This window comes from Colossoma macropomum, unplaced genomic scaffold (genome assembly GCF_904425465.1).
Source record: "Colossoma macropomum unplaced genomic scaffold, Colossoma_macropomum, whole genome shotgun sequence".
NCBI lineage: Eukaryota > Metazoa > Chordata > Actinopteri > Characiformes > Serrasalmidae > Colossoma > Colossoma macropomum.
In genome coordinates, this window is record NW_023494807.1 from 13,841,607 (window position 1) to 13,985,785 (window position 144,179).

At 37.5% G+C, this 144,179-nt stretch overlaps 1 protein-coding gene across 5 annotated transcripts; it reads right to left on the bottom strand.

Annotated features, from left to right (window-relative positions):
• Positions 1-18,321: 18,321 nt before the first annotated feature.
• znf407 (zinc finger protein 407) lies at positions 18,322-112,523 on the bottom strand. 5 transcript variants are annotated; one of them, XM_036556156.1, is made up of 10 exons: positions 112,420-112,464; positions 111,268-111,376; positions 100,597-103,590; positions 99,879-99,993; positions 71,783-71,857; positions 53,315-53,481; positions 48,179-48,262; positions 46,685-46,805; positions 43,824-44,002; positions 18,322-20,201 (listed from the first exon to the last, which is right to left on the bottom strand). In XM_036556156.1, exons 3-10 carry the CDS (start codon positions 103,568-103,570, stop codon positions 19,324-19,326), a joined length of 4,593 nt encoding a protein of 1,530 aa, XP_036412049.1. In that variant the 5' UTR covers positions 103,571-103,590; positions 111,268-111,376; positions 112,420-112,464; the 3' UTR covers positions 18,322-19,323. The 5 variants fall into 5 exon arrangements, with proteins under 5 accessions (XP_036412049.1, XP_036412048.1, XP_036412050.1 ...); XM_036556155.1 differs by having other exon boundaries at positions 111,246-111,376; XM_036556157.1 differs by having other exon boundaries at positions 111,288-111,376; positions 112,420-112,442.
• Between the last annotated feature and the right edge of the window lie 31,656 nt (positions 112,524-144,179).

Consider the following 144,179-nt stretch of genomic DNA (forward strand, 5'->3'; position numbering starts at 1 on the left):
GTCAGAGCAAAGTCCTCAAGGAGCATTTCAGATAACTTCTAGACACTGTTTAGAAGAGAACCGAGGCCAGGATCATCATCTCTGAACCTCTGCCCACCTACCAGAGAGGAAGCGAGGTGTTTAGCAGACTCTATGTGCTGCACTGCTGGCTCCAAGGCTGTGGTAAGAACAACAGCGTTGGCTATGTAGGTAACTAGAGTGCTTTCTGGGAGCAACCAACCTCCTACCACAGGGACGGACTACACCCAAGCCACTGTGGGTCTCTCATTCCGTCCGAGAATATAGAGAAGATACGGCACCAGGCCTAACTGGACTTAACGGTAGTAAACGGTAGAATTCATTAGACTTCTAGATACATTTGATTTGAAGCAGTATGTGGACAGGCCTACCCACAAGCTAGGCCACGTCCTGGATCTGGTGATCAATAAAGGTTTAAACACAAACGTGAGAAAGTGTCTGAGAGTTACTTTACAAAGAGTTACATTGACTCAGAAACAGTTGACAAGTATAAAAGCATTTATAATCTGATCTCTGATCTGAATGTTACGTTAAGAGAAATCCATTCTTGCTCCAGTCAAAGAAGAAAAACTCATGTACTCATACAAATAGATGGATGAATGCAAAAATACGTCAGTTTAAGAGAAATTGTTGTAATTCAGAGCATGTGTAGAGGAAAACTAAGATACAGGTACATTTTCTCAAAGAGTAGATCTCCATCTACAGAAATGCTGTGAAAATATCCATACAGTCTCTAGTGTAATTAATAGACACAAATATAATAACAAAATCCTTTTTTCCACCATAGACCAACTAATTAACCCCAGCTTTTCTGCTAGTGTGTCTCAAAGTAATTTATCTTCTAAAATTTGTGAAGTGTTTGCAATTCATTTTCGAAATTGTTCTCTGTCGACAGGTGTTTTTCCAGACTCTTTTAAAACTGCCTTGGTGAAGTCTCTGCTATAAAAAGTAGCATGGATCCTTCCATAGCAAATAATTTAAAACCAATTTCAAACATGCCTTTTTTAAGTGAAGTCTTAGAAAAAGATGTTTTCAAACAATTAAATGTAAATTTAATGTCAAACAAGTTATATGATAAGTTTCAGTCAGGTTTTTGTTTTAAGCACAGTACTGAGACAGCATTGGTTCGATTCCAAACCTGAAGTAAAAAAACCTGGGTGTGATCTTAGACTCTGAACTGTTTTATACCGCATGTAAAAACAGTCCCTAAAGTAGCTTTTTATCGTTTGAGAAATATTGCCTTTTCTATCTTAGAGTGATGCAGAGAAACTTGTTTGTGCATTTGTTGCAAGCAGAGTTGATTAGTGTAATGCTCTTATTACTGGACTTCCTAAGAAAACAATACATCCTCTACAACTCACACAAAATGCATCAGCATGCATCCAAACAAAAACAAAAAAGAGAGATCATATCACTCCTGTTTTGAAAGAACTGCACTGGCTACCTTTATTGTTTAGTATAAATTTTAAAGTTCTGCCACTAGTTTTTAAGGCTCTAAATGACCTAGCACCCGCTTACATCACAGAGTGTCTATCCGTTTATGTTCCAGCACGTGATCTTAGATCCGCAAATACTGGCCTTCTGCAAATACCTTCTGTAAAATACAGAAAACGCTTATGCTTCTAAACTGTGGAATTCCACCTTTTATTAGACAGTCAAGCTCAGTGCACACTTTTAAGAAGCATCTAAAAACGTATCTCTTTAACCTAGTGTTTAATGGAAACTCTACGTGTGTTGATATTTGTCTTTTAATTTGATCTTTGTTATTTTCCTCTATGATTCTATATTAATACTTATTAATACTTACTCAAAATAATTTTTTGTATTACTGTTACTGCTTTATCACCTGTCTGTAAAGCATTTTGACTACCACTGACATGAAAAGTGCTATATAAATAAATTATTATTATTATTATTATTATTATTATTATTATTATTATTATTATTATCATGTTCCAGTATTTTTGCTCAATTGAGAAATGCGTGGGTTCAAATAAAATGTCAGTTCTAAGTTGTTTAACACATCTATATGTAAATATCAGACAATTAAAGCTGAAATTCTGATCTATCGTCTCATGTTCATATTTTGATCTTAACCACAAAAGCCTATAATGTCTTATAGGAAAAACAAAATAATTGGTCTTGTCATTCCAGTACTTTTGAAGGAGACTGTATCATGACACATCCTGTCCTTCCAATCATCATAATCTGTAGTTTCTATTGAAATCTCATCATTATTGGCAGCCCACCACCTGAAGCTGTATCCCAGAAAGACCAAGCTTCTCTCTATGCCTGTCTATGCCAGTGGGAGACAGACTTTCTCCCATCTGCAACATACACAGGGAGAGAGAGAGTGAGAGTGTGTGAGAGAGAGAGAGAGAGAGAGAAAGAAAGAGAGCTAGTGTGCCTGGCTCATGCTCCAGAGCATTCTTGATGAAGCAAAGGTTGTCTTCATTAGAAACATTAATATTCATGATGAATGGTAATTCTGACACAGAAAAGGGCTCTGTAACCTTTCCCAGGACTTTTTTTATCCCACAGAAGGAAATTGCAGTCCAGCAATGACTTCATTAATTAATGCTCGGTTTCTCAGTGCATCACCTGAAGCGCTGCCAGTTGTCATTGCAAGAGCGACACCAAAGCACAGACACAATTTATCTGTTTATGCACCAGCTAACCAATTGCTGAAATGCACACTGTAAGAAGGAGAGTTTTACTAATTCAGGATTCCCCCAATTAATATTGTAACGCAATGACAAAAAAAACCAGAACAGCAGATTTAGTAACACTAGGCCAAAGCGTATTTCAAAAAAACACCAAGCGAACAATCCAAAGAGGGTAGAGCAAAAACATAATCTAAATAGCAGAAAAAGGGGTCAAAAACACAGGTCAGTAAAGACAGGCAAAAGTATCCGAAGGGTAAGACAAAAGTCAGAATCCAGACAAACAAAGCAACGGTCAAAAACAGAGTATCGGTAATACGAATTCAAACGCTCAGTAGTTCTCGAGGAAACAATACTTTGCAACTTGCCTACCTAAAGCCCGGGCTTTTAAACTAAACAACATGAGTCATATGACATCCTACACAGGTGCTACACATTAGTATTCAGGGGAACTAGATCTCTGATAGGAGCGCGTCTGAGAGTCAGTGATCACGTGAGTTTCCCTAGAACTCTGGGTAATGGAGTCCGTGTCTTCCTCCATCTCTGAAAGACGTTGTGCCGTGACGTGATCTCCCAAGGGATTCTGGGAGATGGAGTCCGTTTTCCTTTGACCTCTTGCCGAATGTGTGACAAATATTTTTGCATATTTTCTGCATAATTAAATCATTAAGACATAAACAAATTCATTCAGAATGGTTTGATTTGAAATGCACTATTCTAGAAAAACTAACCTAGTTAGAATTGTCCACCGCAGTGGTCTTCCCTTTGTGATTTAAACCTTTAGCCTACCCATAGAAACCTTTTACTTCTGTTTTATCCAGAGGGGAATTCTTAGGGGCCTTCTATTTTATGATGATGATTTCTGTGAAATAAAAAAATAAATGTCTGTACATGTTAGTTTATTTTTAATTATTAGAATCATCACACTTATTGTATTTAAAAAAGTATTGTACTATTACTCATTTCATTTTTATGTTTTCTGTTTTGATTGGAAACAAATTCTTGAAATGCCCAATGGATATTTGTCCAATCAGATTTTTTCTTTCTAGTATCTATGTAGACACAGCCAAGCAAGCTCTCTCATTGCTTAGGACTTCTGGAGCTGAACTGTAACACTCTCACAGTGTACAAGAGAGGCCAAAGCCTTCTCTATTTCCTGAGGAAACTGAGGTCTTTCGGTGTGTGCACAAAGCTCCTTTGGACATTCAACCAGTCTGTTGTAGTGAGTGCTTTATTCTATACTGTTGTGTGCTGGGGCAGCAGCATTAACAAAAGTGCTCTGAACAAAATAAACAAACTAATTAGGAAGGCTGGCTCTTTTGTAGGAGTCAAGCTGGACTCTTTGGAGGTTGTGGCAGAACAGAGGATGCTCAACAAGCTGTTAGCCATCTTGGATAACACCTCACACCCCCTGCATGCTACACTGGATAAACAGAAGCACATTCAGTGTTACAGCTGCGCTGTGTTAAAGAGCGCCATGTGAGATCTTTCTTACCCACTGCTATAAGGCTCTACAACAAGTCTCCTTACTGCAGAGATGGTACTGATCTCCTGCTGTCTGAACTGTGCTGAACCTCATCACTGTATCTCCACTCTGATTAATACACACTGTGCAATATATCATAACTGCTACTGAAATGGTACTTTCACTAAGCACTTTACACTGTAATATTGATGCAACTCCGAGTTAGTTATGTCTATACTCATTGTGCTTTTAGACTACCTCATACCACTTAGAGCGTGCTATCATGTAAATACAACAAGTCTCATGCCATGTAAATATGCAATCTATCTATCCATCTACTTATCTATATGTCTATCTAATAGTCATGATTCGCCACTGGCTTTACCATTATCAACATTATAACATTAACATTAACATTAACAGTATATTACCACCACTGCTAAGAAATCTGAGTTGATGTACTATACTAAATTAATTCAGAGTGAATACCCTTTAAAATCTCCAAAGGGATAAGAAGAAATAAATTGAGAAAGCGTATATGGAGAGTGAAATGAGACCTTTGAAGCTCTTTGGGTTGTTGATAATTATTTGGCTGTGAAATTAAAGTATTGATGTATTGAGGCTGGTGGTTAAAGGCAACCCTGTCTGATTACACACAAACACACACACACACACACACACACACACACACACTAACAGAGCTATCACCATTCAAACATACTTGTCACTAATGCAGCCAGACTCAGTCAGTTGGTTTGGTTCTTATTATCTTATTATCTAATTTTAAACCCATTTAGAGTAGCAGTCCCAAAAGGAGAAGAGACGCCTTTCGCCACCAGACTTTAATCACCTCCTCTACCTGCACCACACACATACACACTCACAGCCACTTTCTTCACTGCGGAAAAATACACATTCCAGCCTGATTAATTGCTAAAGCAGGAAGCTGTGTGAGAGATCGTAATTAGTCTTTAGAGACTAAAGTGCTGCACAGTCCGGCTGCTGTAATATTGCCGCAGGATTAACGTTAGCACAAACATACTTACTTCAGCACTGTACACTCATACACTACACACTAAAATGATAATTTCAGACTTTTAAAGAAAATGCGAGCTGTTATTTGTTTTTCTTTTCTTTCTGACATTTTCCACAGCTGGTTTCATTAAAGAGCAGTGCTAGTGACCTTTAGCCCTGCTTGCCCTCTCTGCTTTTCTTCTGGGTTCTGGGTTATAATTTCTAGTCATCATAATATAATTATGGGCAGGGTTGGGATGTAATGTAATTCAAGTATTGGGAAAGCATATTTAGAAAAGAGTTATTTTTTACATTTTAGGAGAATACTTTTAGAGTACTTACCCACTGAGTAATAAAACTGTTCTTTGAAATAACATCAATGCTTGTTTATTAACTATGGTATGCAGCAAATATGCTAATTTGATTAATTCTAAAGAGGACCAATTAATGGCTTCTTCACAAGTTCTTAAGTTCTTGCTTGAGTCTGAGTAGACTGATAAACCCTTGTGGCAAGTTATTGATCTCAGCATTACTGAGCTTCTTTGAGATGATGAAACTAATAATCTGCTCAGAGATACGTTGAGAATTTCATTTATGTGATAAGCATTTTTATTGAAATGTATCAAAACAATAATTACTTAAAAAAACTGCCAAACACTAACAGCAAGGAACAGTGTGAATTAAATTTAAAAAAGTTTTAGCATGTGCTTTACCAAGATGTAATAGAATTGTATATTAAATATACATTCTGAATAAGTAAACTTTTTAATGTATTGTAACAGAATTCATTACTGAATACTTTTTTGGAGAGTGTTTCCAGTACAACCCTAATTATAGTTGGGTCAACCATTGAAAGACATTGTCTGAATAACAGTAGCATTACCTAGGCTAGCACTTTCTTCAGCTAAATCACAATAGCATAGTACAAAAAACAGCTAGTGTGCTGGCAAAACTGGTTACCACACTCATGACCTAGAAGAACAAGTCTGGCACAATTCAAAAGTTAGCTGACATCTCTATATCTGATCATCATTATCTCCTAGTTCATTAGTAATGAGTTACTATAAAGTGAGTGTGTTTCACTTTCACAATACCGTTCCTGATCATCATTAACTCCTAGTTCTGTAGTAATAAGTTACCATGTGTTTCACTTTATTATACTGTTCCTGATCATCATTAACTCCTAGTTCATTAGTAAGGAGTTACCATGTGTTTCACTGTATAATACTTTTCTGTATTATTATTAACTCATAATGAAGAACACAGTAACACTTAATTAATTAACTACAAATTACCATGTGTTTTAATTTATTTTGTTCCTGATCATTATTAACTCCTGATGAATAGCACAGTAACACCTTGTGACACAGTAACACAGTAAAACCACTAGTAATGAGTTACCATGTGTTTCATTTTATAATGTTATTTCAGAAAATAACATTCCAGAAACTCCTACCAAAGGACAACACCTCATTTATTATCTAACAGACAGTAATTACATAATTACTTGGCAATATTTAGAGCCAAGTGAATTTGAAGGTAGAACACATATACAACCATATATCTCTGTAAGCCCTCTCTTCGGTTGAAGTATATTGAAGGATAACTACTGTTCAGAAGAAACAACACTAACACACATGTTCCTACAGACAAAATGGTGTTTCTAGTCTTAAGATGAGAGGTAAGCAGACTGGTCTACTGAATAGAGGGTTGTCTCATTTGTAGGCTGATGTGTAAATTGGTTCTGTCTACCAAATATGAAGATGTGCATTAGCCTTTTAAGGTTTCTGATCAAAACAAGCAAATGAGGGACACCAGTCAGTACAGTGTGTTGTGGTACCTTTCACCTTCTCTGAGGATTCTATTCTTATCCTTTAAATATTAATAGATAACATGATTTTATATTTAATCATGTTCATATTTATTTAATTGAATTTAAATTTTATATCGTAGAGACTGCACACTATGTACTATATTCCAATACTTCTAGAAGTGTTGGAGTACGCTGCATCAGTTCACCAGGAACCTTGTAAGACTCAATTATTGAGCAAATAATGTGGAATAGATCAGTAATTTATGAGTAGTTATTCTAAGAAGCCACATTTACCAATTAGTTCTCAATGAGACTCAGTAGTTATTGTTTAGTTAATAACGAACTACCCTAATCATTAGTTCACTATTACCTACTGAGTAATAAACTAGTAGTGCTTGGTAGTTAATAATAGTTACTTAGTGTCAATGTGGCACTACTTATTTTCTGCTTAGTACTGTCTGCTATTTATAAACTTATAAACTATAATACAGTATTGTAAAGTGTTACCAAAATGTTTAAGAGCCAAAAGACCCTCCCTGTGAGGGATGTTAGGATAAATATATGTATGAAGAAGTAACGTCCATAGTAGCCGAGGTGACATTAGACTCAATCTTGTCTACTGAGGATAGTCAAACTATTCTTATCTGCCACAATGGGATGGCCAGAAAGACTGACTAAATATTTATGCATTTTAGGCAAAACATAAAATACAGTCTATACAGAGCTAATAAACAGATATTGCAAATCTTTGATTAGATTAAGAATGTTCATTTCTGAGGAATGCTTCTGTTTCTTTTTGAAATTGTTTTGTAGGGTCAGATGGTAAAATTTTGTAAAAGGTTGCATTCTGTAAATGGCAAAGCGCTTCTTGGTTATATAATGTTTTAGGCATGATTACCAAACCACCACCAGATTTTATGACCACGTCTTTGTCTTAACATAGTCTAGAAAGAGTTTGTTTTTCATTTTGAAAAGGGTTAGTAAACAGCAAATTGACATTCCTTCTACCACTTTACAATAGGTTTCAGTGGAAGGATTTGAAACTACAGGACAGAAAGTAATCTTAGGCTTAAATTTCTCACGACTGAATAAATTTATATATTCTCTGAATATTATAATAACATTTTAATCTCAGAGATCTAAAGAATTTAAAAAAGTTCAACCTTAGTAATGAATGGATCAGTACTATGTGCAGGAATGAACAAAACTTGGGCCTTTATTCAAAAGGCCTACTTGACTTTCATGTAGATCCTGACAAGAGAGATTGAATATTAAATTGTCCTTTGATGAGCCCCTTTCTTCTTCTTCGTAAACTGTCATTCCCCTCCTAGAGCTGCCAGGTCCACCATGGCGTGTCCTCTTCAGTGATGGGGATATTTGCACACTGCTGTTTGAATGTCAGTATCACTCAACTGTTCTCCCACCAAATCTATATCACTCTCACCTCTTGATGCTGAAGCATAGAAGGCTTCATCCACAAAACTGACTTTCTGTTGAGATCCACTTGGAGTATATTTCTGATGTAACTATGGATATACTCTTTTCTCTTTATAGTCCAAAGTATCTCTACGAAACTTTCTAATTTTCATCTGTTGAAGAATGTGGAAGAATGTATTTGAGTTAAAGTCAAAAAGTATCTACATCTACATGGTCTTTGAAATTTTTAGGTAAACTGTATATGGAGTTAGCCCCCCTTTTTTGCTACAATGCCCTTCACTGTCACAGAACCATGACCTCAACCCTTTCCAGCACCTTTGGGTGAATTGGAACATCAACTATCAGCCAAGCCTTATTATGCAAAATCAGAGCCCAAAAAGGTTTTACACTAGATTTTGGAACATGGCTACAGGGATTCGCTTCCATTCAACCACAGAAACATTTGTCAGGTTGGGCTCTGATATTGCATAATAAGGCTTGGCTGATAGTTGATGTTCCAGTTCACCCAAAGATGTCGGAAAGGGTTGAGGTCATGGTTCTGTGCAGGCCAGTCATGTCTTTTTTATTGTATGTCATTGTATGCAGTAGTATTAAGATTTAAGGTTCACTGGAAAGAGCCCAAACCATGAAAAACACACTCATACTATTATTCTTCCTCCACCAAACTTTACAGTTGGCACTTTGCATTTGGGCAGGTAGCGTTCTCTTGGCCTCTGGCAAATCCAGATTCCCAGCCAGATGGTGCAGCATGATTCATCACTCCAAAGAGTCCACTGCTCCAGAATCCATTGGTGATATTGATGCTTGGCATTGTGCATGGTGATAGTGTTCTTAGACCTGTGTGTGGCTGCTTGACCATCGTGATTGCCATGGAAACAATCCAACATTAGCCTCAAAGTTTCAGTACAAAACTACAGAATCAAACTTTGGACGCCAAGCATGTCTCAGCTGATTGACTACATTTGGCAGGAGAATGTGTTTTTTGCTAAAACATTTTTTTAAAGTGTGTAATAAAGAGTGCCATATGATAACTGAGTGTTTTTTTTTTTTGCTCCTGTTGTTCATGGTTTGAAGGAAAAGTTGCTATATTTTAAGCGTTTGGCTGAGTGTAAGAATAAGAGCTTTTTTTTAGATTAAGTGACCCTTATCAGTCCCAGAATGGGGACATTTCACCTCTGGATTTAACCCATCCATGCAGTGAATGACCACGTACACGCTAGTGAGCACGCACACACTAGGAGGCAGTGAGCCTTGTTCAAGGGCACTTCAGTCACACACGTACTGTCAGTTATTTCAGCAGGCATTAAAAATGAGGTTCACTTATAGGAGTTCAGCTTCTGGTCAGTGGATGTATAAGAGCTGATGAAGTTTTACTCAGGAAACTTCATGAGCATGGTATATATATATCTGTGTGTGCATGTGTGTGTGTATACAGCGAGCTACATGATTATGGGCACCCTTGTTAAAGATGAAGGTGAAAAAGGTCATACAAATGTCTGTGGTTTATTAACTCACACATTAAAAATATGAGAGAAACTTTTAATTGAAGTAAATTTAGTATTATTTTTAAAATAATAATTTAAATCATCAAGTAGGTTCAAACAGATCCCTCACAGCAGCACTACAGAACAGGCATTATTTGGGTGGTGGATTCATTCTCAGCACTGAAGTGGTGGTGGCGTGTTTGTCTGTTATGCGCTGGTATGAGTGGATCAGACACAGCAGTGCTGTTATCAGGTGCACAGTAAATGGCTATGTTAAGCATAGTTCACTGCTCAAGAACACCCAGCCAAGAGCAGCTCTCTAGTCAGACATTTACCACTGATGAAGGGCTGGAGGGTGGGCTACAGTGTCTAACTGTACACCAGTGAGGTGCTACAGGTAAGGGTTTTCCACTAAAGTTGCCAGGAGGTGTATATTTACACATTTAAGCTGTATAAAATCTCCAGAGTGTGATCTGTTCACTCCTGACTCAGCTAACAGATTTAAGCAGTTGATTATGGACACTAATTGTTAACACGGCAATGTAGTGACATGGACACAGTACTCAGTCACAGTGGAGCTCAGGCAGCTAATTATAATGTCTCGACATGGAGCATTATCCAGGAGCATGACATCTACAAATTAACAAGACAGTTAGCATATCAAACATGACAATTAGTATCACAGTAATGATGCCTAATTCACACAGAGGAAAAAAAAAACACTGAGAAAATTATTATTTCTCTTTACCTATCTCTCCTACTCTCTCTCTGTCTCTCTCTCATACACACACACACATACACACACACACACACACACACACATAATAATTACTGCCTTTCATGTGTCTGTATGTTCTGGGGCTGAAACAATTATCTGACAATAAATTATTTTTCCCAGTCAAAGAGAAATTATTTTGTTACAGTAAAGTCTCTATTTATAAATTGAATAAATCAGATTCTGGTTGCTTTTCTTTTTCAAAATTATGACCCCTTTAGAGGTCAGAGTGAGTAAATAAAGTGAGTGAATAAAACTCAACACCATCAACAAAAAAATACATTTTCCCTCGGCTTCTTTTATGTAGAGTTTTAAGTTCCAGAATTTCTGGAGTTGACTTAGATTCTGAATCAATATGATATGAACCAGTGAAGTCGATTCCAAAACTTTCCCACCAAAAATCAAAACATAAACCCCTTTCAAGCTAGAATTTAATGGTGATTAAACGAGAGGGATTAAGTGCAAATGAAAGTCGAATTCAGAATACTGGTAAGATTGACCTGCACAAGATCTAGAGCAATTCCTGTGAAATTACCAGGAGAGCTCCTGTGTAAACAGAAGCAGATATATTACTGGGAAAGCAATGACGTCTTGATTATGTCTAGCCAACAAGAATGTTTATATGAAGCTTTTATTTTTACAGTTGAGTTTTCAGGTTATGATTGAAAAAACATAAAAAACAAGTATGTTTTGCACATGATTCTAAAGACATTCGGCTCGAAAAAGCATCAACATCTGTCACTTGAGTGTAGATGGCTGTTACTGCATGACGAGCAATGCTGAATATTTCTGTGATGCTTTTATTTTCACCATAGATATACAATCACATCGATTGTAAGCCATGTTTTGTTACAAAGTTTACATTTTTCTTTGATTTTTAAAGGAAAAATACAGCAAATCTTTTGATGTTGTGGATGAATGCATTTTTCAGACAGGCTGTCTTGACAGTGACAGCAAAATATCACATGTGCGTAGGTGCAGGCAAACTTCAGCATCACTCTGTGGAATCTTTGAACAAAGGACTTGAGTCTCGAGTCCCAAATGCCTGAAATCTGAAATTCTTTTTGAGATCAACTCCCAACCCAAATTTTATGCTCTGAATAGTTAGCTGTGGATAATATTAGCATGGCAAAACAAATCAGTGCATAGATTTATTTCAAAAAGCATGTTTGGACAGCAGATGTTCTACTTTGGCCAAAATGTAAAAATGCCAAAGCAAGAGAACAGTTGTGCAGGGGGGTTCAGCTCGGTCTGCATCGGTCTGGATGCTGCATTAGAATTATGGTCTAATGCTTGAAATTATGCTATTTTTGACCTCTATATGTTCGAGCTACAAGTAGGGTAAAAACAGGGACACCTCTTTAAAAGCAAATATTAATTGCAACAACAAAATAGCTAACTGATGTTAATGATATATAAGGTATAAGTGATACCTTTAAAGTTCATGATGCGTTTCCCTTCTCCAAACAGCAGACTTTAAGTTCAAATAGATTTAACCAACTACTGTGTATATTAATTGATCTAAAGCAAATATTACATCATTTAAAAGTACTTACCTTTGGTGTAAGTAGCTTTGTTGATGTGACATCATATGCTAAATTCAAGTTGAGGATACATTATTGACTTTCTAAGTAGGAATTCCAGTTGCGGGATCATTTTTGTTCCTTTTCCATTTTTGTTCCATTATTCCTGTTTCAAGTTGTGAGCGTCGGTTGATCTGGAGACTGTTTTTTGTGTTTCTTTCTCCATATTGCATTCGTAATTTTGGCTGAGTGCTTTGATCTGCATTTTTTATGTTTAGCAGGATGCAGCTTCTTTACAGTGGATCATCTACTTAGAAAACTATTGATGTGATTTCTTTTTTGAGTGCATGTGTGCTTGTTACATGTTTAAATAATTTGGTGAGCTGTCTGCTATATAAGCTACAAAAATCATGCTTTTCCAAAAATGAGTTTGTGACTTGAACCACTAGTGCAAGACTGTAAGAAGTAGCTAGCTGGGTTGACATCTAATATTTTTTAAGCTCATAAGCTGTCCCACTGTTATCAAATTTATTTATACTTTTCACTTGTAAGCTACTGAGTGTGGAGTTTATTTAACCCTATCAAACATAAAGTCTCACTGGTGATAGATTCAGAGACGTTGGCTTTAACCCTTTAACTCATTATAATATGGTGCCAGAGTAATTATGATAACTACATTCAGTTTGGTAAAATGTATTAACACTGCCTGTGGAGCTATTTTTTAATCATTATGTTAAAGAAGTGCCATGCTGCCTTTCATTGTTGGACACACTCCAAGCGAGAGAGAGAGTATGAGCAAATTCAGTGCAGAATTTGGATTTGCAAGTGATGTTAATTAATTGGTTTAATTAGAGTAGTAATAAAAGGTCACTGATGTGTGAAGTAAACTCCTGTTCATGTGTTTTCATGCTCAAAAAGTAGGTTATGACACAAACAAAACATAGGGCTGTCAACTATAGCCATACATCATATGTTCACCACTTGCGGTCAACTGAATATCCATTCATAAACTTTTGCTATACTTAAATATAAATATTAGTCGCAGATCCCTACTTGCTATGATAACCCTTGCATTCAAATACAGCTTTAGCACCTTCAGCAGGCTACCCTGGATAGTGCTCACATGTCACCTATAGGAGCAAAGTAACAAAAGCAATAGCAAAGTGGAAAGCTATAGTTCCCCTCAAAAGCTTCCATTTTCATAAGAATCCCCAAGCTTCATGAATGAGAGTAAGAGTGAAGCTTACTTTGTCGGCTCATGGCTACAACAAAATGAACTGCTTTTTAAATGAAAAAAATTGTTTCTTTATAGTCATATTTACGCAAATACGACAAATGCAGTTGGCCACGATTAACTACATAAATAAATGAGGTTAACCATGATTGATTTATTTATTTTTTTGACAGCCCTAATAAAAATCTAAGATTTTTTTTGGCAATATATGTATTGACAGCAATGACACTATATAGTTTTTGTAACTCTCACCAAAAGGACAGTGGCATGTAGCTCATCACCCAATCAGTAATAAAAATGGTCTATTTCTCCTGTTGAAACCGCTTATCCAGCAAACCTTTTCATACAAACAGCACATCACGTAAAATAAAATATACCATAAGAGTAAACTACATTATACAAAGGGTTTAATCATACTTCAGCCAAGAGAGATTTAATTTACATGTTCCTTATTTATCATTATTCATCACTATCTTATGCTTAATTATTTTGATAAATGTGAGATGAAGATATTAATGAAGTTAAAAACTTCTGTTTTAATTGTGTCCTCTATTCCCTGTTAGATATTTGCTAAAAGCTTATCGTTGTATGTGCTTTTCTTTTCTTTTTCCTTTTAACCTGCCGAACACATGCAGTGCCTCAGTGGGAACCATTCTCTGCTTCTTTCATCTCTCCTTTGCGTTATTTCTTTCTTTTTTTCCCATTCTTTTTTTTTTCTTCCTGTCATCCATCTGTCTCATCCTCTTTTCTTTTTTTTCACACTCCCCTCCTTCTGTAACTATCTGTCTATAGCTGTGCAGATGCTGCTGGTGTGTTTTTCTGCAGAGGATTGTGGGTAACTCTGGGAGTTTGACACTTTGCCATTGTCGCTCCAGCTCAGCCTCAACAATACACACACTGACAGCTTATTCACACTTTACACACCCGCAGAGACACCGCCATCATCCTTCAAGGATGTGTGTATGTGTGTGTGTGAGGAATTCCCGGGGTGTTTTTTGGCCTCTCTGATCTGAGCTCTGAGCCATGGCCGGGTGCCTTAGAGGGAAGCAGCAGAGAGGGATCAGTGTGTCCACTGCGTATGTGTGCATGTGAGAGAGAGAGACAGATGGACAATGTGATTCTGTTTGTATGGTCTCTACAGCCCTCGGTATAACTTATACCTGACAAGACCTGACTAATCTCATCATGTCAGGTTCAGATAGAAATATGTTGGCTTACGGATGTGTTCAAAGTGAATTATTTGGCCTACAGTCAGGTTCAGTAAGAATTCTGTCAGACTGGGAAATGCGTATGAACTTTGGGCATAATCAGGTTCAGGCAATTGTGTTGGGTTAAAGTCAGGCTGAGATTTTTGTCTGGTTACAGTCAGGTTCAGGCAGAATTTTGTCAGGCTACATTTGGGTTCAGACAGAATTTTGTTGGGCTCCAGTGGGGTTAAGACAGAATTTTGTCAAGGTACAGTTAAGCTGAGAGAATTCTGTCAGGATACAGTAGGGTAGAGCTACAGCTGGGTTTGGACACAATCTTGTCAGACTGCAGTTGGGTCCAGACAGAAATTTTGTAGGGCCACAGTAAGGTCGAGACAGAATTGTGTTGGGGTACAGTCAGGTTGGGAAAAAAAAAATTGCTAGGCTACCAGTCAGGTTCAGACAGAAATTCACTGGCTACAGTCAGTTCAGAAAGAAGTTTGCCAGACTATATATGGTCTGGGACAGAATTTTGCCAGCCTACATTTGGGTTTACCCAGAATTTTGTCAAGCTGCAGTCAGGATCAGACAGAATTTTCAGGCTATGCTTGGATTCAGAGTTTTTGTCTTCCTACAGTCCTGACAGTAATTTCATCAGGCCATGGTCAGGTTCAGCTACATTTGGGTTTTCACAGGTTTTTGTCAGGCCATGGTTAGGTTTATACAGAAATTTGTTAGGCTACAGTTAGGTTGGGACAGAATTTTGTAGAGCCACGGTTAGATTCAGACAGAATTTTATAGCGCTGCTCAAAAGCTGGGACAATTTTGTCTAGCTACAGTCAGGTTCAAGCAGAAATGCGTCATGGTGCACTTGGGTTTAGAAAGAATAATTTTGTCGGGTCGCAGTCAGGTTGCAGTCAGTTTCAGAATTTTGTCGAGCTATAGTCAGATTCAGATAAATCTGCCTGGCTACAATGGGGTTTTGTCAGGCTACAGCCTGGTTAGTAAAGATTTTTTTTTTCCTTAAGAATTTAAACTGCTTGCTGTTCTTTTGTAAATCCCATGGTCGATTTTGCCCAGTGACCTGTATACTTACTCACAGCTCAGGCATTGTTGGTTCTTTATGTTAACCTAAAGTAGAACACAAAAAATTAGTATTCACATGAAAAAAGAGAACACTATATAACCAAAGATAGAAAAGATGATTTATAGCATTGGCACCATACATTCATATATATGCATCCTCTGTATATTCTTTACATTCTTCTTAAGAAAATTAAGGTAAAATCCAAATGCTTGAGCACAATGAACAACACAAAAGGCCATTTAGATGTCAAAGCTAATTTTATGAACTTTGTTTTTTTTTACAGAGACATAATGAACATCGACTGATTAACATTATATGATATTCCAAATGTAAGAAGACAATTTTCTTTAAATCATGTAGAGGGTTTTTTGAGGCTGTGTATGTAAATATTCTCATATGTTTTGAGTCAAACAGGGTCAGTAAAGTTGGACTAATGTGATATATTTTTGGTCAGTTTTAAGTCATCCCTTATTATGATTCTTCTTGGATTTTTACTTTCATAAGTGACTTTATCCAAATAAACATTTAAAACATTTTAAAATAAATCTGGCTATAGAGGAGCTGGATCTGCATTAAACAACATGGTGCTCCTTGTAAACTTAGTCTAAAATAATGACAAAGTTTTTTATATACCAAATGGCATATATGAAGCTGGTAGAGTAAAGCACAGCCTTCCCAAAAATAGATGAAGTGAAATAAAAGCAAAATTAATATTGCAGACTGAAATGGGTGAAATAATCAAAGAAGTAATTTTTTGGAGAAGAGCTTTTTCCTTTAAGTGCACCATCACTCTATCATTTACACTTTCTCGAGGGATAACCCCATGCACACACACACACTTTTCCATCTCTTATGTGTGCCAGTTTGAAGTCTTGCAGCTGCTTTAGGTCTGAAATTGAATTCTTTGCTGCACTGAGCGTGAAGGTGGAGATGGTAGGGTAAAAAGAACAGTTTTCAGTCTGACCTGTTGGTGACCAAACACTGAGTGATGGCTCTTCCACACGTTTTATTGTGCTTTTTTGTGCTGTTTTGTCCTCTACACTACTCCGCTAACACCGTTCATTGTTTGTTTATATTATTCAGTTTTAGCCTGATTTCTCCTCCTTTTAGCGCTTTAACCAATTGAGATTCTGTGAAATTATTGCACTTAGAAATTAAGTATAATTATCCCGGAAATAATAACACTCTCATTGGATGTTGGTGATGAAAACTGGAAACGGTGTTGACTCTGATAAAAATCATTATTATAACTGTCATTGTAGTATTGAAAGTATGGTGTCAGAATACACATGTTAATATTTTTTTCTATATGGAGTTGAGACAATACATGCTGTGAATCAAATACAGTCAGATTTCATGCTATAAAGTGTGCAATCCTGGGGATGATTTGTATAGTTTTAACACAACGCATGATATTCTTAAAAGATGAAGCTCAAGTTAGCTTCTTATTTGCCAGCTTCTTTTCACTTTTTCCCTTTCACCTTCAATGGTGCAGCAGTTACGCTCTGAAGCATCAGAGGAAAATTTCAATAAGAAGCTACTTTCAGCTTTGTCAACCTTGGATGTTTCATGAGCTAAGCTGTTTGAAATGGTGTGTGGAGAGAGCAAACTTTAGCTGGAAGAAAAGGTATCCTCATATTTATCTCCTCTTTGGGAACAGTTTGGTGTCCATGCTGTGTGCAGTAATGCTTGGCAAAGAGTGGTAGACAGAATAGTGATAGTGTGCTGACACTGTGTGCGTGTCAGATACCTTTGATAATACCCCAGATATTCTAACTCATTTCTGAATACATCACCCAAATATCTCAGTTACAGGAGTGAGAAGAAAACATGAGTTGCAGCAGTTACTTTTCCACACGAATCAAGCAGCCGCCATGTGTCGATTCTGAACGAGTAAAACACTTAACTCCACAGGGATGTTTATAGCTTCCAATTTGCACCTCTAGTTTGTTGTGGAGATTCCTAGATTCTGCAGTTTGCTGGGAGTGATTAAGCCAAGTTAGAAATTCCCTCCTCACACTTGTTTTAGCCAGAACATTTAGGAAAATAAATAAATGGGCAAGTTACATTAGCATTTCTTGCAATCACTCAAATATGGCAATATGCACTGTATCATAAAATGTGTGTATCATTATACCACTAATTGAAAGTAATATATATTTCGATAAGGTTTATTTTGTCCACTCAAATTTTTCCGTATTTCGTAGTTCATGCAGTAATAATAATAAAAGATAAAAAATAATAATAATAATAATACTAATAATAATTATAATAATAACCCTAAACTAATACACCCTAATGACTCTTAAATCTAAACCTAATTAAACAACTCACACAGACATGCACAGAAGTACATGTATTTATTTACGCATTTTGTTATTCTTTTTATTTTTGATCGATTAAACATGTTTCTGTTACTGATTTCTGCTATTCATATTGGATCCCTCAAAACGTATCACAGTGGAAAATTTCAGAAACAAGTTTTTTCAGTGTAATTTTGATGTAATTGAGCTGAAGGTGTTCAGAATTAATTTCAGAGAAATCAGCACTGAAGTGGAGTGAGATTTATATTTAGACAAGAATCAACACAGGAAAATATAGTAGTATTAAGTAAGGGTTTTTATAAGCAGAATGTAAAAAGAAACTGTCTGGTCTGAATTAAAACTTCCCAGACCTACAACCGTCAGCATAATATAGAAAACAACAAGAATCATTTACAACATGGGAGAGATGTCAGCAAACAATCCAAACAGCCACTTCATTATACTATCAATGATCTGCCTAAAATGTGTTCTTCGACAAGTTTTACAGAACTATTATATTTAATTATCCATTTCAACTATTGCAAATCTCTGTGTGCTACAGTAGCTATGAAAGAATGCCTTTGTGGGCAGAGCACGGATAAATAAAAATGGATGATGACAGCCAGAAAAAACATCTTATTTCCTGCAAAAGAATTACATTAATCAGTTAATGAGCTTAAAATTAATTCAAAACCATTGTAAGGGAAGCGTAGCAGTGATGAGTTTCAGTGTGATTTTGAGTGTCTGCTGCTGAACACTGACCATCCATTTGCTCACAACCTGACATTGTCAAATCCTTCAACATGCAAAATGAACCAAACAAAGCAAGAAAATTCCCATCTAAACAAATGTAAAAAAAGAAGCTTACTGAAATATTCAAAAACAAAACAAACATTGCGATGAAGTCTGAAATGCATTTTTTTTCTTGTAGAACACTCTGTGTTAAGAAAAAAAATAAAAAACAAAATACAACATGGCTTTTTTGGACAACTTTTAGCTAAATGATAATGTACCTTCCATTGAGCTGTCATGAACAATTTGGTGTGACATTTTATTTATGAAAAAAATTAATTATTCCATGAAGGGATCTCTGATCATGATGCTACAACATTGCCTCTTAAAAAGATTTAGCTTGTAATAAGGAGAAAAAATCAGTAGACTTGAAAAGGATTTACTACAGCTTTTCAATGGCAGCAGGAGGTTGTTGATCATCCATCATCAGTGCCCAAACCAGCCTTCTCCAGCTCCTGAGTTAGTGTGTGGAGCCAAATGGACTCAGAGAAAAAGGTGGGGGGTACAAGCTCTTTGGGACCCACCCCTTCATTCCTGAGCAGCTTGGTTAAGGCTGATGTGTGAATAGGTTACTGTGCCCTCATTTGGTTGGTTGGTTTCCCCAGACTCCACCCCTTCACTCTGAGCATACACAGCGCCCTCTACTTGCAGGGTGGAGTCATCCAGCTCTGTTACAATATAATGCGTCCCCTCATCGTTTACAATTACCTGTGTAAGCCCCTCCTTCATCATCAACTGGCTGGCGGCAAACTGCAGCACTTCCTGCACCACCCCTTCAGGTGTGTCCTGGTCGCCATGACCAACCACTTGCGTGACAACGTCTACTGACTCTGCTCCCTCACCTTCGACACCTTCTACAACCTCCCCATACACCTGTACTTCCTCATGCCCCTCACCCTGGGCATGGCCCTCTTGCTCTGAGGTGATGATTTCTGTCTCTCCGGTGCTGCCCTGCTGGCCAATCTCTGACACTGCACACAGCAGGGCGTCCAGTGCAGTGGAGGATTCAGACAGCACCTGGCTGACCCCAGCCTGCTCTGGGCTGCTCTGGCCCTCTTCCTGGCCCTCCACCAGCAGGTACTGTGTCGCTCCCTCAGGCAGAGGGGTCCCGGATGGCGCCACCTTGTGGCAGGGTATGACCTGTCCGTCTTCGGTGATGTGCAGCACCTGGGCCACCTGCAGCTGTGTGTGTGTGTGTGTCATGGCGAGCGTGTGCAGTGTGGCAGCAGCCGACTCCTCCAGCTCCTGCTCCATAGCTCCTGCTTCACCATAGCCTTGGATGATGATTACTTGCTGCAGTGCCTCCGAGCCCAGCCGCCCTTCATCCGGTGCAAACGCAGATTCAGTCTCAACATATGATGCCCCCTGACCCTTCAGTCGGCACTCAAATGATTTGGACACAATTCCTGCCACACACAGGGAGAAAGAATCACACATTAAAAAAGTCTGTCAGTAATGAAAAACAGTAAAAAAAAAAATCAAGGAGGACTACCAACATCACTCACTGGAATAACTTACTCATAGATTATATATCAATGGAACAGCCTTGATTAAAAACTTCCTACAATGGTAACCTCCCAAACCCAATTAATTCAACCTGTCCCATGCACTAGACTCAGTTCTCTTAGTTATTCAAACATACACAACCGCTCCACATAATCGCTAGCCTGCTCACAAACACGTGCACACACATGCACATACATGTATACACACACATACACACACAGAACCACACACATCAAAAAAGGCGTTGTAAGTAGTTATCTTCTATAATATAAGATGCCTGTTTAATAAGAAATTAGTCTGAGAGGTCAGGTGGCACAAAGTCAAATGGTGCACCCAGACTGGTAGAGTTTTAATAACTGAAATAGGCAATTAAAGGCTTTGATAACACCAACCATATTTAACAATGTGCACATAGATATAAATGGATACATATATGCAGGTATACAAATGCACATTATGTCCTTTTTAATAAACACCTTATTTGACCCATACATGTATACACTATACAGACAAAAGTATTGGCATAATACTACTAATCATTAAATTCAGGTGTTTCATTCAGTCCCACTGTCACAGGTGTATAAAATAAAGTATCTAGCCATGCAGTCTGCCTTTACAAACATTTATCAAAGAATGGGTCATTCTAAAGAGCACACTGAATTTGAATGTGGTACTGTCATAAGATGCGACTTTTGCAAAAAGTCAGTTTGCGAAATTTCTTCCCACTTAGACATTTCACGATCAAATGTAAGTGGTATTATAGGAATGGTATTATATACTCTGCTGACTCAATAAATGCAGACTTCCGAACCTCCTCTGTCATTAACATTAGCACAAAAACTGTGCACTGGGAGCTTCATTACATGGGCTTCCATGGCCGAGCAGCTGCATGCAAGCCTTACATCACCAAGCATAATGCTAACCATCAGATAGAGTGGTATAAAGCATGCTGCCACTGGACTTCGGAGCGGTGGAAACATATTTTGTGGAGTGATGAATCATGCTTCCCTATCAGGCTGTCTGAAAGACAAGTCTGGGTTTGGCGAATGCCAGGATAATGCTAGCTGCCTGACTACATTGTGCCAACAGTAAAGTTTGGTGGAGGAGGGATAATGCTATGGGGTTTTTCAGGGGCTGGCCTAGGCCCCTTAGTTCCTGTGAAGGGAAATCCTAATGCTTTAGCATACCAAGACATTTTGGACATTTGTATGCTGCCAACTTTGTAGGAACAGTTTGGGGAAGAACCTTTTCTGTTCCAGCATGACATCACTGAACTTGACTGGCACGCACAGAGCCCTGACCTATATATATATACACACACATACATACATACATACATTCATATATATATAAAATACAAATGTATAAAATACGATCCTCTTTCCTAAAAGGAGACACTGTGCAAAATGTAAATAAAAACATAATGCAATGATGTGCAAATGATTTAAACTATATTTAATTGAAAATAGTACAAAGACAACATATCAAATGATGAAACAGAGTTTCTTTTTTTTTAAATGCCCATTTTGAATTTGATGCCAACAACACATTTAAAAAAAGTTGGGACAAGGGCATGTTTATCACTGTGTTCCAACATTTCTTCTTTTAACAACACTCTGTAAGCGTTTGGGAACTGAAGAGACCAGTTGCTGTAGTTTTGAAAGTGAAATGTTTTCGCATTCTTGCTTGAAACAGGATTTCATTTACTTGACAGTTTGGGGTTTCCTTTGTTGTAATTTTTGTTTCATAAGGCCCCAAATGTTCTCAGTGGGTGACAGGTCTGGACTACAGGCAGGCCAGTTTAGCACCTGGACCAGAGGTGTTACCAGGATCTTTGGGTGGGCATTTGAATTATTTGGGTGGGCAACAACAACAATGTTGCTTTTCCTAAGTAGGGTATGTAAACAACGACATAATTTAATGGGGGCGGGCAAAATGAATACAATTACAGTATCCGATTTTTTAGGGGTGCCAAGGCCATTACCTTGTGAAAAAGAAAAAAAGTAATGCAACTCTGTAAAATTTTGACTTAGAATTTATGATGAGCAATGAGCATTTGTATGAACTAGAGAGGAAAACTTGTGAACAAATTTTAGTTTGGATCTTTAGTAGCTACAACAGAACAGAATGCATAGGGTCAGGCAGCAGGGCTGTATGATGAACATCCGTATAATGAACTACTATAGTTCTGCCTAGAATAGAACAATGTCTAGGTTCACTATGATTACCAGATGCAATAAAGCTTTTATTTTTTTACTATTTTGTGGGGGGTTTTTTTTGTTTACTTCTGTGTCTATTGTAAAACATCTAGATTGCAACTGATAGCTAGCTAAGTTAAACATCAATAAAGGTAAAAGAAGACAAAGGTGAGTAAGCTAGATTGGAGACAGTATAAAGAGATGTTCTGTTTACCTACTGAATGCAATTAATCACTCAGGCTGCTTGCTGAATGCCGCGTTTAGGTCTAAGATAATGTTAAATAAAAGATCAAATCATCACATATAACATAGGTTAGTGAAGGGGGGACAGGGGGGAACTAGAACAGTAAAATGCAGCTCAATGCAGTTGTATTGAGACTGATTTGTATATGTATATGTATATATGTATATTTAATATTTATATTATAATTTGTATATGCTACAGACTGACATCCTAACTTCCCTATATGGCAAGTTAGGATGTCAGTCTGTAGCATATACAAATTCCTTTTTTTTATTTTGAACAGCATTTGTTGTGTATTTAGTGTGTTCAGCGATGCCTTTTGCAATTTCTGCAAGTAATCAAAAAACCCACCTCATCCCCCTGATGGTGCCCACTGAGAGCTAGCTCATTTACAGTGAGAAACTGAACAACTTTGCGTAAACATAGTGCCTGTTCTTTTCTGTCTGGGTTTGACCCAGTAGTTGCACGATACTTCCACCTATCTCCGCACAACGCTGATATTCCTGCCATTCAGACATTGCTCTAATGTGAGGAATACAGAGTCTCATTCAAATGCTCTCTTCCAATTACTGTGTCCACGGTTGTGAATATGTCCTCTCGTTCTGAATTGAAAACACCAAATTTGAAACAGGCAAAGCAAAAGCAAGCATCATGTGAGAAAGGTATCATCCTGCACTAAGCTTCTCGCAGTTTGTCCAAATCGGCACCTGGGATAACTACATATAATTGGCCGGGACAGGCTATATTTAAGTCAGGAGCGGACATGGCAGAGCTGGAGGATGGTGTTTCTGAATTTTGTGGAGGATGGAAGTTTGCTGCCGTACATTCTCAGAAAAAAGGCACTAAACTTTCTGGTACATCTCAGTACCTTTAGTCAGGGAACATAACTGTACCATAATCCATTGTAATTATATTTTCTAAGTTGTACTGACTCCACACACACCCCATCTCACCTCCAGGCTTTTTATTTTATTGTTCTGTTTTAAAACATTAGGTTATGAAAAGATGCAAATACATACTTTTCACCTGGAAAAACTTATTTAACTTATTTAAGGTACATGATTGGACCTTAAAGCCACTGTTGTACCTTTGAGGCAACATTTAAATTGTTTGTATATTGATGAATGAAAAATATACCTGCACAGAACCTTTATTTCTAACAGTGTATCACTTTGCTCGGTGTTGGCAGACGTGCTGGGCTCGACAGTGGAGGCAGCATGCACTGGGGTTGAAGGTCACTCTTTTTAATGAACCACCTATCCATGCTGGATGGATAGCTATCTAAATAAAACTAATCGTGCCCCCTTCTGTAAATATAATTTACACCTACTCAATAAGCCAACTCCAGTGAATAGCAACAAATCAGCTATAGCTTGCGTGGAGATGGGTAATCACTAAACCAGTGGCTACCAAGTGATCTGGTAACTTAGAAATACACAGCTTGCAAAACGTGAAGACTCAACTGTGGAACTAAACAAGACTACTGATATAACTTATAAGAACCAGAGAAAAGAATTAACTTATCAAAGGCATTAACTGTTTTACTTGGATTGCTGAGAGCAGCTACACTGGTTTAGCAGTTCACTTCACCATGTCTTTTCTGCATGTGTGAAGAAGTGCTTGGTTTAGCAATAATGTGAAGGAGGAGCTCTGATAAAGCACACCCACACCTTGAAAACGGGCAACAGGAAAGCAGTGCATTTTAGATGTGCAATAACAAAATTATCTATGACACAAAATATATAAACACTCATAAAAATAGCTACAACAGTGATTTTTTTTTTGGGAAGGTTGGATGGGAAGATGATTCCTCTGGGTGTGCAAGGCTTAACTCCTGGTGGGCAACACCCACCCCAGCCCACCCATAGACATGCCCCTGACCTGGACTCTTTTACAATGGAGCCATGCTGTTGTAATGGCCTAGGCAATATCTAAAAATAATTAGCACAATATTTTCCAAATCTGTACAGAAAATACTGCACGCCGGCTGTAATTAGGGATTAGAGGATTGTTCTCTACAGGTTAGAGTTAATTTAGCTGCTCTATTGTAACTTTCAGTCAATTTCGTGGGGTTTATTTTAAATTCCATTCATGTACAGGGGAATCCAGCTAGCATTACAGTGCACAGCAGACAGAAAAAACACAGGCAGTTTCTTAACAAACCTCTCTCCCCCTATCTCTCTCTCTCTGCCTGTCTCTCTGTGTGTGAAATTGACTACTGGTGTGTGAGGCAGCACACTTCTTAAACGTGAACCCCAGTTTCCCAGTGTATTTTCCAAGCTGTTTAACGGTAAAGCAGTCCTCTCTAATTAATATATATATATATATATATATATATATATATATATATATATATATGTGTGTGTGTGTGTGTCTGTGTCTGTGTATATATATACGTAGACACACACACTGCAGCAGTCAGAAATAACTAAAGAGAACATTAAGGAGGTGTGCACTTTAGCCCAGACGGTGTCCGATGCCGTACTACATTCTGGCCGCATCCCAGTTCGACGAGGTGCCAAAATCTACAGCAGGTTACAGTCTCTGAACTGCTGATTGTCCAAGTGGTGCTCAGAAAACAATGTGGGCTTTGTAGATAATTGGTCTATTTTTGAGGGCAAGCCTGGTCTTTTCAGCTGGGACCGTATCCATCCCTTGCAGGAGGATGCTGCTCTCATTTCCTGTAGCATAGCTTGAAGTCTCTTAGATAGCCATCAGTATAGGACAGTCAGTCGCTGACAAACAGGCTAAAACAACCGTCAGCTAGCTGCCTTAGACGCCACATAGGTTTCCGAATATTGAGACTAATATAGCCCTCATCTAAGCGGCCGGGGTGGAGGTATAACAACCTTTTATACAAAAGCTTTAGGCATGAACCAGAAAGCAGATTCTCTTCTCTACAAATTCTCTTCTTCTAAAATTCTACAAATTTTTCTGAATATAAGTAATCGAGGAACAAATAAAAATTAATTTTCACTTACTACAATCTATAACATCCTCCACAGCTAGTAGCTTTATCAAAAAGCTTCCAGATCTATCAGCTTCCATCAGCTGTTCATCTGAAACTACCGAGTGACGTGAACGATTCTGAATCGATCCACAAATGTCAAAAATCTCTAAATATTTAATTTGTAACGTAATGTTGACAGAACGCAAAAGGCGGAACTTGGAAGTGCGGAAGTGCAGCGCCCGGACAGTCTGTGGCGGCACATAACAAAAACACCACTGGATGAGCGAGAAATCCGACCGGCTCCCTCTGCATTAAAAGCCAGGTTAGATCAGGAGTCACAACCCAAATGATAAGAAGAGCCATTTTGTCCTTTCAACAAAAATCAAACCAGCTTGGGAGCCACAACATTTAATGTCCAGTATGTCTCAGTATGTGATAATGTCCTAGTATAGGCTAAATAATACAAACGAAAACGCAGATTTACTTCGCTCTGCTTTAAGCTTCAGCTATAGCCGCTTTCCTCCCATCTCCGCCAGAAAACTTTTCCTCAGAAGTAGATCAGTTAAATGTTTCTCATCGTTCGACTGTTTTCCGAGGCTGAAGTCGCTTCTTATTCTCCAGCTTCTTGTTCGAATTTACCCGTTCCACCTTAAATTCTAACTGAGGCGCCGAATGTAAATGCGGCACCATTTAAGGTGGAACGGGAGAATTCGAAAGAGAAGCGACTTCATCTTCGCAACCGTTTAGTGTTTGACAGTCTCTCGTTGCAGATTTAACGTACCAGGAAACCAACTGCGCTGCTTATAAATGCGAATAACGCATCGCTGCTACGTGACCTGCAGTTCTCAGTCGTTGCGAAACAGGGCTTTCGCGCCATGTTGCACACGACCCGTCTCAAAGACATTTTGCTGACACAGCGATCTCTCTCCCCCTCGTCTCTACAACGAGACCAAAACCGAAGTTATAAAATCACTAAAGAAAACGGGTAGAATAGCTGTAACATGTGCTGCGTGGAGATCCATTACAACTGGATCTTATTTCACCGTAACTGCGCATTTTATCGCAGATGAGTAGCAGCAGCTTCTCGTGCTCCAAACAAGAGCACTGAATGAGAGCCTTCTAGTTCACTTGCGACATCACTTCCATTTGTTTTATTAAAAAAGATATTGGAAGTAAATTCATTATGGATCATTACAAATACTTTGCTTTAAAAGTACCAAGTCACTTTAAATAACAATAACACCGAGTCACTTAGTCACTTTAAAATGTACATTGTCTGTATATTCTGTGTATATTTTGTGTATATTTAATATATTTCAGTTGGTTTTTCTTGTATTTTTATTTTTACTTATTTACTTTCTGTAGAGTGATTAGCTGTGCCTCACCACAAGCATTTCAATGCATAAATGTCCTGACATGTTGTGCAAATAACAGATAAACTTGAAACTTGAACTCGAAACTTGAGCTCACACAGTGAGAAAATGCTACATAGAAAAAAAGATGCATCGATAATCGTTTTATAATCGCATTGCAGTCCTCTGAATCGTAATCGAATCGAATCGTGAGGTGCCTAGAGATTCCCACCCCTAGTAAAGAGTAAAATAATAAGGCAGAAAAAGCTTGCTCCATGGCACAATGATCATACTCGGGCTTTAAAACAGAAAATGGCACCTGACTAAACTAGAATTATTCCAGTCTGCCTTGAAGGATACCCTTATAGACTACAAAAGAGCACTAACTGCAGCACACTCAACCTATCTCTCCTCTCTGATTGAAAATTATAATAATAATAATCGTAGAATATTATTTAGCACAATTTCTAAATTGACGAAGAACCAAACAGCTACTGAACCCCAGATGCCATTTACCTTCAACAAACTGAGCTAGTTAAAATTATTTCCTCCTCAAAATCTTCTACTTGCTTATTAGATCCAATTCCTACAAGTTTACTCAAATAATTTTGCCAGAAATATCCAAGCCTATTCTGTCAACCTAGCAGTAATTAGACTTCTGATTAAGAAACCTAATCTTGATCCCTGTGAGCTATTAAATTATAGACCTATCTAAAATCGTCCCTTTATATCAAAGATTTGGGGGAAAAAGCTGTGGCACAACAAGTTCTTTTTTGCATAGGGACTGTATACATGAAAAATTTCAGTCTGGATTTAGGCCTCATCATAGTACAGAGAGCAGTACAGAGAAGTACATAGTACAGAGACAGCACTAGTGAAAATTGTCAACAATCTTTTCTTATTCTTTAACCAAGGAAATGCATCTTCTAGTTCTGCTTGATCTTGAAGCATTCAATACGATATACCAAACCTGAAGTACAAAACCTGGGTGTGATGTTAGACCAAAAGAGCTTTCTATCATTTGAGAAATATTGCTAAAGTTCCGCCTTTTCTTTGTTACCAGCAGACTTGATTACTGTACTGCTCTTCTTACTGGACTTCCTAAGAAAACAATACATCCCTTACAACTGGTACAAAATGCAGCAGCGCGCATACTAACAAAAACAAAAAAAAGAGATCATATCATTCCCATTTTAAAAGAACTGCACTGGCTACCTGTATCGTTCAGGATAGTTTTTAAAGTTCTGCTTCTAGTTTTTAAGGCTCTTATGACCTAGCACCTGCTTACATCACAGAGTGTCTGTCTGTTTATGTTCCAGCACATAATCTAAGATCTGTACATAGTGGCCTTCTACAAATACCCTCTGTAAAATACAGAAAACATGTAGAGGCCTCTTCCAGTTATGATGCTTCTAAACTGTGGAACTCAATTCCACCTTTTATTAGACAGTCAAGCGCATATTTTTAAAAAGCATCTAAAAATGTATCTCTTTAACTTAGCATTTAATTAAAACTCTATGTCTCATGATATATATCTTTTAATTTGTAATTTCTAACTTTTTTTATAAAACTTATAATTTCTTGTGTAACATTGTTTTATCATCTGCCTGTAAAGAACTTTGAGCTGCCACCGGCATGAAAAGTGCTACGTAAATAAAAAATATTGAGTATAAAATTATTTTAATAAAAATTATTTTAATAATTATTATTTTAATAATTGAGTATAAAATTATTTTATTGACATAAAGCTCTAAATGGCCTTACTCCTCAGCACCTGAGTGAGCTTATTTTTGGATATTTGTAAAGGCTGATATCTGTACCCACATCAAATCCGGCAAAGCAAAGTGTTATGTTCAAAGTAATATGTTTTTATTTGTGCAGACTATTAACTCTCTGACCACCTATTCACTCAAATAGCAGCACTCTTCTTCACTACATTCCAGTCAGAATGAGACTAAGAATATAATCTTTTACTCTGCAGGGTGTCATGGCTGGAACACTGGCCTTCATTCACCAATGTAAGTTTTTCTTAAATTTGTTTTTGAGAAAGGTCCTAAGAAGAAGTCTATGCCAGATTCATGATGTGTTTTTAAACCGCAGAACTGTTTGCACCTTTGTACTCTTCAATGTGCATAGATGCTGTTCTTATCTAAGAACAAAGCACTGGTGAATGTCAGAATCTTTGTAAAAACTGCCTAAGTACCTTTCAGTATTACATGGACCAGATTATAGAAAGGGTTTTCTATATTCATTACAAAGCACACTGTTTTCAGCAGGATGTGAAACATCACTCATTAAAGTGATTTTTTCATGCCCTTTCTTATACTCCTTTTTGAGTGTGTTTCTGATGAGGGTAAATTGGAAATGTTTTTACTGAGAGTCTTCCTAATACACGCATCATTTTCACACGCAGACACATTACACACCTGCCAATCTCAAACACAAATGGAATATGTAATGAGTTGCTCAACAGTTCTGACAATTCAGCAAAGTGTTTGTGCAGTGCAGGATCAACGTTCAGTCATTTGTAAGAACAAAAGTTTTTTCACCACCAGTCAAATTTCATGTTTTGTTGATTTTTGTGCACAATTTCAATTTCTATTTAGTTACTGTGTTTAACATAATTTAAAAAATAAACATAAAATATAAAATGTGCTACAGGCCACATTCTTCCTTTTATCTGTTTCCAATATGTTGAATTCTACAAATAAACACTAACTAAACATTAAAATGTGCAGAAGTGTGTTCTCCGAAGACGATACGTACCTATTTTTCTTAAAATCATCAAAACATGTAATTTGACAAGGGCATCAACACTTTGGATACCACTGTATGTTTGTTGAATGTGTAAGAATGTCTTAGCAATTATTACACCAGTAATTGGTGTAAGTTTTACACCAGTGCTTAGCTTTTATAACACCAGGACTTAGACATTATTACACCAGTATTTAGTGTAACACACTTTGAGACAGTAATTACTCAGTGTTGCTGCGTCCCCAGTTGGGTTGGGTATCCATATGTGTGTGTTTGTGTGTGTGTGTCTGTGTGCTCTAAGCATTGTATCTTCCATCACACACACTTGGCAAATACATTTTATAACAAAGTTTATTTTTATGGGAGGTTGGACCTGCAGATACAGAAATGAGTCAGAATTATTAATGGTTTCTGCTGAGACACACTATAAATCATAATATACACTCTCAGAAAGCACCATACACACACTATCTATTCTCTCTCTCTTGACTCTGACTCTCTGTATCTCTTTCTCCTTTCTCTCTTGTTCTCTCAATCTCTTTCTGTTTCTCTGAGATCAATGTAATTAGACAGAAAAGCAAAAAAATAAATAACTAAAAGAGACCAATATGACTAGGATATGCAATTTTGGAAAATTTATAAATTGGAGTAGACTTACTAATGTCGACAATGTTTTCATTGTTTCATACTAAATATATATGTTTTCATTATTTGATATAACTAGAATGGTTTCCATGTGTGCCAGACAAGGTGAGTTATACAGACGAGAAAACAACTTGGCACCCCAAGCTGAATCAGAGCCTTGAGCTCACTCAACTACAACACAGAACTAACTCTCTGTGTGTCTTCTTTTTTTTGCCGAGTTGAACAACTGCCCATCCTGTGTGGTCTGATGCTGATGCTTCTTCTGCACTATAGCAGTCTGACACACAGTGTCATTAATGCGAGCGACAGAGAGCAGCCTAGCTTAGCCCAACACAAGCTAAGCTAGCATGGCTAATTGTTTTTTTTAGCCTGAGCTTTTATATCTTTTACCCTGTTCTTCAGTGGTCAGGACCCTCACAGAGCAGGTACTATTTGGGTGGTGGATCATTCTCAGCACTGCAGTAACACTGACGTGGTGGTGGCGTGTTAGTGTGTGTTGTGCTGGTACAAGTGGATCAGACATAGCAGTGCTGCTGGAGTTTTTAAACACTGTGTCCACTCACTGTCCACTCTATTAGACACTCCTACCTTGTCAGTCCACCTTGTAGATGTAAAGTCAGAGACGACAGCTCATCTGCTGCTGCACAGTTTATGTTGGCCATCTTCTAGTCCTTCATCAGCGGTCACAGGACGCTGCCCACAGGACGCTGTTGGCTGGATATTTTTGGTTGGTGGACTATTCTCAGTCCAGCAGTGACACTGAGGTGTTTAAAAACTCCAGCATCAGTTATGCCTGATTGGTGTATATTGCCAGGCCTCCTGTGTAGCTGGAGTGGCCTGTTTACCTAGACTTGTAGACGGTCATGGGAAACTAGGCAATGGGGCCAATAGCGCCTGGGCAACTCCTATGCTGAGCAGATGTCACCTGAACCAGGCCAGACCTCTGACACATATGCTGGGGACTCTCGTGATAAGCCCAGCCTAAAAGGAAAGTCGAGTCTGGGAATGCCAGCTGAAGGAAATTAGTGTGCTGTGTTGTGTGTGTGTGTTTTGAAGTATTTTAGGCTGCCTTTTCTTGTGTTTCTCCTTATATGGTTATGTTGTCACGCCTGTTACTTGTCCTGTATACGCTGGGTCTAATCTTGGCATCAGTCCAGCTATAAAAGTGGGACAGTCCATTGTATAGGGGGGCTGGCTGGGTGTCTGGAACCTGCGCGCACAACAAATAAACTTCACCTGCCCAGACAACAGATCGAGTCTCCCGGGTTTGTATTCTATCAAGTGGTGCCGTGACTCGGATTGGGCATCTCATCACTAGGTGAGTGCCCATTTTGAAGCAAACCCTGTAACCAGTAGGATATCCTCCTCTTGTTGACGGAACAGAGGGAAGACCGCGGTAGTGTACCCATAAGCCCATGGCAGGAGAGAAGGCTACCACAGAGAGGGGTGGTAGGGTGGCACCTGATTGGCCTGATGATGTGTCCATTGTCAGACTGGATGAACAGTTATGTGAACATACAGACTCATCTAGTTTGGACAAATACTATCAAAAGAAATTGCCTGTTCATCCAGATAAAATTTGGTCTCTAGATGAGGGGGTAGGTGTAAGAAAGCCCTAGGTTATGCAATACAGAAAGACAGTGGTAAACACATTGCATATGTTGCTAGGCAATTTATGGAGGCTGAGCGAAATCGCTATGAGCAAGAAATAACACGCCTTAATACTAGAATTAATAAGTTGGAGTCAGCGTATAAAAAACTGCAACAAAAGCATCAAACTAAATTGCAGGAGGAAAAAGTAAAGTCAAATCAGTCTGTAGTCCCCTGTAACCCAACACCAACAACTGGTAGTCCAAAATTATATCCAGATTTGAGGGCAGAACTTTCTACTGATTGTCAGGATAGTGAGTCGGGATCAGATTCCGATAATCATGAACCATCTCAATTGCAGTGTGCTCTGCTGGTAAGGACGGTTACGCATTTAGCCACAGGGGGAGTATGTGTAAAAGACCAGCATATACCCCTTAGTCCAGAACAGCTTGATAAACTAAGCAAGGATTTTAAACATCCTCGGGTTATGGGTACTGTTCCTTTCATCAGTATGTTGCGTCACAAAAGACGATTATATAATCTGCATCCATTGGATGAGGTGTTAATTTTATCCCAACATATTGCTGAAAGGGAGGTCCAAGAATTGCATGATGAACTAGTTGTGGATGAAACCTCTACTATAGATGAGCACAGGAAAGTAATTGAGGCTTTTATTAAAGAGCATGGGTCAGATGTTACATCCTGGCCTACCATAGCTGAATGCAAACAAGGAAAAGGTGAATCTGTACCTGCTTACACTGCTCGATTTCGTGAATGTTTCCTGGCCCATTCTGGTTTGACAGAATATCGGGATGATACTTTGGACAGAATTACAGGTCCTAGTCCATTACATCAATGTTGGTTTGATGGCTTGAGTGACAAAATTAAACAACAGTTGCCCATTGCATACAGAGACTGGAAAGTCAGGAATTTTAGGGACCTTGTGACCTTAACGTCAGATTTAGAATGTGACCTTTCTAAGTCCCATAAAGTGCATGTTATTCAAACTATACCAGGGCAACAGGTCAGTGCTAAACAAGGAAATGTTGTAGCACAATCTAACGGACATAGGGGCCATTGTTGTTATTGTGGGGCAATAGGACACTGGCAGAAAGTTTGCAGAAAAAAGAAGCGTGATCAGGACCATAAATCTTCTAATTATAACAAGGGCCAAGGTAAGGCTGTTGCTCTTTCTCCTGAACAAGCAGGTGCCATCCTAAAATATGTACAACAGCATACCATACAGCCACAGCTCCTCCAGCAGGATCTTTAAACTAATAGACGTTGTGCAACGCAATTTGGGCGCTTGGTCGAATGTTAATCCGTATGATAATCGTTTGTTTGTAACATTGACCGTGTGTGGCACAGACATTGATTTTTTTGTTTGATACAGGCGCCCAAATATCTGTCTTACCTTCAACACTGGCACAGTCATTACACATACCTTTGTCAAAAGAAGGAAGCTTAGCTTCTGGAGTTACAGGTCAGACTCAGTTGCACTTGTCTGAACCATTAGAGATACACTGTGGTCCACATACATTGTCAGTGCCTTTGTGGGTGGGACAGATATCCACATCTCCTATTTTAGGTATGAAAATAATTACTCAGTTTGCATCTAAGCTCACAATCTCACCGAATTCTGTGACATGGTTATTAGCTACCATTAGTTTGTCTACCATTAAAGAACACCCTATCTGGTCCAAATCTCCCACAGATTGTGGTTTGCTAAAGGTTGAATCTGTCAAACTGGCTGGTACTCCTCCCCCGAATACCAAGCAGTATCCAATTAATGATGCAGCATTGGCAGCTATCCTATAGTGGAGGATTTGGTTAGACAAGGTGTATTGTGTCCAACCCAAAGTCCCAGCAACTCACTGGTATGGCCGGTTCCTAAAGGGGATTCATTTCGTCTGGTTGTAGATTATCGTGAAGCTAACAAATGCATAACAAAAATTGCACCTATGGTAGCTGATCCGTCCACTATTTTTAATGGATTGCGTCCAGTACATTGTATTTTCTCTGTAATTGATATGGCAAATGGATTTTGGTCTGAACCTTTATATGAAGATTATCAACCATGGCTAGCTTTTACTGTAGGTTCCCAACAATACCAGTGGACAAGATTGCCACAAGGCCTTCATAATTCACCTACTATTTATCATCAAGCCCTGCGTAGACAGTTAGCATCATCTGATGCTCCAACAATGACTAGTACGGTTCTACAATATATAGATGATATTTTGATAGCTTCCTCAAATGCAGAGGAACATGAACATGACTTGCTAGCTTTGTTAGATTACCTACATTCGGTAGGACACAAAGCCTCTTTTAAAAAGGCCCAGATTAACCAATCCTCTGTTCAGTATTTGGGGCAGCTGGTGTCGCAGGCTCAGAGGTCAATCTTGCCTGACCGGTGTGCCGCGGTACGTTTCACCTAGTACAGCTACGCTCTTTTCTGGGATTGTGCAATTACTGTCGGCCTTGGACTGAAGATTATACAAAAACGGCTCAAACGCTATACGATCTAACCAAAACAGAAAATCAGAAGCCTGAGTTTCAGCTAAATGATGATCAGTTACAAGCGTTCCATTCCCTTAAAACTGCTCTATGCAAGGCCCCAGCACTAGGCTTAGTGAACATGGACCTACCATTCACCCTGTATGTTTCAGAGTCACTAGGATTTGTGTCTAGCTGTTTAACCCAAAGTCATTGAGAGAGAGAGAGAGAGAGAGAGAGGCCGGTGTTTTATTACTCAGCTAAAATAGACACGGTAGCACTAGGAATGTCACCTTGCCTGAGAGCAATCCAGGCAACTTATCTGTCTGTTTTAGCTGTTGCTCCAATTGTTTTGGATCAGATTCTTACTGTTAAATGTCCACACTCAGTTTCCTCTTTGCTTAAATGGCAGGATTGTTTCAGTGACAGCACAAAGGTGGGGTAACTGGCTTGCAGTCTTAACTGCCCCTAATATAGTGATCAAAAGGGCACCTGTGAATGCTATTTCAGATCATTTGGTGGAACTGGAGTATGACTCAGATGATCATGACTGTGAAACTCTGGTGTCTAGTGCGGTGCAGAGCATGTATGCTGAAGAACTGGTAGCACTAACTCGTGCCTGTGTGCTTGCTGAAGGTTTAAAAGCAAATGTATTTGTCGATTCGAAGTATGTCCATGGCATATGCCATGATTTTGGCTTGTTATGGAAGCAGAGACATTTTTTGACAGCAAATGGAACCCCAGTGAAAAATGCTCAGCAGGTGGCAGAACTAATGGAAGCGCTCGCACTTCCAAAACAGGTTGCTATTATTAAAATAAAAGCCCATTCTTCTGCCACATCTGCTGAACACCAAGGCAACTGTTTAGCTGATAATGCAGCAAAAAGGGCTTGTCTTTTGCCTACTGAATATATCCTGTCACCCTGTGAACAACCTGTTGTTAAAAATTTGGCTGATCCACTTGCTTTATACCAGCAGGCCCTGGGTTTGGAAGTTTGGACTTGGGTTGAGCGAGGTGCAGCTCTTTGCGATGGTATCTGGGTAAAGGGGGGTAAATATGTGGCTCCTGATGCCATGCTTCCCTTTTTTGGTGGCTACCATACATAGCCTAGGTCACCCTGGAGTAACCCAGATGGTACACCGCTTCAACCAAGTATGGTGGAATCCTAAATTCCGCAAGTATGCAGAGAGTCATTGTCTAGCTTGCACCACCTGTCTTAAGGCAAACCCAAGACTTGCAGTCTCCCTCCCCTACCAAACTGTAACACCACCAAGTGGCCCGTTTCAAGAATTGCAGGTAGATTCCATCACTTTGCCAAGATGCCAGGGAAAACAGGACTATTTGATAATAATTTGCAGGTTCTCAAGGTGGATTGAGGGATATGCCACTACTAAAGGCACCGCCCTGCATACCGCTGAATGTCTGGTGAAAGATTTTATCCCAAGGTGGGGTCTCCCAAGGGTCACTGAGAGTGATCAAGGAACTCACTTTACTGGGAAGGTTTGTCAAGAAGTAGCAAGGTTGTTGGAGATAAAGTGGCATCTCCACTGTCCCTATCGACCTCAAGCATCAGGTCAGGTCGAAAGAATGAACAGAACTTTAAAGTCCAGACTGACCAAGTTACATCATGAAGGGGTTTCATGGGTGAAAGCTTTACCAGCTGTACTTTGCAGCATCAGAGCTTCAACTAACAGAAGTACCCGGCTGTCACCATATGAGATTATTACTGGTCATCCTATGTCGCTTCCAGGAACTATTGATTTAAGAGCGGCAGACATACATGTTATGTCTGATAGTTTGCTGCAATACTGCCAGACATTATCTGAGGCTGTTGCCGCTGCTCAGAAACAAGTGTTGGATGCATGGAAAGAACCCACAAAGGGGGGTCATCCTATCATTGCAGGTATGTGGGTAATGGTTAAGGTGCATAACACTCAGCCATTAGGGCCAAAGTGGGAAGGTCCATATCAGGTCCTCCTTACTACACCCTCTGCTCTAAAATGCCAAGGAAACGCAAAATGGATACATGTGAGCTATACCATGGTGGTGCCACCACCTGATGGTGATGGCTAGTTTAGGGATAAAATGGGTGACTCTGGTTGGGAGATGCTCTGAGGAGGAACTATGATGTTTAGGTCATGGGGGTCAACCTCAGGAGTGAAGATCTTCCTAATTCCCCTTTGCGGCTAGCGCTCCCCTACTCCCATCAGAGGCCAGGACCCAGTTTAGGTAGGGAAAGAAGGTATCCATTACAAGGGCTAAACCAAACCTTTACACAAGGGCATACGACATGGGTTGTGTACTAAGAATATGATGCTGCCGCTGTGTCTGTCTGTTTTGTTTCCAGGATATACCCAGAGCAGGCCGGAGACTGTGACGAAGGAACAGGACATCAGACGGGTTCCTGAATGGTGGTCGACGAACTGACATCAAAGCCTATCTAGGTCCCCTGACGCTGCCCTGTGAGCTGTGTGGACACATCAACACTTTCTCTCTATATTTTGGAAGAGAAGACGGCTACCACGATGACAAGCTGCAAAATAAAAAGACTTTTATAACAAAAAGGGAATAAAGAAGAATGAAATCTGTGGTTTTCATAAACATCCTGACAATAGCTTTTGCAGGCATGATGGAGGATGTTTGTGACCACAACATGGTCTGTGCTCAGGCCATCCTGTGGGCACAAAATCATACCTTAGGAGGTGATGGGTGTTTTGTTTGTCATGCCTTGCATCACCGCTATTATGTGATTCCAATGTCTAACATTTCTGCGCAAGCTTTATGTACAGACCATTCTGCATCTGAATCCATGAGAATAATAGCACAAATGATGGTAGATGGTATAAGTGAAGATAACTGGCCATTGCCTATTGTTAGATGTCTCAGGTCAAATAGAGCTGCCTGTTACAATCCTAATGCTGATAGCGCCTGGATTGTTGGCTGGCAGTATACTGTTAGAGTTGATAGTACTAATTGCAACTTTATGGTTTATCCAAATTTAACTATAGCGCGTGATTATCGGGATAAATCTAGCTGGAATTATGGAATAGCAGATCCCATTCCTGTGAGGGCTTCCTAAGGCTGGGTATGTATTGACAAACCTTGTTATCCAGAGGACACTTATCTTGGTAACAGTACATGTTCCGTTTCAATCTCTGCCTTCTCTATGAATGGCACATTTTGGTGTAAACATTCTACCACCACAAATACCAACCCATGCGGTATTTGGATGAAGGAACCACTCCCTTTGGGTTTCTACTGGGTTTGTGGAAACAAGGCTTATCCATCACTCCCATCTGATTCATGGTGCGGTTCCTGTTACATGGCTGTAGTCATGCCTCCTATTACGGTCCATACCGACCCATGGACCACATTACAATCTCATGGACTTTTACTTTGTATGAAAAGAGAACTTGGCGTTACCCTAACCGGTAAACAAACATGGAATGGTCACATTATAAAAGACCCCTGGTCTAGTATAGCGCAGACAGTAGGGTGGGGAATATTTCCATTTGGAGGTGTTGTAGATGCCTTACAGAAGATAAATTATTTGGCTTATTCCACACAGAAACTAGCTAATGAGACTAGTGAAGCTCTCCGCTTAGTAAACGATGAACTCGTGCGTTACGAGAAGTAGTGCTGGAGGATAGGAAGGTTTTAGACTTGCTGACCTTAGAAAAAGGAGGCGTATGTCACATTCTCAATACCTCTTGCTGTATCTATGTCCAAGAATAACTATGAAAATATTCATAAATACGTAGCAGACCTTCATAGACTCATTCCAAATCCTGCTCCGGAGGGATCGCTTGATAAGATCTTTAACTGGGTTGGCAACATTTTTGGAGGTATATTTTCTGGAATCTTACAGCAACTGCTCTGTTATGAAGTCCCTTTGTAGCACCAGTAATAGTTGCTATTGTTATTTATTTTTGCCTCAAATTTCTCTGGTGCTTAATGACTAAACTCCACCGGCATAGGCGTTCCCTATAACCATGGAACCACTTCATTTCCCCAATTTGCCTGTATGCGGACTGAAGGAAAAGAGACTCGTCTTTAGGACGTGAAGAAAGAGGGAAATACTGGCCATATTTCTCTGGAAGAGAAAAGGATAGATTGATTAAGCTTGCGAGAACATACCTTTTGTAGTATGTTCTAAGGGGGGAATGAAGGAAATTAGTGTGCTGTGTTGTGTGTGTGTGTTTTGAAGTTGTATTTTAGGCTGCCTATTCTTGTGTTTCTCCTTATATGGTCATGTTGTCACACCTGTTACTTGTCCTGTATACGCTGGGTCTAATCTTGGCATCAGTCCAGCTATAAAAGTGGGACAGTCCATTGTATAGGGGGGCTGGCTGGGTGTCTGGAACCTGCGCGCGCAACAAATAAACTTCACCTGTCCAGACAACAGATTGAGTCTTCAGGGTTGGGATTCTATCACAGCGGAAATGGCATGGATCCCTACCACCACCTCAGCCTGAACTAACCACCAGCAACAGAAGTAATGGGCTCTTTCTCCTCCCCTGCTCCTCCCTCACCCAACGTTTTAGTAATTGTTGACTAATGCCGGCCAAATGACTTTTCAAGTGATTTCACTGTCGCAGACAATTTTCCAATGTCGGAATAAAATCATGAGGGTCTTGCTAGTTGCGTCGTGCTCGTGTCATCTTGATCGTTTTAACAAATGAGAGCGTGAAGGCAAGCTAGCTATCCTGAGCTATTGGAATATTATTCAGATTGTAGACTGCATTAAAGACAATGTGGCTAATTTTGGTGAGTTCCCCAGTATAAAGTGGTTTAATTTTCTTGTATTTTTATTGTTACTTTGTTTACTTTCTGTAGAGTGATTACTTGAGCCTCAAGCATTTCAATGCATGAATGTCCTGACATGTTGTGCAAATGACAAATAAACTTGAAACTTGAAACTGAAGGGGGCTTAAAAACATTCATCACTGCCCAGTACACTGGCAAGAGATGACCAAAATAGTTTTCATTTTTAAGATGATGGATGATGGAAAAGATGCTGTTTTCTCTGCTGTTCTACAACGGTCACTGCTGTTTAAACAGACAGAAATCTATTCAGGGTTGCCAGATTGGGCAAAATCCTTATGCAGTTTGCAATTTATTTTGAAAAATAATTGTTTATCAGTGATGTTTATTCATTACCTAGTTTCATTGAACCTAAATAAATGAGTGATTCTCATCAAAGTAATTTGAATTTAGGTTAAATAAAACTAGTTCAGTTGCTTGTTACCACATTAATTATTAGGTTAAAATGACAAGCAATTTTTTACAGTGTACTACTACTACTAGTAACAATAATATATTCCAAAAATATTTACATGTAAAAAGCTAATTATCTGAGCAGTACGCATTTACTCAGAAAAACACTACTTAATTGATATATTAATATGATACATTATTATATTAACATACTGAAATAATAAGTAGTGATTTTATGTATGCAAATGTGTTTGTATAACAATTTCCACACCTCTCTTCATGGCAGCCCAGTATTATTTGTGGCCACATTCAACGCCTGGTTTGGCTAATAAAAAAAAAACAGTATGTTAACTCAGGTCACAGAATTTAACAATTCAATGCGATGGTTGGTGGCATCAGGGAGAAATCTGGAACCAAACTTTGTTCTTTAAATTTGCTTACTAAATTTCAACTTTTGACATACTTTTTGGAAAACAAGAAATTATTGTTACTTGTTTCTGTATTTAGGTTTATTTGCATTTATTCTACTGATTATTCTAATGATGTTCACAAGCAAAACCCCAGTTACTGCCAAGATAAATAGCTTTAAGTAATGTCCAAGTGCCTAAGGCTTTTGCACAGTACTGTATCTTCTGTGAACCATACAGGAGTCGCAGTTCTTTATACACTTTATACAGCAGATAAGTGTGTGTGTGTGTTTGTGTGTTGTGTGTGTGTATGTAGCAGTGAATGCAGAGCCTGTCTCAGTACAGACCTTTAAACCTGAGAGCTGTCAATCAGACTGATTGACACCCAGCACCAGGGAAACAGCGATGAATTAGGTTTCTAGATAAGAACATCAGCACCAAACCAATACACACACAGCACATTTCCATAGGCCACTTGAGTGCTGTCAGTCAGTCAGAGTGGCAGCTCACACAGCTCTTGGATGGGAGACATAAATCACACTGGATACTGAGAGAAAATAAATCTGATGATGGAAACGATCAGAATGTCAGGTTTGGTGTTGTGGAATCTGCTGGCAGACAAGATTACCACTCTTACACACACACATTCACACTCACACACACAGCCTCAAGATTGACTCCCTCATAATCACCGTAAAGCAAAAATGAAAGCATCTTCTCAAAATGTCATGAAATAGTAATCAAGTCTATTGTTGTCATTTTAGAGGAACTGTGTTAACTGCCCTATTAATTCAAGCACAACATTTACCACAAGATTTTTATGGCATGAAAAGTCTAGAATATATCACAATTTCACGGTATCACAGTATACAGTATTTCATAATTAGTAAACGCAGGAATTTACTGTTATAGTTGGTTGAGGTGGAGCTCTTTTGAACTATTTTGTATCCAACTAATGATTATTTTAATTATAGATTAATTAGCTGATTATTTTCTCCATTAATAAATTGATTGGTTGTTTTTTAAAAATTCTGAAAATAGCAAGAAATGCCATCACAAGAGCTCTAAATGATTATCAAAATAGTTGCCAACCTGCTCTAGATGTGAAACAGCACAGTCAGGCTGATCCTGTCTGTACCTTTAATTCACTAGTATGCAATTTTGGACACAAAATGTGTGTGTGTGTGAGGTTACCAAGCGAACAGACAACTGTAAAACGGGTATACTGCTGCAACCTTAGTACAGACGTGTATTATTTAATTCTCAGAAACCATTAGGCCTTCTCTGATAGTTCCCTACAACACTGCACAAATCTTTGTCTTTGTCATTTTTTTTCATACTAGATATCGTGGTTTTTAGTGTAGCGTGTCTACACAGAGACACAGGGAAGGACTTCAACCTAAAAATCCAGCAGACATTAATTTATTATAAACAAACACTAACACCTAAAACAACGGAAGAATCAAAAGCGATTCCAACAGCATCACAGCATCCATAAATTCTCACATAGAGCAGTGGCGCACAACAAAAGAGTTTTTTTTTATGCCTTTCTCTCTTTTTCCTTTTTTCCACACGTCACAAATGATTTCATGCTCGGTTAGTGTGTGTGTGTGTGTGTGTCAGCCACACTCTTTTAGCACAAATTTACCTTTTTAGAGTTAATCTTTCTCTCAGTAGCTTTCTTTAACTTTTATCTTTATCTTTTATATCTTAAAAAAAAGAAATAAAGAGAGAAACAGCGAAAGACAGTGAGAGACAGAGTGCAAAGGCGAGAGACATAGATAGAGGGCCCAAAGTGAGACAGAGAGAGAGGGAGATATGCAAATTAAGGGACAGAGAGCACAAGAAGAGTACAAAAAGAGGGAGAGAAAGCAAGAGACCTGAAAGAGAGAAACAAAAGAGAGGGAGAAAGAGAAGGAGCATGCAGTTTCTTCATTTATGGGACAAAAAAACAATAGATTAATCAGTTTTGATATATATATGTAAGTAGTTTAGTAGTTCTAAATGTTTGCTGCCCAGAGGATTCCCCCTCTCTCTCATGCACAAACACAGCAGGGAGAATCAACTACCATAGACTGTCATTTACTGTGTGCGTGTGTATGCGTGTGAGTGTTCGAGTGGGCAGTGTTTGATCTGTGTGTCTGAAAGGAGAGTCAGCGTGAATGGAGAGTGTTTTGGCCCCCCAGGTCTCTCTCTGCAAAATCAGTCTGTAATTGTCTGCTCTTATTCTGATCCTCCCAAACTCTACTGCTACATTACTTTAAACTGCAGAAGAGTTACACTCACACACACACACACACACACCCATCATGGTGTCCCCCACCCCCAAAAAACCTTAATTACACACCAAATCTACACCTGATCTGTCTCTTCAGTGTGACCTTTTACACACATGCAAAATAAATATAAACTGAAATTAATAACACGTGAGGTAGATCGTTCTTGCCCACTCTGCCGTGTGTGTTAAACTGAAAAAATCATGCAGCAGCTGTCCATGCTTCCATGCTACTGTAATACTAGCTTCAGTAATAGTAACCTTTAACCAGTAAGATGGTTAAACTTTTGCCATTTTATTATTTTAACAAGAAGCGATTTATAGCCCATAGACACATGATTTATTGAACCTACAACAAAATCATCCAAACCATAGCAGAAACATCCAAAGAACACAGTTTCTCAGCAACCTCAAACTGTACATGTAGGTCTACCAACAAGTTATAGGGGTGTCAAATAGAGCGTGACTTATTCAGACGACATTAGAATAATTCAACCATGTGTATAACTGATGATGTCTTGCACAGTAAACACAATTTTTTAGACAGCAAAAATGCAACATGGCAACAATCAAGCAAGTGGGTCGGCTGTAAATCCAGCAATTGGAACTTTTCAAAAGAATTGGAATCTCCAAAAGCAGCTCAAATTGGGCTCAAAGCGGGCTACAAACATCAGAGATATATGCAGAAGTACTCAAAGTTTCAGCTTCCGTATGAAGCGATGAAGCTCTCCATGCTGCTTTCACTTTTCCAAGTGACGAGCCCATTGTCACCATTTTCCCATTCTATGAGGAGCAAGAATATCCTACTTGCACTTAAAAGCATTCTTCTTCCGTTTGTTTTTCGCATGTCCAAAAGCAGTTTAGACTCAGCTGAGAGTTTCAGCTCTAGAATGAGGCAGAGAAAATCTCATTTTGCTTCTAAAAAAAGTAAAACATCCTGCACAATGTTATTTTGTTTGCTACTTGAACAAAACAGCAAAATTTAAAAAAATGTCGTGTCTGGTGTACATATTTTTGACGCAAAAAAAAAAAAATCATTTTGCACTGCGTACCATTTATTCATATTATGTTCAGTGTCAACAGATGGACAACATGAATTATTTTAAAACTACAAAGAGCAAATATATTGTATGTGTACCTAATAAAATGGCCAATGAGTGTGAGCCAATGAATAGTTTGTCATACTGTGAGCCAATACTGTTTGTACAGGTGCTTCTGTTTTTTGTACACCCCTGTAGATATATTAACAAAATATTACAGTTTCTCACTAGTCTGAAAGTACTTTCTAAATAAAAGAAAAAGAAAGGAAAAGAAAAGAAAGAAAGTGGGGAAATAAAGCATAAACAAACTGGCAACAAAGTAGAGACAGAAAAGTAAAAGACTATTCAGTGTACCTGCATGCAGGTAGGCCAAGTCAGGGTTTTCGATGTCCGGGTGATTTTCCTTCAGATGATTACGGAAGTCCATTGGAGCATTAGTGCCGTAATCACACTTCGGGCAGTTATACATCATCACTCCCTCATGCTTCCCTGTGTGCAGGATGTGCTTCCGAATATTCTCTGCACAGTTTGACCTGACAAATCACACACATGCAAGACATCATAAAGCACTTTTAAAGCAACACCAGCAGACTGAACATAGGACTGAACATAAATGAAGAGATGAATGAACATCTTAGTACACAACACAAATGCCACTGTAAAGATGCACAAAGAAGAAATTCTTTGTAACAGATGTAATAAAAGGAGAACAGCTACAATTCAACTTTAAACAGTTCTATAGTTCCAAAGACACAACAACACAGGAATACTCACACACACACAGAGCAAGATATTGATATAACCAGTACTGACACAAAATACTGATATGGCTGAAATAATCTGAAATTTAGGGCAATCAAATAACTGAAGTAATTAATCATTAATTATCAAATGAGTTTGTGCAATTAATCACAATTAATCAAATGTCTTATTTGCTTCAAAATATTTATATAAATATTAGTGCAGTGCATATAACCAAACCGCAGCATTTTGTTATAGCTGTATGAACGACAAAATCAGCTTTGCTGGAATGCATTAATTATCCTCCATAAATTAACTTGACAATCAAGTGAGTGGTGAGCAGTGTGAACATAAAAAAGATTTCCCATTTTCATGACCAATGTTGAGTACGAGCAACAGCGGCTGTATGTTCCAACTCCTCTGTAATTGTATCTCTCTCACTGTCATACTGCCCCATTACAGCATTTTAAGGGTAAGTGTAGCTTTCCAATTTACTACTGTTATTTTTTTACTTATTCACCATTCTCCAGCGAGCACTGTTCAAGGTAGTCTGCTGGAGGTGTTCTCCAGTGCTAACATTACTGCTCCTACTGGTACTCAGCATCAGCTGTGTGTTTCAATTGTAAATGATGCTTCTTCATCCTGAAATATTAATTCAAATTCAGAGCTGTCGAATCGGATTTAGTGGGAGGTTTATAGACCACATCAGACATCTTTACATATTCACGTCACATGCACAGAAGGTCCGGCTCTACATGGGCTGGTTACCTGAGCAACGCTAGTAAGGGCGTTGCTCACAGTGCTGAAAGTGAAAATAAAGAGAAAGGTATCGCTGAATACGAAGACATCGGAACGGCAAACCCAGTCGTCCTTCGCAGCGTCACCCATGATCAAAACAAAGAAATGTAGAGCTAAAGAGAGCCAATGTTCTAACAATTTTTCCCATCCATCGAGCAGTCCTACCAAGCATGTGTGTAAGTAGGCTACTGCATAGAAACTCAGTCTTTGTTTTTAATGCAAATTCAGTACAGACTCTCAGCTTAATATTACTACTTACAATTTAGATGAGGCTAAAAACAGCTTCTTATTTGCCAGCTTCTTCAAATTTTCTAATATTCCATTTAACTTTAAAAGGTTTAAGGTGGAACAGGAAAATCTGAACGAGAAGTCGGTGAATAAGAAGCTGATTTTGTGGGATTCAGGCTGTCAAAATATCCTACCTAGAGTTTATGTAGAGCTCTACATAAAAATATGTGCTTTTAGACAAGGTAGCACAATTTATCAGAACAGCAGCAAGCTAAAAGGCAGAGTGATAGAGCTTGAGCTATGACCAGAATCAACACTGCCTTGGCTTTTCAGAGCTCCATGATATTAAGGGACTCAAGAGTAATGCTAAATTGGCTTTTTCATTGCTGGACAGTTATACTGGTTGTTTGCTAGCCAGCTACCAGAAACAGCCAACCAGATTATTATTGTTGTGGACCCTTGTAACTGTGAATTTTTTGTAGCCATATTGCTAATGTTAGCTGGCTAATTTGCTAATATTATCCGATTACTTGGGTAATTTTTTACTTCAGAGTTCGTTCTCTGTTTGGGAATCCTGCTAGAAAAATCAGCATAGACCAGCATGTCTGGTCACCAGCAAAACCAGTATATGTTGTGTTTTGGATGCTGGTATGCTTGTCAGAAGCAATGGAAGTTGATATGCTGATAAAAACCAAAACCAGCGTATGTTGTTTTTTGATACTTGTATGCTGATCAACCAGCATGACTATACTGGGGTGACCAGCTAAACCAAGTTTCAGCAGGGAAACTTGTAATTGTGAAATTGTTTTAGCTGTACAACTAATGTTAGCTGGCTAATTTGCTAATATTAGCTGATTACTTTGCTAACGGGGTCCTTTTTTGTTTCAGAATTCATCTTCAATTGTTTGATAAACCACATTAGCCATCATTCTCAGATAATTTCCAGTGCTACCATCTGTCTCCTTTCGTAAATGCAACCAATTTAACATATACTTGGCTAACATTGCCTAAATAGATATCTGAGGCTTTCATAACTAATGGACATATGCTACCCAGCTATCGTACGAATAGAAATGTTAGTTTGCTATCAGTGATCTGTGGTAAAGCAGACACAAATGCAGCACAACCCATGCTACAAAATGTTCTTCTGCACGTTTCAGGCAGTTATGTTTTGGAATCAGGTACCAAGTCACCAAAGCTGGTATTGGTACTGAAGTCAACTTTTTTTTTCATATCTATCCAAAGACTACTCTGTTCCATTCCATATTTAGTGGAAAAACAGAAACCTGTAGTCTCACTATGAATAGTGTTAGCGTTTCTCAGTTGTGATTTATGGCAGATTTTACTTTTAGTCACATGATCAACAGTGGTAGGTGTTAAGGTTTCTCTCCTATGTAGGTACATGTTTAGAATTCAGGGTCTAGTTTAGGCTTTAGTGTAGTCTTTACCTGTAATCACACCAGGGGCAGCGGTAGGGTTTCTCTCCTGTGTGAACACGCTTGTGTCTGGTTAAGTGAGACTGGGTTGTCGATGCAAAACTGCACAACTGGCACCTGAATGGCCGCTCACCTACAACAGAGACAGCAAGAAGTTACACATAGACACATACAGAGAGCATGCACTGTTGGACACCTTTATCTTTTGATTTTTGGTGAGCCAGTCAGGAGGAGACATTATTAAAACACACACATAAACCATAAGAGCAGCACACAAGAACAGTAGTCACACACACACAATCAAATGAAAAATATTAATATATAAAGGCTAATACTAATTGGAGATAAAAGTATTCCATTAGTGAAACATTTCACCAGAGGTTCCCACCACAGATCAGTCAAAGCATGCAGACATGAATGATAAATGAAGCAATGAATATTAATGAGTTAATATGGGATGTTTTGGCTTAATGTCAGATCGTATTAGTCCTCATTTCAGCACTAGCAGGAATTTGGAAAATTTTCATGTTTCTGAGATTTGGAATAAAACGAGTTAAAACCACACACAGTCATGCAGCCAGTTAAGCCAACATTCACTGACAGACTTAGAAATGTTTTTTTTCTGCCTGTGTGTGTGTGTGTGTGTGTGTGTGTACAAAACCTTTCAAAATTTGGACTCCCTTTACATATTAATAATTACTTTTGTTTTATTTATATATAAAACGGTAATAACATTTCATAATAATAATGATGATGATGATAATAATAATAATAATAATAATAATAGCAGTAGTAGTAGTAGTAGTATATAATTTAATAATAATACAAACAATACCAGCGTGACCAAGTAATTTTAGAATTCGGTAAATGATAAATAATAGATTAAAATAAAGCAACAGAACATGAGAAGAGTTTATCACAAATAACGTCATCATCATGTCTGTGTTTAGGTACAAATATGAGGCATTGAGGACATAAATTTTGCTATAAGTTCATTTGTGATGTTACACACCTACGTTTGTCATTTTAGAATCATTAACAATGCTTCAGCATCCCTGACATCAATTAATCATATTTCTCAACTTTTTCATAGCTTCCTTGTAATTATTTAAAGCTGTCAAGATGCACATGATTAACATATTAGAAACCATCATAATACACACATTTTATATATTTATGTGCAACAAAGCAGAGGTTTACATGAGATGGACATCTATCCGTGATCCATGATAAAATTTGCAAACAACACTGATTCTTAAGCGTTGTGGTCATACCAGCCAACAGACTCAAGGCTAGTTTTATATAACAATAATAAGAAAAATAAGAGTAATAATCTTTATTTATATAACAATTTTCCTTTTAGTTACATATACAGTTGCTGTGCTTTACACAGGAATATAAGTAAAACATTAAAACATAAAAACACTACATCCTAAATTTATAAATATATGTTACTGTCCATTAATTCCAACGTTTTGAGCAAGTGTGTGTCTGTGTATGTGTTACCTGTGTGTTGGCGACGGTGTTTGGTGAGGGCATGGCGAGTCCCACCGGCAAAACCACAGAGATCACACAAAAACGATTTTTCACCTACTCAGACAGAGAGAGAGAGAGAGAGAGAGAGAGAGAGAGAGAGATTTATTACAGCTGTTTTATCTGTGGGATGGGTTCAGTACAGCTTTATTTCTGCTGTAAGACCCATTGATTGAGCAGTTCACACACACACACACACACACACACACCTGCAGCATTTATTAACAGTGTTTCCTCCCTCTTGTACAGACACATTCTTTAATAACTGACTCCACTGAGTGACCTATTCATACTCACACAAATCAGTTTTTTGTAGCTATTTTTGTGGACTTTGTTGGACAAGCTTTACACAATGCTACAAAATACTATTCAACCTAATGAGATACTGAGGTACACAACTGAATTCAAGATAATTAAATCTTAAAGGTCTCGGACACACCAAGCCAAAGTTTAAGAACTAGTACCAACTCAACTATGCCCAACTGTTGATTGTCTTCCATCAGCTCATTGTTGCTTCTTATCTCCTGTGGACATTTGTACTCGAACACACCATGAAGACTACAGGTAACGGTTTAAACACACACACGCACACACACACACACACACACACACACACACACGCACACACACACACATTTTCTAAGCCGCTTATCCCTCTGGGTCGCGGGGGGAGCTGGAACTTATCCCAGCGGTCATTCGGCGAAAGGCATGAAAAACCCTGGACAGGTCGCCAGTCCATCGCAGGGCAGACAGACAGACATACACATTTGCACACACACTCACACCTAGGGGCAATTTAGTATCTCCAATTAGCCTGACTGCACGTCTTTGAACTGTGGGAGGAAACCGGGGGAGTACAGTTGAAACACATATACTTAATTTTTACAAAAAAGCACAAAGTAAACAGCATATTGTTTGAATGTATTATAAGCTTTAAATGTTAGTGTTTAAGATGAACCTAAACAGTATTTGAAAGTTATTCGTTTCGCATGGGGAAGTGGGATAATGCCAATTTATCACAATGGAAATGATGTCAAAACATTAAATTTTGCCATTATTTTGTTTACTCTAAACATGTCTTGCTGTCTGAGGTGAATGCACTGTGTCACTAGCATTGTAACCACCTTCGGAATTTACAGCCAACGGTCAAGATCACTGCATAAAATCAAACTGTAAAGTTTTACATGTTTTATTGTTCAGAGTTTGAGACTTGAGGGAGGACAGTACATATTGGCTTGCCATATTGGCAAAACATGATATCACTTTTACCGACAATTTGTACAGGGTTTATACAACCTAGGGTTATTTGTACTGCTTGTTTTCAGAAGGTAAAAGATGCCGGAATCAATACTGACATGCAGTTGGTAAAAGTGACTGACACATCGGGATTGGACACTAATCATTGAGGAACCCTGGCAAAAGTTGCATTACACCAGGTCCTCATGTGAATCTAATCGTGTCGGATTGCAGCTTCAGAAGGTAAAATGCGCCAGAATTTTTACTGACGTAGTCTCTGGCGCCAAGTAGGTAAAAAGGTGAATGTTTGTAAAGGTGAAAAAGGTAAAAAACTTAAAACTGATTGTTTGTACATTAACCTTGAAATAAATGCATCACGGGTGCATGTTCATAATTGTACGACAAAAAAACGTCCATGAAATGGGTGAGTATCCTATGCTTTATTTTACATGCTTTATTACCATACAGCATATATATATTTTATTTTTTATGTTTTATTTTAATTTATTTTAAGTGTATAATAAGAGCACCTCCAGTGCTGTTGTGCATCCATCTCTATTCATAGCATTGTCCTCATTGGGAATACAATAATCACAGATTATTTGTTTAAATATGTGGACATTCACAAAGCAAAAATAATTAAAATGCTCATTCCTAGTGGTAAAACACTTGTGTTGAAAATGAGGATATTTTCTCTGTGTGTCCTATTGAAAGTGCCATTTTCTTGCTTTGCTCTCTTTCATGCTTTTGTTCCTCCTATCGTTCACCATCTTTCATTGCCGATTGCTAACACTGGTTAAACATGCTCCATTGGCCATAAAAGTATGTGAGGCAAATCCGGCCAAATAGATATTATAATGATAACAATAAAATGAAAAGGCAAATGTCTTTTTGCCATTTCTTTCTCCAAACATCTGCACAACTATCCTGCCAACATTGAAAATGAAATGAAATACCTACATTTGCAGTTAAATTTTTCACACAAGCATGAGTCATTTGTGACAAAAATAAAAATGAATTTAAAGAGTGTTTTGTCATTTCATTTTTGTCATTATTCTGGTATTTAACGGCCACATCTAAAATGGAAAAGCTAATAGAGAAAAGAAAGTCTAAGCTTCACTTTTACTTTGCCTTCTCTTCATGAAATGCATAGTACGTGTCAAAACAAAAATCAAAATGCAATGTTACATTGTTATTTCTTTTTCATAGCAATAGGCTGCATATCTGACAAAATGAAATTGAAAATGCAAAATGGATAAATCAACAGCAAAGTGACAGTCTGCGATTCAGTTTTCGGCGTGGATGCACTGTGTCAGAATAAAAAGGCAAACGGAAACAAACATAGGTGCCACCTGATGGTGATTTACCTTTCATTTCCCACTTTGCTTTTCCGTTTTCAAGTTAACCAATATGTAAATATATGTTAATTAAAACTAGGTGGGGCTATGGTGCATATTTTAAGACATCCTTAGACCTCAGCGTCAGAACGGCATCATTCCCTGAAATAAACGGCTTCAACATTTGAGGATGTCCTAAAACATACACCGTAGCCCCGTCTAGTGTTAATTAACATATATTTACATGTTGGTTAACTTGAAAACGAAAAGCAAAGTGGCAAATGAAAAGTAAATCACCATTTGCCTTTTTATTCTGACACTTAAAACGCGTCCACGCCAAAAACTGTATCACACTTTGCTGTTGATTTATCCATTTTGCATTTTCATTTTGTCAGATATGCAGCCTATTGCTATGAAAAAAATAACAACGTGAACACTGTATTTTGATTTTAGTTTTGACACATATTATGCATATCACGAAGAAAAGGCAAAGCCAAAGCGAAGCTTGGATTTTTCTTTTCTCTACTAGCTTTTCCATTTTATATGTGGTCATTAGATACCAGAATAATGACTAAAATGAAATTACAAATAGCCCTTTTTAATCAATTTTTTTTTCACAAATCACTCATGCTTATGTGAAAAATTAAATTGCAAGTGTAGGTATTTCATCTCATTTTCATTTTTGGCAGGATATTTGCAAAGATGTTTGGAAAAAGAAATGGCAAAAACAGGTTTGCATTTTCATTTCATTGTTTAAATTATAACATCTTTTTTGGCTAGATGGTCGCAACATGTTCAATCTTACAAATTTGTTTAAATTTGACTAGTGAGCCAGAAAAAGTCCAGAATCTTGAATATTCCTTCTTCATTTTACTTCTCATAACATTTCTTTGTTTTAATTTTTTCAAAATTTAAAAGTTCTTCATTTCAAGGGTGAAATAAAATAATTAAAATCCCTGATTTTCAATCTTAGACTTTTGGACTCCACTGTATTAGGCGTGTATAACAATATGACACATACTGCCATTTTTGCATCACATCATGATACATTTTTGATACAGAATTAGGAAAGAAATGGTAACATAACTTCTGCATTTATTTATTTATTTACTGACATTTTCCCCAAAAACATAACAGTGTTTGGTGAAGGGATAACTGGCACAAGTAATTTCTCAGAAGAATAAAAAATAAAATGTATACAAAAGAGCAAGATGTTTATATATTACATGCTATATATTACATGCTGCATGGGAGTTTGGTAAACAAGTGTGTTATTATAGGTCTGAGCATTACAAGTTCATGTATAGGAAGTGTGGCCCTTACCTTTTGGCTGAAACGATCGTGAGAAGGGATTTCTAGCTCAATTACAATTACTCAATTAGCAAACTGCGGAATCCAGTAATCAACAACCTGATACTTGTGCGAATCGGAAGCTGTAAACATCCCTGTGAAGTTTTGCTTTTCCTCCTGGCTTCTGGTAACTGGGACTTTTGGCTGATGTTTTCACAAACGAGTTTGCATTGTTGAGGTGTTAGCATGAGTGTTTGTTACTTGCGCAGTGTCGGCATACCGTCACTGTTCAGTCTACCACTCTTTGCTCATCATTATTGCATTCGAGTTGGAAACCGAAGTGCTTCCAAACAGGAGATTAATGTGAGTATAACTTTCTTGCAGCTAAAGTTTGCTCTCTCTGCTCACCATAACAAACAGCTTAGCTAATCAATCATCCAAGGCAGACAAAGCTGAAAGCTTCTTAATCGCCAGCTTCCTTATTCAAATTTTCCTCAGGCGCCAGAATGTAGCTGCTGTGCCATTTTGGGTGGAACAGATTTTTTTTTTAGCAAACAAGAAACTTATTTAAGCTTTGCTAACCAAACCAGTTTTTTTTGCAGTTCTGAGAGCTGTGCAGTGCCTTGTTGTGTGTTATTTTTACATTCATGGTCATTATTTTTAGGAACAATATGAATTGTGATTAATAGAAACATTGAAACCATTCCAGTTTCATGTATTTTATAGCATTTACAGCAAATCTAACTGTATTCGATTCACAGTGCGTGTCATCTCACAACCCCTGTGTCGGAAAAAATGAATATTAACATGTGTATCATGATATTCCTAGTGTGTATAAGTGTGCATGTGTGTGCTTTGAGATCACAACAGTGCACGCAGCTCTAATAGTGTCTCTAATTAGGTGTGTTTGAACAGAAGCTGACAGAGGTGATTAATTTTCGCCTTGATTCCAGGTGCTCAATCCGCTGTATCGATGCATTTACGGCTTCATTTCTCATTGAAATGAATTGACAAAGTGTAAAGATACACCAGCATACCACCAGATATAGCAGCAAATTAAAGCAATGAGGGAAATCAACTGTGTATGTGGTTGTGAGATATATTTAGCTAAAGGTATTCACCATTATTCAGCTGCTCTCATTTACATTTACATACTAACTCTTCAACAACACAGACAGAGACACAACAAGCCTGCCACAGGCTCTTGCACCCACACACAGACAGACAGTGCAAGTGTTTTTGTCACCTGTGTGTGTCCTGTAGTGGTCCTTCATGGCAGACAGTGTGAGGAAGGCATAGTGGCAGGATTTCCAGCTGCATTTGTACGGTTTGTCTCCGGTGTGGAGCTTCATGTGATTATTCAGAGCCCACTTCTCACTGAAGCTCCGCTCACACAGCTCACACTCATACTTCCTACAGCATGCACACAGAGATACAGAAGGGGAGTTACATACAGTTCCAAAAGCAGAAAAAAAAGGAAGAAATTTATGTGATCAAGTAGCATACACAAATACACACACACACACATATACAGCGAGGGCTGGCAAGTCTGTATAAGAAGCCACTGATTTTCTATCTAGTCTGGCTTTGACAATCATGAGTCAAGTTTATTCTGAAGTGAGTCTGAATCTGTAATGACTCTGATTGTTAAATGATTCTGATTCTAGAGTGACTGATTCAAGTTGATTCTAGACTAGACTGATTCTAGAGCAAGTGATTCTAGAATGAGTCTGATTCAGATTCTGAGATGAGCTTGATTAGAGCTGATTCTCAAGTGAGTCTGATTCTGGGGTAAGTCTGCTTCTGGAATTATTTTGATTCAGCCTGATTCTGGAGTGAATCTAATTCTCATTCTGGAGTAAGACTTATTCTGATTCCGGAGTGAGTCTGATCCAGTCTAACTTAGGTTGAGTCTGACTCTGAAGTGATTCCGATTCTCATTCTGATGAGTCTGATCCAGCCCAATATTAGATTGAGTCTGATTCTGATTTGAAGTTAGTCTGAGTCTGATCTTGATTCTGGAGTGAATCTGATTCTGATTCTGGAGCAAGTCTGCTTCTAGAATGATTCTGATACAGCCTGATTGTGGAGAGATACTGATTCTGAAGTGTATCTGAATCCAGTGTGAGACAGATTCTAATTCTGGAGTAAATCTGATTCTCATACTCCAAGTAAGTCTGATTCTCATTCTGGAGTGTGGCTAATCCAGTCTGATTATGAAGTGAGTCTAATTCTGATTCAGTCTGATTCAGGACTCAGTCTGATCCTGATTCAGTCTGATTCTGGATTGTGTCTGATCCTGATTTTGATTCCTGAGTGAGGCTGATTCAAGAATCTCTAACACATAACTCCTAATATCTGGAAGAAACTTAAAACACCAACATAAACACCAAGATAAGAGTGAGTTTTAATGGTGATTGCAAATGTGAGTTTATTTCTATTTCTGCTGAAGCTGAAATTACTCTTTAAAAATTGAGTAAGGTATAACGATGTAGAGTACAGTGCAAAATCAGAGACAAAAAAAGTTTACATAAATGCAGAAAATATGTGTTTCAGTAGGAACAATTCTTAAGAGTACTCACTGATTTTCAGATTTTGGGACACATTTACTTCAAAACAATAGGAGCTAACTGCTCGGTATGTAGCCATGAGGGACAGGAATGCAGTCTCCCTTGCTGTTCTAAAACGCGGAGGTGCTGCATTATTGGAAATACAGGCTCTGTGCAGGTACATTTTTCGTTCAAGGTACAATGTGAATGTACCCTCAAAGGTACAACAGTGGTTTTAAGGTCCAATTGTGTACCTTAAAAAGGTTTTTCCCATGTGAAAAGTACATATTTGCACCTTTTTATAACCTACTGTTTTAAAACTGAACAATAAAATAAAAAGCCTGGAGACGAGACGGGGTGTGTGTGAAGTCAATACAACTTTCAATGGTTCATGGTACAGTTATGTTCCCTGACTAAAGGTACTCAGATGTAGCCTTGAGGGTACCACCTCAGTGACAAGAGGGGTACTGCCCCAGTGACAGTATCATATCTTTTTCTTTCTGAGAGTGTAAAATAAAGCTCTGTCTATGGACTACAACTCTTTGTGTTTCAGGTAGTGACATGAAAACGTTCAACAGCATTTTCTGAATAAAGTTTTCTCTTTATTTAAAAATTAAAGTCATGATATATATATTTTTTAACTTTTTTAATAAAATAACATTGAAAAAATTGAAAAAGGTATGAAATATTTTAACTAGCTAAAACTTGTTAGGGCTTGGGACAGTCATCTCCCAATAGAAAGTACAAATATATGATGATTTTATGTATATTTAACTTATTACTATCTCAATTAATGCCTGGGTTTAAAGAGATAATAACACTACCCTTGTAAATATCAATATATCACTATTAATATATTAATATATATATATATCACCATGTGTATATATATATATATATATATATATATATATATATATATTAATTAAGCAATTAAGTTGTTATGTAGTTTTCCTCTCTGCCTCGTGTGTCTAGAAAATAAATGAATTAAAAATAGTCTCTGATTTCTGCACATTACTCTATTTAAGGTGTGTACATTGTGCATACTTTACATACCAGCCAACCCCCAATCCATGTCTATTAATACTGCATGTAAAACCCAGAACAAGCACAAATTTACTCTGGACTATAAATTTAAATAATGAGCCGTGTTCCTGATCTAATTAGCCAAAGCTTCTCATTCTCTATTCTTCTTGAAATTACACATCTACTGTAGCCTACGGTACTGGACACAATGCATGTGTTTGTTTTTCTCTCTTATAACCAGAATTCTAATTCAGGGATCACCTCAGACACAGACACCTACACATGCCATACAAACAGGCCATACATCAGGGTAGCATGACACAGGATGAAAAATTGTATTAATAAATTGAACCTATTATACAGCCCAAACACAGCAGTGACAAATGACACCATTGGAGTCTGATAAAGACTGCATTTCAAACCTACTTCTGCTTTATGTTTAATGAAGCAAAACTGTGTGTGTCTAACAGACACTCAGAGTTAAAGGGTAAATTGCTGCCAAACAGCATCAGCAGTAATCAGCTGTAGAGCTAAAGCAGCACAGTTAAAGGATTTACTGAGATGATTTTAACAGAAATAAAAACTTCCACTAAAGTCCCAGCACCAGCTTAAATGTTCAATTTATCAATAATTCATCAACAAAGGCCAAGTCTACCTTCCACATGCTCCATACATACCACATATATAAGAATAAAAACAGAGACTCTACCACCATTATTACCTTACCATTATAGACTCAGGCAAACAGGCAACATGTATATATTATTGCTGCCAGAACAAAACTTTGTAAGTGCTTCTCCTGCTTTTCTCCTTTTCTGTATCTTATATTAATGGTCAAACCTTATTCTCTGCTCCTATTGCTCATGTTATTATTTTGCTATCTGGTGTCGACCTGAGAAAGATGGGTTTCCCTTTTGAGTCTTTGTTCCTTTCAAGGTTTCTTCCTCTTGCTCTAAGGAAGTTTTTCCTTGCCACTGTTGCTACTGGCTTGCTCATAGGGGCTTAGATTTTTCTGTAAAGCTGCTTAGTGACAATGCCTGTTGTAAAAAGCGCTATATAAATAAACTTTGACTTGACTTGTCCTGATAGCGATGATGTACTCAATGGCCACATTATTCGGTACACCTACTGTACTTTGCTGATAACCTCATGGAAACAACCTGTAATTGCAGAACTACAAAATTCCCCTATATGTGTGTACAGTACTTGAAAAGGGAGATCAACGTTTCACTGATTAAATTTCCAGTCAAACGGCCAAAACTTATTTTATTTTAAGCATAAGAAAAAAGAGGAAAGTGTATTTGATAGGTAATTACATAAAACAACCTTAACAACCAAATATAATATCAACATTTTAAGTATTTAGTTTGTCCAACTCTTGCCTTTATTGCAATTTGCCTTCCATTCTTTTCAGGAGACTTGCAGTCTTACAAGTTGGTTTCATTTTCTGCTTTTCACAATCCAAGTAAATTACAAATTTACACTCATCAGTCCATAAAACCTTACTCAACATCTCAGATGTTAAGTTTCTTTTTTCAGTAACAGCTTCTTGACAGCTACACATCCTTTCAGACCCCTAGCATTAAGTTGTCTTTTCACAATGGAAGTATGGGCAGAGTATGCACAGAGCTTGATTTTCTCCTCTTTCTCAAAGATGAAAGTTTTAAGAACTGTTCATCTGCTGGTTACAGTTTTGGTGGTCCCATTTTCTCTTTATCATTACTTTAGTTTGACACTGGAGCTTTGAGGCTTATGTAGCTAGTAAGTAATGTAAGCTCCAACTGACCAATTAGCACTGTGCAAACTGCATGCCTAAATCCTCAAGCACTTGCCTCAATGTATTGAGTCATTAAATCATTTTAAATAGACTTGCTTATGTGGTTTCTTATGTGACCACCTTCAAATAAACCAGTACATAAAAACCCTGTTAAAGAGCAATGAGGTCCATTATATATTTAACCTTTAAAAAAGTTCCTTTGGGCTGAACCTTTTCCATTCCTTACATCATCACTGATGGAGCCCATCCATCTACACGTAACAGTCACTATAATTAAATAAATTTTATAAAATTGTCTAAATATAACAATGTTTGTACTGGGGAGAGGGGGCTATAATGGATAACCACAGCTGCACCAATTAAAAGCAGTTTGAGCCTCATTAATCATGGCCAGTTTGATGTAGTTGCTGTGGGACATGAAGGCTGTGCTTGGATCGTGATCTCATCACTCATGATCTAGACTAAACCTTAAGATGTCCAAAAACCAAACCAGTGATAAATAAACACCAACATTAACACACAGAGGCAGCATTAACAAACAATCACAGTCTAATGTTAATGTAGATTTATGCACTCTTTCAGCCTGAGTTTGTTTATTCAAGCTGTCACAAATGCACTCTCTCTGGTCAAAAAAAAGACAAAATTACAAGCTCTATCGTTGACTCTAAACTCTAAATATTAACATTTTACTTACCCCAAAGTGTAGACATTAGCATTTCACTAATTCTAAATTTAAGAAATTAGCATTTCACTAAGCATACACTCTAGATATACTCTCACTGAAGTGGTTTCTGAATCTATGTTACATATTATTATCTATAAAATGGACAAAAGTATAAACACATTTCAGAGCATGCAATGTACTTTTCATCGACAAACATGCCACTAACCATAAACAACAGAATTTTAGCATTTCCTTAGCCCTAAACACTATATATTAATATATACTATATCTAAGCCAAGATCAGGATTAGATGTTAGTGTTTCGCTAAACTTAAACTTCAGAAGTTAGCATTTCGCAAACCATAAACTCAAGATATTAGCTTTTCAGTGACCCTTATTCACTTGCACATATTTGCTTCTCATAAAGGCACTGAGGTGAAAGGAACAAAGCCACAAGAGAAGGCCGTTCTTTACTGCTGAACTGAACAAAAAAGTGGGGGGGGGGCATATGCTTATGGTAAACCTTAGTCATTAGACATTTAGACATTTCTCCAACCATCAAAAACAGATTTATTTTTCTTCATCATCATTATTATTATTATTATTATTATTAATATTAATATTAATAATAATAATAAAATGTATGCTTTATAATTTTGTATATGTTCACAGATGCAGTGTTAAGAGAAAAAAAACAAAAAGTAACAGCAAACTGTTGGGACACTTCACTCTGAAAGAATAACTTGTTGTTCAAGACAAAAATGATGAAAATAGCAAACATCTGCAGTAAAAAAAAGCACTCTCTCTCTCTCACACACACACACACACACAGTTCCACTGTGTGACCAAATAGTAGCCACGCAGCTCAAATAAAAAATAAGAAACACATAAAAGCAATAAATGAAAGCAATTTGCACAGCAGCCTGCAAAATTTCAATGCATCTAATTTAACAATGATCAAACTTTAATAGACTATAACGATTTTTACGCACAACAAATTTCAATTAACATTTAATTTCGACTACAGTATTAACACAGTCGCTCACTTTAGAAATGCCCTGCTGCGCAACACTGCAAAAAATAAATACACAATACCACACTAAGAGCATCACACAATTCACTAAAGCTATAATCCTCTAATGTTCCTAACCATGATCCCACACACCTAACACTTGGTATACAGTATTGGTATATTTGAGTTATTTTTGAAATGCTTCTTAGGAGGGGGTGGGTTAACTCATTTGATTGACAAGCAGGTAACCACAAGACAATGAATTGACATTTCATTAAACATTTCAAAATTGACATTTATATTAATAAACATAAAACTTCTTTTTATTTTGTGGTCATCTTTGCGCAGAGCATCGTCAAATCCCGGTTGTTTAAAAAACTTGCCAAAATTAGCTCCTTGATAATGTTTGGTCAGCTGTGGATGACATGTCACTCTTTTGTGGGCACTGGCACAGAAGTTGAAGAATCTTCAACTTAAACATGTGCTTGTACAGACTACATGAGGCCAGTCCGTGTTGCTCCACAGACAGCAACGAAGTCAAATGAGTCATAACTAGCTAAGCAATGAACTGTCCTTTTAGAAGACATGACCACTGTTATTCAGAACTCTGTGATGCCTTTGTAAACATCAGTAGTTGTGTTGTGAATTGCAGCCAACAGTTTCCACAGTCATCTCATTTCAGAGGGATTTCTTGCCGGCAAAAACTTTGAACTGCTCATTGTTATGGAATCACCCATCAAATCTCTGCAGGCTCAATACAAATCCCGACTTAAATGTCTCAAAAATCTTAAGAACAGATTCCGCTGAACAAACATGTGAACTGTGAACATCTCAGAGTTAAATGAAAGTGGCCCAGTGACCTTCATATCAGAGATGCTGATGGAGTTATGGGACCAAACATGTTCGACAAACCCCTGGAGCATTACATAATGCACCAATCCTTCAGCCTATGCAAAAAAGCCTATGCGAGGGAAACCACTGAGACCATTCATGTTTCCATTGGTTTCAAGAAAAGGAACAAGCTCTCTGCTGGGCAAGACAACACAAGCTGACCTACAAAGGATCTATGCTGAGAATCTACCCGGATTTAAGCACTACATTGGTTACAAGAAGTGTGCTGCATTTAGAAGTAAAGCAAATGTCATATGAGAAAAAAGTTTGATTCCGACTGTTGTACCCTTCTCTTCTTAAGGTTTTGTTTAGAAGAGAAACTCTCATTTTTCAGACACCATAAGAGGCTAAAGTATTCTATCACCAAAATGTGGTCAACCAGGAATGAAGTCGTCATGCCACTGGCTGATTTTGCTAACCAGGGGGTTGTGAGTTTTGGTTTACCATATGCTCGAGTAGCTTCCAAACGGACTATCTCTGCTAACTATAGGGGCCTGGCTTTCTCCACTAGAGCAAGAGGCACTGCAATACTTATTCACAAACATATTCAGTTCTCTTCAAATAAAGTAACCACTGACCCCCAAGGAAGGTTTATTATTGTATCTGGCACCCTTTTCCAAACTCTTGTTGTCCTTGTGAATGTTTATGCACCTAACCGTGATGATGCAAGTTTTATCACTAAGATTATTTCATCACCACTCAATTTACAAACACATCACCTCATTTTGGGGGCAATTTGAACTGTGTGATGGACCCAGTCTTCAAATGGTTGGCTGGTTTGTCGCATAGGAATCATCATTTGTGCTGGCAGCATTTTGAAAAATGAAAAATATTTTATTATCTGTCACCCCATCGTCTAAATCACACCATACTGGTCTCATTCGTTTGTGCTGTGTTGTGCTGGTTTGTGCTGCTAAAATTAACATTTGTGCTATTTTAAATCTTAAGTTGTTAAGCAATAAGTTTTGACGTGTGACGTCACTCAGCCCCCCATCAGCATCCAAATTGTGCCAAAGCAATCTCATTCATTTGTGCCATTCAAAGAAATATTTGCGCTGTTTCAATCTGTACGTTATAAAGCAATAATTTCAACAAGTGACATCACTCAGCCTCCCAATTTGCTAAAACAGTTCTCAGCTACGGCAAAACTGTCTCATTCATTTGTGCTGCATTTTTGCTGGTTTATGCCTTTAAAAGAAGTGTTTGTGCCATTTTAATTATCAAGTTACAGGCTAAAGAATTCGTTAAAATAAATGTAATCACTCAGCCACCCATCAACATCCAAATCGCACCAAAGTGGTTGCATTTATTTTTGTTGGTTTGTGCCGTTACAAGGAATATTTGTGCTTTTTTAAATCTTAAGTAATTGGATAAACAGTTTTTGCCACAAGAGGTGACATAATTTACCACAAATTGACACTGGTTGATGCTAAAATTAAAATTACTTAAAATTGAAATTACTTTGTTTGCTCTGTTTACACCAGAATTATCTGGCTATTTAAGCTTTAATTATTCAGCTTCATAATTGCACTCAGTAGAAGTCAGGAGCTGAGTAAAAGTGACAATAAAAAAAGACTACTTCGCTTTTTAAAAACATTTTCAAGGAATCAAGGTTTTCATGAGATTGCACATAGTTTAATGAATAAAACATTAATGCTGGACTTTCACTGTATCATGTGTGCTCATGAGAATTTGTGGCTTATTAAAATGTTCACCAAAAACAAAAAAATTACTAGAACCACCAAGAACACAACAGATTTTAACAGCAACCAATGTGGGCTTTATCCCACTCTAGAATTTTTGTGGATATTCCCTTTTGGTTCCACGCCAACCTAACTACGAACTGTTCAGTCTCAAAGGATTTCTAAAAAAAATTACAAAATAAATATTACACTTCAATTTAATTTTTCATAACCATACAAAATTTCAAAGCTGTGCTCCAAGTAATTTTTAAGTTATGACTCTTTGATGTTTTCTCAACTTAATGACTGAACTGAGCTAGAATGTTACATATTAAAAAAAAGAAATATTAAAAATAATCATATTAAAAAAAGAGGTAACACTTTACATTAAGGGTCGCTAATCAATCATTAAATATATAATAATCAATTATTAGTTTCCCATTATTTAGTTATTAGTTAACTCTTCATTAAGCATTAGCTATTACTTAGTAATTGATTAAGCACTTATCAATTAGTAATTAAGTACACTGTTAGTTGATAAGTTAGTTTGTCGTTAGTTTGTGGCTTACTTACTCATTATCTGTGTGCTAATTGCTGCTTATTACATTGTTAATTAACTAATAAGTATTTTTCTTCATATAAAGAAGTACCGTGATAACTTGCTAGCACTTATGTGTTAATTCCGCTAATTATCTGTTAATTAACTTTCCATCACCTCCATATATTCAGTTGCTTCACTTTTCTCACTTTGGTTCTTGTTCATTAAAGATGCTTATGGTCACATCTGACCGTAAGATGAGCGCACACAAATTCATGGCCGGTTTTGTTATTCATCACGTTCATCTTGGCATATCTGTACTCATATCTGGTAGGAGTGCATGTAAATTTGGGCATAAATGCTGGATATGTGGCTAATTAACCAAAACTATTATCATAATCTGTAATTGCAAAAATAAGAACAACAATAGAAAATTTCAATAATACTAATTTGTGTGCATGACAGTCCAGTACAAAAGTGGATGTACTTACTTTACATGCACATTGATATAAACAAGTGCGGCAATTATTTCATGTTCCATTTAAAGACACATTACACTGTGCTTTTGTTTCATACTGCTGACTCACAAACACAGCTTTGGTCATACACTGCAATAATACAGCGTTTATTTTAGGGAATTAATTACACTAAACAATCACTCTACTACGTTAACAACACTGAGTATTTTGTTTTATTTCACATTTTATTTTTTCCAGTTGTTTTCATTTTAATACTATTAAGTTTGGTCAGCAGGGAAGGAGTGCACTCACTGCTGGACATCAGACTCCACCCACGAGCACGGCCATTAGATTTCATGCCAAACACTGCCGTTTTATTGGCTGGCTACTGAAATATCTGCATGAATTAGGGTGTGCTTCATGTAAATGATATGTAAATGAGGCGCTGGTAGGCTGGTTTCATGTACTGAAGCTGATTTATTTATGCTCAAATCTCCACTTGTTTCCACATCGTACAAACTTATTATGAATCAGACACAGAGCAGTTCATACCTTATAAAAGGCAAAAAAAGGTGTTCTTTTTTTTACATAACTTTGATGATTAATGGCCATTAGATCTTTACATTTTGACCATTAATTACTTCTTAAATTCCTCTTACTTAACCATTAATTACTGCTTTTGTGTCCCTCCAAGTAAAGTGACAACACAAAGTCAGTAATTAATGGTTAAGTAAGAGGAATTTAAGAAGTAATTAATGGTCAAAATGTAAAGATCTAATGGCCATTTTGTCATGATAGTGCATGAAAACTAATATATGTCTGTTGTAGCTCAGTATTTGAGCATTATAGTTCACTGCTAACTATTAATCCGGACGTAATCGCGAGTCTTTGCGAAAAGGGCCCATGGCCATTAGATCTTTACATTTTGACCATTAATTACTTCTTAAATTCCACTTAATCAACCATTAATTACTGCTTTTGTGTCCCTCCAAGTAAAGTGACAACACAAAAGCAGTAATTAATGATTAAGTAAGAGGAATTTAAGAAGCAATGAATGGTTGAATAAGTGGAATTTAAGAAGTAATTAATGGTCAAAATGTAAAGATCTAATGGCCATGGGCCCTTTTCACAAAGAGTCACGATTACGTCCGGATTAAGCATTAGCAGTGAACTGTAATGCTCAAATACTGAGCTACAACAGACATATGTTAGTTTTCGTGCACTATCGTGACAAAAGGAAGTGAATGGAAGCACTGATTTAACTGTAAACACAGCTAAAATGCTGTGTGTGGTGGAGCCCTGCTCACTGCTGCTGAAGCTGCTCACATCAAGCAGTATCTCTGTAGTTGTACAACATGCCAGCAATTTCTGTAATATTTTTGTTTTCAAAAGAAATTGAAGTTCTTCTGTGTAGTATGAATTTGGTAGACGTTGTTTAGCTGTAGCTAGCTAGCAACGCTAGAAGCCATTTCTAACTGTAGCTGTGTTCCCAAAATAAGGAAGCTAGTTAGCTTTCATTTGCTGCCACCAGCCGGCTAACGTGGAGCAGGTTCTGTGACACATTTAGCTACAGGATGCAGAGACTTCTGACATAAACACAAACAAAAACTTTTACATGTAAAGTCTATTTGACAGACCTCGTTTAAACTGTATTAGCTTACGGTAGGCTAGCAGGCTACAGTCGCTAATTAGCTAGCCTGCCATTAGCAGTTTGAGCACGAGCTTCGTATGAGTAGCACACTTTAAAGCTAAGTTAGCTCTAACGCTAGCTATGTTAGCGATCTGCCAAACAGCATTATTCTTATAATTTCATGGCAAATTTTGAAGCAGCACTTCAGAAAACATCCACCTTTCACTGCTCAGTCAAAAACGCGACTCCCAGCTGGAAAAAACATCTGAAAAAGCTGCTTCATGTTAGCCGGGCTAGTTTGGTTAGCAGTAGCTTCTAGCCAGTATAGCTAGCTTAATATAAACAGAGTCTATAACATTCATGCTACATATAAAAGTTCTTCTTTCTTTTGAAAACAGAATATTACCGAAATCGCTGGCGTGTTGTACAGACACAGAGGCTGCTTGATGTGAAGCAGCTGCAGCAGAACTGCAGTAAAAACAACATACAGCATTTTAGCTCTGTTTGCAGTTAAATCAGAGCTTCCGTTCACTTCTTACTCTCACTGTCACAACCGTGCATGAAAACTAAAATACAGCTGTTGTAGCTCAGTGTTTCAGCGTTAACTATAGTTCACTACTAAACATTTTGACATCGCGTCTGCAGTAGCTATATGGAGAGGAAGTGAGTTTTACCCTGCTAATGCTTAAACCGGAAGTAATCACGAATCTTGTGAAAAGGGCCCATTAATCATCAAAGTTACGTAAAAAAAGAACACCTTTTTCTTGCCTTTTATACGGTATGAACTGCTCTGCGTCTGATTGATAACAATTTTGTACTACGTGGAAGCAAGTGGAGATTTGAGCATAAATGATAAATCAGCTTCAGTGCATGAAACCAGCCTACCAGCGCCTCATTTACATATCATTTACATGAAGCACACCCTAATTCATGCAGATGTTTAAAACGGCAGTGTTTGGCATGAAAGCTAATGGCCGTGCTCGTGGGTGGAGTTTGATGTCCAGCAGTGAGTGCACTCCTCCCCTACTGACCAAACTTAATAGTATTAAAATGAAAACAACTGGAAAAAATAAAATGTGAAATAAAACAAAATACTCAGTGTTGTTAACGTAGTAGAGTGACTGTTTAGTGTAATTAATTCCCTAAAATAAACGCTGTATTATTGCAGTGTATGACCAAAGCTGTGTTTGAGTCAGTAGTGTGAAACAAAAGCACAGTGTAATGTGTCTTTAATTGGAACATGAAATAATTGCCGCACTTGTTTATATCAATGTGCATGTAAAGTAAGTACATCCACTTTTGTACTGGACTGTCATGCACACAAATTAGTATTATTGAAATTTTCTATTGTTGTTCTTATTTTTGCAATTACAGATTATGTTGATAATAGTTTTGGTTAATTAGCCACATATCCAGCATTTATGCCCAAATTTACATGCACTCCTACCAGATATGAGTACAGATATGCCAAGATGAACGTGATGAATAACAAAACCGGCCATGAATTTGTGTGCGCTCATCTTACGGTCAGATGTGACCATAAGCATCTTTAATGAACAAGAACCAAAGTGAGAAAAGTGAAGCAACTGAATATATGGAGGTGATGGAAAGTTAATTAACAGATAATTAGCGGGATTAACACATAAGTGCTAGCAAGTTATCACGGTACTTCTTTATATGAAGAAAAATACTTATTAGTTAATTAACAATGTAATAAGCAGCAATTAGCACACAGATAATGAGTAAGTAAGCCACAAACTAACGACAAACTAACTTATCAACTAACAGTGTACTTAATTACTAATTGATAAGTGCTTAATCAATTACTAAGTAATAGCTAATGCTTAATGAAGAGTTAACTAATAACTAAATAATGGGAAACTAATAATTGATTATTATATATTTAATGATTGATTAGCGACTCTTAATGTAAAGTGTTACCAAAAAAGAATAACATTTTACTTTTAATAAAATAGAGCCTCTGGAGCCTTATGAGGCTCATTTTGGAAATCCAGTGTTTGTCCATTGAAAGTTTTATTTGATTTTTATTGTGAGTCAATAATGTAATCTTAATGGTAAATATATTAAACCACGAAGAAGTCATAGCACATCTGCAAGTTATGTTAATATCAGACATAATTGATCTCATTCTTGAAAAATGTTTGGAGGAAGTGGAATTAGTCATTTCCCAGGAAATATAGGGCCAGTAAGGCTTTTATTCATTTATGAATGAACTAATGAATTGCATATATCCAATCCTGTGTTCAAAACAAACTTATAATTTTACATACATTCGGCTGTTTTCAGGGTACAAGCAGAATTTTTTTTTAAGAGTGAATGTTTTCCTAGAAATTTAGACATCATGAAAAGCCATCATGTGACTCACATCATATTGTTGAACACTGACTAAATATTGTACATACAGTGCTGCTGGATCCTTATTAAACTCATAAAAATAGATAAAGAGAACCATATTAAACAATTAACACAAAAACATACATAGGTTTTCACTCATTTCACTCACACCACCTTCTGTTAAGGTCCAGTTCACAGATGCATACCCTACTATTCTCCTTTAGAATTCTTGATACAATCCAGAATCCAAAGCTGTCCTGGCCAAAACCAGCAAAACAGCCCCACATCATGATACTACCTCCACAGTTGTGGTGAGGATCTTATGCTGGAATGCAGTGTTTGGTTTTGCCAAACATAACATCTCTTATTTAAGCCATAAAGATCCATTTTGCTTTTTCCATCTACATAACATTATTTCAATAGACTTCTGGCTCATTGTGTGGTCTTTACAGAAACTTAAACAAGCAGCAAAATTCCTCCCAGATAGTAGTGGATTTCTCCATGCTACAATTCAATACATGCTACTCTAGTTCAGTTTGCCAGATTTTGGACCCATGAACACTGACATTAGCCCGTGTAAGAGAGGAGTGCAGATCCTTAGATGTGACCCTGGGGTAACTTTAGTCGTGGAGTCATTTTTGTTGCATGACCACTTCAGGCAAGGGTAACGGTGGTGTTGATTTTCCTCCAATTGGACACTATCTACATGACAGTGGATCAATGAAGTCCAAAAAAATTATCAGACATAGTTTTGGAACCTGTTCCAGCCTAATAAGACTTGGTGTGCACTAACAAATGTGTGTGGTAAAGACCAGACTTTGATGGTATTTTCAAATAGTGTAGCCATGCTCATATATCATTGTCATTCAATTGACTGAACGTCACAAAATGAAATTCACAAAATTATAAAGGGTTCACAAACTTTCAAGCAGCACTGTACATGTCCACAGTGTTTCTCTCTCTCCCTTTTTTCGTATATTATTATCTCTTTATAACTGTGTTTCCTGTTAAATATAAAGGTAGTTTTGGAAAGGGTGGGTAGGTGGAGAGAGGGTCTGTGATTTTGTTATGGGTAGCAAGTGCTGTGAAAAAGTATTGCCTATTCCCAATTTCTTCTTTCTTCAATTTTTGCACATTTGAATGTTTGAGATCACCAAACTACTTTCAATATTAGACAGATGACTCAAACAGAAAATTATGTTTTTAAATAATTATTTCATTTATTTAAGAAAAAAATGCTGTTCAGCCCTAGCTGGCCCTATGTAATAAAAAGTAATTGCCCCTAATAAATTAACCAGTTAAACAAATTCAGTTGACTTTTGGATTCAATTTCACTAGCCCCACACCAGGCAACATTACTGCCAGATCTGTTGAATCTAAACATTATTATTAAGTCATTAAAATCTACCAGTTTGGAAAATGTTACAAAGCCATTGCTAAGACTCTGAGACTCCAGTGAACCACAATGAGAACCATTATCCAAAAATGGAAAAAACCTGGAACAGCGGTGAAACTTCCTAGGAGTGGCCAGCCTACCAAAACTTCACCAAAACTGCATTGACTACTCTTCCCGGAAGTCAGAAAAGAACGCACATGTACATATAAAAAACTGTAGGCCTCACTTGCCTCAGTTAAGGTCAATGAACACAATTCCACAGTGAGAAAGACACTGGGCAAAAATGGCATGCACTGGAGAGTTGCAAGGTGCAAACCACTGCTGACCAAAAACAACATTAAGGTTGTCTAGCATGTGCCAATAAATATCTACATGACCCCCCAGACTTTTGAGATAGTTTTCTGTGGACTGATGAGTTAAAGATGGAGCTTTTTGAAAGACGAGTCCCGTTATGTCTGGTGTAAAGCTAACTCCACGTTTTACTATAAGAACATCATACCAACATTCGAGTATGGTGGTGGTAACATGATGATCTGAGGCTGCTTTGCTTCTGCAGGAGTTGGAAGAATTGTCATAATTGATGGAACTATGAATTCTGCTATCGGAAAATCCTGAAGGAGAATGTCCGCTCATCATTTTCAAATTCCAAATGGAAACAAAAAAGTGGCCAGGTCAAAGTCCTGACTTGAATCCCATTGAGGGGCTGTGGCAAGACATTAAACTGGCAGTTCATGCTGGCACAACTAGTTGTTGATGATGGAACGTTTAAATGTGACGAATTAGCAAAAATAGAGGAAATCAGGTGAGGGTCAAGTACTTTATTACAGCATGGATTTTTATTTTTTTTTTACAGTATGTAAAATACCTGTCCATTTAATTAAAAAAAGTATTTTAGAAAGAAGACATTTTTTCATACACACACACACACACACACACACACACACACACACACACAATTCCCATGATACCTTGCAGTTAAAGGTGGTCCTCAGTGAAGTTGGGCGCTAGTTATTTCTGAAGTTGGGGGGTGTATGGGATATGCTGTCAGAGTCTAGAGTTTCATCATCCTACTGTTCCCTTCCAGAACACACATATACACACACACACACACACACACACACACACACACACACACACATATTTCAAACCCTCCTTCCCTCTCTCCTTCAGTAGAAGATCTCCCTATTGTTCTAAAAATATTCTGTGTATGCAGGCCGTAAGGATGAGAACTTATCTCTGACGGTCCTCCAACATAATTCAGCTCTCTCTGCCTGACACCTGGAGTAAGCTTCATCACCAGCAGATCTCTCTACACTTCATCAATATACCAAAACACTAACACTACAAACTCTACCAATACCACCCACCTATACACAGCACATTAATACACAACACACTATTATCACACTATACTAATAATTAGTGTGATAACCACATCCCTTACATTAGTATCATCAAACAACAATAAAAAAGAGCCACCTTCCCACCAGCACACTGACCATGTGTTCAGCACGCAGAGAAAAAAGGAGCAGCGAAAACTGACTGAGAGGCTGCTCCTAATGCTATCGTACAGACTGAGGATGTTGTTTATCAACATGTGCAGCACATTTCTTCAATAACCTGTTTAAGCATGGCAAGTAATGTGATAAAACCATAGAGAAGACCTTTTAAACAGGAGAAAATAAACACTTGCTCTTGGTATGGTTTGGTATTTCCTCTTCAGTTTTTAATAAATTGTGCATTTACATCCTACAAATTGCTTCTTGTTAAAATAATAAAATGGCAAATGAATACCGTGTTAGCCTAGTTACTGCAGCCTACTACTGTTATTATGCTATTCACCTTTGTCATTTTACTTTTAAATAATTCTTTAAATTAATATAACCACATATTTTGCGAGAAGATACATTCCATTCAAGCAAATGGAATAGTCTGCATTGCACTGGCTCTGTACCTGTGCTCTGCAAAATTGAATCTGATCTAATCTAATTTGAGGCTGCATAAATGGATTTATCTGTTTAGCAAGCATGGGTACTTAAAAAAATCAGTTTGCTTACATGGCATCCTAATAAATACATTCAGATTATCAATCACTAACAACAATTAGACCATGCTGCTAACAGTACAGTGGAGCTGACTGCAGTGCTAGTGCTAGCTTAGCCAACAGCCTAACAGGCCCAACACCCCACAGAACAGGTCAGATTTCAAGAAGCTGAGGGACTGGTGTTGGAGTGTCAGTTAGCAGGAACCTGGTGTATGGAGCTGTTAGCTTTAATAGTGCTGCATATGGTGCTAGTACTAGCTTAGCTAGCAGACTGATAGCTCCACATAACACAGCAAAAGTTTGATTCCAGCTAATTAATGCACCAGTGACACCAAATCAGAGAATAATGACACATCTCAGACAGCAAATTGAGTGACTGGTGTTGGAATGACAGTACATCAGAATCATGAAAATGTTAGCCTACTAGCCATCGCTGAGCCGCTGTGTGCACATCATCATTTTCTAGCACTGATTTAGCATTACAACCAACCACAAACAGTCTCACAGCTTTGTACACTGTTTGGGGTGATTTTCGGCCATTCCCCCTGGCAGATTTGCTCCAGGCAGTTCAGATTGTTTGGAGGACGTTTGCCAAACCCCACCACCTCACCGCCCTCGCCCTGCCTGCCAAACCACACTACCTCACCGCCCTGCCAAACCCCACCAAACATCATGTTCATGTCATCCTTTCTGGTTAATGCTGAGTTTAGATCTCTCTCTTTCTCCTACTGCAGAAGCAGTAACTCAGATTTGTTCATCTTTAACAAACTCTCCCCTTGGCACTAATTAAGCACCGCTGGCCTGAAAATGTGAAGATTCATCAAAGACAAGCTAACGTCGGAGCTTGTCAGTGAAATTATCACACCGCTGTTCATGGCCTGTACCATCTCTGTGCATGAATGTGTGTGTTTATGTGCATACATGTTTTTTTTTAACAGTATTGCATCAAAGTGTCCGCAATTAAGTTGCAGTCCTCAACAACAAAAGCTAATTTAAACTATTTCTATTTTTTCAAACGTTTGTGGAAGCACTGAAGATGAGTTCCATAGTAGTTGCTGTAAAGCTGGACAACGTAAATCCTCTTAACCCCAGTCTAAGCACAGTCTACACAATACTGGATAAATATTTTTTTTATTGTTCTCCTACATAGTAAACAGCTGACATGCAGGACTGCTTGTGTAATGTATGTGTTTTAGACTGTGTAATGTGTGTGTTTGACATGCAGGATTGAGTGTGTAATGCGGGTGTGCGTTTGCAGTATATGGTATCTTTACTTTATTTTATCTAATATGGCATTTTGTCAGACACATCAATTTGAGTGTGTTAGGCTGTAATGAGAAGAAATGGGCTTAGCGTGGAGAGGGTGTATGTGTGTGTGTTAGATTGAGGAGTGTTTAACATCTCATTTTCGTGTGTCAGGAGCACTTCACAACTCCATTTCAACACTGCAGCAGCTCAGACTGACAGCACACACACACACACACACACACACACACACACACACACTTGACAACAAAGAAAGACCTTTAAAGACAACCAGCAGGAAAACATCAATCAGAAGTAGAGAAAAGGGGGGGTGGGGGGTGGGGGGCAGAGAAAGAGACCCAGAGAGAAAGAGAAAGACAGGGAGACAGAGAGAGATAGAGAGTATGCATGTACCCCAGCATCTACACACACAAAGTCTGGTTGTTACCTTTCTTTTGGCTGGCCCAGTCCGTGCTTGCCCAGCAGATGTGTGTTCAAGTGCTTCTTCATCACAAATGCCCACCTGCAACAAACACACAGAGAAAAGAGTGATGAAGCAGAAAAACACTGGCAGCAGAAAAGAATGTAGTAAAAATACTGTACTGCAACACTACACTGAAAACTGCCACCACTGTTGCCCATTTCTAACAATGAACTAATATCTGGCTAATGGGCCCAATATCGTGACGAACTTTTCACTTTTTTTCAAAATTAAAAGAGTATGCAGTATGTAGTAAACATTGTTAAAGTTATGAACTATTCACTCCCTAGTCCATACAGTCCATGTACATCTGATTTCATCTCATGTGAAACAAGAAGTCATGATTAACCATTTAAGTGTTCCTAATTGCTCAGGTGAAACATAACATAATGAATGGGAATATACTTCAGTTACATTTCACTCATAAGAATTTCTAGGACTATCAATAATTGTGGCACACAGATATTTAAGTAAAATATTTATTTCATGGCAATATTTATTTTTTTCTTTCAACTCTACCTTAAATAAAGGTTAGATTTTTAGTAATTAAGTATATTTTTTACAGCTCATTTTACTTATGATTACCAGCGTGCCAATTTTTGTGGAGGGCACTGTATGGAAAATAAGGCTGTTTTTACACCTAGTTTGTTTGCTCGCACCAGAGTTTGGATGTTTGACACTGTATCTTTTTCATTTAGTTTGGTTGGTTTTACACTGTAACTGTTAAAGTGCATCATTTGAGCCAAAAAACTCCTAATCCTATGGGCACTTTAGGGCTAATTTTTCCATCTGTGTATCTGTGAAAATATGTGGCCATTTGCATAGGTAATGTGAACATGTGTACTAGAGGACAGTGTCCAAACCAGAATGTATAGAAAACAGTGAACGAGTGAGTATTAATTCTTTCTCCAGGAATTTATACTCACTTCATTGTTTTTGTAATATTTTGAATAAGTGTTGTGTAAAATGTTTGTAATGTTGCACCTTTGCAGCCAGTGAATCTACGAACTGCTCCTCATCCACTGAGGATAAAAACTTTGTGTAGTCCCTTACTCATCGGCATCTACCACTACACCAGCTAACTATAGTGTTAGCAGTTGTTTTGCCTAATAGCCCAGTTTACAGTTTTTATGTGTTATAAGTAATAACTATGTTAATATTAGCCAAAATTCCTTCTTGCCCATGGTTAACCAGATATTCAGTCATTAACTCAACACATCCTGTGCTGAAAACATAACACAGCACTGAAAATGCCATCCTGAAAATACTGTACTGAAAATGTGACACTGAAAATGCTTTGGTAAAAACACTGTACTGAAAAATGCTACATGGAAACACTTCATTGACAATGCTTGACTGAAAACACTGCACTGAAAATGCTTTAAAAAAATGCTGTATTGAAAAAGCTATACTAGGAATATTGTAATGAAAATGCTATCCTAGAAGCACTGTGCTGAAAAATACTAAATACATTGTACTAAAAAGGTTACATTGCACATACTGTACTAAAGGTACTGAAAATACTGCACTGAACATACAGTAATAGGAGCATTTATGTTTGACTGCAAAATATTTGGAGTGCGTGAGGGTCTGTGTGTGTGTGTGTGTGTGTGTGTGTGTGTGTTTGTGTATGTTTAAGTGATATGCACGTTCTGTAATACACCTTAACTCACTGTATTAAATCTTGAAGCAACTTACACATGGACACACGTACACACACATTAATGCATCACACAAACAAACACACAGACAAACACAAACACAAGAATGCAAACACAAACATGATTACAAACACCCAACTGCACGCACACAAATGCAAACATACACAGGCAAATACAAACATACTGACACACAGAACTGCACACACACAAATGCAAACACACAAAAACACACAAACATGAATGAACACACACAAACACTAATACCAGCACACTACAAACATTCACACACACTTCATACAATGCACGCACACACACAAAGACAAACATGCACAAAATCACCCAAATGCAAGCACACATGCGTGCACACATGCACACACAAACACACACACAGACACACACATACACATACGCCAAGCCAACCGCACCCAGAGACACACACCTGCAAACACACACACACACACACACACAGACACTCACACACACACACAAATGTAAACACACATACACACACACAAAATGATTTAACAGAAACTTTCCTTGTTATCCTTTTAAACTAGATATTAAAAGGTTTGATGCACTTTTTTGCTGTGCATGTTCAGTTACAACATGGCAGACTGTATTTAGGTATGTTACTATGTATGTATACTTCTGACAATACGAATGCACAAGACATTTAAGCACTTTACTAAAAGAGAAACTACAAACACATTCTATAAATATTGATGCCATATTTATTATGCATTATGACTATGATTATTATCTCATTTATCTTTAATTTTATACTTTAGAAAAAGTGTTCATAAAACATATTGTCCTTGCCAAGGTAGTCATAAACACAAGCTATTTTTTTTTAGGAAATGTTTCCGAAAAGATAAGATATATGATGCATTACTTGCATAATGAAGGGGAAAGTCAAAGGAACAAAACTGGAGTTCAACAAGTTATTAAAACAAGTTATTATTATAAGACTGAACTTTGAAGGTGTTGAAATATTCTCTGCACATTTTTTTGAAAAACTGAAAAAAGAACGCAAGCTGTCATACAGAAAAGGTGTGGATACACTAAATAGGGAAATGTTTTATATATATTCAATCATATCTATATTATATGTTGAGGCTTCTGTGTAATTTTATGTTAAATATATACAGTCATATCCAAAAGTTTAGGTGCCCCTGGTCAAATTACATGTTTTGTTGGTTTTGTTTTTTGTCGATTGAGTTCTGTTGACTAAGTGAAAATAAGTTAACACAGTCTCTACAAAGAGCAAATGTCCGCAGATTTGAATGCAGTTCATTTGCTGAATTTTACAAATTAGAAAAAATAAATAAATTGTGGTCTGCGAAGAAGTTAAGGTACATTTTATTTATTTATTTTTTTTTGATATGTTAAAACTTAACAAATAAATAGAAATGGTGCTATAAAGTTTCCCCCAAAAATATGTGTTTCCTGTAGAGGATGTGTCTTATTTTTGCAAATATGTCCATTACATTTACATTCCTGATTTAAAAAACTTATGATTAATGCCTGTTTTGACTGGAAACTAAATAAATAAGGGTAGTCTCTGACTTTTGCACAATACTGTATCTGGAAGGCAATAACAGATTAAAAACAGACAAAAAAAGAATAACTGAGTTCAATGACAAAAGTTTATACAGATGTCTAAGTATACAAAGACTAGTTTATACATGTGTTCAGTAGTCACAAATAACTATAATTAAATAATTACATATGATAGTTTTAATGTGGTGGCACCACATGACATTTTCTGGGCGGTAAACTAATTAGTCTATTTAAAATTAATTTTTACCTTTCTAAATACTATGAGACAACATATTGCTGTTGTCGGAAGAAAACCTTGTATCTCCAAAATGATAACTTTACAGGAAAAGGAAAAAAACTACTTTATTTTTAATGTAAGTCAATGGAACCAGACTTTTTTCCAAGTAATTCTGGGCTGTTTCTTTTGGTCCATTCTTCATGAAATTTACACACAATGTAATGGGCAGCAGGCATTTTCAAATTATGTCAAAAACTGAATAACGACGAAAATGGAGATACAAGGTTTTCCTCTGACAGCAGCCTTATACAACATATACACAGGACATCTTACAGATATAAAAATTCCCATTGTATTCATTTAAATAATTTTTGTATGTATTTTTTATAACATGTACTTTTAGAATTGTTTTAATTATGGTTTTCAAATCCCTTACTTGTGATTAAACCACAACATGGCAAAGAGGAAGTGAAACAGAAACAGAGCAGGTGTGTGTCTAGGACAGGTGCGTGAGTGTGTGTGTTCATTCCAACACAGGTAGGAGGTGCGTGTGCATAATGTTTATTTACACAAAAAACACCCAGCAGCAGGTGCGTGCGTTCAACAGCAGTGGCAGGTGCTCTCACACACAGATGTGCATACAAGTATATGTGTGTGTGTGTGTGTGTGTGTGTGTGTGTTTGCACGCATGTTGATCACTCTGCAGCTCCAAACTGTCACAAACAATGAGGAGTAAGGAATACACAGTACAGCAGGACAGACAGACAGACATGCGCACACACACAATGGCTCTCAGTAATTGACAGCTCTTCACTCTGACCTGAAACACACAGTATGGAGAACACTTGTCTTGTTTGTTACATTTGTTCATGATTCAGAAATCAATCACTAAAGTTATAGTGAGAATTCGAGTAATTACACAAAAACAGAGAGAAAGAGAGAAAAAAGTATTCTAGATAAATTCAGCAGGGCACTCTGGATACATTCTGAGGAAAATCTGTCAGAAACTTAAGATAAAAGAAGCTGTAACCAAAGGGGAGGAGCCTCAGTTCACCTGTCAACAAACTGAAATAAACAAATAAACAAACACAACTCACGGTGAGACAGCTGCACCTGAGCAGACAGCACCAACACACACACGCTTTCTCACTTCACTCTCACAGTCCGCAGCAGTCATTTCTATAACAGCGCTCAGGGACAGATCTGACACCCATTACTCTGTGTGTGTGTGTGTGTGTGTGTGTGTGTGTGTGTGTGTGTGTGTGTGTGTGTGTGTGTGAGACCACTCTATGGCTGCAATGTTTCATAGATTGTACAGGAAATATAGAGGGCAATATTCTATTGTTTCATTGCACCATAAAAGAAGAAATCACAGTATCACTTTATAATAACAATCTCTAATAAACAGCAACATAATCATTGTCTAAAAGCTTTATTAATAACTGTTAACAACAATAGAATACACAATATATGGTCAAAAGGATGTGGTAGTGAGTAAGCACTTGGTAGATCTGCTGTTGTTGCTTCTAAATGCTTCCATTTCTGGGGCAGATCTAGAATGGTAGAAATTTACAAACTGAAATATGGCAAAGGTGGCATCCTATGACAGTGCCACAGTTAAAGTAAGTGGGCTCCTCAGAAGTGTTGGGATGATGTTTTGTCCTCAAAATGCTAAATATATTGACGAAGATGACAATAGTAGATAATTAACATCCTCAAAAGACACATACTTCACCAAGTTTTGACTGTGTTATCTTTGAATATTCTTTCAATTCGCTTGCAATCATCACTCGGGAAAGGGGTCCAAAGCATAACCCACGTTATTAAATATTCTTCTGCATGCCTCGTGCACTTACACATTTCCACCAGAAAGGTGGAAAATTCCCAAGTTTTACCTTGCATAGCTTTGATTAATTACAGAAATAAACATTAGTTATAGCCTTAAAACGGTCAAAGCTGCTACACACAAATCTGGCGTAATGACCATTAGATCATCCACAGTAGCATGAATTCAGTCAAACAACTACAGCAGAGTCCACATTGACTCAGAATCTGTCTATTTTAGTTTCCCAGTTCCAGTTGATGCAGAGTCAAATGCTAACATTACCCTGATGCTGATGCTAAAATTACCCCTAATTATTATGCTAATTCATGGTACTATTATGCTAAAAGATCCATTGCTCCTCATACAATGGCCAAAAGGTGACACTGGGTAGGTCACTTTCCATTTTGCGCAGTGCTTCACCCCCTCATCAAGAGGTAAACTTTCATAAATGTTTTTGCATTTAACTCTGATTGCCCAGTCTGAGTTGCGTTTGAAGATGCTAGCACCACACACAATGAAGCAGAAGACAATCAACCCCTTCACATTTGACCAAATGTTCTAGTTGTTGGGTCACAGTCAGTCTGTTATTTTGGTGGTCACTAAGGCCAGAGACAACCGTGCATGGTTGGTGAATTCGTGTCGCCTGCGAATGTTCACAAATATTGAACAAAGGGCTAATTAACAAACCATTAACAAACTGTAATTTGAAAACTGGAACATTTTTGGAAAATGTTCAAAAACAGGCTTGTTGTCTTTTGTCACACCAAAACATCTTTTGTTTTTCAAATCTTAAAGCAGTACAAGGACAGTTGAGATAAGTAAAGATTCTAAAGATTAGTTTAAATCAGTTTACAAATTCCCACAGTTCCTGTATGATCGAAGTTTAAGCATACAGCAGATCAAGCAGTGCCTTCTGTCGGGAAACAAAAAAACAGAGCTAATTCTGAGAAAAATGTCAGGGCAAAAAAACAACAAACCACTGTTACTCAACATTATGTAAATCTACAGAACATAAAAAAGCATACTCTAGATATATGCACTGCCTTGGCTCATTACCCATCATGTGAGCATTTGGGATACAAATTCTTTAATGCCCTCCTTTTCTTTGTCTTAATCTCAGATACATCTTTTTGTACTTGCTCTTAAAGCTACCTTTTATTTCATCAAGTAGAATGTAATCTACAAAGGCAAAGTTTGTGAACAAACTTTAAGTTGGCCTGAAAAAGCCAACCACTGATACCTTAAATCCACTGATAGCTTAAATACACTGCCACCTAAAATCCCCTGCTTTCTTAAATCCACTGATACCCTAAACCCACTGCCACGTTAAATCTCCTGCTACCTTAAAATCAGTGCTACCAGAAATCCACTGCTACCCCAAATACACAGGTATGTTAAATCTCTTGCTACTTTAAATCCACTGCTACCTTAAATACGCTGTGATGTTAAATCCACTGCTACCTTAAATCCACTACCACCGTAAATCCTTGGGTACCTTAAATCTACTGAGATCTTAAATTCACTGTTACATTAAATGCACTGCTACCTTAAATACATTCTCACCTTAAATGCAGCGTTACCTCAATTCCACTGCTACCGCTTTCTAGTACCTTACATACACTGCTTGCTCGTACCTAGCTAGTACATATACTGCTACCTTAAATCTACTGCTACCTTAAATTCTCCGGTGCCTTAAATACACTGCTACCATATAATGTGTTCAGTGTGTGGCATGTAGTGTTTTTGGTGTGTAGATTGTGTGTGGTGTCTTTGTGGTATGATGTGTATGTGTGTGTGGTGTGTAAAGTGTGTTGAGTGTGTGTGGAATGTGTGTGGATTGTGTGGTATGTAAAGTGTGTGTGTGTGTGTGTGTGTTTGTGATGTGTGTTGAGTGTGTGTGGTGTATGGTGTAGTGTCCAAAAACGTTTGTGGAGGTGGAGGGGGACAGAGAGAGTAAGAGAGAGACAGAGGAAGGAAGACAGAGTAAGGTAGAGACAGAGGAAGGAACAGAGAGAGAGAGTAAGAGAGAGAGTGAGAGGGCGGGGATGTGGGGAGGGATCAGATCAGGCCAGTCAGCTTAAACAACAACATCGTGAGAGAATCACTGTCCACAGTTTATGAAGAACCTGTATTAGACTAGATTTCTTGTATCACAGCCATTCGACAGGCACTTCTAGTAAAATACATGCAACGGATTTCGAGTTTAATAAACAGAAGCATCATAAAAGAAAGAAGAAAACCGTAAACACGGTACCTGTTTAGCTCGGATCAGCTAGCTCAGCTAATGCTCCCTCAGGCTGGAGTTGAGTTGTGAGAGCGGAGATCTCGGAAGGTTTTGTGTTTTTTTATAATACATTTGAAAATAAATACAGATGACTGTTTGAATGCGATCTTCCTCGTGTGTGCTGCTTAAGTTCTCCTCTTTCCTTCTCCACTAAACTGGACATCTCTGTATTGTTTTTCCTAACAGAGCTGCTGGTTTTTGATGATGGTGACTCTTTTAAATTTAACTGCGCTACGTTCTTATTGGTTTATGAGCTGATACGCTCATTTTTTTAAACTCTGTAATGTTACTAAAAATTAAAGTAGCCTGGTAAAAGTATTTCATTAAAAATTAACTCAAGTAAAAGTACTATGATTTAATTATACTCCAAAAAGTACAGTTTTCCTTGTAACGGTACTCAAGTACAATAACGAGAGTAAATGTAATTCGTTACTTACACCTCTGCTTTTAGTTGACTTGAAAAAGCAAGCTAATTATGTTAAAATGGTGGAAGACTGTTGATGGTTGCTAAGGTCTTGCTAGGTAGCTGGTATGGTATCCATGGTGGTTGCTAAGGTGTTGTTAGATGGTTGCTATGGTATCATAGGCGGTTGCTAAATGGGGCTAGGTGGTTGCTAGGCGGCTGCTATGGTATCCCTTAAATACACTGCTACCTTAAATGCACTAATACCTGAAATGTTCTATATATAACATTAATATATAACATTTAAACCTTAATATAGCAGCAAACAACTACAACTATTTTCCATGTAAGGATATAGTGGAGTAACGGTGTGATGAGCAGAGAAGTCACACCCCCTCTGTGTGTGTCATAATATAAGCTTCTTTGTTTTTTGTTTTCATAGCCAGCCCGGCCACGTGTTGCATGTCAGTCTCACCCTGTGAACACATTGGCCCTCCCCATGTTTTGTTTTGCCCTGCCCAAGAGAGAAAGACAATGACCTCCCACACAGCATTGTGCATACAAGATAGTGGAGTACAGTAGGAAATATTTAGGTAAAAGTGACCTTCCAAATATTCCTCCATCGAATATTCCTTGAAGTTCACAAGGCTAAAGTTGGCTTCTAATTCACATTTTCCCGTTCCATCTTAAATCATGCAGCAGGTCCACTCTGTACCTGAAGGCTGTTACACACTGAACGCAATGCAAAAAAAATGTGTGTGTGCATATATCTATCAACTATAACCTGTCCAGGGTGTTTCCTGCTTTCCACCCAATGAACCCAGCGGCTTACAAAATATGTGTGTGTATGCATTGCTATCGACTATATCAAAAAGGTTATTTGCTATACTTTTACATTTAAGACAGCAATGAGTCCTACAAAAAAAAAAAAATAAAGTTGTTTACTGTAACTTATGACTAGTGCTACTAGATCCATGTTGGTTGGAAATGACTTTTGCAGTATAAGCAGCATTATTTAGCAATTTTTCACCTCTTCACATGAGAATAAAGTCATGGTAGCAGTAGTAATAGTAAACACTTAAGGTGGAACTGTCATAATTAGAGAAAGTAGTGTTTTAAAAACAATGTGTCTTGTGATTCATTTAATTGGGTGTACAGCGATACTGCTTGCTCCATGTAATACTTGTGTATGCATGTTTCAACAGTGGGTGTCAGGGAAAAGAGATGTCAGTCAGTCAGTGACATAGAGCTATCATGATTACTCTCTGCCTGAAAGCACATCACTTCCTGTCTGTCTGGCACATCAATTTCTCTTCATTATAGAGGAATCTAATGCAGTTCACAGTAGTTACACACACATACCCATACACACACACACACACACACACACACACACACACACACACACACACTCGTCAGATCAGTTCTCAATGAGTGACAGCAGCATCTCTCTCAGAAACAACTTTAAACCTGACATCATGTTGTTTCAGTTCAATTTCGATTCTTTAGAGACTGAATCTCAAATTTCACCACAATTTGATTTGATTAATTTGGTGACATTCAGAATTATTTTTAAAAATACAATGTTTCTGGAAGAACTATTTACACAGTACTGATACTGATACCCATAATAACAACATATCAACATAACACTATATAAGCAATAGATCAAGCATTCTTTTCTTAGTTTAAAAAAAAAGTTTTGTTTTTTTTTTAATTGGCAAGTTTTATTGGAAATTATTGTAACTGATCATCGGCTGTACAGCAGATTGTGAGGGCAGCTGAGAAGATCATCAGGTTGTCTTTACCCACCACTGACACCTCCTACCAGAAGAGCTACATCTGCAAGTTCAGTAGCCTTGTGGAATACCCCTCCCACCCCTCTAATGGACTCTTCACCCTCCTGTCATCTAACAGAAGGTACGAGAGCATCCATTTCACCACCTCAAACTCTGCAACAGCTTCTTCCCCAAGGCATTCAGGCTACTGAACACACTGAGGTAATGTGATCTTCATAGTCTTTAACCACCACTGCACACCTGAACTTTAAATTACTAAAATCTTAATCTGCTATGGGACCAATATTATATATTGTTTTGCTGTCCTGTCTAGTTGCATCACGTGTATTTGTCATGTATATTTTTGGTTCTGTTCATTTATTGTCTTCTGTATTTATTGATCTGTAAATGTACTGTCTGGTGTATTTATTTTATATTCTGCACTTCACACCATCGCATATCTGCTTTATGTACTTCTGCGTAATGTACTGCTGCTATGTGTTGCCCCAGTGCAACCTGAAGAATGACATTTCATTCCAATGTATACAAGCTGTATTGAGGAATGACAAGGACCACTTGAACTTGAACAGTATGAAAGATCAAAATGAAAATATAACAAGTAAAAATTATGTTTTTCTGTAGGAAATATAAGGGAGCAAAAGCAAAAGGAAGTAGTATTGCAATGACACTTGCAGTATTACTAATCTTTCAAATAATACTCAAGTACAAGTACTTACCAAGTGTTTTCCAAATTTGAAAAGTACAGCATAACTCAAGTTATTACTCATCACTAGAGTTTGCTTAAAGAAAAAACACACATGACTGTTTAATTAGTCATTAAGTAATTCAGGGGAATTAGCATTTTCAGTTAATTATTATGTGTCTCGCTCCATAAGTAAAGCACAACCGTCACTGCTATGCAAATTAAACTAAAATAATGCTGATGTTGATTATAACTCTACAGGGCACATCAGAAACACAGCAGAGGTTCAATTTAGACACTCAATTTCCCGTCATTCCCCACAGCTGACATTCAATTTCTCATCATTTCCTACAGCGGCTCACCTATAGCACAATTAAAGTTTTCAATAATAATCAGAACACATCTATATGTACTTTTGCTTTAGCGGTTAAAGATTTGATGATCAAATCCAATCCATTTCATTCTGAAGACAAAAGTACAGCATTTCCCTTCCTCTGGGTGTTCATCTTTAGGCTGATCTAGCCATAACCCTTTAGCCTTCAGCTAGCACACCAATAAAGATAGTGACCGGAATAAATTACACACTTTAGATTAGCAGGAAGGATCAACAGTGCTTTAATTTTTTAGATGTGATAGTATGTCTATTATCAGGCAAACAGGAAACATTTGTTCATTTTTCCCTTTCAAACACGGAGATGCTTTCAGGCAAAAAAAAACATGCTCTTTGTCATACAGACAGGTTAGTTAAAAAAGGTTTTTCAATTCACCATTAATTAAGATGATAATGCTATTGTTATAGACTCAAGGTTAGAGGGTGTTTTAATCCCAAGAGTAATTATAAAAAATATGACATACATGTTTAAATGGTTTCATGACAAAAAGGCCAAAATAAAATATTTTTTTTCTGTGCCTGAACCCATTTATAATAATTACCTTTTTAGTTTATTTTAACGTTAAATGATGTTTTAATTATTTAAGTAATTACTAAAATATATTTGTCTTTATTAGGATTGACTACTAATTCACACTTATATAAACACATAGACATATACATACATGGAAAGAAATAGGTGGAAACTGGGGCAGAAACATACAGAAATGGGGTGGAAACAGTGGAAAAAGGCAAAACCTCAATGAAAACAGATAGAACCTGGGCAGAAACAAGGGGATAAAATGGAGCAGAAACTCAAGGGAAACGGGATAGAGTGTAGCAATGGGCAGAAACTAATCAGAAGCAGGGAAGAAAAGGGCAGAAAAGAGTGGAAACAGGTGGAAGCAGGGCCAAAATCACTTAAAAGTAGCCAAAATGGAACAGAAAAGGAAGCAGGGCAGAAACAGTCAGAGGGCATGTATTAGTATGCTAACTGAAAGCTGAGCAGAAGCTAGTCAGAAACAGGCAGAAATGGTATCAAACATAGGGGAGGCAGGGCCAACAATGTAGATCACATTTTTACATTCTTCAAAGTCACTTTAGTCACTCTTCTATTCACTTAGATCAGGGGTGTCAAACTCAACCAGTAAAAGGGCCATATCAAAAAATCTCATCAAATCTTTGGGCCAGAGAAAAAAATGTTTTTATTTCATTTTTAATTAATCTTGTGCTATAACCCGAACTGATTATTGTTTATTCAAAATATTTAAAAACGTCAAAAGTAAAATACAGACACTTGTAGCAGACCTTGAATTATTACATGAATACTTGAAATATTCTAAATTTAAACTACACACTAGGCACCTGGTATCCTTTCTTTGCTGCAAGTTCATTAGTTTCTGAGCTGATCAGCTAATGTTAAGTGTTTATGTTCGTTGAACTGCAGTTGAAATGCGGCTAGTGTGTTTTGTGATACGACAGGTGTGGAACTGTGTATAATGGTGTAGAACTGAGGTGTAACTGCTGTCACATAGATTGTTGTTGGGGTAGGAGAGTCAGAGCACATTACGTTGGAGTGCATGCTGGGGACTGTAGTACAGCACATTGTGAAACAGGCTAATATTACCAGAAAATTAAAAAAAACTTTGTTTGGGAGCCAGATATGATTGTGTGGCGGGCCAGCCCGTGGGCCTTGTGTTTGACACATGGGATTTAGATGGATGGATAATAATTAACTCCTTCCTTATTATTACAAATCACTCACAGCAGCGTTTCCAGAGATGCATAAGAATGCAATACAAATGCACCATAAATTCAGTTAAAATGTAGTAAGAATGCAATATAAATGCATTGAAATATATCTCCTTTACTTGACTGTACCTGTGAATGTTAATCAGATCCAACATGTTAACCGATCAGCTTAGTTTAAACAGTATTCAGCCCCAAAACACACACATGCATGCACACATTTACCACTGAGGTTCTCAAGGAAAAACACTTCCTTTAAATTAAGCCATATGCAAATTAGGAGATAGGATTTGCATTTTTAAGTATTTAACGCATATTTTCTGGCCTATGAGGCTGTGCTGATGGTTGATTTATGGATTGTTTTGCTTTTGGCTATCAGATTTTGTGTACTTTTCACAGACAGTAATAATTAAAATATGCATAAAGAAGCTCTTTAAAAGATTTCTATAATTATGTCCTCAAAGCATAGTTCTCATAGTTTTTACTTTATTCAGATATTCAGATTTGTGTTTTACAGGTTTAAAAGACTATATCTCTGGTGCACGAGTGTAGCAATACTATGTTAAAAGGTTAACCCAACACTTATTAAAATTCATTGTTTCATGTCATTTATAAGCTTACTTGTTTTGCACATTTATTACTAAGAAAATGTACACCCTTTTAAGCTCCTTTTTGAAAATGCAAAACTCACACTGTGAGCAATGGTGGAAACAAACACTGGACATTTTTGACACTCTAAGCACATCGTATCATAAACTTACTAATTAGTTTATATTTCAATGGTTGATATGTAAACAAAGTCATTTAGAGTGGTTTTGTGTGAAATGCTCCATTCTAGAGAAACTTGCCAACTCGTATTTCTTTACAGTGGTGGTGAACATGTGTGTATTCTTTTTTATGTGAGTTTTATCTTATCTTACATATGTTAATAATAGTAAATAGTGGTACAATGCCCTACATGTACTTCTCTACAATGAATATATTTTGAAAAATGTTTTAGCCCCAAAATCTTCTTACAACTATCATAAAATAATGTCTCAGATATCAAGCAGTGTATTCGTAACTATTTTGTGGAACAGCTTTCTGTGAGGGAGCTTTTAGAGGCATTACACTCAGACTTCTGACGTCTGGTTCTTCTCACCACCACTGTGAACAATTCTGACTCGATAAGTGTCTCTAGAAAGGAGCACTTCAGATCAAACCACTGTGAATGATTTTGTGTTCATCGTAACCACTTAATTCTGCAGAAATAAAAAAAAATGGTGGAATAATTAGGTATGATTAAGGACTGGGGCTAAGGTTGCAATTAAACTGTTTTGTAAGGGTAAATTTCTGATGTTATTTTTAATCAAAGCATTAGTCATTATAAGGTCTGTAAAAAATGTTGAGACTACACCTTGATTCATCTGCAAGAATCAAAAGCACTGTTGTTGGCAACCTGCAGAATGCAGATATTTTTCTTTTAGCTTAAACAAGAGAGAAAAAAAGAGGACAGCATAGGTGTGAGCACAAAAGAGTAATGGTAGAAGTCATCAAGTCAGTCATTAATACAATTAGGGGGGAGAAATCACTAGTTCTTATGTTAGGAAAACAACAAACCTAATCCCTAAACTCTAATCATTAAACCATAATCTCTGAACTTCTATACCTAAATACGTGAATACCTAAATCCTAATTGTGCTCCAATGGTGTCTCTCTGAGACCCTGTGTTCTGCAAAAGACAATACAGCATCTCCAACATGAACCAAATGCATTGAACCAAAACACAATTTTCGCTACACTGGAAACAGACATTTGGTATGCGGTAGCTGCAAAGATGGTGGTTATTAACTTTTTAAGATAAGTTATTCTTTCTTTATTTTTCCTGCTTCATTGTCTTTTTGTAGATAAATCTAACAAGATGATAAAATCAAGGTTAAGAGTTCTGATTAAGATTAGGAGCACTGTGGCACAGAATGAATTGTTTTGTCTTCTAGTAACTGGTTTATGTAAAATGGACAAAAATGAATGAAACTTAATTTCAGTTATTGAGCCAATGTTTCATTTCCACCATTAATTTTGTGTTTTTGATTACTGAGTTGTAAGTCAGAGAACTCACACCTGTATTTTAATGACTCCCTTGGTGTCTGTAAAAGCACTGTCTTGAAACAGTCAAATAACTCACAGTGAAAGCTATCCAGCTAACGTACAGCCTTCACACGGCAGGATTAATTGTAATACAGTGTTACAACTAGGCCTCCAAAAGTAAACAACAAGTCCATATTCCTCCATATAAATTCAACACAATTCACTTTTTTGGAAATGTTTTATGCACAGACTCTTTAAAACTACAGATGTTAAATATGTATTTCAATATTATCATACAGATATTTGCTGTTCTAGTTTGTGCTCAAAAATAAATTTGCCTCATTTGACACATGCTGTTTTCACCGTTCATCTTTATTTTTCCAGATATTTTTATAAATTTAGGATGCAAAGCTTGTCTGGTTTAACATGGAACTGTACTCAGTTATTTTTTAGTGATTGTTACAATTTGCCCTTCAATCACAAGTTGTAACATTTGTACTCACTCCACTTTAGGCTAAACCATTAACAAACAGTATGTGCTGGAAGTTTACATCTGTAGCAGAGACATGTAGGTTGGCTGTATAAAAGAAATAATCTTGCTCAAATCCTATAACTACTTTACAAAAATGATTTCCTAAGTTGTGTCCTGTTATCTCTTACTGTTTTTTATCTCTTACTGTTATTTTGTTACATCCTTGTAAAGTTAAAAAGCTTACTAAATAAGTTCACAGTCAGTCATCCTACATTCAAAAGTGTTTCTTCTCAATCTAACCAATCCAATTGTGTTTATATTCGCCTGGGAAAGCATTATATGCAGTTAATAAACAACGCAATGAACTTCAGGCGGCTCTGGCTAATGAAATAGCACCACCTGCTGTACTCTTGGATAACTACCCAATGCACCAGTGGTTTTCAACCTGTTGGCTGAGGTGGTACTGGTACTTCAATTGTATTATAATATATAAACATTTAATCAAATATCAGTTTAAAATGACAATGATTACTGTTAACTACAATAATTAGAATTATTATTTGCAAAATACATTTAGGTTGAGCTCAGTGACTTACACAGCCAGCTTGACATGTTTATATTTTTCACTGCATGTCAATGTAAAATGTTTCTCTTTTTAGTCATATGGAATTAATTCATCATGGACAACTGGCTACAAACAGAAAATTCTTTGGTGTTTATTATGTTGTTTACAGTTAAGGGGAATTTAATAGGTTTGATTATACAGGCTTGATATAAAACACTGATTATTGGGTGATATTTGAACTGTTCACATCTTTGTGCTCGAGAGTGCATAGAGTTTGTTCTTACCTAAGAACAAATTTCAAATAAGAAAACATTGGTGAATGTCAGAATCTTCATAAAAACTGTGTAAGTGGGTTTGAAGAAGAAATGTCTTAAAAACAGTTGGTGAATGAGGCCCAGTGTTTTCACAGTTTTTGATAGTATTTATAAAAATATAGCACTACCTTTTTTTTCTCAGTTACAACTGATCAGATGTCTGAAAAAGTATTGGGACATTGTGTATCATGAACATTTCCTGAAGTATTGAAATATATTTTTGCCATAATTACCCATCTCTCATTACCATTCTTATGCAAAATACTACATGCTATAGCCTAAAAATATTAATTATCTTAATATTATAGTCCTATTCCAATTTTGCATTGTTACTTTTTGAAGGAAATGATGGGGAGGTCACTTGTTCTCTTAAATTTTACTCAGCAACTCCTAAAGTCACTGAACTTAAACAAATAGAAATAGTAATAACAATATCCCAATCTACTTTTAGGGGATGTTTAAATTTCTGAAACAATGAACATCAACAACCAAATAATACCCAGTTAAGACATCATGGAAATGACCAATTACATACTCAACCTGCAGAGAACAGATTTTATTTTATTACCCCTACAAGAACCTTCAGTGCTAGAAAATCAGACAGGACCTGAAATCATTGCCAAAGAAGAAAGCCAGAGGCACTACCAGTACAATACAAATATTTTAAGATCCTGCAGAAGATTGGGTTAAAATGCTGATAATTAGGCCAAAACATCTGGAAAACAGTTCAGTGGCCAGCAGATTAGAAGAGGTCAGTTTATGTCCCAATACCAAAGGAAAGAGACAAGAAAGAGTGTGCAAACTATCGCACAATTTCACTATTATTACATGCCAGTTAAATTATGCTTAACATCAAACATCCAAAACAAACTGTCATAAGTACAAGCAATATTCAGGAAAGACAGAGTCAAGGAAAGACAAGAGGTATCACTGCTGCTGATGTATAGTGGAGTACTGAAAAGCCAAGTGGGAAGTCAACATGTGTTTCATTGACAACAGCAAAGCCTTCAAGTGTTGACAATGGAATGTCCTCAGGAAAATGTGAATATCAGAACATCTTATTGTTCCAATGAGGAATCTCTACATCTGATCTATCTGATCAACAAGCTCATGACAGAAAATGGACAAACAGACTGGTTCCACATTGGCAAAGGAGTTAGACAAGGCTGCATATTATCACCATACATGTACAACCTACATGCAGAACATATAAAGACAGAAGCACGACTGGAAGAAGAGGATTCAGGATTGGTGGAAGAAACATCAGTGACCTTCAATACACGGATGATACAAAACTCATAGCGGAAAAGGACAAGATAAGAATAATGAGACTTTCAACATGGTGTGTCTCAATAGGGAGTGTCTCAAAGGCCTCCCTAGTTCAGTAGTGAGGGTACTGCCCATGAAATCAGCCATTTTCTAGGGTGTCCCACTGTCAAAATCGCTCCAGTTTACTGGAACTTTTGTTTCCTGAAAGTTCCCACAATGCATTGTAAAAACAGTGAGCATCAACTGTTCACTATGCTTCCTGACCAGAAGTCTGACTTTCGAAAAGCTTTTAAATGGAGGATGAAAGCTGTGTGTTTTTATTTGCCTGTAAATAAGTATAAAAATAAGAGTTTTGGTCCAGCAAGACACTTTATCACAGTTTATCATTCATTATCAGTTTTCTACTAATTGAAATGTTCATAGCAACCTGTTCGCTACTTAGCTAAACAGATGCATTTGTTCCTGATTTAAACAACAAGGCTTTGTTGTTAACGTTCACCACTACCTTCAAAATAATCAAATAATCATATACACCCCCCCCCGCCGCCCCCCCCCCGATAAAAAAGCAAGAGGGGAAAAAAACTGACACCTTTAAACTTTGGTGTTAGTGAGAGATTATGACAGTACCTTGGCCAGCAAAGAAAACAAACAAATGGAACCTTGACCAAATCAATTCTGACTTCTCACCCAAAACGCATATTATCAAACTGATGTTATTTGGATATATTCTGAAAAGAAATAATTTACTGGAAAAGACCACTATGTTTGGAACAGTTGAAAATATAACAGGAGGAGGATGAGCAGCTACAAGATGGAGGAATACAATCAGAGGAATCACGAACAAGCCATAGTGTGGAGAGTGACAAGGTGCAGAAAAGTAGACAGAAGTTGTGATTTCACTGTAAATCCCTCACCCAACCTGAACGTTCCAGCAACCACCTTATAGAAAGAGACAAGCTCCTCAATCACCAGAAAGGCAGCTTTACTTTCTACCTTGTTGGCAGCAGGAGCTCCACTCACCCTCTTCTGCTGAAATTAAAGAGGCCACTCCATTTTTCATGTAATCTGGCAAACTAATATTCTTCATGTCCTCGCTGCCACAGTGTTAATGTCAGCAGTACATGTTTTCAAAACAAGCTTGGACCCTGTGTGCCTGTAATCTCTCCCATTCCAGTACTTATCAGAAGCAGAAAGAACAGGGACTACATGTCAAAGAATGTCAGAATCAGATTTGTTGGCCAAGTATGTTGACACACACAAGGAACGTGGTTCCAGCCGTTGGTGTCCCTCTAGTATCATATGCAATATACAGATAATGTACATGTAATTAACAGACAATACACAGTATACACAGTACACAAGTAATAAGCCAACAATATAAGTACAATAAGACACAGACAATATATTTTACAGACAAGAAATAAGATTAAATAGGGACAAACAACATACATAATGTGTGGTAGTACAAACAACAGTAATCTACATCATGTATAGGAATGGAATTGTGCTGTACAATTCTACAGATGGTATGGGTGTAATAACGATCTGGAAAAAAAACAGGAGTAGCTATGGCCTAGCAGATAATATTACTGGTCAGTTGTTTATGAGAGTGATGGCCTGAGAAAAGAAACTGCTCCTGTGTCTGATAGTGAACAGGTTTCTGTAGTGCATACCGGAAGAGAGAAGTTGAAAAAGGTTGTGTTGAGGGTGCGAGGAATCTGTAATATTTTTCCCTGCCCGATTCCTGGTTCTTGAAGAGTATAAGTCCAGGAGGGTGGGTAGGGGAGCACTAATGATTCTTTCAGATGTCTTTACTGTTCGTTGCAGTCTGTTACTATCCTGTTTTGTGACTGCTCTAAACCAGGCCCAACGTCCTCATTTGCTATAGAAAATACATCCTCTGCTGGCCCTTATTGAGGATGGAGTTGATGTTGGTCTCCCACTTCAAGTCTTGTGAGAGGGAGCAGTGCTGAGGGGTGTTTCCTAAAATCCAGTCATCTCCACAGTCTTGAGTGTGTTCAGCTTCAAGTTGTTCTGATTGCACCTGAGCACCAGCCTTTCGACCTCCCACCAATATGCAAATTCGTCGCCATCTTGGATGAGTCCGATGACTGTGGTGTCATCTGCAAACTTCAGTAGTTTAACAGATGATTCCTTAGAGGTTCAGTAAGTATAGAGAGAGAAGAGCAGTGCAGAGAGTAAGCTTTTTAGCCCATCTGATCTCCTTTGTCAGTGAGTTTCTGGCCTGTTTCTACAGGGCTCTATATCCTATTCTACAGTCATCTGCCATAGCAGATGAAGCTGTGTTAGTTTGGTTGTGAACCATGGCTTGTTACTTTTGTATGTGTGGAACGTCTTTGTTGGCACACACATCTCTTTGCAAAAATTGATGTAAGATGTCACAGTGTCAGTCAGTTCATCCAGGTTGTCAGCTGCAGCTTCAAAAACACTCCAATTGGTACATTCAAAATAGTCTTGCAATTCTCGCTTTGCCTCTCTAGTCCATTTCTTCACGGTTTTTACTACAGACTTTGCAGATTTTAGATTCTACCTGTAGGTTGGAACAGAATGAACCAAGCATCAGAGTGCCCAAAAGCTGCCTGGGGAACACAGCAATATGCATCTTTGAAATTAGTGTAGCAGTGGTCCAGTGTGTTATTATCCCTGGTGGGACAATTAATACGCTCCCTATATTTTGGTAGTTTGTGGTTTAATTTTGCTCTGTTAAAGTCCCCAAGGATTATAAAGAGTGAGTCCACATATTTTTGTTCCAAGCCGGTTGATCAGCCAGGGTTTGCAGTACATCATTCATACTGGCTTTTGGTGGGATGCAAACACCAACCAGGATGAAGGAGGAAAACTCCTGCAGTGAATAAACTGACTTGCAGTTTATGAACACTGAATCTAACTAAGTTTGGGCTACAGTATTTATTTAGTACTGTGACATCTGTACACCAAACCTCATTGATGTAGAAGCAAAATCCAATGCCAGATAATACGAATGTACCCAATCTGCAGTACATAAAATGTGAGTCACAACATTTGGAGCAAAGCAGACAGGTTACCAAGTTAGTTTTACTTAATCAATGATTGTATTGCAGTGCAAAGCTTGATTATATGCTTTTAACAGAAGCATAGTTAAATGAATATTGTGCTGCAACTGTGTTGCGTCAGCTACACCAAATTTTATAAATGTCTTTCGTGCCAGCAAGAAAGGTGGAGGTACAGCTGCTCTGTTTTCTGATTCTTTCCAGTGCAAGCATTTCGTGGTGACTTCACATGCAAATGATATCTCTGAGCAGTTTTGAAAGGGGCACCAATAATTGTCTGCAAGCTTCCAAAGTACAATGCAAATTTTACTGATAAATTTACAGATATACTATCTTTTATGTTCACTGATTTTAATCAATTTGTTATTGCTGGTGATTTTAACATACATATTGACAATTCCCAGGACAATTATGCCAAGGAACTATGTCATATTGGACTCTCTCAGCATGTGACCTTATGCCATATTGGACTCTATGAGAATGTGACCAGGAGCACACACTGTCGTGGCCACATTCTGCATGGGGTTATCTCAAAGGGATATCACATTGTCAGATCATTACAGTGTTTTCTATGAAATGTGGACATCACTACAGATCAAATCACGACATTTATAAATGACAGCACAGCTATACTTCTCAGGAGCATAATGTACACTGTACCATGCAGACCTTCTGGACAGCTTCAACTCAAAAAATTGGAGATTGCACCAGTTAAAGTTAAACCATGTCATGCTCACAGAAAGCACCATGGAGAAATGCTACTGCAGTTTAACTCCAAAAGAGACACTGTGGGAAGGTTCAATGTAAATGGGGTAAAACCAAGCTTCAGATTCACAAAAAAAATCTTTAAAGATGAGATGTAACAAGTTTGCATACTTTTGAACACTAAAATATATGAGACAAGCCATTAGTACAACTATACCCACCAGTGAACTTGTTTCTTCTCCACATAAAGATCATGGTTAAAATGTCCCAGTTTAATGTTATTAATAATGAAATTGTAATCAATATAATGAATCATCTTAAATCATCCACTTGCAGTCTTGACACGTTACCAACTAACTTTTTAGAGAATGTGTTTCACTCAGTAGCAGTCCCTGTGAAGCCTCTCTTAAAAAATCAGAACTCAGGGGATGCTTCTAATCTAGAATCTAATCTAATATAGAATCTAATCTAGCTTGCTTCTAATTACAGACGTATTTCAAATCTCCATTTTATTAAAAAAAAATCATTAAGAAAATTGTCTTTAAGCAACTTACTGGCTTTCTATTCTTAAATAGCTGTCTAGGCAAATTTCACTCATGATTCCACCCTAATCATAGTACTGAGACAGCTCTAATTAATGTCATTAATAAAACGCATTTAAAATCAGACTCAGATTTCAGAAAAATAGCTGTTCTACTACTGCTTGATCTTAGTTTTGCCTTTGATACTACTGACCTGACTAGTTCTTACAGACAGACCTGAGAACTGGGTTGGACTCTCGGGAACTGTCCTAAAATGGTTCAGTTCATACGTGCAAGGAAGGAACTTCTTTTAAGAAATAGAAAATGTTTCTGAGAGCATGTCAATGAACTGGGGTGTCCTCCAGGGTTCGAATCATGGGCCACTCTTATTTAATTTATACATGCTTCCTCTTGGCCAAATCCTGCAGGACTATGGAATGACACAGATTTTTTTGGGCTTCTCCCCCAACAACTATGATCCCCTTGGCTCACTTTGTAACTGCCTTGAGCACATCACTAACTGTTTGGGACAAAACGTTCTGCAGTTGAATAAAGATAAAACAGATTATTTTATTCAGGAATAGCAATTAGAGGCACAGACTTGCTGCCTATTTGCATTCGAGAGACCTAGAATTTAAAGAACTAGCATGTAACCTTGGTGTGCTAATGCACTCTGATGTCAGTTTTAGCATGTCAAAGCAGTTACTTAACCAACATTGTATCACCTTTAAAAACATCGACAATATTAGAGCTTTTCTGACTAAACCAGACTTAGAAAAACTCATCCATGCCGTTATTTCTAGCAGGATTGAATACCGTAATGATCTCCTAACTGGATTCACAAAAAATACGGAGTAGCAGTGTTGAGCTACTATGCTGCTCTTAAATGGAACCAGTTGACAGAGAGCATTAGAAGAGCCCCAACACTAGGCTTGTTCTTTTCAACACCACAATACTAAAACACTTCCTAAACAGAGAATATAGGTCAATAACTCACAATTCTATAGAATACTAATTCAAAAAAGGACAGAGCTCTATAAACTCCAACCCTATTTTAATGAACCTATGCATTTCATGTGATAAATACTCCATCATTCTACTACTACCAATCCCAGCAGAGTACAATCAGCAAATTTAGAATTTGTAAGTGAACAATATATTCATTTTTTCTGTTGATGAGAGGGATCAGCTGCTTACTATTAGCTTTGTTTATCTGAGCTTAATTAAAAACAGTGTTTTGGATATAAAACCTCTTTGCTTGTCCTCTGAGGACATTTCACAGGCTAAAAAAACACCATTAAGCCAAAACCCTTATGAAAACTCTCATTAAAACTTATTAAAATTCTTAGATAAATGATGATGCAGGTGCGTTTCTTGTTGATAAAAAAACAGAACCAAACATGCTGTCTGATGACTACAGCCAAAACTATCCCAAAACAGTCAGTACTTTCAGTGCTTCATGCAAGTATTAGCAACTATCTAAATGACAAAAGAGAGTAAAATGAAGAATCAGAGGAAGCTAAGGTTCTGAGATTGAGTTTTTAAAATTCATACAAAAAAAATCTAATTCAGACCAACTGTGTGAGTCAGACAGTTCTGTGATGAACAATACTCATCGATATTTTAATAAAATCTATGCAACACCAAATTGCACTTGAGTTGCTTAACATAAAGCATCCTGCAACTCATGAAACTCAGCCGCAACAGTTGTAAATAGGGATGCATTGATAAACACACAATCACAGAAACTTTCCCAATACGGGTAAAGACATGTAGGCTAGCAAAACAGAGGTGGAAAAAAGTCGACATTGTCATCTATGCTGACTTTACTGTGTTTGACTCAACAGAGTTGAGGTGTAAACATTACTACAGTGATATTTTGTAAAACAGGTTATATACAGGACATATCGTCCTACTGTGTACATCACTGCCTGGTTTAGCTTCAGTTCACAGTGTTGGCAGCACTGCTCATTTTGTCTTTGCTCAGAATGGGGCACGCAGAATGTTATTGTGAATAAAAACAACTTCATTGATAACTATTCACAGACAGAGCGTTTTCATGCACTGTGAGTATATAAATCGTAGGCTTTGTCCATACATGGTGGTCTGTTCAAACGTACAGACTCACCAAATAACAAGATATTAGAAATCACACAATGTATGTTTGGCTTTAGAGGACATTCAACTATAGCTCAACCAGCCAAGACTCTGAGAATGTATAAAACACTACATATGAGCTTCTCGGATGTAATTCCTGCTGTCTCTGTCCTACAGAGACTGCTGTTGAAAGACATAGATAAGGAGCAAAATTACAGCTGTACAGAAAAGGTTTTCTGATGTGGAACAAAACCTGCTCATCTCCACTGCAGCGCTACTCAATCCAAGGTAGCGTTGAATAATATATATGCATAGCTAGCTAATGCACTTCATTTAAAATCAGATAAATGTAATGAATTTAACTGTTAAAGTTGCACACATTAACACTAACAACTACTTAACTGTAAGTAGATTACTCAGTATGGTATCAGACTCAGTAACGGTGAGTACTAAAAAATGTGTACTCATACTCCGTCTGAAAAAAACTGTATCGAAGCATCCACCATTATAAGCATCTCAATTTTATAAAACAAATTTCATGAAACAGTCAATTAAAACGGTGATAGCGCGTCATGTGATCACATATAACAAATGATTTTATTAAAATCATTTAATCAATAAATCCAATTTTATCGGACTAATGGACAAAAAAAAACTAAACCTGAAGACAGTTTATTGGGTGGTGGAAAGAAGACCTTCCCCCTTTTGACTGAAATTACTTTATGTCCCTTTTTTATGCAGATCTCAGATTTCTTTGGGACCCAAGCAACGAAAATGATTATAGAAGGGAGAGTGAGTCATGGTCTGCGATGAACTTCTTGTGCCTCTATGAGAGGATACGTGAGACATCAATCAGGATATAACTGTAATTTCTACATTCATTTTCAAAGCATAATGTATATACAACAGACAAAAAACTCAAATATATAAGTAAAGAACCTATAAAGATAAAGAAAAAAGAATGGCATTGTCAACTGGAAAAAAATTGAAAGTTGACAAATGCTGCAAATATGTAAATTACACTTCATGACATTATAGCAAGAACAATGCAGTATTTCAAAAATACAAGCAGCTACTAACTATCTAATTGAATTAATTTAATGCGTTGTGTGCAACACTGTGTCACGCCTATGGCATGCTCTCTTGAAACGGACTTCATCTCCCAGAATCCCATGGGAGATCATGTGACTCTGCCATCGAACGCGGACTCGGATTCCGACAGAGACTCCATTGCCCATAGAGCAGTAGGGGCTCACGTGACCAGTGACTCGCGCAAACACTCCTATCAGCGCTCACAATCACCGGAATACTAACTGCTTTCACCTGTGTGTATTTTTATGAGACAGCGAACTAGTAGTATATAAGCCCGGGCTTTAGTTAGGTTCGTTGCGAGGTATTGTTTCCCTGAGACTTACTGAGCGTTTATATTCTGATTATCTGACTTTCGTGTTTTTGACCACTGCTTTTTTTCTCCTGTTTTGTATTTTGCTTCATCCCTCTGGTACTTCTGCCTTTACTGATTGATCTGTGTTTTTTGACTTTTTGCCTGTTTCATGACGATGATTTTGCTCTGCCCTTTTTGCTCTGTTTGCTGTTGGTTACTAAACTGTCATCAACTTTCCATCCGCAAGCGTCTGGTTTCTGTTGAACTGTCACACACTGTTTTTGTATTGCTTCATGTAACTGTCAAGATGCATTATTTTTAGGCCACTCACAACATGCCACTAATTGCATGAAAGTTTGACCAGCCTATTGTCTGCAAGAAATGCGTTGAATACGTATGTTGTTAAATGTGTTGTTAAATATTTTTTAATATACTTTTAAGCATGGCTGGCTACAATTTAGAATGACAACTCCTCACACTCTTACATTCACTTTACTTAATCTACAAATTTAAGCTAAGTGGACATTTAACCTTCCATGGAGACTAATTACTACATGTCCCAAAGGTCCACTTACATAAACAGCTTTTAAAAACAAAGTGAACACATCAATAATTGAATAAATGTGATTAGTAGACATCAACCAGTCGGCAAGCCAGTTTTAGCTTATATGTATAAAACGTTTATCTTTTAATTCACAGTGGCTCACAGTTTAATTATGTATTAGTAATTCTAAAAGGAGTATTTCTGGCCCTGTTTAACACTTGGTATTAACATCCACCTTGAGTGATCCAATCATAAGTAGACAATGAGATGTTTATCCGAGGGCTGTAATGATCATGAATATTTTAGCTAACAATTAATTGTCAAATACATAAGTGCAATTAATGATTTAACTGTCACAGAGATTTAATTTTTCCTTGTTCATTGTGTGCATCTACTAAAAGTGGCCAAACTTGTTTATTAGTCTAGCTATGTTTACTTGGTAGCTAACACTAGTATTGCTGTTGAATAGATACACTACACTGCTTGAAGCATGCACACACAAGCTTATATTTTTCTTTAGAGCAAAAATACAAGCAAAAAAACACATTCTGTTAACATGCATGCTTAAAAACATGAAAATTAGCTACATAGCTAACAAACATTATTCAGCGCTGCCCTCTAAACATGTTAGAGCACCAAGTTAAAACTTTCTTGCTTACAAATGTACCATGATGTCTCAAAGAATACATTCGTTGCTTTATTTTATTTACATTTATTTGCCTCAACCCAACACACTCAATTCACATTGAGTTTGTGTTGGCTTAATAATACTGAGAAAATCTAAAGACTGTGGAAAATGACTGCGGTCAGTTTAAATAACTGTGATCAGGCGATCATATCATAAATGTGACAGGTCTAGCATAGCCATTTACGCTTTGCATTTCCTTTTGTCTCGAAAGCGTCTCCAGTGACCTGATTTTGTGACTGGAAGAATAGTCCCACCCACATTCACTACATCAGTCTCTCGCTACATTTGGTGTCAGAAAAAAATGTACCATGGACTCACATTCTTTTCAAATGAAAGGGCGGTTACAAACATTTAGGCCACATGAACTGCTAATGACACTTGTAAACAAACGTTAGAAAAAACAAAAAATTACCTCACGGAGCTGCTGTGATGATGCACTTCATTAAGGTGGTCCGCTAACGCGGTCGAGGACGCGTCAAGACACTTTAGCGTTCACACTACAAATGACCTGTGACGATATGCATTCCTGACCACCTCCGAAGGAGGTATGAGTGATCAGATCACAATGACCTCTTTTCCACCATCGAGTCAAATGGTTCTAAAGGCCGTACTGGGCCGTACTTTTCCATCTGTTGTACCACTAAATCAGAATCAGAAAGTACTGAAGAAAACTGCACAAACAAGTGGCTAAATGCTAACAGGCTAATAGATACACATACACCATCCACCACAAAATACATTTGATTACGTCTGTCACTCCAACACCAGTTTCTGCGTGCTCTTTCTTTATCCTCTAAACGTGTGGTATTTGAGTATCAATTACTGAAACAGCGTGTGCTGCGGGTTTCACCTGTGGCTGGCGTAATTACACCAGCATTAATGCCGCCAAGCAGAAGATGGCTCACAGAACAAGTCTTTTATCCTTCTGTCACTTCAACACCAGTCATTCCAATACTGTGCTCTCAGACAGTCTTTATCTACCTCTAAACGTGTGTTTTAATCATGGGTTCGTTAGAACCAAGCCCATATTGTGAAGGGAAGCATAGTACATTCACATTAGTTTAGCCTAGCAGGCTACAGCTTAAAGCACAACAGAACGGGTCCGATTTCGGCTTTCTCTCCACCACCAATCAGTCAACTTTGCTCTCGCTGTTATAAGTTTTTATCATCTATACTTGTGATAGCAGAGCACTGGTTAGTCAAATCGAACCTGCACTGGGTTGTTCGGTTCTCTTTAGCTAAGCTAAGTTTGCTAGAGAGGACCCAGGTAGCATTAGCTCAGCTAGGAGGCTACAGCTCCTGACACCAGAGAAGAGGTTTAATTTTGGCTTTCTGTTCCTCTAACATCAGCCACTCTACTTTGCTTCCTCAGATTTAAGTCATTATCATCTAAATTTGTCAGTAAAGCTTTTGTTAGTCAGAATCAAACCTGTTCTGTGGTGAGCAGAATGCTTACTGTAGATTCACATATATCACATATAACAATGTAAAAGATTCACAAAAAAAGAGGATTCCTGCTGGAAAATAAAAAAAAATGTATGCAAGCTGGTTGAGTGAGACGTGTGTGTATCCGCGTGTTTGTGTGTGTGTGTGCGGGTTTTAAAGACTGAAAGTGCTGTTTGACAACTTCTGTGTGATATTAATATGGTCGGGCAAATCTCTGAACTATAACAGTATTATTCCAAAATAAAAGTCTCCTCCAAACACACCAGAGCCCGCTTGTGGCTCATTTAGACACTGAAATGTATTTCAGCCATATTCAAATCACTGAAATATACGAATATCTTCTAGAACAAAAAAATCTCCTATGAAATAACACTGCTACTTTCACACTCACCCACAGACGTGGCATTTATACTCCCTCATGCCCAGGTGTCTCTTTACGTGGTTCCTCGCGTCTCCGAGCTGTGCTGTAGCAAAATTACATATTTTACACATGAATGGCTTCGATCCTGTAAACATAGAGAAGAGAAAATCACCAGATGTTTTACAGTTGGATGTTTGATATCATTTTAGTCAGTTTTATTTAGAAAATAGTGTCAGATTCAGATTAGAATTCACTTCAGGTCAAGATTAAAATTTACTTCATATTTTATAAGAATTAACTTCACATCAGATCAGAGTTCACGTTATATTGTATTTCATATTTCTCATCAGATCAAAATTTCAGTTCAACTGTAAGTGAAAGAGCAATAAAATGCTGTTTTACACAGTTGTCCTTGAAAGAGCACAGGAGACTACATTAAACTAAAAAATTATGTACATTTTTTTTTTCAATTTTAACAAAAGAACCTGTGTCTGTTATAGTCTTTCTATAAAAATGGAAATGATTGCCCTGTGACAAAATGCATGAATACTGATTACTACACAGTATTGGCTACTAAAATAAAATATACAAACCGTGTACTAAAGCTCTCCAGTTGCGAACTCAATAACCTGAAGGTAGGCTAATCTTACTTTATATCCAGTCTTGCTTTATATTTGAGAATGGACTGAATGTGTTTGTGTATACTGTGAAAAGTTGCTGGTGAACCAATAAAAACAGCCTGTGGTACCTGTGTGTGTGCGCACATGAGCCAGGAAGGCCATGGAGTTGCTGCTCTTGCAGACTTTTCCACAGTATTTACAGACACTGCCCTGGTTCTCCTGCCGTTCACGGTTGATTTGCTCTGTGTCCTCTAGAATGTACTTATTAACCTCCCTCAGCAGTTCCTCGTGTTTCTCTTTGATGTGCAAGAAAAGCTCCTGTTCTGTCCCACAAAGCTCACTGCACCGCACACATTTGAAGCTGGCGCCCCCTTCTGGAAGCTCCTCCACACTGCCCTGCTCATTGCGCAGGTGTGCAGCGCTGCTCAGATGCTGTTGCAGGTTGCTGTCTGTGTAGAAGGACTTTCCGCACAGCAGGCAGTGGAAATGCTTCTCCTTGGACGGATGTTTCATGGAGATGTGGACATTCAAGCCGCTCAGTCCATCAGCCAAGAAGCCACAATCTTCACAGCGGATCCGTGGGTTCGGAGCAGCTCCTTTAGTGCCAGCACTTCTGGCTGGCCTCTGGTTTTTCACCTCCTGCAGGCTTGATGCACTGGTGGTTGGTTTAGGTTCTCCTTCAGTCACCTCTTGCAGGGCCTCAGCCTGTGCTTTAAGGGGGAAAATGCATTCATCAAATGGAGTGGCTCTCAGAGGCAGGTTCTCACCATCAGTTCTCACCTCCAGTGATTCCTCATCTTCATCATCCTCCTCGGTGTCCTCCACTGCACGTTTGCCTGAACTGTTTGACTGCACTGGGCCACACAGATTTTCAGCAGAACTTTGGTTTGGCTCTTTGGTCTTAGAGGCCCTTTCTAAGGTCATATCATTCTCCACTCCATCACTTCCTTCTAGAGCTTCTGCTGAATCTCCTGTCTCTTTAGCTGAGGGTTTCTCCACGTTCTGGTGTGCATCTTCAGTGAAGGTTGTTTGGTTAGCTGGTGCTAAGTGTGTGTGCTGATTCACCTCAGCTGAATCTTTTCTGTCCCTCTGCTGCAGATACGTGTCCCGCTTTTGTTTGTGTTTTTCTGTGGCCATGTGTCGGGACATCTCCCTGCGCGTCACGGCATAATAACTGCATGCCAGGCAAACAAACTCAAAGTCCCGTATGTGTTTGCGCCGCACATGGAGCCCAAGGGAGGCCATAGAGTGGGCAACGAAATCACAGTGACTGCATGAGTTCACCAATTCGTACTTGTTTTTTTTACATGGTGCCTCACTCAGAGTTTGCTCCATTTCATCACCATCTTTTTCTTCTCCGGTCGCTCCTTTCGTTTGAGCAGCCCACATCACCTCCTCCTCACTCATGTGAACTGCCTGCTCAGTGTCCAAACACACCACGGCCCCACCACCCCCGTCTACCTGTGCTCGTTTAACATGCTTCTTAGTCTCACAGTGGCGGTCCATGTCCCCTTTAGTTACGCAGTAATAGTTGCAGAGCTTGCAGAAGAAGCTGTACAGGCGACTGTGCCTACGGCGGATATGCACGCTGAGGTTCGTGGGATTGGACGCAATGAGGCCACAGTGGCTGCAGGTAGTTACATGACTTGATTTCGGTCTCCCGCGCTTTCGTCTGTGAGTAATGGTTCCCTCAAAGTTTTCTTCCGCTGAAAAAATTGCAGTTTCCTGAAACTCTGGGACACACTTAGAAACACTCTGAGGCTCCACCTCTCCCTTACCCCCTTGCTCACTTATCTCTCCTCTCTGCTCTTCCTCTCTCTGTTCATTGGAAAGAATCACCAGAACCTTTTCCACGCAGTGCTGGTACAGTGGACTGGTATTTTTCTCCTGAGCGGCCTGCAAGTGGAGGGGTCCTTCCAGGTGTGCCTGCATTGCCTCAGCTGTGCATGTGTAAATGTGGCACATCTGGCAGTGCAGCCTGTTCTCTGCACCATGCTGCAGTTTCATGTGCTCAACAAGCAGGATGGAGCTGCTGGCTGTGAAAGAGCAGCTGCTGCACTGGTGCTCAGACATGTCCCCTGTAGAGCCAACTTTATCCACCTTGAAAGATGTTTCTTGCTTCTCTAATATTTTTCTTCTGTGCTTATTGCTCATGCAGTGCTTCTCGTAATCACACTTGGCCACACATGAGTACGAGCAGAACTCGCAAAAGTAGTTCATTTCCTTTGTGTGTCGTCTTTTCACGTGCATCTCTAGACTAGGCCTATCTCGAAATTCATGTCCACAGTTGGAGCATGCATGCAGGACTTTCGGCTTTGGGCACCTTTTGCTGGTTTGTTTACTCTCCACATCAGAGCTACAAGTCGATCCAACCTGACTGTTCTCTGCACCTACATCTACTGTCTTCATTTCACATGTACCATACTTTCTTTTGTCGCTTAACGAAGGGTCAACCATTTCCAGAAGAATCTGTGTGGGGCTGGAGATGTCCCCTGCTGACTGATCAGAGTGATTCTGTGTTGTTTCAGCCTCATTTGCAGCAGACTGCTCTGGTCTGTTTTCTGTTTGATAACTGGAAGTAGTTTCTGATTGTTTGAGTCGCACATTTTTCTGTGGTATTAGTAATGTCATTTCTGGTTGTGTTGGTACTGCTAAGTGTTCAGGCATATACGGGTCTTCTCTGTCTGTGTATAGAATGGTTTCCATCTCTTTAACATCAGAAAGAGCTGATTCTCCACAGTTCTTCTGAGAGACATTTTCTGTGTGGGAGCTCAAAGCCCTCCGAGAATGTTTCCGTTTAGAGTGAATTTTCAGTGCAGTTGGGGTTTTTGCCACAAAATCACAAAAAGAACAAGCACAAATGTCATTTTCCCCCAGGTAGCCAGTAGGGTCCGTATGTGTGGATTCAGAGTTATCCTGAGTTCCTTCATTTTCTTCTGACAGAGATGCATCTGCTGCATCAACATTAGTGGTATTGGCCCTTTTAGGTTCAGACAGAGTGCCCTCAGTGTCTGGCTCACTGAAAGAGGGTCCAGCTTTAATGTTCTTGGCCATTTCCTTCCTTGACTTTATTTTCCTCTTTAGTTGATCCAGCTGCGGCATTATCACTCCATCAGACTGTCCTGTGGAACAGATGAATAAATATATCAACACATAAGTAAAGAGAGCTGTTTTACTATGTGTAAAAAGCTGTTGATGCTTTGCTGTGGATTTCTGATGTCTTATGGTTTGCTACCCTCTAGTGTTCTCTTACAGAAATACAGAAAAAAGTGTTATTTGAATAAAACAAAAAATAATTTGTTTTTGTCTATCCATTACCCACATTATTGTTATAATCATTAATATTGTTAATAATAATGATAATCATCATACTAGAAAAAATTGTATATTGTATACATTAATACATTATATATATATATATATATATATATATATATATATATATATATATAAACTATATATTCTTAGATTTATATATATATATATATATATATATATATATATATATATATATATATATATATATAAATCTAAGAATATATAGTTTTCAACTACAACCCAGTTTCCCAAAAAGTTGGGATGCTGTGCAAAATGTAAATAAAACAGAATGCAATGTGAAAACCGTTTAAATCCTATATTTAACTGAAAATAGTACAAAGGCAACACATCCAATGGTGAAACCAAGCAAGTTTATTGTTTTTGGAAAAATATATGCCTATTTTGAATTTGATGACAGCAACATGTCTGGAAACTGAGGAAACCAATTGTTCTAGTTTTAAAAGAAATATTGTCCCATTTATGCTTGATACAGGATTTCAGCTGCTCAACAGTTTGTTGTCTCCTTTGTCATATTTTTTGTTTTATATTGCACCAAATGTTTCAAAGGGTGACAGGTCTGGACTGCAGGCAGGCCTGTTTAGCACCCCCTCTTCTACGAAGGAGCCATGATGTTTGTAATACATGCACAATGTGGTTAGGCATTGTCTTACTGAAATAAGCAACGCCTTCCATGAAAAAGACAGCATCTGGATGGCGGCATATGTTACTCCAAAAACCTGTACACATTTAAGTTATGTATTAGTAGTGCCTTCACAGATGTGCAAATCACCCATGCCATGTGCACTAATGCACCCCCATACAATCATGGATGCTGGCTTTTGTACTGTGCACTGATAAAAAGCCAAATGGTCCCTCTCCTCTTTAGCCCACAGGACACGGTGACAATGATTTTACGAAGTGTTCCTGAGCCCATGCAGTGATTTCCACTACAGAATCGTGTTTGTTTTTAATACAGTGCTGCCTGAAGCTCCGAAGCCATCCAGCATTGTTTTTCAGCCTTGACCTTTGCATTCAGAGATTTCTACAGATTCTCTGAATCTTTTAAGCATATAATGTACCATAGACTATGAAATCCTCAAGTTCTTTTCTATTTTATGTTATTAGAACTGTTATAGAACTGTATAGAACACTTTTCCCATGCAATCCTTAATAGAGAGGCAAATCCCTCCCCACCTTTACATCTGAATGATTCAGCTCTCTAGGATGCTTTTTTTGTACCCAATCATGTTACTGACCTGTGGCCAATTTACCTAATTACTCCTGAGATGTTCCACCAGGAGTTTTTTTTAGCATTATGTAACTTCACCAATCTTTTGTTGCCCGTGTCCCCTGGTTTTGGTTGAATTTTTTAATGAAAATACATGAACTCACATGACCTGCTCATATGTGATGTGCTAGGCTTTGATAAAAAAAAAATCCATATCCTGCAAATTGTACTACCGATAGAATGATGATTTGAGTTGTTTAAGTGATACGACCATCAGCTACACTGAGGTGGCACTGATAAAGTAATCCGGTGAATATCCTGGTGAGAATCCTTTCAAATAAACAAAACTCACAATAAAATTAAGAATTATTCAATTTGGGGTATGAATAAACCTAATAAAATGTAGATTTAGGACACACCCATAATCAAAAAAGCCTCTGATTTCATATTTTTCATTCTTACATTGAAAGCACAAAACAGGACTGTGTTACCTTTTTCATTTTCTGATTATAATGAGAAATCACTTGGCCATTACACACAAACCATATAGCATAGCCTTATTCGTTTGCCAAGCACAAACATGTTTTTTTTAAAGTGTGGTCTCATGTTGATGCAATATGTTCTGGGGCCAGACAACATACAGTGCCTCCAAGTAGTATTCAACCCCCTGCAGATTTTGCAGGTTTACACATTTGGAGTTAACTTAGCATTGTGAAATCTGGACTGTAGGTGGGCCTGGACATGTGAAATGCATTGCTGCAAAAAAGAATGTTATTCCTCTGTTTATTAATTTTTAAAAATTTGCAAAGTTTACCAGATGGTCAATTATTATTCAACCCCTCAAACCACCAGAGTTCTGTTTGGTTCCCTCAAGTATTAAGAAGTAATTGAGACATTAAGAACAATGAGCTTCACATGCTTGGATTAATTATCTGTTTTTCCCCGCCTTTTCTGACTATAAAAGCCCCACCCCTATCAAGTGAACAGCACTCATACATGTTCAACCTGGGAAAACTACGGAGCATTCCAAGGCCATCAGAGACAAAGTCGTGGAGGGTCACAAGGCTAGGGGATACAAAACCCTTTCCAAGGAGTTGGGCCTACCTGTCTCCACCATTGGGAGCATCACCCAGAAGCAGAAGGCTTATGGAACTACTGTTAACCTTCCACGGCCTGGACAGCCTTTCAAAGTTTCCTCCCGTTCCGAGGCCAGGCTTGTCCGAACGGTCAAGGCTGACCCAAGGACAACAAGGAGGGAGCTCCAGGAAGATCTCATGGCGGTGGGGACATTGGTTTCAATAAATACCATAAGTAACGTACTCCACCGCAATGGTCTCCGCTATAATTTAATTGAGCAACTTATATTTTTTGTTTGTAATATTTAGGCATCTGTTAATAAATGCTACTCTTCAAAGTTCGAAGGCTAATATACTGATCTCTCATTACATTTTCCTCCACTGTGTAGTCTTATATGGAACTCAGTCCTAGATCGTTACTAGACATTTTCCATCACCTTCACATATTCAGCTGCTTCTCTATCCTCAGAGCTGATTTTACATTTTCACCATTAATTACTTGTTACTTTCATGTTACTTAACCATTACTTACTGCTTTTTTGTGTCCCTCCAAGTAAAGTGATGATCTTCACTATTAATATACTAATTCTGCTACAAATTAATGATTAAGGGCAGCCTATAAACACTTCACTATGAATCCTAGTCAGGCCTAAAATACAGGCTGCTTATTCAAAAATGTATATAGACAATTAATTATTACATTAAATCAGTAGATTAATTAACAGATAATTAACAGGATTAAGACATTTAGTACTTGTTAGTTCTCATGTTACTTATTTTTGAGTAAACACACCTATCAATTCAATATCAATTTAAAACGTCGCAGTTAGTCCGCAGCTAATGCGTAATTAAGCTATGAACTAAGAACAAACAAACCTATCAGTTAACTGTGTCTCAATTAATAATTACTAAGTACTTAATCAGTAACTATTGCTTAATGACCAGTTAATCAATATATAAATAATGAGTATTTAATTACTTATTAGCATATACTTATCAATTAATTTGCGACCCTTAATGTAAAGTGTTACCCTTGCAACTATGTAAACCTGGTTCTGCCAGGTAAGAGAAAAAATTGCCTGTGTTTATTAATCATAAGCAATTACTGTAACGTAACTGAAATATCACTTGTAATACCAGTCTAATGATGAGTTCGGTTAAGTTTCTAAGTGAAAATAAGTGAACACTACAGGGTACAAGCATAAATATGTAATTTTTAACATATGTTAACATTCTTAACATACCAAAAAATAAAACATAAATTACAAAAAGTGCCATAATTTGGCACAGGTCACATTTTATGTTTTCTTTATCTCCCTAATATGTTATATTCAGCAAATAAACAGTAATGTGCAGAAGAATGTTTTTTGTTGAGGATGTGTACTTATTTTCACTTAGAAAACCAACACAACATAATTTGATTAGGGTGCCCAAACTTTTGCACATTACTATCAAAAAGTTTGAGATAAAAAGACAAAACAAAATCTCATGAAATTAAGACTTTCTCAAGCAAAAGCCAAAAATCAAGAAAGTCTACTTTCTAGGTTTCATCTGGACAGTGGTGGGTATCAGTGCTCGGAGACAACACCTTATGGTGCTTTATATGTTAATATTGAAACACATTAGCAATATTTTAACAGGAATAATAACATCAATTGTATGGCTTATTATAATAGCACTTTTTGCCTGATTTTGTTTGTCATTAAAATTCTTAACTAATAGCAGCATGCTGCTATAAGTACTTTAGCAAACAACCCTAACGACGATGAATGTGATGATTATAATGACAAAAGAGGAAGGACTATTAAAAACTGTTGTGGCATTAGCAAGGACAGGCAATACTACAATATTTATCATTATCGCGGCACATTACAACACATTATATGACAATATGCTGTTCTGGGCATATTGTGCTAATTGTTAGTACATAAAGAGCACTGATCCACTGCATGTAAATATGAATATTTCAAACAATGATAAATAAAGCTATGCATAGTAGGCATGTGAATGAGTTTCATCATTAACATAATGTTAACGACAGAGCATTTCTGTAGGGGGCTAACCCCAAAAGCTCCAGTTCAGAGAACACTGGAGAGTCTGGTGATCAAGCAAAATACTTCTAAGAGCCATTGTGAAATTTGCAATGGTAAGGCTAGAAAATATGTTCAATAAATCCTATATAACAGTTTTGTAATTGTTCCGTATTGTAGTACACATTTTTACATGCAAAACTAGACAAAATAGCCTACTTCAGTCTAATTTCTGGGCTTCAAACCATTGCCAGCATCTCATCCATGAAAGTTCAGCTGGCTACACAAAGTGTTCAACGGTCCTAGTGTATTTTTTGTGGTGCGTAGTGAAAGTTGATGATTCAGTCAGACATTCAGAACTGAAATGATTAGAACAGTTGAAACAGCAAAGTATATGTAAGGTACTTGCCATTTTAAACAGTAGTTCTACCATGTCCAAGCAATTCTGAATAGTAAAATACTGTGGACAATGGTATTCCTAATTACGATTCGAATTAATGCTGATGCTGAGCATCAGAAAACAAATCAGACAGGTACATGCCAGTAGCAGTAAAATAAAGAGAAAGATAGATACTGGACAAAAGTATTCTTAGGTACTAGACGGCAACGGTAAGCTCAAGATGGAAAATCATACTGCTACTTAAACTAGTTAGAAACTATATCTGAAATAATGTGTTAACTTGCATTACAGAGATTAAAACAATTTACAAATGTAAAATTGATTTGTGGTTAGTTAAACGACCATATTACACTTGCTGATGGGTGACACCTAAACTGAGGGGGAAGGGCTGCCCTTTTTTCAGGTTAGAGCCCCTCAAAATGTCTGTGCAAAATGTCATTACATTATACTGCTTTAAAATGTCAGGTAAATAGAACATCTTATTTATATTGTTAGTTGCATGTTAACTCAGGTTCAAATCCAACTAGACAAAATAAACCAAGCAATTGTGACTACGTTATGGACCTTTTGGAACTTTATGGTCTATGACAGGGGTTCTGAACCTTTTTGCGGTTAAAAAAAAAGTAGTAGTAATAATAATAATAATAATAATATAATAATAATATAATAAGTCATAGTGGATTGATAACCACTGCATTATGATTCAGAGCTACATTTAAGCCAAAGGTGTCCAATCTTATCCACAAAGGTCCGGTGTAGCTGCAGGTGCAAAATGAAAAATAACTAAAATAAAAAAAAAAAAATGACTCAATAAATAAATAAACAAATAAATAAATATTCCTTATTTTGATTGTAATTATACACATTCCTTTTTCTGCAGTTCTACATTTCTCAATTTATTTCTGTATTCATCTTTTTATTAATGTCAATGTTCATTTTTATATTTTCGCTTTTATTATTGATTCATTAATTCATTTATTTATTTCTGTATTTCTTCGTTCATATGATAATGACGGGGCATGTTTTTCACGTTCAGGTTTAGCAATCTTAGCAATCAAGACCAGGAGAAGAGTTCATTAAACTGTTCTTTCACCAACTCCAACTTTCAACTCAGTGTCACGGACAGAAAAACCTGACGATGAATAACTTTTGATAGCTTCCACAGGCAGTACATGAAAAAGGCATCCAAATGTCTGGGTATGATTTGAATTTTGCAGAAAAAGATGATGAACCCCCTCCTCCAAAGTTCTGAACACTACAGGGTCAACCTCTGAATCAGCAAAATGGAACTGTCCACCACAGCCTCCACACGAAAGAGTAAATAATCTGTACTTGCATTTTCAGCCAATATTAAAACGCTGTAAAATAATTGACAGCCCCTTTATTATCATAAGGACAAGGAAATACAGAAATAAATAGGGAAATAAATAAATATAGAAATGAATAGTTATAGAAATAAATTAATAAAAAAAAGAAAATGCAGACATATTAATTTATCTAAGTTTTTTTGTTAATATGTTAATTTCTATGTATATTTATTCATTTTTAGATTTATCATTATCTTTGCAATTCTATTTCATATATTAATTTACTGAGTCATTTATTTTTTACTTTATTTATTTTGGCAGATCTGGTCCAGCATACTGATGAGCAGTTTTAACGATGAAAACATTAATCAAACAAGGGGAATCAGGTGTGCTCCAGCTTGTTCTGAGGGAAAACCTGCAGCAACACCGGCCCTTAGTGGATTAGACTGGACAGCCCTGATTTAAGCTATACTTCTAAATTATTATCTAAATGATTTCCTAGCGCGTGTTCTGCTGCGCATAATTTTGGCTAGTCTGCTGGACAGCACAACTAACTAGCAAGTGAACACAACTCAACTATTCTATATTTAGCCATAGAGGCAGCGAATTGCGCATTGGTGGCCAATTCAGGGTCGAGTATGTAGGAGACTCGCACGGTGCACAGTTAAATTATATAATCAGTGAACATTTTTAATAGAAATTATCATTATAATCTGACGGTCGCTTTAGATTATAAACTTTACTTCGGTCTGCAGCACGAGATACTACATAGTTACACAGATAATCAGCTAACTCCGCCGTGGCTAGAAAGCTAATGGTAGCCAATTAAGAAACCAGCTTATATTTAGGACTTTGATTTAACCTACATAGAATCTGTAGAGCAGAGAGTTCCGTTCTACTTAGAATATAATCAGTCTGCGCTCTTCAAACGTAATTAGATTATAATCGGCACTCAAGTCTTAAACCCATGATGCTAACTAGACTGAAGGCCCTACTAGCTACACGATAATAAATTCATACACTTATCAACGGCCGACTTCATACTACCAGAAACTGCACATTAAATAAAAACTGCATAAAATACAGAAACTTAAGTACGGCAGAATGTTTACTAAAATGTAGGTGTACTATTATTTTTATTAAAATGTTGCTCTGGTTCAGAGTTATCGGTCAGCAGATCCACTTCCTATTGATATGAAGGGTTGAGCGGCGTGGTGACTATCCAATAGAAAGAATGGAATATACGCTTCGCTCCAATAAGAATAGAGGGGGCGGGCCTTATGGATCGGCTCAGAAACGACGGCAGCGCAGAGGCCCAAAAAGACTATTTACGACCGCCAAGAAACGGTACTTTAAGCGCTACAAAACGAAAAGGACGTGTTTAGAAATTGCATCTGGCCGCTCTAAAAATAACTTACACACTGAAGGCATCACTCTCACCGTTGTGTTTCCTTCTTTACCTCTAATTTCCCCCGCTTTCGGTCACTCCGCGCTTTCCGTTCCGGTCACTAGCGGCGCGCCGTACAGTGCTCGTGACGTCATATCCCTGCTGCGTAAATAGAGAGCATATTTATAAGTGAACACAAGAACGTTTCACATCCTCTTTTGTTTGGTGTTTATTAATTTAGCCTGAGATGTAAGGCATTTGTTATGTTTTTCAGCGTTCACAGTATGTAACGTCTTATCAGCAAACTTAACTAATGCCAAATTATTTGTCCTTGTAACTGCAGACTATTTTGTCACTTAAATATCTTACGTATAAATACACTGTTCAACAGGTTCGAAAGGATGTTTTCGATTATATAAAACATACTTTGTTGCAGGTGCCCATATAAAATGATTCTAATATGTGACACTATCACAAAATGAACAGGTGAATTCACAAGGAATTTCAGTAGTATCTTACTAATTCACAACACTGCACTTAAAGGATTTAAACTCAAATGTATAATTTTGAAAGTAAGGTAATTCTTTTCAAATGGTGGTAATAAACAATCCTCAAGCTATAACGAACTCAAAGTGCATAAATTCACATGCTATTACACCTGAACTGTGCAGTGGCCCCACGTATGCACACACACTCTCTCATTCTCACGCTCTAAGCCAGTGTTCCGTCAAATTGTATTACCTTGTCGAAATGTCCTACCATACCACACGTTTTTAGGTAGCACTCTACATAAAACTATAGGTAGGATGTTCTGATGGCTTAAATTACCCTATCAGAAAATGCTACCTGCACCGAAACGTATAGGTAACATCAGTTTGATAACCTAAATCTCCTTATCAGAAAACATTACCAGCATTAAAAGAATAATTAGGATGTTTTGATCGCCTGAATAATCTTATTAGGGAGTAAGCAATAACATTAAGCTAACTCTGTACTTAACATTTAAAACACAATAAAATGTTTGAAACTTAAAGTTACTACGCTATAGTCATGATATGCGCATGCTCAGTAGGATCACTCGATGTGTAGGACAAATTGTTAGAACACCGGCATTGAACCCTTTGCTGACGTTGCAGGTGTATGTCGTCGCTAGTGTGAAATGGCCTCTTCACTCTTATGAGCAAAAAACAGTAGTTATAACTCACTTCGTTGCTGAACTCTCTCTCTTAAACGTTTTCTCTCAGTCTCTCCCTCCCTTTCTCGCACTCGGGCAGCGGCAGCACATGTGAGGGGCGGCTCGAGTGGCTTGGAGTCGCTAGGCTAGTTAGCTGAGGTGTGGTACAAACTTCCATAGTGTCAGCGGAAGTTTTGGCTTGCCGCTCGCCCAAACCGCTAACTGGTTATGGCTGTCAGGGGAGGTCTAGACTTTGGTTGGACAGGAGAAGGCTTGAGCTAACCAAACAGTCCACTATAAGCTACTACAATGAGGCTGACTGCTAGCCTGAACTAGGCTAGTGCAGTGAGTGTCGAACTTGCTGGCTGAACTGTTAGAAGTACAAGTACAAGATATTACCATCTTATGCCTTGTATCACAGTTATTTACATGATTTCGGCTGATAACATGGCTTTTATCACGGTTAGTTACGGTTGCTAATTGTGGTTGTTCCACAGAATCGACGTACAACTTTCTCGCTTTCATACTTGTTTCCACTTTCCTTCCTCGTCCCCCTAGTCCCACCCCTTTCTCCTTGCAAAGCCACTGACAATGAGTTTAGTTCATGAACTGAAACCAAATTTAAAATATATGTATTAATAAATACAAATAATACAAATATATGTATTAAAAAATATATATATATTTAAAATATAATTTAAAATGAGCGGGTCCAAGCACGCATAAGCCCAAGAAGCTCTCATGCACTTTGAGCCAAATAGGCCTAATAAGGCCTAATGCAGTTTGGGCCTTCGAGGCGGAGAGGCTGAAAAAAGTCTGAGTTCCTCAACAGGCCTTCATTTGTCATGAACAATGAGCAGGGGGTTTTAAACCTAATATATGTTTATATTTCAATTTACTGATCTACAAAGGTTTGAAGAAATACATGAGTAATGGTAAAAATTTCTGTCTTTGTTGCATTTGCAAAGTATTTAGTTTCTCCATGTTAAAGGCTTTGATAAGCATGACATAATGAGTCCCAATGCACTCATAAGGGACCTTTTAGCAAAATGGACCTCAGTGAAACTGGGTCAGAATTGGTCAGAAGGTCTCCACATGTTATGAAAATTAATCAGGGACATTCATCAAAGATGTTCACTGAGTTTTGTTCAGATTGACCTTTTGACCTTGGTATAATAAGCTGTAGTCTTTAAATGAATAATTCAAAATACCAGAGAAGGAGTCCAATGTATGACATAACATGTAATTACAAAGTTATTCAGATCAATGAACTGAATCAAAAGACAACTCTAATTTATCTGTAGACTTTGTAGTATTGTTGTAATAACATTTTTAAAGATTTTAGGTGTTTTTCAGTGTTAAAGCACCCCCTATTGGCCAATCAGGATCAAATTTTGCAAGCCACATCAGAGTCTCAATATATGGATATAGTTAAAATTTTGAGATGATCAGACCAATGAAGGATGAGCTATAGTAATTTAAGATAGCAATGCCATGATCGCAATGATTAAGTGCTGGAGGGTGACCACAATGAGCAAAAAATTTAAAATGTGCTGGATAATTATTTACCTACAGAGGACACAGAGTATTTCAAGACAGTTTTGAGAAGTTAGCTTAACATTCCACGGACTAGTTCGAAAAGTGCTAATTTCAAACAATTAACAATTGAAAAAAAAACTATGCACTTTTTAAACACACTTATAATGACAATATTGTTTGGAACACTGTACTACATGAGGTCATCCAAGGTGTTTGACCAAAAATGAAAATCTGTACAAGATATACTTGATTTTCTGTAATAGCGCCCAGAGGCCAAATATTTTCTTCACAGGTTGTTAGAAGGTGGTGAGATAGAGACAGCTGTCAAGTATCATGAGGATTGGCCAATGCTAAGCCTGTCAAATGGCTGCTGAAAGCTTATTGGCCGATGGCGGCCATAAATTTCAATATATCAAAGTGTCCTTAACGATTCACTTATAGTCTTACTAATAGATGGTACTTGCAAAGTTTCAACTTAATCGGATGTATGGATGCTGAGAAACAGCTATTTAGGCATTATTAAGCATTTACAGCGCCCCCTAATGACCTATGCGCACAACCATTGATAGACTACCTCAGAGTCTCCTTGGGAATAAGCCTGTCGAGTTTTGAATTTTTTGGGTGAAGGATTCTTGAGTTATAGATTTTTCAATTAAATAAGAATTATTTTGATTTTTATTAATTTGCATATGGCAGCCATATTGTTTTTCAAAATTAAAAATGTGCTGGGTAATTATTGAGGTTGAGACTATGCTGAATTTTTTGACACCGAAAACTTGAGGATCGGATGAAAACTGTAGGACTACTTCGCCAAAGTAGTTTTTTGCATATTATGCAAATTAGCTCAAAATCTAAGTAGACAGAACTTAATGGTCCAAATTACAAAATTGTTTTGTTGGACCCAAGGAAACAGGACAAAAATGTGTCTTGTCTGTCAAAAATCTGGGGAAGGAGTTAAAGGACCAAGCGCATTGTGTTGCGCAATAGCGCCACCTTTAGGCCGATTGGGCTCATGTCACGCGCCTGAGTAGCGGGAGGGACTACTACCTATTCACCAAGTTTCATGTCTCTAGGACCTACGGTTTGGTCTGGGCGATTCGGTTTATCGGAGAAAAAGAATAATAAGAATAAGAAAACCTCTAACAAAAACAATAGGGTCCTACGCACTTCGTGCTTGGACCCTAATAATAATAATAAGAAGAAGAAATATAGCCGCAAGCGGCAATCTGCGGGGTCCAAGCACCTGGACGACCTCGAGGAGTAAAGCAGTGGCCCCTGGTCGTAGACTGCAGCAGACCTTCAGATTTTTAGGAAAGTTCTCCTTTTCCTATGATTAAGGCCACTAGCTGATATATCTGCTACAATCTACGCAACTCATTTTAACATCCATGACGGGGATTCAAACCCACAACCCTAGAGTTCAAAGGCAGAGGCTCTAACACTGAGCTATAAGACGTTTGTGGCAAAATTGCAGTTTTTGAAACAATTTATTGAAAGGACACAACAAGGAACCACGCACCATTTTAGGACAACGTCGCAGCATAAACTAATTTCATGTCTCTGGACATAGAAAGAAGCAAATCTTTGGATTTTTAAGAAAGACCCTTCATTAAGAATAAGATAATTAAGCGTGTGTTCACAACAACTGCTACAGCACCATCCAACACCAGTACAGGGAATCAAACCCACGACCTTAATCTTCAAAGGCAGATGTTTTCATGGTGAGCTACAAGAGGCCCACAGCAGACCTATTTTTTTGAGAGAATTTATCGGTCTAGAGCAATAAGGAACCTAGCACCACCTCATTGGGAATTAGTTTCGACCTTGCAATTACTGTGACTATTGAGTAGTATAATTTCAAACGAAATCATAATGCACTGTCAGTTTGTCATTTCGTATATTTGTGTCAAATTTGTTTTTATTCAGACAATTATTGGTGTAATTTTAGCCTTTTATGGCAGAATAAGCCAATTCACACCAAATTATTCAAATCTTAAGCCACACTGTGCTTAAGTCATATTTTCAATATGATTGTTTTAAGAAAAATTTAATTTGATTTAAACTCAAGAATTAGTAAGAAATGTCTTCTCCATCTATTTTTAACTGTGATATTACTGAAATATAAGACTTGCATATGCCAAATTGTTAGGTTTAGTGGAAAACAACATTCAGAAATACACATATCAACAATGACATGTGCAGTTACTGATTTGGCTCCCTCTGGTGGCCAGAGAAAAATAAAACACGTTGCTCTGACTAAAATTTGCTGAAATCAAATTATAGGATTTCCTGTACAGTACAAACTACACATATTTGCAAAGTGACAATTCTCATTAGATGCATAATTTGAAATGTTATTTTATTTTTAGACAAGAATAATTACATTTTTTTTAATTACAGATTTTTTTAAAAAAAATATTGTTCAAGACTTTTGTTTTGAAACCAGGTTTGAGACGACAACATTTCAGCAAGCAGTATGAAAACATCAGTTTTCAAACTCTGATTTAAAGAAAAACACTTTTAAACAAAAATTGTTTAAAAGACTTATTTGCAAAATTGTCAGGCACGGTGGAAAGCATAAAATACAGAAATGGTTTTGACCTAAAGAAATACAGTAAAGCTTTCCACTAATTGTTCTTAAGTAGTTAAACATTGACATGATTTGTCAATTACTGATTTGGCCCCCTCTGGTGGCCAGAGAAAATACTCTTGCTCTAATCAAGAGGTGTTATCAAATTTCCTGTACAGTTAAGCAACCAACACATATTTGCAAAGTGTTAATTCTCATTAAGATGCATCTTTTTTATCCTTACAGAAATATTATACTTTCTCAGCTGATTGTCACTAAATCAGTTTATGAATCAGAGGGTTTCTTTTTTTTTAAATATAGCATTTGCAAAGTTCGTTTCAAAATGCATAAAATTGAAGAGTAGGGTGTTTGTAGTGAGGCTTGTAATTGCTTTTAAGTCTGAAGTTTGCAAATTAAATGCATTACATGTTTTAGTTATAAAATGGTGCACATTGGTTTGCAACAGTTACCTACAATTTATATTGTTTCAAGACCAACTTTGACAGAATTCAATAAAAACCTAAGCTTCTAGAAAGTGCTCAAAGACACCATACAAGCAAGACAATCAACTTCAAATGAATAAACGAATCTTGAATCATGAGTCATATGAAGCCATTTATTTTCAATGACCAGCAAACACTGCTTACTTCAAAACTGCTCATTTAAACAAGTCAAATTGGTTCAAACAGGCATCAAGTTCTCTTAAAAACAGAAAAGACATTGTAGGGAAACATTACAAACCCAATACTTTTTTTTTTAAACAAGTTGCTTGAGAGGGAAAAAAAAAAAAAGAAAATCATTTAGAGCAGCAGTTAACTCACTTAAGTGGGAATGCCTTAGTTTCAGGTTCATGTTTATAAACATTTGTGCATAATGAATTTTGTCTGGCATCTATTCATGATGGACTTGATTAAAAAATTACAAATGTCAGGCTTTGGCAAACTTCAGAGCAGCATGCACCAAGTATGTGCCACATAAGAGATCAAATGTGTAAAAAACACTTAGACTTGCCCTTTAAGACCTTGACGTTACATCAAGATGCATATGGCTCTTCTGTCTTCAGACATTAACCTAGCAACTAGAATCAAATTAAAGCCTATGGAAGTGATGAAACTGGCACGGTCAAGTTAAATTTATGGAATAACCTCATAACTGCCTTAAAACCTTGTTCAACATACAGATTAACTCATTTGTCAACTAGAAAGGTAAATGAGAAAATTAGCATCACAACAACCAAATCCACCACTCAGGTTGACGACATGGAAAATGCTGATGCAGATTACACAGCAGAAATGTCTGAAGAGGAGGACACTAGTAACAGTCCATGCTAGCATTATCGGGTTACAGATTGTACAAATGTGGGAGTGCCTGTTATGCCACAGAACCCAAGGAAACTTCAGTTGCAAATCAAACACACATCGATGCATCAACTGCAAGTTACTGCAGAAGTCCTCATCTTACAGGCCCATCAGCAGGGGCACCATGTGTCTTGATTCAAATAACCGAGTTTCTATATCTAATGCTGTCTTGTCAACCTATCTTAAGAGGGAACACCTTACGGATCTTGCTCTGGATGCTGAGAAGCTTGAGGAACACTTCTTGGAAGGAGGACAATTTGAACTAACTCTGTCAAATGATTTTAATGTTACGAATATATCTCAGTTGCTAGGTTCATGTGTGAAGACAGGAGAGCCACATTCATCTCCAGGAAAAGTGTCGGTGCAAGATCTTCGAGAGCAAAGTTTCCCAGATATCCCAGATAAAGACTTGGTGGCTGCTGCTTTTTTTTGAAGGGTGTGTTTTGTTTTGTTTTTTTTTGACAAAGATGTTTACAATTATTTAATTTGCTCTTATGTTTGCTTTTTATTTTTGCTCCCTGCAGAATGCTGCCTGTGATGTAAGCTTGTGGTTATTTAATTGTTATTTTTAGTTTTAGTTTGCTTTCCCTGAGTAGGCAATTAAAAAAAAAAAGTTTCATGAGTTTCATGTAGAACATGCTTTATTGTAATATTGAAATTCTGTTTTTTTTTTTAAGCCAAGAGCCATTTAGCTGACTACTAAAAATAAATATGAATGGCTTCATAAGACATTCTGTGTGTGAGATTCATTCAGTGCAAATTGTGAACTTTAGACTTTAGCCACATTACACACACACACTGCTTTTAAATGCTATGTGATCCCCCCAAGACAGACTGACAATTTTGACAAGTTTTTCCAGAAACTGAGTTCTTATAGTATTCTTTCAAAATTTATTTTAAAACTGAAGTCTGATGGTGAATTATATTTACTTTATTAAAAGCATGTAAAGCTTGGTTTGAACTGGATTCAGTAGGCTCTGGCAATGCTTGCTTTAATGACAATTGTGTAGAATGTAATTTTATCTATTATGAAAATAATGGTTTAAAACATCTCATTAAGACTTACTGTGTTTCACTAAATTGTAACAGAAATCAGGCAATATTATTTAAGCCAAAGTTTATGACTCAAGGTACTGTTGTATTTTGTCTGATTACTAGAGGAGGCTAAGGCAGTAATTGTCTATTTTCACAATAAACCATAAGTCTTTCTGTGTTTGGTTTGTTGAAGAAAAATAAATTGGTTCATGTCACACATTTCAATTGACATTTTTGTTTGTCAATTTGATTCTATATATAATTAGGAATATTTTTTCTGCAATTTTCAAGTGGCATTTTTACCCCAAAGTGATCTTAAAATCTGTGGAATCTAACTGTAAATATTTTAAAAATGATTTAGTTTGGCTGCAAAACATGAATCAGTCACTGTGGCCTGACCTGTTCTGACATATGTCTATACATCAGAGGTCTGCTTACCTGTGGGAGTACTGCAGCACCTACCACAATAATTTGTGATGATTTTATGGTGTGGTCAGTGTCATATACAGGAGTGGACAGTTAACCAGCCCAGTATGGGTAAGAGCGGGACAACAAATAAATCTACAGAAATTCTACAAATTAAAGATTAGTCTATCTTGCCAACTAATATGCCAACAATCACTTAATGATTAGCATGTATAACCAACAAAATGATACATACCAAGAAAAAGTAATAAAGTAATTCTAAATTGTTTTGAAATGACCAATCACTTGAATAGCATGTAAATTGCAATCTTGTAGGCTATAGTGATGGTGGAGCTTTCAAACAGCCATAGCCATGGTAAATACAGAAAATACACTGAAGTTATTATCTGATTGTAAATTTTAAGATTTGATTTGATTTGATGAAATTTCAACTGCAGTTACTAATTTGGCTTCCACACATGACACCTGATTCGAAGATTTGTTTAAATCTTCGTTTGTCTTTATTTAAACCTGAGACAGACAAGGATGCTTTACAATCAAAGAACATCAACACAATAAACATCAACACATTAAACAAGAGGACAATACAGGTAAACATTCAAGTAAAAACAGAACAACAATAACACAGTGAAAACAACTAAGTCTTTATAGTGATACAACAGTGATATTTTAGATTGTTGGCAGTGCAGTGAATTGCAAGAAACAATTTAAGTTGATTCAAGACAAATGTGATACATTTCCCTAGCGGATTATTGCCAATGTAAATAAAACATTTGATCATAATCAGAGCACCACTGACAGATTTATGGTCCATTGTGTCAGAATAGGCCAGGCGGGACTGATTGATTCATAACTTGCAATACTACGGTGCTTAAAATGCAAGATATTTTAATAACTATTGACCTTAAGACCTTGATTATTGTTTTGAGACCAAGCTTGAGATGATGCAATACAAATCCAAGAAGGACCATGAAAAAATCTGTTTTTAAACACTGTCGATTTACAAGAAAACAATAGATGTTTTTAAATGACTTGTATCTGCAAAATTGTTATGCTAGGTAGAAAGCATAACATTCAGAAATGCTCTTTGCCAAAAGACAAATAAAGTAAAGCTTTTGAATGGATTGTATATTTTATTCATTTATACAAGATTGCCATTTGAGTCCTCTGGTGGTTTTATTTTGAAAGGTTGTATTTAGAATATTGCAGCTTACTTCACCCTCTTCCTTTTTGTTGTTTCTGTTGATTCACATTTATGGATATAAAATGGTGACACTGGGTAGTGCTTCAGTTTTGTTTCACTCAGTGGAGGTAAGATGTACTAAAGCTGCCTTATCACATTTTGTTTTTACTTGCTAACATCAATGTAATGCTTGAAATCACTGCTTTTTGCTGATTTTGTTTAGCCTCACTCATGGAATGGAAATACATTAGAATGTCTCATGATAAGTTTCATTACATATTTTTTTAAGTTTAGCATACCCAGTTTCATTTGTGGAGATCCAGAGTTTTGATCTAATGTTCAGATGCCACTGTTGTTCAGGCTTTAATTGATTGGATCAGGTGTGCCAGATTATAGCTGTGAAAGTCTGCAAGGCCCTGGGGTTGAGCAGGCATGGAATTATATATTACAAACTTGTGTAACAAATTGTGATTTAGAATGTGGCTTTTTAAGCAGCTGTTTAATATTCTGAAGCATATTGTAAGCTGTAAAAGTAAATGAGTATTAAGATTTGTTTTTACTTGTGGGTATGATTTTAATAATTATTTTTTCAAATCTCCTTTTTGTCGAACATGGATTTTGTGACAGTTGGTCAAAACAGTTGGTGAGTTTTACCTACTTATCACTTAATTTGGTATATGACAAACACTGAGTACTTACATATTTACATTTCAATCTTTTAACAAACATGATTATTTTTGAAAAGTAGCAGTTCATCCTTGGCACTCATGTTTAGATTTTTCACATCACAACAACCAATTTAGCTATAAAAATGTAATGTAAATGTAAAAATCTTTTATTCAACATAATCTCTACTGTTATATGTTTTTAATACTGCTATATCATGTGACACTATTTTTGAGTTTATGTGCTTGTTTAATCTCATGTAAGCTGACACCATGTAGAACAATGTCATTCCATCTCATTGTGCTACATGAGGCAAAAATTAGCTATACATATAAAAAAATAAAGTATTAGAAATTAAAAGGTAGTTTTGAGATTCTTTCTCTTGGTTCTGCACAATGATTATTAATAAAGATGGCCTGTGTGTTTGCTTTTCCCATGGTTACTTTAATTGGCGCAGTTGAGAAAGAGAGAGAGACGTACTTGAAGGTATGCTTCTATATTGTACAGTTTGCTTATGTAAATACGAACAGAATAGTAATTTGTCAATAGCAATGAAATATACGTAGACAATTTTGTTACAAAAACTTTAGGACCATTGTATCATTTATACAAAGTTTTAAGGATATTTTCCAAATGTGAAAGACAATTAATATAGCTGAAGCTAAATTGAACTGTTTTTAATTCTCTTTAAAACTCTTTAATTGTATTTTAGCACATTTCTATGCGGTACTTAGGTCTGAATTATAAATGGTAGAATTTTGGATGTTTTATTAAAAATCTTAACATCCATGAAAAGACAATTTTTTTTTTGTTGCCGATTTACCTACAGAGTATACACTGTGTAACCATTATTTCAAATTAACCTACATTGATGAAATGCTTACAGGATTATTTGGTGTCAGTGAATATGACAAAACACAGAATTTCCTTATGTTCTATGACGAAGCACTGAGAAAAGCGCTCTCGAAGTTTGAGGCCTGCTTGTTTACTCTTAGAGTGAATACATGTGCCATCATCAAACAGGGCTTGTGGTATGTTGTCATTGATTCACATTCACGAGACAGTAATGGTGTAATTGATGAACATTCAGGTAAAAGTCTGGTTGCTTACCATGCTAACATTGAATCATTACTAACCCATATTACTGTTCTAGGTTTGTCATTAAAAGCAGAACGTCAACAGTTTGAAATCACTGTTGTTCTTGCAAATGTGACTGGCATAGTGCAGAAAGACTCTCAAGAAAACACCAGAGTGCTGAAAAACCATGGTGTAGCAGCACCCATCCAAGACGACGTTGAGTCACAGACAGCCAAGCAAGAAGTTGCATGTAGGAGCCCAAAAGATGGTAACAACAAATATCTGTACAGTGATGCTGTTAAAGGTAAGCGCTTTGCATGCGATTCTCCCTGAAGTTCAGAAAAAAATGTTGAAATGAACTTGACTGTTGAGAGAATGCAACAACTGAGCAGTACAGATGAATCTTGCAATCCTAGTGATGTGGAGTTGATTTGTGAGACACAAAGTGAATGCTTCCATTTCAGTCCTTTGACAGTACAGCAACAAAGAAGCCTTTGCCTCTGACTGAATATTGTATATGTTGAGCATGATCATGCAGACTTCCCTGCACCAATTTTAATGGGTGATCCTTGTCAAACCCAAACTATTGCTGGTGATGGTAACTGTTTTTTCAGATCATTAGCCTTTGCATTAAGTGGAAGTGAGAGAGAGCATGGCAAAATCAGACGGGCCATTGTTTCACATATGATCAAAAATTAATCCAAATATGTTAATTGTCTCAGACAACATTACTCCTCTCTAACAAATTATTTAGCTACATCGAGAATGAAATATGTTGGAACTTGGGCAACTGAGGTGGAAATTCAAGCTGCTGCTGATCTACTTGGTACAGATATCTTTACATACAGTCAAAGCAAATGGTTAAAGCACCCAACCTGCCACAATGCCAGAGAACGTTGCAACCAAGAAGCTGGAATTTATCTGAGACATTGTAACGAGTCCCATTATGAAGTGGTGACCTGTGTCAAAAGAAAAGATGCAGAAATGTGTGCTGCCTTGTGCTCAAGTAACTGCAAAAACACAAATTCAAAAACTGCTTCAAGCCATCATGAACTTGAAAGAGAAAAGAAACAGTATGAAACAAATGAAAGCCAAAAGAAGGAAAAGGTTAAAAGAACAATGAAACGATTCTATGAAGATGAAATGTTTAAAAATCGTGTCATGAAACGCAGTGCTGATGAATATGGAACAAATGAACGATACAAGCAACTGAAGAAAGAGCTAAGTATCAGCAAGTACTCCACAGACCAGGAACACAGAGAACATGTCAAACAACTGAGCATCTGCAAATATGCTACAAATGAAAGTCATAGAGAAACTCTGGAAAAAAAATAGTTTTGAAGCATACCACACAAACCCAGAGCATCAAGCAGCTAAGAAACACAGGAGTTTTGAAGCATACCACACAAACCCAGAGCATCAAGCAGCTAAGAAACACAGGAGTTTTGAAGCATACCACACAAACCCAGAGCATCAAGCAGCTTAGAAACAAAGTACTATTGACCGGTATAAGACAGACAGCTGTTATGCTGATGCCACAAAAGCCAGAAATGCAGAAAGGCGAAGTAAAGAAATGAACCAAAGGAAACAAATGGCATTTGTTACTGAACAGTTCAGACAGAAAATAAAAACAGGGCCTGAAATGTGTGTTCAGTATGCCATCGAACACTTTTCAAGAACCAAGTAGTGAAATGCCTAAAAGATGAATATCTTAAGAGACCAAACATTATAGCAGTAGCCCAAAAATGTACAAGTGACACACACAGATGCAATGATGCCTGTGCTAATGACTGCATAGTCAAAGCTGGTCCCGCTGGTTCACTCTGGATTTGCTATACTTGTCGAAGAAAGATTGCTGATGGAAACATGCCAGAACAAAGTATTGCCAACAATCTTGCACTTGACTCCATTCCAGCTGAACTGAAGAATTTAAATTCTCTTGAACAGCATTTGATTGGAAAGCACATTCCATTCATGAGACTTGTCTCTTTACCAAAAGGTGGACAAAATGGCATTCATGGTCCTGTTACATGTGTACCTTCAAACATTACCAGTGTAAACCAAGTTTTACCCAGATCAGAAAATGTTGACCTGATGATTCTTGTGAAACTTAAGAGGAAACTAACTTATAAAGGTCACTATGAATATGAGTTTGTACATCCAGAAAAAATTAAGAATGCATTGGCTTATCTCCAAGAACACAACAAATTCTATAGTGATGTGCAGTTTAATGATGACTGGATTAATCCACTAAGCAAAGTTGAATCAGAAGAGACTGATAGATGTGAAGAATGTGTTGAAGAGAGAAACGCTGACAAAGAAATTGTTGACCATTTTGAAGATGAGAACATTGATGAAACTCTGCATGACAGACAGCAACATGGTATGTTTATGGATACCTGCCTGCAACCTGTTGATATCGCACAAGAGATTCTGGATCAACACTTTTGACAGTTTAATCTCTGTGGCACCGGCAGAAGGTAATAACCCAGTCAGACTTAAGTGATGACTCAAATGAAGCTAAATGTTTTCCAGTTCTTTTTCCAAAAGGCTCTGGTACTTTTCATGATAACCGGCAAAAAAAACTAACATTGTGCAAACACGAGAATACTCAATGCCGATGGACGGTTTGCAAAAAACACAGATTATCTCTTTTATGCACAGTATATGTCTGAGCTTAATCAAGTTGTATCAAATGTATCTATTGCATTGAGAAAAGGACATGACAAAACTTGCATCTCCCCTGAAATGCTGACCAACAAAGACTCCCTACATAGAATTTTGCAGTTCAATGAAGGCTACAAATTCCTTAAACCTATAAGAGGCACCCCTGTATTCTGGCAAAATGTTCAGAAAGACTTGTTTGCAATGGTAAGACAGCTCGGTATTTCCACATGGTTTTGTTCCTTTTCCTCTGCTGACCTGCGCTGGCCAGAACTACTGCAAACAATCCTGCAGCAAGAGAACAAAAGACAAACTTCAATCAATGATCTTGACTGGTCACAAAGATGTGCTCTGTTAATTTCTAAGAGACGTGATTATGTCAGAAGCACAACCACTTGGTAAAATAATAGATTATTTCTACAGAGTAGAATTTCAGCAACGTGGATCACCTCACAATTACTGTTTATTCTGGGTAGAAAATGCTCCTCAAATTGATAGACAATGATGATAAAGTTGTAACATTTGTTGATCGCTTTATGACCTGTGAAATGCCACATGTTGATGATGCAGAAATGCATGAAATTGTGTCGAGTGTTCAGCAGCACAGTAAAAGGCATTCCAAAACATGCAAAAAAAGGGAACAAACTGCAGATTCCACTTTCCACGACCACCAAGTGGCAGAACACTTATATCAAGATGTAAAATTGATAAAGATGCTGATACATGTGGAGAACCTTCAGTGAAAAAGGACTTGGCAGAAGACATTATGAAAAAAGTAAAGACCGCCTTATTGAATAATGATTCAAATGTTGAGTCGGTTGACACTTTTTTTGCTTCACTTGGACTAAATCAAGCAATGTTTGAAGCTGCCTACATTAAAATGACAAGGAAAACCAGTGTTGTTCTGAAAAGGAAACCATGTGATGTGTGGATTAATCAGTACAACAGAGACCTTTTGTGCTGTTGGAATGCAAACATGGACATACAGTTTGTGGTTGATGCGTATGCGTGCATTGTGTACATCATCTCATACATATCCAAAGCTGAGAGAGAGATGGGACTGCTTTTGTCACGTGCTCAGAAAGAGGCTGCAGAACAAAGCAATCTTGATACTAAGCAAGCATAACGAAAACTTGGCAGTGTATTTCTGCATAACCATGAAGTTTCAGCTCAAGAAAGTGTCTATCGTCTTACTAACATGAAACTGAAAGAGGCATCCCGCAAAGTGCAGTTTGTCCCGACTGGAGATGCAATTCGAATGAGCCTACCACTGAATGTACTACAAAAGAAAGCAGAAGGTTGTGGTGATTCTCAGAACATTTGGATGAACAGCATTAATGACAGATATAAAGGTAGACCTAAAACAGAAGAATTTTCTGAAATGTGTCTGGCCAGCTTTGCTTCAGAATACAGAATATTATCCAAATCAGAGAGCTCATCTCCAAACAGCATAAAATTGAACAAAGATTTGGGATTTGTAAAGAAGAGATCACGTACAGATGCGGCTGTTGTTCGTTATGCTCGATTTTCACCAACAAAGAATCCAGAGCAATACCACCAAAGCATTTTGCAACTTTTTTGCCTCATTATACAGACAGTCAGTTGAAGCCATCAAATTTCAGCAGTTATCAAGATTTTTATGAAACTGGCTTTGTGAAATTTACTGATGGAATGTGCTCAGTGAAGCTCATAGTGGACTCATAGTGGATATGGCAATGTTTGAAAAAGAATCTCACACCATAGACAAAGCACAAGAAAATCTGGAATTGTATGGTCCAATGGAAGATGCATGGGCAGAACTTTGTCCAGAAACTGAGCATGAACGTTTAGAATGCCTTGCCAACAAACCTAATCAAAGAAATGGAAGAAATGAATGATGCTATACCAGATCTATTACCAATTACAGCTTGCTGTACAAGTCAAGATAATATCTGTGGAATGACAAGGCAGGAAGCCATCTCTTTACTCCGTTCACTCAATAAAAAGCAGTCTCAAATCTTTTACAAAATCAGACACTGGTGTTTACAAAAGATTCATGGTGAAAATCCTGAACCATTTCATGTGTTCATATCAGGTCCTGGAGGTGTGGGTAAGTCTATGTTGATTAAAGCAATCTATTACGAGGCATCTCAAATTCTGTCTCGTTTTTCAGACAATCCAGATGACGTCCATGTTCTGTTAACAGCTCCAACTGGTGTCAGTGCCTACAACATTGATGCTGTAACCATACATACCTGCTTCTCTATTGGAACTGATGTAAAGTTGCCTTATCAACCCCTTGGAGATGATGAAATTAACTCATTAAGATCTAAGCTTGGAAATCTGCAGATACTAATAATTGATGAAATTTCAATGGTTGATCACAAGCTCCTTGCTTATGTTTATGGCAGGCTAAGACAGATTAAACAGACAGGAGATTATTCAGCATTTGGAAAAGTTTGTCATTGCAGTTGGCGATTTCTACCAGCTTTGCCCAGTGAAAGGAAAACCTCTGTATGCTGAGCCTACTGGTGTAGGTCTATGGCAAAATAATTTTGCTTTGGCTGAGCTCACAGACATTATGCGACAAAAGGACGTGGAATTTGCACAGTTACTCAATCGGTTAAGAACACGGAAGAAGGTCAAGCACTGCAACATCAGGATGTGAGTATGCTGCAACAACGCCAAACGGGTGAAGGGCAAAACAGTACTGCTTTGCATATCTATGCCACAAATCAAGAAGCTGATCGTCACAATGCACACATGTTAAAGAACACATGCTCAAACCCTATTACTATTCATGCCCAAGATTTTGAGAGAGTTGCTGCAACAGGCCGGCTCCAAAGAATGCATGGGCATCATGCCACAGTTTCCAAAACATGCTTGTCAGAATGTCTTCACGTTGGTGTCAATGCCCGGATAATGCTGCTAAAAAACATTGATGTATCAGATGGTCTCGTAAATGGTGCCTTTGGTACAGTTAATGAAGTGTGTTTTGATATTGATGAACAATTTCCATCAAAAATATGTAACTTTTAATAATGAAAGGGCTGGTAAAGCATTACGAGCAAAAAAGCCATGCTATAAACCTGCCCTGGAAAAAGCCACACCAATTCAACCAGATGAAGAGAGAGTGACGAAGAGTGGTGGTATGCGACGTCAGTTTCCACTGAAATTGGCTTGGGCCTGCACTGTCCATAAAGTACAAGGTCTGTCACTAAATGAGGCTGTTGTCTCATTGAAAAAGATTTTTGCAGCAGGACAAGCATATGTTGCCTTAAGTCGAGTAACATCTCTGGAAGGCCTCGTAATACAAGACTTCAAAGAAAGTGTTATATATGCCAAAGATGATATTCAGGTTGCATTGCAAAACATGCCTGTATTTGTTGAGTCAGTTAAGGAAATGCCACAACCAAAATGTAAGATTCTTCTGCACAATGTTCAAAGCCTGACATGTCACTTGGAAGATATAAAACAAGATAGCAGGTTTATGGAAGCTGATATCATTTACATGACTGAAACCTGGTTAAATTCAAACTATTGCACAGATGATGTACAATTAACTGGTTTTCTTTTCCACAGTAAACCGAGATGTCTTGCTTATGACAAAAGTGAAGCAATGTTTGCAGAACTGAGGGGGCAACAACATGGAGGTGTTGGTTTGTATTATAAAAAGCACACTAATTGTTGCATAATTGATTTACCATGTATCAATGAGTGTCTGCAGTTCACAGTTCCTCATCTGAATGCAACAGCAGCAGTTCTATACAGACCACCCACTTATAATATGGCAGCATATCAACATAAGCTGAAGGAATTGATCACTCATATGGAGAGTTTGCAAGGAGGTAAAATCATCATGGGAGATTTCAATGAAAATATTTTTGTGGTAAGTACAATTAGTAATTTCATGGAGTGTCATGGATATGTTCAAGTTGTTGAAGATGCCACCACTGAAAATAGAACTTTGATTGATCATGTATATATTAAAGGTATTGATAGTGAGAAAATCAGTGTTACCATAATGCCAACCTATTTCAGCTGCCATGAATGTGTTGCACTAAACTGCTTTCACTGAATTTAGCACACAGACCTATCATCCACTCATTTGAGAAGAGGGGGTTTCAGGGGTACACTTCAAATTGACGGCCCCTGTGGGTATGTTTTGGAGGACTGCAGGTGCCCTGATAACTGGTTCACAGCATATTTAGACCTTTTCAATGTAGATAAGTGTTGATCATTAAAATTGCTGGTCACATTACTAGGTTTATTATTCAATGTGATCTTTTAATATAGGATTTGAATTTTTTAAATTTAATTTGTTTTTAAAGGCTTTTATTGTTTTGTTTTTAAAGGCTTTTTAAACTGTTTTAATGTTTTTCACTATGTGTCTCGTGTCAGTACTTGGCCTTAGATGGAGTTTACCAAATAATCGTACACTATCGGGGCAAGGGCTGGCCTTACATCATCTACAGGCTGAGCCTCGGTCACAAGGACTGAGACCCCCAGCCCGTGTTCCAGTGAAACAGACTTCTGTTCGCCACATTTCCCTGTGCTTGTCAAAGTGGGGGATTCGGCGCTGGGCTCTTCCCTCTTCACTCACCACTACTAGGGGAATCCTTGTTAGTTTCTTTTTCTCTGCTTAGTAACATGCTTAAATTTTGCAAGTTGTCACGTCTGATCTGAGGTTGCACTCGAAGGAGGGCAGAAGCCTGCAGACGATGGTGGATAAAAACCAGGGCTGAGGACAAGCACTGGGTCATTGTTTTATTGTTTTTAAAGGCATTTTTAGTTGTTTTATTGTTTTAAAGGTGTCCCAATATTTTTGTCTATATAGTGTATATGTAATCAACCTTATATGGTGTGAACCAGTAAAGGGCACCTCAGTTTTTACTGGGCTGATTTATATTTATTTATTTATTTATTTATTTATTTATTTGAATTATGAGCTATATGCAGGGAATCTCCATTTTTATGAATCATTAAGAATAAAAATACTTTAATAAAAGTCTGAGACATCTAAAACCAGCTGCTGCTGCTCATGCAGCTTTACAGCACTGAAAAATTGTGCCCTCCCTATTGTGCCACAACTGCATCTTCAGAAGCTCGTAAGTTCATTGGGCTGGCGGTGTCAAACTGTGGTTCCTGTTGGAGGAAATAGTTGTACAAGGTACTGAGAGATTGCAAGGTTACTGTTAATAATGTAAAGTTTTGGTGTTGCTACTGAATTGTTTTGACTTCTGATTATTGCTCTTTTTATTTTTGTCACACAGACTCTGTAGAACTGGACTGTGGAAAAAGCAGAGTTAGCAAATTTCGTTATTGGTGTAGTCACTGCTCTTTGCCATTGTCTGGCAATTTTAGCCAGACAATGGCAAAGAGCAGTGACTACACCAATAACGAAATTTGCTAACTATTTTAAGGTTTGTTATTCTGTATATTGTTGTAGTTGCTGCAAATTTAACTTTTTATATATAGAATATAAATTACCTACAATTACTTAATATTAAAATACTAAAACCTTGTTACTGTGTTTTTGTTTTTTACAGCAAAAAGACATCCAGGAGGTTGATCTTTTGAGGTGTAAGCAATGCCTTGCCAGAAGAATGCAGTTCCTCTTTGAAGGTTTCCTGACCAGGGTGCATGGCAGCTTCATCAGGCTTATTCTGTAGAAATGGCATAATGTCCCACAACTGCATATTCCGAAGTTCTTTGGGTCCTGTGTACCAGAGGGATTAGTAGTGGTGTTAGCAAAAAGAGCTGACCAAGGTATTGTTATTGATTTTTCTTTTGATGTATTTTGATTACTCTCGCTGCTTTCATTCATTTATGTTTTTGGCTTCTTTCAAACAGGTGTGAGGGCCAAAGTGTTCAAGGACTTGAAGGACTTGGCATGTTTAACTACAAAAAATACTGATCTTGGGAGCGTCCTGAGAACCACTTGCATGTTTCTTTGGTTTTTCCCTCATTGTTAATCCTATAGTTTGTATGGGATGCCTGATCTTAACGCCAGGGAATATTGCCCTCTGCCAGGCAATGGTCACAGCTTTATCCCTCCCTTCTACAGATGCTGTTCTTGTGTTCACTTATGGCTATTTTGTTTGTACACTGTTCTTTTCATTTGTTGTATTTGGAAGAGCATTAAGTGTGTGTGTGTGTGTGTGTGTGTGTGTGCGTGTGCGCGCGCGCGTATGTATGTGTTGCCACATATCCTGCCCAAAGCTCAACATGTTTTCTTTTGTTGGTTATGGTTATGTACAGTCATCTGACATTAAAATAAAGGGCCAAAAATGGTGATTGTGTTTGTTTTTTTTGTTTTTTTTTTTTTGTTTATTTAAATTCCCCTTAACTTGCATCCATCCACTGAGACATAATAAGGATACCTACTTCGAGTTCAACAATATTTTGGTGATCAGAAAACTTGGATGTGAAATGTAGAAAAAAAAAACTTGCAAATTATTCCCTAAATTGTAAACACTGCAATGCACCTTAACTATTAGATAAAGGGTAATTTACATTTTAGAGCTCATGAAATGGCATATGAGTAGGTGTATTTCTTTATTTTTAATCAGGGGAGTTCATATTTCATGTATTTAACACAAATTAGACCCTTGTCACCACCTGATGCTATTTCAAGCCATACTTCTGATGGATCCATAACATTGCAGAATTATCTTTTTTGCTATGAGACAAAAAACATGATTGGATTTTCCAGAAAGGCCTCCATTTGCTGAGATTATTGAGTTCAAGCCAAAGTTCACATTACAAGCCTCATTCCTCAGTGAACATGAATTTCAATCTGACATGTTCTCATTGAGACTCATCAAGGTTGCATGGCCAAACATTGGATGGAAATCCATTCTAGGGCCAGATATGAAAGGGGCTTGTTTCAAAAAGGTCAGATTTACATGTCCGGCCCTGTAAAAATTAGATTTATGTCACATTAAGGCAAAAGATTGGTTTCGGGCCACTTCAAGTGAGTAATGTGAATGTAGCCATTATGCAATAATGTTCATAGTTTGGTCATTGTTTTGCATGTTTCATTGTTGCAACAACAGTAAAATGATGGTTTGAACCCAGGACCTTTTAATCTACAGGTGAAAACTCAATTAGCCAAAACAGTGATTTTTAAGGCAGTTTGTTTCTAGATGATGATAATGGTTCAAATTGGCGATACTATGGTACACCACACAAAAAGGAAAAATACTAACCTTATATTAAAGTGGTGTACTTGGATTCAATCTTTCAGGTATTGTTTTTATATACTAATGTAATTAAAAGTTTAAATACATCCTTATTTTGTAAATTTGTATTTATGAGCTCCTGATGTCTCTCATAGTGAATTATGGATGAATTTAGCAGGTGGAAGCTTGCTAGAAAGCAGAAAATTGTTGGATTGTTAAGAAAGACACTTTCAGTTAATTAAGTGGATGTCAGTTAATTATGTGTAGCATGTATATGTACAAGAGCATCCAACATCTATAACAAATATCAAACCCACAACATTCTTATTCGAAGACAGATGTTTTCATGGTGAGCTACAACAGACCCACAGCAGAACTGGTTTTTGAGACAATTTATTGATATAAAAAAGGAAACAAGCACTATTTTGGGAACTAGTCCCCACCTTGCAATTATTGTCTTTACTGAGTACTATAAAAACAGATTGTCATTTTGTTTCAAATTTGATTATAAAGAGAATGTTATTGAGGTACTTTTAGATTTGTGAGGCAGAACAAGCCAGGTCACACCATTTTATTAAAATCTTGCAGCTACACTGTGCTTAAAAGTCATGATAGTTTTAATAATTTTAATAATTATTCCTCTTTTACTCCACAGATTGTTTTAAGAAAAAATAAAAACTTAAGAAGTGGTAAAAAAATGTCAATTTTCCATCTTTTTTCAACAGTGAAAATACTGTAAGACTCAGTGAGATGCATAACATTTCATTCAGAAATGCTCTTTGCCAAAAGACAAATACAATAAAGCTTTGAAAAAATATAACATCTGGCATTGTAAACCAGATTTGCTGAAATCAAAATACAGAATTTCCTGTAAAGTTCAGCAACATATATACATTTGCAAAGTCTTGAGGCTCATTAAGATGTATGATTTGAAACAACCATGATGTCTTTATTATAATCTTTGACAGGAATAATTACATTTTAGATTGTTGGCAGTATTTTGAGCATCGTAAGAGCCAATTTAAGCTGATTCAAGCCAAATATCATATGTTCCATAGCTATTTATTGTCAATTTACGTAAAACATTTGGCTACAATCAGAGCACGACTGACAGATTTTTGGTCCATTGTGTCAGAATAGGCCAGGCTGAACTGATTGATTCAAATCAGCAATAATATTGTGCTTGAAAGGCAAGATTTTTTAAATAATTACAGGTTTTTAAAACACTTGTGTTTGGAAAATTGTCAGGCATGGTGGAATGCAAAAAATACAGAAATTGTCTTGACGTAAAGACATACAGTAAAACTTTCCACTAATAGTATATTTTTTTATTAATTAGTTCAACATTCACATTTGCAGTTACTGATTTGGCTCCCTCTAGTGTCCAGAGAAATATAAAACACCTCTTGCTCTAATTAAAATTTGCTGAAATCAAATTATATGATTTCCTGTACAGTTAAGCAACCTACACATATTTGCAAAGTGTTAATTCTTATTAAGATGCATAATTTGAAACAATAGTCATGTCTTTATTTTATTCTTCGAAAGGAATAATTACATTTTAGATTGTTGGCAGTACATTGAGCATTGTAAGAGCCAATTTAAGCCAATTCACGCCAAATCTCAGAGGTTTCCTCAGCTGATTATTTGCAATGTATGTATCATTTTTGGTCACAATCAGAGCATAATTGACAGATTTGTGGTCCCTTGTTTCCGAATAGGCTGGACCGAACTGATTGATCCATAACTTGCAATAAAATTGTGCTTAAAAGGCAAGATCTTTTAAATAATTATTGATCTTGAGACTTTGACGGTTGGTTAGAGACCAAGTTTGAGACGTTGCAAAAACATTTCAGCAAGCAGTATGAAAACATCAGTTTTCAAACTCTGATGATTTACAGAAAAACAATAGAGTTTTTTAAAAGACTTGTATAAGCAAAATTACTTGGCTCAGTGGAATACATAAAATTCAGAAAGTTCCTTTGCCGCAAGATAGATGTTGCAAAGACTACAACCATAAGTATGTTTGAAGTCATAATTTGCATTTAATGCTGATGCTCCCTCTGCTGGGCAGAAAAGATATTACCCTTATTAATTATGTGGCCATCCTGGCTTTAACTCAAATTTCCACATTTCTTGTGTAATTTTGGAACATACATATAATTGCAATGTTTTAGATGTTAATAAGATGTGTAATTTGAAACCATTATCTTTTCTTTATTTCATTCATAGAAGAATATAATGACATTTTAATAATTACGCACTAGATTAAGTATTGTAGGGGCTTATGATAATCAATTTAAATGAAACTTTGCATGTTTCATCAGAAAACAGTAGTGTACAAGTTTACCAAGATTTATCACAATCACCTAAAAACTAAAGAATCTATAGCCCCCTAAGTCAGAAAAGGCCAGGCCGAACAGATTCATTGGTGTCTCATGGCTGTTCTTTGCAATAAAGTCAAGGTTTTTTTGATAATTATTTACCTACAGACTCCACAGATTGTTTTAAGACCAAAATTGAAACAGTTGTTTTAAAATCCACAGACTAGTTCAAAAAGCTCAATTTTCAAACATTGATCAATCAAAGAAAAACTTTACAGAATTTTAAAAGACTTGTATTAGATAAAATGTCATGCTCAGTGTAAGCAATGATATTTATTGATTTATTTTGATATATGATAAAATTTATAGGACTTATTCTCGTTTATACTCTGTAGCGCCAACTCATGGCCAATTGAGGTCAAACTTTATAGGCTATCAGAGATTGCCTACGTGGACACATGATATAATTTTTGTGATGATTGGCCAATGCTAAGCCCTCCAAATACCTGTTGAAAGCTTATTGGCCAATGGCGGCCATATTTGTCAAATGATTCAGTTGTCCTTAATAGATCTTGTAAATATTAGGCCATGTATACAGCATGCAAAGTTTCAGCTCAATTGGCCAAGCGGTTGCTGAGAAACAGATTTTTGGCTGTTATAGTGCCATTTATTGAGGAATCGATATCAACCTTGGTGGGCTTCACAGAATCATGTGGGGTATAGGACTGATAAGTTTGATGTGAATTGGCCAAAGCATTCGCGATCTGTAGCCATTTATGTGAATTAAGCCAAACCCAGAGGGTCTTAATTGGCACGTGCCAGCCATACTGTTTATAAATATTCAAATTTTTTTGATAGTTCTTGACCTCCAGACACTCCTGAACATTTTGAGACCAATATTGTGTTGATATCTTGAAAAACCTCCGACTAGTAGAAAAATGTAGATGTCACATATTTTGCCAATTATGATGATAAATTTGGGGGCGGAGCTAAAAACTTGCAGTGGGGCGTTGATGTAGAATAAAGCAAGGATTATGTAGAAGCAAGAATTTTGAGGGTAGCCCCCATGGTTCAGGAGATATGGGCAAAAACGTAAAATGTTGCTCTATAGCGCCACCATCAGGCCAACTGGGGTGATTTCAGTTGCCTGAGTAGTGGGGGGGAATCTACACCTACCCTCTAAGTTTGGTCTTTGGATGACTTACGGTGTCTTCTCCACAAACCGTTTTAGGGCAGAAAAAGAATAATAAGAAGAATATAGCCGCAAGCGGCAATGAGCGGGTCCAAGCACGCATAAGCCCAAGAAACTCTCATGCACTTTAAGCCTAATAGGCCTAATAAGGCCTAACGCACTTTGGGCCTTCGAGGCTGAGAGGCCGAAAAGAAATCAACAGGCCTTCATTTGTCAAGAACAATGAGCACGGGCTTTAAAACCTAATATATGTTTATATTTCAATTTACTGATCTAAAAAGGTTTGTAGAAATATTTGAGTAATGGTAACATTTCTGACTTTGTTGTGTTTGCAAAGTATTTAGTTTCTCCATGTTAAAGGCTTTGACAAGCAGGACATAAACAGAACCAATGGACCCATAAGGGCCTTTTAAGCATAAAGGACCTCAGTGAAAGTAGGTGAAAATTGGTTCAAAGGTCTTCAAATGTTATGAATATTGATCAGGGACCTTTGTCAAAGATTTTCATTGAGGTGTTTTTGAGTGCTAAAGCGCCCCCTATTGGCCAATTAGGAACAAATTTTGCAAGCCACATCAGAGTCTCAATGTATAAACAAACTTAAAGTTTTGAGATGTTCGGACCAAGGACTGATGAGTTATAGCAATTTAAGCTAGCAATGCTATGGCCGCAATGATTTAGTGAAGGAGGGAGACCACAATGAGCAAAAAATGGAAAATGTGCTGGATAATTATTTACCTAGAGAGGCTACAGAGTATTTCTAGACTAGGTTTGAGAAGGTAGCTTCAAATTCCACGGAGTAGTTCGAAAAGTGCTAATTTCAAACATTTGAGGATTGAAAAAAAAACTAGGCACTTTTTTAATAGACTTCAAATGACAAAATGGTTTGGAACACTGCACTGCATGAGGGCATCTAAGTTATTTGACCAAAAATAACAATCTGTACAAGATATACTTGATTTTCTGTAATAGCGCCCCCCAGTGGCCAAATATTTTGAAACTTCACAGGTTGTTAGAAGGTGGTGAGATAGAGATAGATGTCAAGTATCATAAGGATTGGCCAATGCTAAGCCTGTCAAATGGCTGCTGAAAGCTTATTGGCCGATGGCGGCCACAAATTTAAATATTTCAAAGTGTCCTGAAAGATTCACTTAAAGTCTTTGGAATAGATGGTACTTGCAAAGTTTCAACTTGATCGGATGTACGGATGCTGAGAAACAGCTACATAGCATTTACAGCGCCCCCTAATGACTTATGCGCACAAAAATTGATAGGTGTCCTCAGAGTCTCTTTAGGAATAAGCTTGTCAAGTTTCAAATTTTTTGGGTGAAGGATTCTCGAGTTACAGATTTTTCAATTAAATAAGAATTATTTTGATTTTTCCAGAAGGATTAATTTGCATATGGCAGCCATTTTGAGTAAAGAATTAAAAATGTGCTGGATAATTATTGAGGTTCAGGCTCTTCTGAATTTTTTGACACCAAAAACATGAGGATTGGATGAAAACTGTAGGACTAGTATGCAAAAGTAGGTTTCGCATATTATGCAAATTAGCTCAAAATATAAGTGGGCGGATCTTAATGGTCCAAATTACAAAGTTGTTTTGTGGGACCCAAGGAATCAGGAAAAAAATGTGTCATGTCTGTCAAAAATCTGGGGAATGAGTTAAAGGGCCAAACGCGTTGTGTTGCGCAATAGCGCCACCTTTAGGCCGATTGGGCTCATGTCACGCGCCTGAGTAGCGGGAGGGACTACTACCTATTGACCAAGTTTCATTTCTCTAGGACTTACGGTTTGGTCTGGGCGATTCGTTTTATCGGAGAAAAAGAATAATAATAATAATAAATATAGCCGCAAGCGGCAATGAGCGGGTTCAAGCACGCAACAGCAGTACGGGCCCTTCTGCAGGTTTAGCCCATTAGGCCTAAAAAGGCCTCAAGCTTCTGGTTTCGCCCATTAAGCCTAAAAAGGCCTCAAGCTTTTATTATATTAGGCCTAGAAAAGCCTCAAGCCTTTGTATAGTAAGTCTTTGTATAGTGAAATCTTTGAATGAATAATCCAAAATAAAAGACAAGCAGTGCAATTTTTGACATAACATGTAATTAGAAAGTTGTTCATCTTAGTGGACTGAGTCACATGGCACCATTTGTTTATATGTGGGCCTTGTAATAACATTGTAATAGCATTTTTATTGATTTTTCAATGTTTTTGAGTGCTGAAGCACCCCCAAAGGCCAATCTGGACCAAACTTGGTGTGCTCCATTAGAATCTCAATTTGTATAAATACTCAAAGTTTGAACATGATCTGATCAATGACTGATGAGTTATAGCTAACCAAGCTAACAATGCCACATATGCAGGAATTTGGTGATTAATCCACATGACCCTGAGTAGAAAAGTCAAAATGTTTTTGATAATTATTTACCTAGAGATGCCACTGAATTGTTCTAGACCAACGTTGACAAGATTGGATCAAAATCCAGAGACTAGTTCGAAAAGTAGGGTTTTGAAACATTTATCTATTACAAAAAAACGATACAGATTTTTAATGAACATTTATTGGCAAAATTGTTTGTCACATGGTAATACAATAGGCTGTAGGCGAAAATTGTAATAATATTGTAATAACATGTAATAATATGTACATTTTTGAAATAGCGCCCCCCAGTGGTCAAATCTTTTGAAACTCGACTGGTTGTTAGAAAGTGGCTACATATAGACACCAGTCAAGTTTCGTCATGATTGGTCAATGGTAAGCCTGTCAAATGGCCTGCTGAATGCTTATTGGCCGATGGCGACCACAAATTTCAATGTATCCAAATGTCCTTATAGTAGCACTTGTAATCTGGCCCAGTGATGCAGCATGCAAAGTTTGAGCTTGATAGGTTGTACGGCCGCAGAGAAAATGCCTTTGTTTTTGTTGCTCCGCCCCCTAATTACTTATGCACACAAAAATCGAATGGCTACCTCAGAATGGGCTACTGACATGGCCTGTGAAGTTTGAATTTTTTTGGCTGAAGGATTCTTGAGTTACAGATTTTTCAATTAATTCTGAATTAATTTGAATTTATCCAGAAGGGTTCATTTGCATATGGCAGCCATGCTGTATGGAAAACTTAAAATGTTTTTGATAATTATTGACCAGGACATTCTTCTGAATTTTTTGACACCAAACACATGAGGATCGGGTGAAAATTGTAGGACTAGTTCGCAAAAGTAGGTTTCGCACATTTTGCAATATTGCGAAAAATCTAAGTGGGCGGAGCTAAATAATCAAAATAGCCAAAAGGTTTATTTGGACCCATAGAACCAGGAAAAAAATATGGCTTGTCTGGCAAAAATCTGGTTTAGGAGATATAGACCCAAACACGTTGGCCTTTGCTGTAGCGCCCCCTTGTGGTCGACTGGGCTGATTTCTTGCGCCTGAGTAGCGGGAGGGACTACTACCTATTGACCAAGTTTGGTGTCTCTAGGACTTACGGTTTGGGCTGTGCGTTCCGTTTCAGGGCAGAAAAATAATAATAATAATAAGAAGAAAAATTCTCACAATTCCAATAGGGTTCAATGCATTGCATGCTTGAACCCTAAATATAGCCGCAAGCGGCAATGAGCGGGTTCAAGCACGCAACAGCAGTACGGGCCCTTCTGCAGGTTTAGCCCATTAGGCCTAAAAAGGCCTCAAGCTTCTGGTTTCGCCCATTAGGCCTAAAAAGGCCTCAAGCTGTTGGTTTAGCCCATTAGGCCTAAAAAGGCCTCAAGCCTTTTATTATATTAGGCCTAAACAGGCCTCAAGCCTTTGTATAGTAAGTCTTTGTATAGTGAAATCTTTGAATGAATAAGCCAAAATAAAAGACAAGCAGTGCAATTTTTGACATAACATGTAATTAGAAAGTTGTTCATCGTAGGGGACTGAGTCACATGACACCAATTGTTTATATGTGGACCTTGTAATAACATTGTAATAGCAATTTAATTGATTTTTCAATGTTTTTGAGTGCTAAGGCACACCCAAAGGCCAATCTGGACCAAAATTGGCATACTCCATTAGAGTCCAAATATGTATAAATCCTCAAAGTTTGAACATGATCTGACCAATGACTGTTGAGTTATAGCTAATCAAGCTAACAATGCCACGTATGCAGGAATTTGGTGATTAATTCACATGATCCTGAGTAGAAAAGTCAAAATGTTTTTGATAATTATTTACCTAGAGATGCCACAGAATTGTTCTAGACCAACTTTGACAAGATTGGATCAAAATCCAGAGACTAGTTCGAAACGTAAGGTTTTAAGACATTTATCGATTACGAAAAAACTATACAGATTTGTAATAAACATGTATAGGCAAAATTGTTTGTGCCACTGTACTACAATAGGCTGTAGGCGAAAATTGTAATAATATTGTAATAACATGTAATAATATGTACATTTTTGAAATTGCGCCCTCCAGTGGTCAAATCTTTTGAAACTCGACTGGTTGTTAGAAAGTGGCTACATATAGACACCAGTCAAGTTTCGTCATGATTGATCAATGTTAAGCCTGTCAAAAGGCCTGCTGAATGCTTATTGGCCGATGGCGGCCACAAATTTCAATGTATCCAAAAGTCCTTAAATGCACACATGTAGAATGGCCAGAGGATGCTGCTTACCACGTTTGAGCCTGATCGGATGTTCAGAGGCAGATAAAATGCCCTGTTTTTGTTGCTCCGCCCCCTAATTACGTATGCGCACAAAAATCGAATGGCTACCTCAGAAAGGGCTACTGACATGGCCTGTGAAGTTTGAATTTTTTTGGCTGAAGGATTCTTGAGTTACAGATTTTTCAATTAATTCTGAATTAATTTGAATTTATCCAGAAGGGTTCATTTGCATATGGCAGCCATGTTGTATGGAAAACTTAAAATATTTTTGATAATTATTGACCTTGAGGTTCTTCTGAATTTTTTGACACTAAAAGCATGAGGATTGGGCAAAAATTGGAGGACTAGTTCGCAAAAGTAGGTTTCGCATATTTTGCAGTATTGCGAAAAATCTAAGTGGGCGGAGCTAAATAATCAAAATAGCCAAAAGGTTTATTTGGACCCATAGAATCAGGAAAAAAATATGGCTTGTCTGCCAAAAATCTGGTTTAAGAGATATAGACCTAAACGCGTTGACCTGCGCTGTAGCGCCCCCTTGTGGCCGATTGGGCTGATTCCTTGCGCCTGAGTAGCAGGAGGGACTACTACCTATGGACCAAGTTTGGTGTCTCTAGGTCTTACGGTTTGGGCTGTGCATTCCGTTTCAGGGCAGAAAAATAATAATAATAAGAAGAAGAAAAATCTTGACAATTTCAATAGGGTTCAATGCATTGCATGCTTGAACCCTAAATATAGCCGCAAGCGGCAATGAGCGGGTTCAAGCACGCAACAGCGGGACCTCCTGCAGGTTTAGCCCATTAGGCCTAAAAAGGCCTCAAGCTTCTGGTTTAGGCCATTAGACCTAAAAAGGCCTCAAGCTTTTGGTTTCGCCCATTAGGCCTAAAAAGGCCTCAAGCTTTTGGTTTCGCCCATTAGGCCTAAAAAGGCCTCAAGCCTTTTATTATATTAGGCCTAAAAAGGCCTCAAGCCTTTGTATAACAAGTCTTTTTATAGTGAAATCGTTGAATGAATAAGCCAAAATAAAAGACAAGCAGTGCAATTTTTGACATAACATGTAATTAGAAAGTTGTTCATCTTAGTGGACTGAGTCACATGGCACCAATTGTTTATGTGTGGACCTTGTAATAACATTGTAATAGCATTTTTATTGATTTTTCAGTGTTTTTGAGTGCTGAAGCACCCCGAAAGGCCAATCTGGACCAAACTTGGCATACTCCATTAGAATCTCAATATCTACAAGTCCTCAAAGTTTGAACATGATCTGACTAATGACTGATGAGTTATAGCTAATCGAGCTAACAATGCCACGTATGCAGGAAATAATTGATTGATCCACATGACCCTGAGTAGAAAAGTCAAAATGTTTTCGATAGTTATTTTCCTAGAGAGGCCAAAGAATTGTTCTAGACCAATTTTGAAAAGATTGGATCAAAATCCAGAGACTAGTTCAAAAAGTAGGGTTTTGAAACATTTATCTATTACAAAAAAACGATACAGATTTTTAATAAATATGTAGAGGCAAAATTGTTTGTCCCAATGTACTACAATAGGCTGTAGGCGAAAATTGTAATAATATTGTAATAACATGTAATAATATGTACATTTTTGAAATTGCGCCCTCCAGTGGTCAAATCTTTTGAAACTCGACTGGTTGTTAGAAAGTGGCTATATATAGACATCATTCAAGTTTCGTCATGATTGGTCAATGTTAAGCCTGTCAAATGGCCTGCTGAATGCTTATTGGCCGATGGCGACCACAAATTTCGATGTATCCAAACGTCTTTAAATGCACACTTGTAGACTGGCGAGAGGATGCTGGATGCAAAGTTTCAGCTTGATAGGATGTTCAGAGGCAGAGAAAATGCCCTGTTTTTGTTGCTCCGCCCCCTAATTACTTATGCACACAAAATTCGAATGACTACCTCAGAATGGGCTACTGACATGGCCTGTGAAGTTTGAAATTTTTTGGCTGAAGGATTCTTGAGTTACAGATTTTTCAATTAAATAAGAATTATTTTGAATTTATCCAGAAGGGTTCATTTGCATATAGCAGACATGTTGTATAGAAAACTTGAAATGTTTCTGATAATTATTGACCAGGACACTCTTCTGAATTTTTTGACACCAAAGACATGAGGATTGGGCAAAGATTGGAGGACTAGTACACAAAAGTAGGTTTCGCACATTTTGCAGTATTGCGAAAAATATAAGTGGGCGGAGCTAAATAATCAAAATAGCCAAAAGGTTTATTTGGACCCAGAGAATCAGGAAAAAAATATGGCTTGTCTGGCAAAAATCTGGTTTAAGAGATATAGACCCTAACGCGTTGACCTGCGCTATAGCGCCCCCTTGTGGCCGACAGGGCTGATTTCTTGCGCCTGAGTAGCAGGAGGGACTACTACCTATTGACCAAGTTTGGTGTCTCTAGGACTTACGGTTTGGGCTGTGCGTTCCGTTTCAGGGCAGAAAAATAATAATAATAAGAAGAAGAAAAATCTTGACAATTTCAATAGGGTTCAATGCATTGCATGCTTGAACCCTAATAATAATAAGAAAAATTCTCACAATTCCAATAGGGTTCAATGCATTGCATGCTTGAACCCTAATAAGAAAAATCCGCACAATTCCAATAGGGTTCAATGCATTGCATGCTTGAACCCTAATAATAAGAAAAATCCGCACAATTCCAATAGGGTTCAATGCATTGCATGCTTGAACCCTAAATATAGCCGCAAGCGGCAATGAGCGGGTTCAAGCACGCAACAGCAGTACGGGCCCTTCTGCAGGTTTAGCCCATTAGGCCTAAAAAGGCCTCAAGCTTCTGGTTTAGGCCTTTAGGCCTAAACAGGCCTCAAGCTTTTGGTTTCGCCCATTAGGCCTAAAAAGGCCTCAAGTCTTCTATTATATCAGGCCTAAACAGGCCTCAAGCCTTTGTATAATAAGTCTTTGTATAGTGAAATCTTTGAAAGAATAAGCCAAAATAAAAGACAAGCAGTGCAATTTTTGACATAACATGTAATTAGATAGTTGTTCATCTTAGTGGACTGAGTCACATGACACCAATTATTTATATCTGGACCTTGTAATAACATTGTAATAGCATTTTAATTGATTTTTCAGTTTTTTGAGTGCTAAGGCACACCCAAAGGCCAATGTGGACCAAACTTGGCATACTCCATTAGAATCTCAATATGTATAAAGGCTCAAAGTTTGGACATGATCTGACCAATGACTGGTGAGTTATAGCTAATCGAGCTAACAATGCCACGTATGCAGGAAATAATTGATTGATCCACATGACCCTGAGTAGAAAAGTCAAAATGTTTTCGATAGTTATTTTCCTAGAGAGGCCAAAGAATTGTTCTAGACCAATTTTGAAAAGATTGGATCAAAATCCAGAGACTAGTTCAAAAAGTAGGGTTTTGAAACATTTATCTATTACAAAAAAACGATACAGATTTTTAATAAATATGTAGAGGCAAAATTGTTTGTCCCAATGTACTACAATAGGCTGTAGGCGAAAATTGTAATAATATTGTAATAACATGTAATAATATGCAATTTTTTGAAATAGCGCCCCCCAGTGGTCAAATCTTTCGAAACTCGACTGGTTGTTAGAAAGTGGCTACATATAGACACGAGTCAAGTTTCGTCATGATTGGTCAATGTTAAGCCTGTCAAATGGCCTGCTGAATGCTTATTGGCCGATGGCGACCACAAATTTCAATGTATCCAAACGTCCTTCAATGCACACTTGTAGACTGGCGGGACGATGCTGCATGCAAAGTTTCAGCTTGATCGGATGTTCAGAGGCAGAGAAAATGCCCTGTTTTTGTTGCTCCGCCCCCTAATTACTTATGCACACAAAATTCGAATGACTACCTCAGAATGGGCTACTGACATGGCCTGTGAAGTTTGAAATTTTTTGGCTGAAGGATTCTTGAGTTACAGATTTTTC

Bases quoted from the DNA above. Each gene is read 5' to 3' on its own strand.
- znf407 (XM_036556154.1), bottom strand. From the start codon at position 104,479: ATGGAAGGCGTTGCTTATTTCA. The intron at 103,591-104,457 runs GTAAGACAATGC...TCTGTTCCACAG, and splicing joins GGAAGGCGTTGCTTATTTCA to GACAGTCTGATGGAGTGATA. The intron at 46,806-48,178 runs GTAACACATACA...TCTCTGTTGTAG, and splicing joins ACACCGTCGCCAACACACAG to GTGAGCGGCCATTCAGGTGC.